This window comes from Glycine soja, chromosome 2, assembly GCF_004193775.1.
Source record: "Glycine soja cultivar W05 chromosome 2, ASM419377v2, whole genome shotgun sequence".
Taxonomy (NCBI): Eukaryota; Viridiplantae; Streptophyta; class Magnoliopsida; order Fabales; family Fabaceae; genus Glycine; species Glycine soja.
Window position 1 is genome coordinate 11,101,999 of NC_041003.1, and position 125,155 is coordinate 11,227,153.

Below are 125,155 nucleotides of genomic sequence, written 5' to 3' on the forward strand. Positions count from 1 at the left end.
CCCTTTCTCCTCATTCCTCTCTCTTGTTTCTCCTCCTTTCTCTCATCTTCTTTGCAAAATCTTAAGGTTAAGAACAAAATCACGACGCTTAATTCAACAACTATAATCTCAATACTACAATCACGACGCTTAATTCAACAACTATAATCTCAATACTACAATTATACAAGGTTTCAACACAGCAAATGCTCATTTCCCATTCTACTGCAATCACCCCCTAAACCCTACAACAGCAACGCAACCACCATCTCCATGAACAACAATAACAAACCCTCCACCACAAACCAAAATAGCAAACCATGCAAACAACAATGTGAACAGAAACATAATCTCATTGGGGACCTGCAACCGTGAGTAGAGTTTGTGTGTGTCGTAACCGAAGGTGACCCATTGCCGTCACACACAACGGCGCCCCTCTTCTAAACATGCATATTCTCATTTTTCTCCTTCTGGTCCGATCTCAGCCCTCACTTGTGCACAAATTTATTTACTCATAGTTGTGTGGCCAAAATAAGAAACTCTTCTTCCTAACGGCGGCAGGCGTCAACCTCCTCAATGAATTGTCATTGCATATTTTTTTTTTGGTGAAGGGGGGGGGGGGGGATGGTGAGAGCAGATGAGATCTGCAGCAATAAGAGACTAAAAAAGAGGGAGAAAATGAAAAGGGTAAATCTGCGGCAAAGTTGAAAGGTGGACAGAGAAGGAGAGGAGAAGAATGGAAGAGAAAGAGAGAAGACAGAAAAGGTAAATTAGGAAAAGTAAGAAAAAAGAAAATAAAGAAAATAAAAAAGAAAGAAAAGTTTGAACCATTGATTTAAAATCAACTAAATCTAACAGTTATGAAATGATCGTGATAACTTTCGCATGATGCAAAAGGAGATTTACTTTCACACCCTAGTATCCACCCGGATACAAATAGTAGTCTCTCTACTTGTCTACCAGATAAAAATCTAATCTAGTCCATGTATGCCCTCATACATGTGATAAAGCTCTATTGTTAAGAATGACAATAGAGTGAGACCAATGTGATTTGTTTGATAAAATTTTATCTTCAGTCCACTTTCATACTTGTGCAAGTATTTTAATGGATATCTATGGATTTTATCATTATCCACGGGTATCCGTGGATATTTATCAATATTTACTAAAAAAATAATTTTAAATAGCTAAAAAAACACTTTAACAAAAATTTTTAAAATTATTTTAACATTTTTTAAGAAATAATTCAAAAGCTAAAATTCAAAAATAGACATGAAAATCTTATGTTAATTATAAGTAAAAGAACTCAACAATAAAAATTTAGGGCAAATTTTAGATAGTTTTATATATTTAAGTATTTAATTATATAATAACAAAAAATAGCAAATACCTACTGCACGAGTATCTTAATACCCACTCCCACTCCATTAATGAATTGATACTGGAAATAAGCCATTTAACTATTATGGATATTATCAGTATTATAGATATTTTAGTCATACTTGTCTATTATGTGTAGTCAATTATGCTACCTTTTTTAGTTCATTATACAAATAGGATCGTATACACGTTGGTGTGATACATCGGGTAATCTCGTGTTGATTAAGGACGATTTGTTGGCTTGATCAAGAATGAAATTGTAAGGTTCTTTACGTACCACAAAAAATGCCATCAATTTTTTTTTTTTGTCTCAATGATCACTTATTTTACACTATAGTTCAAATTTACCAACTCTAGCATCTCATCCATAACTTTCCACTAAGTAATTTTCCCCATCGTTAATCCATTACTTGGTAAAACGTCATCCACTTTAATTTCTTTTAGCGCAAAATGATAGAAGAAAATAAAAGTAAAATGAACCATTTCTTATAAAATCAACTAACGGAGAGTTCTTAAAATCTCTAGAATTAAAATGTTTTGACTTATACAATCTGAATTGCTAATTTAGGGGATTATCAAAACAAAAATTCTAATCTTCCTGATTTAATTTAAAGCTGGCACAAAAATACCCAAAACAAACTGGTTTGACAACTAAGAACATAAGGGTATAGATGAACTTTTTGCCTGAGCAACATAATTTGTCAAGAACGTAACCACCATTATGGCATTGCGAAATAACTACCACAATTCTGCTCTCTTTCGACATTCCTGTCCTGACAATTTTCTCATTTTCTTATAATTGTATGATCACTCAAGCATGGCCTTGGCAGCATCAATTAATATTGGTCTAAACTCATGCGTGGCTCGACCAAGCACCGTGTACCCTTCCTTGTCCTCCACATCCACATCTGCTCCATGTCTTATCAGAAGAAGGGCTACCTGTAAACAGAACACATGAAAGAGATTTATTTATGACCCTGAATTAATTAGTGTAAGATGTTCCGCAATTACAAGACATCAACAACAAAACTATCAAAACATATTCCTCACATTGATACCGCATACTCTACATAGTTGCAAAAACAAATTACTAATGGAGCAACCAACATTTGTTGATCGAAGTGAAAGGGGCTCAGATTCCTTAAACATGTGATCTTGGGTTTAATCCATAGATTTTTATCGTGGAAAAAAAAAAAAAAAACTGCCCCTGCTACAGCATCAGACCATATCTCGGGAAATTAGTTCTGTCATCTATCAAGTGAGACGATACTTAGGGAAGCCAAAAGAAACTAATGAAGCCAACTCCAAATTCAGTGTACTCCTCATCATTGACATCAGTTTATTCTATATAGATACTAAATACAATAACTAATGAAACCAACCCCAAAACATTCATTTGCAGATTCTGCACATGAATTTGCAGTGAGTGTAACCCTCCATGCACCTCGGTGCATCTACAATCAAAAGTTGGAAATGTCATTTAATACTCCCCAGAAAATATAAAATATAAACAATAAAGTAATGAAATTTCCATAATGTTCAAACTTCAAGTTTCCAACAGAACTCCATAAAGTGTATCAAGTTAGTGAAAATACCTAAAGGGAACATAAGATTTCAAAGGGTGAAAAAGAAGTTTGGCATGGCCTGACTTGTACTTGAGTGATATTATGTACCAAAACATAGTTGTTTGCAAAATTTAAGGAAAAAATATTGGGTGCATACCCATGTGTACCCAATAAGTACTATACTGGATACGCAATTGGCAACAATTTAAGGGGACTTGTGCATCATAGATGAATAGTAAATCTAAGCTTTCCCCATGCCTCCATCCAATTTCTCCACCTTATATAACATCTTACAACTACTAGCTAGAAGTTCCTTTTTAAGTACCAAATAATAGTAAGCAGTGTGCTAGAGTCTTGACTAGCAAATATTTGGGTGTCAACCCTCATTCTTTATTGCTCATCTTACATAAAACCTGTAATCCATTTATTAAATGCATATTCTAGAACAATTAGGAACTAGTCAAGTACAATTAGTATTAAACAGCTCAAGCCTGGCATTCAATGCTTCATTTTTGTCAACCAGGCCTTACAAGCAAGGACCAAGCATAATCTTAATTTGAGATGAGTAGGATGAAATATTTGTTAAAAGAAAACCAAGTACAGAAAAATATACTTGCATGATTCAGTTGTAAACAATCAACATAGCAGCCTTCTTGAAAAATTTGCATGTAAAGAAACTAATTAAGCCATTGGATCATAAGAAAACAAACAAATGAATCAAGAAGTCACATTCACTATTTTAATACACAGGTAGATAGGAATTTTGCAAACAAAAACATTGAGTGTGGTGTACTTTTGCTCTTATATAGCTTACATGCATGCGTGTGCAAACATAAAATAAGCATACCTCTTTGTTATAGCAAATCACAGCATTCATTAGAGGAGTTTGACCAGCTCTATCAACAGCATCAACCTCTGCTCCTTCTTCAATCAAAAGTTCACACAGCTCAGATTTCCCAGTGCTAGCTGCCCGATGCAATGGAGTGCAACCAACCTGATCATAGTAAAAGACATACACTAAATTATTATACATATTATCTTCAACAATGTGATCTGAAAAAAAGGGGTACATTGAAACTGCAGTGTTACAAACATATCAAATGTTTCCATGCTACAACCTTATCCTTTATATTAATCTTGGCATCATGGGAGATGAGCATTTCAGCAATCTTCACCCAACCTTTGCTGGCCGCATAGTGTAGAGCAGCACGACCCCCATTATTTTTCAGATTAACATCAGCTCCTACCAAACATGAAGAACAAGAACAGTTTGAGATAATTGATGATGAATCTTTCTACATTGTAAACGAAACATAGTCATGAAAGGTATATGTCATTATTGGAGCTGCATTTCATTACTAGACTTGTGAATCTTCAAGAGCAATTCCACAATATACAAAATACGGACAACACACAATAGCAGCCTACATATTCAATCAACATGTGTATAAAATGAAAATTGATAGAAAACCACAATTGACACTTGAAAGCACTCAACTATCGGTTATCACCTTTTTCAATCACAAGCTACACCAAGTTAAAAGCTTCCCAAAACTAATCCATAATCTGATTGCAGCTAAAAAATGGGAAGATATACCTCAACTCTATTGAAGTTTAATAAGAATTTGAAATCAGGCATCAGCATTACATACTCCATGAAAAAAATTAATATAAATAACTAATTATAATTTATAAACACATAAATAATACAAGTTCCTAAGGTTTTAAATCGTAGTCATGGTCACAGTTACGGTTTTGTTGCAATATCAAGCGGATGACTGCAAACAAATGCAGCTGATGCAGCTGCAATTGCAATCGTGATGTGTTTGCAGAGACCCCGACAACCTTGACATTGTGGTCCCAACAATCGCTGTTGCAGACCGTTTTTCAAAACCATTGTATAACATAATTCTTAATACTAAGTCTTGAAATTAAGTTCAAATCAATCAAACATATCAGTCTCAGGAATCAGACACCAATTACCTATCCACCCAGTTTACACTTCAATCAAATTTGAACGGAAATAAAAAAGAAGATGCTGACTGATATCATAAATAACAATAATAGACAGTAATAAAAAAAAAAGTGCATTGGCCTACCTTTGCTCAATAGAGTCTCCACTATCTCCACACTCCCAATGCTGGCTGCAGAGTGAAGCGGCGCCCACCCTTCCTCATCAGCACAACACCACACCAGCAGATGCATCACAAGACAACACTATCTTCACTACCTAAACACATTCATACCCATCCACAACCATCAAAAACAACAATCCCACTAACCAGAAACCCTAATTTCTAGGTGTAAAAACAAATGTAAAAAGAACGCATTTTTACGACATTTGAAGGAGAAGCAAAGAGACCCTTTTGAGAAGGGACAAAAGGGTACCTGGGAGTGACCGGAAGAAGCTGCGACGTGGAGAAGGGAACGAGCGTCTTCGTTTCTGAGAGAGAGGGCTTTGGAGAGGATTTCAGAAGAGAGTGCTTCGAACGTTGATGCCTCGCCCTCTTCTGCAGCTTTGAACAAGTCTTTCTCTTTCACCACGTCTTGTTGCTTCTTCTCGATGTCTACTTCCATCTCCATCGATTTTTTCTCTCACTCTGATTTTTCTTCCACCCTAAAAATCGAATACCATATGATTGCTCGTTTCTCTTGTTGGAGCCAAACCTTGCCGCAAATACACACCAGACTTCAGAAAATAACGTGGAGATTTTAATGCATTTTAGGATTTTAGTTAGAATAATTGGGGTTTAAGAACAGCAACAATCTCCGGCAAATTTCCCAAAAGGGTTTGTTTTACAAACTATTTCCGTAAATGGGGTTCTTTCTAAACTATTTCCTGTATGGTGTCATTTTTTACGTAAAAGCTATACAAATCGCAGAAAGTATTGACGAGTTCGAGCTGAAGGTACACGTGGCATTGGTCTCGCCAGTACCACCAGCGATTTGAGCTCCATGAGACTCGTCAGTGGGACTGGCGAGTTGAGCAGATTATTGCCAACTCTATTGACGAGTTGTGCTGGCTAAAACCTTTGGATATTTTTTATTAATAATATCCTAATATATGGCGTGTCCTTGCACTACCGTTTTTGTCTCAGGAATCCCTCGTTGGCAGCAGAGATACAATGCGGCGTGGCTCATTATCTTCTCTTTTTTATTGTGAATCTTTTGATCAGAACAAACAAGAAGAACCTGCACCTTTCATATCATTTTGAAATGCAATTTGGTTTTTAATAAATTCCTTTTAAAATAATTATGGAATAATTTAAAGAAATATTTTTTTGTCATTTTTTCCTTTTTGATCATAATTACAATATTAATATTAAAAAAAGTTGGGACGTAAGTGAGAGGTGCCTGCCACTTCACTTCATTTTATTTTTTTTTTACAGTGTTTGGTTGACTCTTGTATACTCATTAATAACCATTATTGTATTTTTTAACTATTTTTCAGAGAATTTAAAAATAATTATTAGCTCTATCCTTATTTATGCTTTGAATTTGATTTAATTATGTTTTTAATTCCTAAAATTTAAAATAATTTTAATTCTTGTAATTTAAAAAAAAAATGTTTTTAGTCCTTAAAAGTAGACATTGTTGGCAGAGATTATTAAAAGGAATGTCATGGCACTGTCAACATATGTTTTTAATATTTTATATATTCAGATTAGTTAGTTAATGATGCTGGATAAATTAATAACAGGTTAAAAACATAATTCATTAAAAAATATTCCGTGTATATATTCCTCAAGCTCCTTAATTAATGGCATTATAAAGCACTCCCAATCTGCTGCACAACTCGCCAGTAGAGTTGGCAATTCCCAGCCTGCTCAACTCGCTAGTCCAACTGGCGAGTCTCATGGAGCTCAAATCGCTTGTGGTACTTGCGTGACCAGTGCCACATGTCACCCCCAGTCCGAACTCGCCAATGCCTTCTGCGATTTGCATGACTTTTACGTAAAAAAATAACACCATACAAGAAATAGTTTGAAAAGAACCCCATTTACGGAAATAATTTGTAAAATAAACCCCTTTTGGGAAATTTGCCACAATCTCCACCGTCCAATTATATCCAAAATGGCCCACGTAAATTAACCTACTCAAATAATTAAAATTCACTGTTACAATAATTGTTACGTTAATTGGATAAAAAAAATTCAAGTATAATTTATCATACTTGTTGATAATTGTTTATATTTATTTTCATATTTAGAATAATCACATTAAGTGAATAATTCAATTTAAATATACAATTAAATTTTATTATGTATGTTTATGTACAAGTTATATAATATACTTGTTTTATTAATTTTATTGTGATTTTTTATATTTTAAATATTTTCTTTCTAAATATTTTTCAATTGTTCAATTACAATAAATAAAAGCCTTGAAAGCATGTTCTCCCTTAATAAACTTACCTGGTTTGGCAACTATCCTAGTAACAGCCTTGAAACCTATGTCATTGCACCTCCACTATCAGTCTATCATAGGACTCTTTGCCTTGTATAGGCTGCCTTATTGCCTTATGTTAGAATTTATTTACTTATTTATTCACCTTCGGGAAAATGATTCACAGAAGGCAAAACATTGCTTAAATTTCATTGGCAAGTTCAAGTAAATAATCTCAAGGCAGCATGACTGAGTTCTCTCATTGGCAAGACCACAACTTTTTGATGCTGAAAAGGACAGAACAAATAGTACAAATTCACGTTTTAATGCGTTGATTAAAAGAATGTAAGGTGTCAAATAAACAATACAATATGTGTTGTGTCGTAAATAGCAGTTTAAAGCTCACTCTACCACATTGCATTGTGTGTTAAAAATTCTATTCGTTATACCATGCATAAAATGATACATCAATAATACTCGTCTTTTAATGCATAGGAACTACATTATAAGCGTTTAGCAGAAGGAAGCCATAGAATGGTGCCCATGAATGGATTGAGTATCAAACCTTGTCACTTTACTGCATATTCCTAGCTCCTATAAGTTGTTAACAAACTTTAATATACAGTTTTAAATTCATTAATTATAAGAAGACACGAAAAATAAAATAAATGAAATAGTGAATTATACAAATTCACTTTTTAATACTTTGATAAAAGACTGTAAGAGGTCAGATAAACAGAGGAGCAATCAATAACATTATACAAGTACATTCTTGTTGACAGAACTTCTTTGTGAAATTAAATGAAAGGAAGAAGCACTGAAATCTTCTAAGATGAGCAGGAATCTTCAGATTTTGAATCTCAAAGTCATAAGAGTTCTGATCGCAAGGAAGAATAATTTTCAGTTTCAGAATGAAAGGCATTTTTTAATAACAAGAAAAGGAAGAAATTCAATTCGAAGAAAAAGTATTTTGAGTTCTTAATGGAAACATATAGGGTGATCATTAGTTTTTGATTACTTGAGCAACTTAAATCCAATTTAGGGAATGAAACAGGATAAATGAAAAATTAAACAAGGAATTGATTAATTGCAATTTGAAAAAAAAAATCAATCTATCTATATGAAGAAATAGGATAAAAAATATACCTACATAACAATCATAATAACTGTTAAGAAATTATATTTTGTAATAATTTAAAATTATCATTAAATAATTTTAAGTTATCAAAAACACATTTTTTAGCATCATCAGTTTAGTTTAAAAAATAAGACCAAACTAAATTAATTTTATAAATTAGATAATCAAATTAAATTTAAATAATAAATTAAAAAGATAAAAAAATTATTTTAATCACAAAAGAATGACGTGATAGATGATATATATATATATATATATATATATATATATATATATATATATATATATATAATTAAAGAATTAAAATATTTTAGTTTTTAAATTAAAATTTCACAAATTTTATCATTTTTTTTTGCATATATTATCATTATACTATTCAATTTTCTCAAATTTTAGCATTTTTTTTCATTTGACATTTTACAAACACTCAAGAAAGTGGCAATATTGAGAAAATTAAATAATACGATACTAAAATTTGCAAATCCAAACTTCAACAATAAAATGATAAAAAAGATTATACATACTTATTTAATCATAATTTATTATGAATTATAAATTTATTGATTTTATGATAATTATTTTAAAATTATATTAATGATAAACTGGAATTGAATGAGAATATAAAAGAATTTTAATAGTAAATGCATAATTATCAAACTTTCAAAATTTATAAATTGACAAAAGTTTGACGATAAAATCTGCAATTAAGTGAATTATAAAAAGATCCTCTGGTATAAATATAAGAATCTAAACTCGACCTAGTGACATTCCCTCGCTTCTGGCTCCCGCTGTTTGCTCTGCTTCACACTACTGTCTCTCATCCACTCCCTATCGCTGCAATTTGTAACTTTTCTAACTGTATTGTAATTTCGTTCTTACCATTCTCGCTAAATGCTATTGTCTCCTATACACTGATAGAATCATTGACCCCATAAAATTAAATTCCTAGGTTCAAAGTTCAAAAAGTTATTTCCTAATGGCATTTTGCATTTTTCGCTTTTGATCCACGGGCTTAAGGTTCCATGACTTTTCTTTCTCATGGGTCTTCTCAAGTTCCTTTTTTTTTTAATTGATTTGTTGCTTAGACTTCTCAATTTGCTTTTGACTTCATGTTCTGTTTTCAATGTGAGTTGAGTTATCTGAGGATGCATGCAAAGAAGTCAATTTAATCCTTTTCACTTTCTCTTTAGGATTCAATCCATGTGCTTAAATATATTTTGATTCTGATTTCTGAATAGATGTTCAGTGTGTGAATGATTTGTTTTCTTGCTTAAATATATTTAAGCACCTGTTGTGTGTGTGTTTAGGATTCAATCCATGTGCTCCTGAATAGATGTTTGGTTATTCATTGCTTGGGTGATTTGTTTCCGTCATATCCATCACTTTTGTCAGGAATCTAAAACTCTGAATTCGTGAGCTGTGTAGGATTCAATTTAGCTGTTATTCTTTCTGTTATTGTGCTGTATATATTTTATTTTTTTATTTCAATGTGATTATCTTGCAAATTTTTTCATGGACCAATAGAATATTGTATGTTTGGTATGTTAAGCTAATAGCAGATTTGGTAGATTTGCTTAAGCTGATATTGTTTAATTTGTTGAGCAGGGGATACCAAAGATACCCGTAGATCATCAGAGAAAAATTCAATTGAAGAAGAGGTTGAAACTTAAACTGCTGAAGCGCAAAGGTAAGTCTATTATGCATATAATTTCAGTACCATTTTTGTTATATGATTTTGGTTCTTGGGGTCAGTACCATTTTTGTTATATGATTTTGGTTCTTGGGTATGGCAGATTTTCTAGCAAAAAATGGGGAAGAAGAGAAAGCACAGTGAGACAACTCATGATGAGGCACAGCCCCAAAAGGAAGATGTCACTCCAGAGAGACCAGCTAGGACCCTTTTGGGGTGGAAGGATAAGAATGAAGTCACTAATGAAGTTGAGGATAATTCACCTATATTTAGGAACAGAGAGAAGGTATTGGTCACTTGCTCTAGGCGCATTAATTACAGGTACAACCAAATACATAACCCATATTTTGTAGTTACAGATTTTGTGTGCTTGTTTGGGGTCTGAATTACTTTATTTTATTTTAGAAATAAAAAAATTATAATGAAAATGCTTTCCTGGTCTACAAAATTTAACAATAGACAAAATCTCTTGTCTTGAGGGTTAGTTTTTGTATGTGGTGTTGATGGGTGAAGTGTTCTTTTCATTAATTTATAGGTACCGACATTTGATGTTGAATGTGGTGTCACTTTTGCCTCATTGCAAGAAGGAAAACAAGGTTGAATCAAAGGAAACTAAAGGCGCCACCCTGAACGAGCTTGTTGAGCTAAAAAATTGTTCCTCTTGTTTATTTTTTGAGGTATTTTTTTCTTCTATATATGACAAGGCTTTTCATTGCCATCTTATGTTAAATGAGGTTTGATGTGTTATGTTTTTGTTCGATAGATTAGCATGCTTATAGTTTAAGGAATTTTTTTAAAGGTCACCAATGTTGTTGATTTTATTTAGATGTCATAAATTATTGTTGGCCCCTTTCTATTTCGAATCGGTATGATCACTTTCTTTTTCTGGTAGGATTAAACATATATTTTATTTTAAATTTTATTTTATGCATTCATGTTTTATCCATTTTAAAGCATAATGCGCCTGTTCTCCCCCCATTACCATTCTGGCTTTTCCATGTATTTACTATTTAAGCAGTTCATTTAATTTGAACTCTGACAATTGGGTAATAGTAATATTTGACACAAATTCTTAGTATTGACTTTAGGTCTGATCAACTTGTTACATTCTGATTATTGTCTTGTCCTCCCCTTTTATATATATGAATTTCAGTGCAGGAAGCAAAAAGATCTTTATCTCTGGATAGCAAAATGCCCCAATGGCCCATCTGTAAAATTTTTAGTTAGTGCTGGTAATATTCTCATCTGATTATTATCATAAGGTCAATACAATACTATTTTGCTTGCTATGATGATGTAGAGTCTTGATCTCTGTATACTACATTCATGATTCTGTCTGCTGAATTATGATTTTTTATGTTTCTCTCTCAACTTTTTTCTGGTATCATTTTGCTGATCTCTGTTTTTCCTCCTCTGCTTTCCAGTGCACACAATGGAGGAATTGAAGCTAACTGGAAATCAACTAAAAGGTTCTCGTCCTATTTTGACATTTTCAGCAAATTTTGAAAAGGATGCACATTGGAAACTGCTAAAGGAGATGTTGTTACAGGTATGTGGTTGGTTTCATTCCTAGTAAGTAGTATTTCTTTATTGTACATCTAGTTTCATCTGAAAGAAAGATTAGGAAATATCTAATCAGCATGTTGATTACTCTTGTATGCCATTTCACATAAAAGAGTAATGTTAGTTGAATAACTTCATCTTAGTTTGTTGCTTCATGCAGTTGTACACTGTGAATTGCTAGTCTAATGAAGAATTTTTTAATGTGCTCTTTCCTAATGTATTTGGGATCTTGCTGTATGTTTGTCATATATCTGCCTAGGGAGTATTTTGTTAATTTTTTAACTTACTGGAGAAAATTTTATCAGTTATGTTCATCCATTGACATAGTTTAAATTGAGTAGAATGTAGAGATCTGTTCCATGCATATATTCCTATCCACAATTTTCTCTATTATGATATGATACTCTTGTCCGAGTACTGTATCTGGGTGATTAAATGGTAAAACTTCACACAATTTTGATTATTGCTAATATACTATTTCTTTCTTTCAGATATTTGAAACACCAAAGGACCTAAGAAGGACTAAGCCATTCCATGATCACGTTTTTGTTTTCTCAATAGTTGATGACCATATATGGTTTCGGAATTACCAGGTTTGTGTTTGTATTTGGCATTTGCACAAGATGTAAAGAATATCCATATGCATCATTTACCTATTGCGTTAATTTAGAGGTTGAAATCCAGAGATTTGTTGTTTTTAGCATCCATTCCACCTACCTTCTAAACAAACAAAAAGTGTGTACATTTTGATTATAGTTTGATTTTTTTTTTTTGTGAGCCATAGCTTAATGACAGAAGTGAAGTTTGAGTCAAAACATTTATACTTTTTCTTTCTTGTGAACAAAACTGAGGAATCAATCGGAGTTTCTATTGGAAGGATTGGCTTTTGGGTTCCTTAACAAATAGACAAAGTATGAAAAAAAAATGCTTAAACATAACTTTGAAGACCATCAATAATGGGCCACTATAAGAGTTTAAATTTGATCTACTACCAATGTAAAACATTTTATTCTATCAATGAATTAAGATGTTCCACTGTGGCATTGATTATTAATATCACAGTGCCTATTTAAAAAAAAAATCAGTGTAAGCTTTCAGCTGATTTTCTGTTTTGAATAAGTGGCTCTATATGGTTCGCTGGTAGTGCTTAACTCCTAGAACTAGCAATAAATCAAAATTGAATCCTTATTGTAATATGTAATGCGTTTTTTGTTTCTTGTCAGTGATCCACTGTAATCGTTTAATTATTATCAGCCTTACCAAATCGATGATGATTGAATCAAGTCTTGATTTTGGTTTTGGTTACTGTGAGAGTCTGGGATGGATGTTCTACTCATATGTAGGACAGCAAATCTTCCAGATTAGTTGCATTAAGATAATCCTCTCTCTTCCCCTTTGTACAGATAACTAAAGTAGGGTTTTTCTCATTGTGAACGTGAGGCATGTTCGAGCCCCATGTGTTCACCATTCCTCTTTTCTTGGGGATTTCCCCTGTGTTCTTTACTCCACTGGTGTTAACCTTCCGTACCAACATTAAACTGAACTTGGCTGGGTTATAGATATGCCCTTATCCAATCCAACCACATTTGGGTTGGGGGGGCAAAGATTAAATAAACCAGTAAACCACCGGATGCTATTATTATGTTCCACATCACCACCACCTGCTAATGTATTATACTATTATTGATGGGTGTAGAGTAGACTGTTGAGGGGTTAATTGCTCATGCATTTGATAACTTGCATATGCTAATGAAATGAATTTAAGTTTAGTTTATTTCATATTGTACTGAGGGTGTCTTAATTAATTGAGATAATGGTGTCATTTTCTGCTAGTACATAAACATTAAACAAGCGGTAACTTGTGAACCTTACTTTGCCATGCCATGGTATTCTCATTTTCTGTTTCTTGTTGCTGATGCCTACTGACTGAGCAAGCTTACATCTTTATTCCCTTGCAGATCTCTGTTCCTCATAATGAGTCAGACAAATTACCTAGAGGAGGCCTTGATAAAATGTCTATGATCGAGGTTTGGAAATTGGTTATTGGCTATTGATTTATATTTTGATATATCAATTGCTAACATTCATTTAACCTGTGTGCAAACTACTTGTTTAGGTTGGTCCGCGATTCTGCTTGAACCCAATTAAAATATTTGGTGGAAGTTTTGGAGGCCCAACTTTATATGAGAATCCATTCTATGTGTCCCCAAATCAGGTAAAGACCAATAAATTTTCCATCTATACTTATAATTTCCCAAGTTTTCTACTGAAAATAACAATATCATCATTGGTTGTTGGTTCTTACAGATTCGAACTTTGGATAAAAGGAAGAAGGCTGGCAAGTTCGCAAAGAAAGTCAAAGCAAAGACAAGGAGGAAAATGCATGAGATGTCTAATCCTCTGGAGCCTGATGAGTTTGCAGATATGTGAAAAGATTGATTCTATATCCAACTGCCCAAGTTCATGTTCACTTCCATCAATCTCAAACAATTGCCTGCATTCATTCTCAAGCTCAATGCTCTCACCCTCAACAAGAAGTAGTTACTCATTGTTTGGAGGACTTTCATCTTTATGGAATTGTTTTTTTTGAATTCAATATAAGATATAAGTATTTTGAGTATGCATTGAAATTGACAACAGATAGAAATACCTTGATTGGTAGCTTGTTATTGCCAAATTGGAATTTTTATATTGCCAACCAATCTGAAGTTTCTTTTATTTGTTCCATACACAATCATAATCCTCTCTATCCACGACCCTCTCACAATATACCGTAATTATATTTGGAGCAATACTCAGCTACTTTTTTCACGCAAGTCGATAGCTCAGAATCCAGATCTTGAGCAACATTCAGAAGTGCGAGGGGTTATCCATCTTAGCTTTAATGATTTATTATAATTCACTGACAAGATAATGAAAATCGATCTATCATTCTCCTTTTTTTTTTATCATTCTCCTTTATTGTAACAAGAAATTATTTTGTTCATAGGTTATACTAACGAGAAATTTTATAAATATACTATGTAACGAGAAATCTAACAATTGATAAACATATTTATTTTTATTTTACACGTAAACTTTGATTGGTTGTATCTAAAAATGAGGTGTTGTGTTTGAATTCAACCAAAAATTTCTGGTAAGCGGGTATAAATTATGGATAGGATAAAAAAACAAAAAAACAGATACTTTAAAACAGATTTAAAACGGAATATCTGGATTAATATATAGATTGGATGTGGTATCTGCTAAGCTAATGAACATAAATTACAGTGGCAGCAGCATAGGAGAAACGAGAAGGCAGAAGATGGTGTTTCTGTTTCTGCCACAGGAAATAATAATCGAAATTCTATTAAGATTGCCAGTGAAGTCTCTTCCAAGTTTCAAATTCGTGTGCAAGTCATGACTTTCTCTCATATCCAATCCACACTTTGCAAAATGGCATTTTGAACGAAATGCCGCACACACAGAGAAACTCTTGTTCCTAAATCCTTCTTGGGTTCCTAAGGTTCAATCCATAGACTTCAATGCACCCCTTCATGACAATTCGGCTTGTGCTGCCCCCACAGATCTTGTTCTCTTTGGATCGGAACTCCCTCTGCCCCTATTTACAAGAATCAATTACCTAATTAATTTAATTGATAACAATAAATTTATCTTAAATTTATAATTTTTTTAAATTATTCTTATCATTAATATTTCCCTTTTTCTTAACTATTTATCAATACATTATCTTTTTTTTTTTAATGAAGCATATTTCTAGTCTAAAAATAATTAATACAAGAAATATTATAGGATGAATCTTATAAAAATGAATAAACATCATGGATTTCATAAATAGGAATGGAGGAAATATGCCGGAACTCTTTGCTTTTTTATTTTTCTTTTTCTCATGGTATGTGCGATCCTATACATATTGAATATTCATCCATACATGTTTTAATTAAACATTGTTGATTAAGAATTCACAATTGATTTTGTCTCGAGGTTTGATCTGTCCCGTATAACCAGGACCTCGCTCTTCTGCTCTCCAATGCAGTATAGAGAAGGCCAAATGAGAATATAATTCCCAAGTAACCCATTTCCATAGAGAAACTGAAATTGGTTTTGATGTTTGGTTGACAAAATGAAGCAAGTGGTTGCGTGTTTTGTGCTGATGTAGTAAACTTTTACTTATTCTATTTGTAATTTTTAATTGGGTCAATTGTGTTGGGAAGTCACTAGCTTGTTGAATGTAGAATATATTCTTAATGTGCAATTGAATAGGTGCGACATAAAATCGATAGTATAGTAAAAAGAATAAGTATTGGTAGATCAGAATTGAAGACAACTATGAAATTTGTATTCCTCATGTTTAATAGGTCATGCATAATGTGAACTACCTAAATTGCAATGCAACATATCCCTGAATCCATAGACTCTAATTGCTAGCTTCCTCAATTTTGCTTTTACAAAGAGCAAAAGGGCAACTTCAAACATGTACTTTGTTGGAAACTCGTAGCTAGTAACTGCATTTTTGCTTTAGCATTCAAGGATCCTTGATTTTCCTGTATAAAAAAAGAAAAAAAGAACTTCCCAAGTTATAGCATAGTTAAACTCTATTATATTGTCATCAACTTAAAAAAAAGTGAGAAAAAGGAAGGCTATGTCTTGTGTCTCGCACTACAGAATCTTCCTCTTTTGTATTCCTAAAACTGATGCTAATAAGTTATAAGCACTAGTGGAGATATAAGATTGGCTCAGTGCTTGGAAAAGGTGAAGGGAGAAGGGAGGGGAGAGAGGTTGTAGGCTCAAGTGACCTTTCTAACAAAAACTAACACACTAACATTTACTGATAAAAAAAAGTTATAAGCACTAGTTGTCATTTTCTCTTCAACTTGAAACTGCAAATTACTGCATCCACTTATATTTACACAATGATGTTATTCTTACACGCCATTTTCTAAACTTTTCCCCTACAACTCCCTTTGATTGAAAAGTAGAGAAATCCACTTTTTTTTTTCTATTCTCTTTTTTCTCCAATAAAAGAGAGGTGTAGAGGAAATTAAAAATATAGAAAATGAAGTGTAAAAATAACAGCATTGATTTCTATACTATCCACAAATCCAGCCTGCAACATTTCCTGAAATCTGAAAACATTATAACAAGATGTGGTGATAAAAAAGATGAGAAGGATATATTCATGTTTTGGTATATGTCAACAGGTTGGCTCAAAGGGGTGACCTGAGAACACAAAGTAAATTCACCTTATACCAATCGATCATAATATAGCAGTGCAAACCAGCCTTGTGTTCTCAGATCCACTCCTCTGAGATAAACCATTTGGACTTGACTAGGAAGAACATTTGAATGAGCAAAACAGCACATTCACTTTCTTGGCTCAGGATATTTCTTTTTATATGAACATGGTTGGGTGAAATGAGACCTCATGTCCTGTCGCGGATTCACTATGTTGCCATTCAGAAAACACCATTTGTTTTTCTAAGTTTATGGGAATTTTTTTGAGTTTAATTTTGATATACGTTTGCATATACTCCCTCCGATCCTATATATTGACCACATTTTAAAAAGAATATTTGGTTCTGTTTATAAGTCACCAATTAATTTATTAATAATGATTTTTTAATTATGTCTTTTATATTATTCTCAACACTTCATTGTTAAGGAAGAAAAATATTAAGATTGAAAGTTGCTATTGATCCATATTCATTGATGATGATACTAGAGTAATGGGCGAATATTGATAATGGCGTGGAAGAGAGAATATAAGATCATAATTTAGACTAAGTATTTAATTAGTTATTAGTGAAATTAGTTGAATGTGTAATTATGTTAGGATATAATTAAAAATTTATTTTATTTTTAGACATATTTAATGAATTAATTTTCCTTTCCTGGTCAAAAATATTTATTCGAAAAATCCATAACTTTTATTTTATATGAATATAGTAATTTATAATTGATTGATGTTGTAAGAAAAACCATTACATCAAGGTATTTGAATTAAGTTCTTATTTTATATGAAAAAATGTTTGAGGAGATTCATAATGGCTTATATCCCCACATGGACTCACTATGTTGTCATTCTATCGACAGCATATAAGAGATGTTCTCATCTTTTCCACATTATTGACATTTGTGATGTAGCTTACCTTAGGAAGCAAACACAAACACCGAAGATGTTGTCATTTTTAGTGGCATCCCGTATTTTCAAAATAAAACCTATCACTGAAAAACCAAATCAAAAGCCCAAAACTTAATCTTAAGCTGACTTGTCCATGTCTAACAAATAGCTGTTGCTTTGTGCACCAGCCATATTGTTTGTGCATCCAACAATAATTAAATATTCCAAAAATACCCCTGTGTGCTCTTCTGCTTCTTCCTTTTAGTTTTTTCTTTCACGTTCTTAACTCATTCATTTTCTTGATTTCGTTGTGTTTTTTCATTTTCATGAGAGAAGAGGTGCATTGTGTTCGCTTTGATTGAGGTGAAAGTATTATGAAGGTACGTCGACAAGTAATGGTTATAGTGGTAGTTGGTGTGGTGGTTAACGATGAAAGTAAGTTGTCATTGATTTTTTTTTTGTTTTCTGTGTATAATACTTACGGATTAAAAATTCGTAAGTTATATTTGACAATCTGTAATTTTTTTTTATAATTTAAAATTAAATGAAATAGTTATTATTTTTAACTTTTTTAATTATAAATATATTAATATATTTCTTATAAAAATTAATTTGCAAAAAAAAATATTTTTACAAATATATTTTAAAAAAATCTACTTGTTTTTTTAAAAAATATATTAAATCACAATAATATATATATATATATATATATATATATATATATATATATATTTATACATTGTTTCTAAAATAAACAAACTACTTAACTTCTTTATTAAAAAACAACTTAAAAAAATTTAAATAAATCAAAAAATTTCTCCAAAATATTTTTTTTACAAATTAATTTTTATAAAAAATATATTAATATTTTTTAATATTGAAAAAATTAAAAATAATAACTATTTATTTTAATTTTAAATTATAAAAAAAGTTACGGATTGGGAAATCCGTATAACTCATACGGGTTGGCAAATCTGTATGAGTTATACGGATTCTCAATCCTTCACGCCAAAACTGAAAGAAGCATAGGGAAGCAAATGAACTTACAACAGCGAAAGACAACGACGACGGGATACGAGATGGTGACACGACATAGATGAAAGCAATGACAGAGGAGGCACCAAAAACCACAGAAATGGCACAATGGAATGGGGAAGATGATGAACAGTGTGTGAGGAAAGAAAGAGAAAGAGGGAATGTTTTTTCAAATTTTAAGTGAAAGATATTTTTGTCATTTTACTTAAAATGTTGAGTGCGCCATCAATTTGTTAGGTGCACAAAGAAAAACACCCCTGACAAAATAGTCTCTAGCCCAACTTCTAAAACCAAATGTCCAAACTCCAAACTGAACTATGTTGCAAGCTAGGCTGTACCACATTAAAATATATTTTTATTCATAAAAATCAAAGTATAAAAGATTTTTAATAATTCATTATTAAATTAACTTAATTAAACTCATTTGGTCGAACGTAAAATGAATAATTGAACACACTCCTCCTCCCAAAAAAGAAAGCTTAAAATGAATAAGACATTTTTGGCTAAAAAAGGGTGATAAAATTTCGTAGAAAGTTGTAACTATTTTTCTTTTAAATTTCTCAAAAAGGAATAATATTTACTAAAAAAAAATTATCTGCCATTACCTTTTGCATCCAAGCCTCACTTCCACTAAAATAAGACAGCGAAGGCGTTCATTTTTCTGAGAGAAAATTTTATGATTATTTCTTTAAAACCAATAAAAAAATCAACTCAAATATATAAAATGAAAACTATTATTTCTGATTAAATTTAAAAAACAGTCAAGTGATTAATATATTAAAAAATTACTTAAATGTACTTTTATTCCTTCAAATTTGGATAATTGTTTTTTCAGTCCTTAACAAAATTATTTTTCTTAGTCTATCAAATTTTCAAAAAGCTAATTTTGGTCCTTCTTTGTTCATTGCATTCATAATTTCATACTTTGTTGTGATTTTTAATCACCAAAATTTAGTTTTTAATTTATTTATGACAATTGTAAACTGCTAACATATTTTACTTGTATGGTTTGGTGATTGTTTTTTTTTACTAATTTTAAAGAAATTAAAATTAGAGTTTCCCAAATAGGGGAAAGTTATTCCTTCCCTCCATCTTCATCCCTCTTTATTTTTTTCTCTTCTCATCAACCCCTTACAATTGTAAAGCCTCTCATGATAATGAGAGGTTAAATCCCTATTGTTGGGAGCCTAGCAACCAAACGTTCAAGATTTAATTTCTTTCCTACTATTTATTTAATGTCATTTTAATTATTATTGTCTCTTTTCTGTGCTTAATCTTATTGATTGTGGCTTAATCACACATTTTCATGGTATATTTTAAGGGTTTAGGCATTGGAAAATGTTATTCTCTTAAGAATTGGGAAAGAGCATCTAAATGATTCATATCTAGGGATAAAATGATGTTGTTTAGCCTAATTTATAGACCTTCTGTTCATAATGCAAGTTAAATAGTTTATTCTCTTAAGGGATTAGGAGACATATTAGGTAGATTAGACTATTTCACTTGAGGGATCATGGTTAAAGTAAATGAGAAGATGTGGGTGATAATTTGAATGATATTAAATAGAGAAAAATAATTAACATTACATCGAAAGTAGTTTTGGTAGGCTAGGCCCCAACATATTCACATTCTGAATCAACCTTCACATCCCTGAAGTGTTTGTTTTTCTTACTTTTGCTTGTTTTAGATAATTAGTTTAATTTTATGTCAATTTAGTTTTAATTTTCCATCTCTCAAATCTTTAATTCAATTTATTAATTGTTTGAAAATTGAGAATACATCAATCTAAGTACAAACAAAGTCTCTGTGGACTCGACATTCAGACTTCCATTTTACTTTACTACTTAAGAAATTTTGGTGTACTTGCCAATGAGTTAACAAGGATGATACTACAACGCCTGAAAAAAAGTTTCCAATGTTTTGGAAATAATCTATGTCCAAGGCTTCCAAGTGAACATTAGGAATAAAGTTCACCTCTTTGCAAGATCTTAAGGAAGGCATGATGGAGTATTTTTGTCTTGAATGGTTATCGAGTCAGTTTCCCCAAAAATGACCATAAAGGGTTAGGGTTGTGTATAAGAAAAAGGAATGTCCACTCAAAGAATATGTATCTAGGGTTGGTGAGACTACTACCTTCCAAATTGAAAACATTGGAATTAACCCATACTTGTGCCATAGTTTTTTACAACAAAAATGCAAATCCAAAGTAGGTTGCAAAGGTGTTGCTTAAAAAACTCAGAACATCTCAGAGGTTCACATTGCCCCAGATTATCCAAGAGATGAAATCCACTTATGTTGTGGGGTTAACAAGATCTTGTGCAATTTCTGCTACGAAACTAGCATTGCATCAAATTGACGGTGATGCACTGAAACAATACACATTGCTAAGGTGTTATAGTAGTAAACTCATATCCAAAAATGCAAACAACACCTTCAAGATTTATGTGAACATACCTGTTCCTACTTTGTCACCACGATTTTGGTCTTTTTATATGTATATGGATGCTTGCAAAAGAGGTTTTGTAGATGGTTGCATACCTTTTATTGGAGTAAATGGTTGTCATCTTAAGACACGGTATAAGGGGAAATGCTTGTAGTTGTGGCCAAAGATGCTAATAACTTGTAGCTGCTTCCAAGTGTGTTGTTTTCATGAATAACTTGTGTGAGTCTTTTAATAGTGTAATTCTGCCTGCAATAGATAAGCCAATAATAGCTATGCTAGATTGAATTAGGACTTATTTGATCACTAGATTTAATGTTACGAGGAAAAAGTTAAGCAAAATTCACAGCAAGATAATTCTAAGACCTATGAAAAGGTTAAACTGAGAGACTAAAAAAGCCAAAAAAAATTGGTCTGCTGAATCTGCTGGAAACATGTTGTATGAGGTCACACACACACACATTTTTTACTGAAAAGTTCATTGATACGTATTAACCTACTGCTAAGGACCAAACATGACCACGTAGGATCGTATATCTTGAATCTAGTTCCGAGCCAAAATATCACACATTTACATTTTGTGAGGACAAAAAATATACTCAAAATTTTGCATGGACGAATTTTGAATATTTCGATATTTATAAGGATAAAAAACATATTTTAGCAAAAAAAAAATACCATTGAAGCTAGAAATTACACTAATGTAGCAAGATACAACACTCTCTTAAGTATTAACACAACAAGGCATCATCTAGGCCCTCCGCCTTGACGTCCATCTTTAGTGCATGATTGGTGCGTTGCAGAGCTTCTTCCACAATTGCGTTCTACCTTGCTAGTGAGGTGTTCCAGATCTTCCCTGCTCGACTGTGAACTAGCGATCCTTGGTGATGACAACATAACCCGAAGCAACCTACCCACCTTTGCCTGTTCTCGCTAAACCCAAACATGATTAAATCCAACAGCTATATGGTTGATTAAACCCACCCACCTTATACCAAACACGACGAACAAGCATAGAGAACAACTATAATGAACGAGCGCAAAGAGTAGCTAGACGACAACACGATGAAGGAGGCACGAGCACAATGATGCTATAAAGGAGGCACGAGCACAAGCAACATTGAACGATGAGGTCTAAAAGTGAAAAAGTAGAGAGCAACAACGTATGGAATTATATATGTATTGGGATTAGGGTTTAGTTATGTAATTTAGTTATATCATTTATTTATGTTATATTAATACTGGGGCGTGTGCAGGCGGGGATCACAATACCCAACCATGCCCTCGCCCTTGACTTTCTCGAGTGAGAAAAACCTGACCATGACCCTAACCCTAATCCCGATCAATTCAATTTTTATCCATCAAACTCAAGTCGAGTGTGGGTCGATCCCTTTAGGGGTGAATTCAATTGTCATGTCTACGTGTGACCTCGTAAAAGAAACACTTATTGAAACCTACTAAACAAAGTATTATAATATATAGACCAACTTCATCTTGATCATCATTAACAACTAATAAGAAATTATCTTACACAAGACTTTTAAATTAATTATTATACAAATTAATAATTTTATTATTAAATGACATTATAAAATCTTTATATTCTCACTACATTCTAGTTCTAATTAAATTCTTTTTTTTATTCTATATTTAATTAAAATACATTAATAGTTTTTTTTATATATTTTTTTGTCCACTTCCATATTATTTATTAGCTATTTAAAAAACTTTACACTCAAAGTACATGAATTTATAATAAAAAGGTTAAACAAAATAATTATAAAATGATTCTCTTCATGCAAAGACCCGCTCTTCATCTGTTTTTTCTATTTAAAATTATAAATTGATAATTATATAGAACACATATAGACTATTAACGTTTATTATCTCAACTTAAATAATCATGTAATTTTTTGATATTAAATCTTAAGTGTTGAATCATAGAATTCAAATTTAATCATCTAAAAAATTGATAAGTATATATAATCCGGTGAAGACGCAGAATTGACCGGCGGGCGGCCTGCAATTCTGTTCCTTGTTCGATTAAGTTATAAAAATCAATAAGGCAACGCCAGCCTCGTTTTCCAACCAAAACTTCCAAAACCCATTCTACGACGTCGTTTTTTTTTCACCTTCCGTTTTTTCCCCTTTGTTTCATGCCATTCGCAACGGTTAAAGAGCGAGAGTGACTGAGAGCGGTCGATCGATCGATCGAGAGAGAGAGAGAGAAAGAGAGAGCCCGATCTTCCTCTATCGATCTCTGCTCTTTCCTCTCCGCTTTCCAGATTCGCCGCATTTTGCAATTCCTAAAGAAATCCAAAATCGAAATCGCGTTCCGTTGGCTCTCGATTCCCACGCTCCACGTTCACGGTGGGGTTTTTATGTTTTTCCTTGCAATTTGTATTTTCCCCTTTTCGACTTTGGTTTCAGTTTTTGATTTTTAATTTGAAAAGTTTCCGTGTTTGTTAGCTTTAAGACGGAGATAGTGTGAGATAGGTTTTGTTAGTTATGATTTCACTTGTTAATCTCGAGATTTTGCTTTTTGTTTTTAATTTTAATAGATCTTTGTGATTGGAATTGAAATTTGTTATGATGCTGTTTTAACAGCTTTATTCATTTAGAACGGGTTAGACTTTGAAATGTGATTGCTCTTTGTTGAGTTGAAAACGGTTGATCAATAGTGGTGATTGTGCTCATTGTGTTCCTTTGAATTGAAAACGGCTCGCAAGCAATGTGAAACGAACACGCAATGTGTTTTTTTTTTCTTTCAGTTTTCGACATTTGCGTCGGTCAGAGTAAGGCTAGGGGTCTTAAATTCTCAGTTTTGTCACGTTTCCTGAAATTGTGGGAAATTGCGCTGTTGATGAAAAACTTCATTCACTATTTAAAGTGTAAACTCTGTTTCTGTGCTGCACATCAAGTAAAAAGTTGTTTTTTCCAACGTAGTTAGTATCCGTTTGTCATAATCTTAGTACTTGTTTTATTCTTAGCCTTTTTAAAGATGTATTGGCGTGGCGCTGTGATATGATAGTCTTTGGTGGCTTAACTTGACAATTTCTAATTAACACTTTGTCTGGGTCAAGGTTTTTAAAAGTTGCAATCCTTAACGTTGCGGGAAGTGGCAGACAAATGTGGCCACAATTGTGGTCACGGAGAGCCCAACAGCCTTGTCGTTATGACAGAAATTGTGATCGGACCGTTTTTTAAAACCTTGGTCTGGGTTGTTAAAATTTTAGAATAAATTTAATCATGTTGTCTTAAAGATTATGCTTCTTATTAATGGGAGAAACAGAGTACAGTATTGCCAACAATTGTGTTCCCATCTCTTTCCTCAAATTTTGTATTTTCTTGCTAATGGATGCCCTTTATAACTTATAAAAATTTCTGGCTTTTCAATTTTGACATAGAGTCTTATCTTATGGTTTTAATGAGTCTATTTGTCTTGGATGTAAGAGAATGCTTGATAAATTAGTTGAGTTAGAAGTGCTGTTAAAAATGTGATATATACCAATGACTGGTAGTACTTGGAAATTGTGTTAGTTTTACTTTCTGCATTTAAATCTTAACTCTTAAATAACATTGATTGTATTTATTTTATGCAGTCATGCAATAATTAATTTATTATTTATTTATTTATTTATTTTTTGTAGATTTTGATTGAGATGAAACTTGAAAGGGCTTGATAGTCAACAAGGGAAGAGAAAATGCTGATGCCCAGGTTCATGGGAAAGTGCTTCTGTTTTGGGCAATGGCTGCAATGATTACTGCCTTTGCATTGTAAATTTGGTCATCTTTCATGATGTGGAGTTTTGCATCAAATGCCCTTACAAGCATTGGATTGAAAAGAGGCTCCAAACAGCCAAGTCAAACTTCTGCTGAATGCTCAGATGATGAGGTCTGCTCTAATGCCAGCAGAGACGAAGGGCTGGAATGCCCAATATGTTGGGAATCTTTCAACATAGTTGAGAATGTGCCCTACGTCTTATGGTGTGGCCACACCCTCTGTAAAAATTGCATCCTAGGACTGCAATGGGCAGTGGTGAAATTTCCTACTCAGCAAATCAAGATTCCATTCTTCATTTCTTGTCCATGGTGCCACCTGTTATCATTCCGGATCATTTACAAGGGGAATCTTAAATATCCTTGCAAGAACTTCTTCCTTCTCTGGATGGTTGAGAGCCTGAATGGTGATAGGCATAAAGTCTTTTCCACTTGCACAGACAACCAACCAATCTGGTCTCCCAAGTGCAACCTTCTGGGAAGCCAAGTTACTAATTGTAACCTAAGAAGGGCCTCAGTAAGTCCTTGTTCTAGATTGTTGGGATCTAACCGCGATGTTCGTGACAATGATGGAGAAACACACCACTTTTCCCTTCATAAATCCCTCGATTTCTTCCTTCACTTTACATCCAAGTTCCCATTGGTTGTCATTTTCCTTCTGATTGCCCTTTTCTTAGTTCCCTGCAGTGCTGTTATTCTAGTCCTATACTTTCTAGTCACTATTGTTTTTGCTATACCATCATTCCTCGTCTTGTACTTTGCATACCCTACGATCCAGAGGCTGGTAAGAGAAATAACATCTTAAGATATATATAGCCTTCAGCAGACTGTTACATCATGTCAATCCGACTTCAGCAAAGAGCAATATATATCTTTGGATTGATTGTTGTACTTTGGTAATTTCTTTCTTTGTTACTTTTAGGTTTTGTATTCTTATGGTTCTATATCTTTTGTAATTTTTGTGCAACTTTCGTATCAACTTTAAGTTGAAAATCTTGAGAGGAACTTTATTTTTTAGCAGTTGTATTTTTATTATTAATTTCCTTTTTTTTTCTTTTTCTTAAGTGTGTAATTATATTTTGTACAGAGAACAAGGTTCACTTGCCGAAAAGTTGATGTATTCGAATGACTATGGCTATGTGATCCTTATAGAAAATGTTTCATGCAATATCTAAGTCCGGGGCTTGATTTGTACCTGAGATTTAAAATGTCGTTTCGGCCTATGCTTTTCCTGTTACCATGGTTTGAATAATCGTCAGATTCTTCATTCTGTCGCATAATGGTCATTGGTCACTGTGTCTATTTTAAAGAAAAAAATGTTTTTCTAATTAAAAGATATATATTAAAAATTATGATTCATAATATGGAAGTTTTTTTTAGAAATGTAAAAACTTAAATGAAACTGTTTTGCTGCATTTCCCAGAAGTAACAAATAGTTGTAGCTTGTATAAGAAAGCATAAAAAGGCTTTATTATCACTTATTAAGCTCTGGATTGTCACTTGTTTATTTTCTGTTGGATTATTTTAGCTCTACTTTTAGTTTTGCATATAAACAGAGTGGATGTAGTAGCAATTTTGGTATCCCATCAATAGTCAGGATTTTCTTAATTTCAAAACCTTTTTAATTTTTCCAACTAACGTTCCAGAAGTTTCCAGTTGGTCCCTCCAATGTTTGTCTTACTCAGAAACATGACTAATTGCTGAAAGTGAAAAACCAAGGGGAAAATAACAGTTTGGGTTAACTTGATTAAACAATTAAACTCTGTAGTTTCATTACATGATAAATCATTTTATTGGTTAATTTGTCATTCCTGAAAATAAAGTTGACACTCAAACTGGTAATGTTTTTTTTTATACCAAAACTAAACTCTAAAGCAAGAAAAAAAGCAACTAATTTACACAAGTAGCTCGTGTATCTGTTCAACTTTTCAGTTTTTCTTTTTCCAATTTTTATAGGAAGATGCCATGCTTTAGTAGGAATGAAGACTAAGAGCTATATATGGATAGAATTATGAAGCATATATTTCTGTTAGTTCCCCAAACCCAGTGATGCTACATAATTGGTGATCTCAGAAGCAGAAGCAGAAGCAAATGCCAGGCATCTCGCCTGTTGTTCGAATTACATTTGCCTTCTCTTTTGTCTTTTGTTCTTCATTCCTCCGGCTTTCTTCCGCCTTGGTTCTCGCTCCATCTGCAATTTGATCTATAGCCGTAATCTTATTCTGAAAATCTTCCAAAGCTTTCATCCTTCTTTGCGCAACTCCTCTCTGCAATTTTAGAAAATCGTGATTAGGTACCACATACTAATTTTATGGCTTAATTTACCAAGTTAGACCAAAGGCTCATCTGACATTGCCTGTGGAAGCATTTAACGGCTTAATTTAGATGAAATTTGATTACAGAAACCCACATGTATGGCCAAGTAGATTGTTTCATTAAAAACAATTTAAATATAAGGCTTAAATGAATGAGTCAAAAGTTTAGGGAATAAATTTTGATGTTCCTATTTTACTTCATATGTTATAAGCTGTTTGATGAATCACATGCTGATATGCTCAATCACAAGAATCACATGTCATGAGTCTAATTTCGGTTAGATATAAAGAAATGCAGAGTGAAACCTCTTCCTTATCCAGCTTGCGTCTAGCTTTCATCTTCTTTTTGTTTTCCCATGAATCTATCACCTCTCTCAACTTGTCGTACCTGACAATTTCTTTTCCATTAGTATAAAGTGCATGTAATAATGCATGAATCAAGCATGGTATCATTTATTGAAATTCTGATTGAGAACTGCTTCTTTGGTAGAAATTCAATGTAATGTAACATCCAAAATCTAAATACCTTTGTCTGATCTCTTGAAACTCGGCTCTCTCCCATTCATCTGCTTTTGTGCGCCTTTCGGTAACAGTTGGTTGTCTTACAGGGGAAGGCTTTGTTGAAGACTCAGGCTTTTCATCAGAGAAAGTTGAACTCTTTCTCATTGATGGTGCAGGGGTAATGGTCTCTTCTGGCTTCTTACCTTGGTCATTCTTAGATCTAAATGAACCTGAACATGATGCACACATAATATTTGAATTCCCCTTCCCCCGAAAGGTTACAACAGCAATTACAAAAATCTTATTCCCCTGGGTGAAATCGACTACATGAATGACTACATGAATCACACAGGTCATTTGATTTTGTTGAAGACTAAATCTTCAAATATATTATTCGACATTAGATCCCTTCTAGAGGATAAATATTATTCCCTCCGTTTCTAATTATAAGACTCTTTCAACTAATTCATCTCTCTTAAGAAAAATTGTTAGTTTAGTTAATCAAATATGTCAATTATTTGTATTATCATTTCAAAATTATCTTTTTTTTATCTCTCTATCGACTTAATTGATTTTTATCAATGTTAGGAGAGAGAACAATTAAATAAGGACATGTAGGAAACAAAATAATTAATTAATGTATCTAGAAATTAGAAAAAAGATTTTACAAGAAGAAATAAACAAATTTCTAAAAATGATTTTATAATAAGGGAGGAGAGAGTATTAATTAGTGGAGTTCTAGGTTCTCTTCCTTACCTGACAATCGCTTGGAAGCACTATTAAGTAGGGGAATTGGAGGTTTTGGGCCATCAACCTTGCTTTTGGTCTTTGTCAATGAGGCCTCTAGGGTCTCACTCTTCTGTTCAGAAACATCTTGCAAGTTGATTGCGAATGCAGCAGCAGCTACCGCAGCAGCGTGGTCCATGTCTCTGGAGTCATGATCACCACTCCTTTTCCTTGAAAACTGTTTCTGGAGCCAATTCTCACCACCCTGTTTCTTCTCTCCTGGAAATGTCACCAGAGTTTCTTAACAAATTGGCTCATTGATTTTAAGACAAAATCTGACAGAAAATCTTCATTCATTCATGTGTTTCAATCTTTGGTTAAATGGAATATACATTATTTTTTTTACCTTTATTCTTTAGTCCCTTGTTTTGGTTACAGGTTTACAGAATATCACAAATTCTCAGCTCCTTGCTTTTTACATCTTCACCATGACACCCTTTCCTAATATGCTAATAGTAACACAGATAATAAAGACCCCAAGGGGAGGGAAAAATATATATACCTTTGAAAGATTGAGTCTTCTGAAATGTTATTTTCGAATCCCTGGTAAGTGTTCATATAAACGGATAGCAATTGTGAGCACCTTAATCGTGGTTTTATAGAATATGTGAAAATATATTAGTTGAACGAGAAACTACTTTATGCAGCTACTATTATGAGCATGCATCCAACTACTAACACAAGAAGAGAGACCGCAGAGAAACGAAATTTTATGTAAAATGATCATGTTGATAAAGGAGAAATTACTATGTGGTTCTGAACCTATACTTTGTTTTTATTGTATTGGCTAATTTTTACATGATATGTCATGTAATTGCCTTTTTTTTTTTTTTGAGTCAAAGACTATGTGTGCCCCCAACCTCCCGAGTCAGAAATTAATTCCACTAGTGGTGTGTGACTGCCACTAATCTAAGGGAATTTTACACAAGAAAAGAACCAAACAATGAACCAAACAATGATTTTCCTGCTAAATGGATTGTCTCCTGTATATGAATATAATAAAACCTTACACCACTGCACCAATGCTATAGGTTCATATAATCGGCTTTCTAAAAAGTCAATAAAATTTTACTGTGCCACATGAAAATTGTCTGGGACTATGACAGTTTCATACCATGCAATAATTTTTGGTTAATTAGATATCTAAATTCAAATACAAATAGTTCATATTGAATATATTGCAAACTGGCCTCGATAACATAGTTGATGCAATCTTTAAATATTTAACCAAAATGTCTCCTTAATTATCAAGAGATCAGTTCGGCCGGATATACGAGTGGCATGAAATAGCAAAACATGTTGGCCCCAATGAAAATTTAGAAGCACTAACCTCATCTGATTCAAAAAATTCTCCATTCTAGTTCAAATTCTGTTCCCAGGCTTCCCTTCTATGTGTCATCCATTGGCCATAGGCAGGTGCTTTTTGAAATATATAGAAGAAACCTTGGAAAGGAAACTTTTTAGGTTTGTCATAAGACTGTTTATTTGGAGGAGGGCAAGCAAGGCCAAAAATACTTTGCATGTGGTAATTGGTTTGGAACTCAAGTGCCTTGTGAGGGAAGACAAGTATTCTTTTGTTCTTTGTAGAATTAGCTGTCAGTATAGGATCTTATTTGACATTCTCCACCACATGCATTTTTCTTTGTTTTTGCTGATGATTTTTGAAGAATCCCTCCCCAGTTGAGTTTTCCAGCAAATTAAAACAATATGAAATATTGCTTTCTATTATGTGTTCAGCATCTAAGAGGATAAAGGACGGCAAATAATAAAAGACACACATGAGAGAGCTTATATTCACAGTGGTCACTTTTTGTGCTACAGAATGTTTAAAAGGTCACATTTTGAGCTTTTCCTGAATTGATCTGCATATAAGATTAAGGTTTTGTGGAATTTCTTTGCAGCTTTTTGAGAAAAATATATAATGACCAAGATTGTGCATGAGATGGACATCCTTTGTAGGAGAAATATTTCATGATCGATCGATAAAAACTGGAAAATATTTTTTGTACATCATATTTTATTTAACACCTAAAAAAAGAGAAAAGTACACATATGATAGGTGATATAATTTTATTAAAAAGAAAATTAAAGAAAAATAAATATTAGCAAAGTGTTTGATATTCCGTACTCCGCACCAACAACATGATAAAAAAAAATGATAATGTGAAAGATTGTCCTGATGAACTAGGATTTGGTGTAACTTCAGTTTAGCATTGAAATTGAAATATCCTAGATGAAATCACGGTGCATCCAATTTTTTTGTTAATAAACTGGAGAAAAAAATAATAATTAAAATAAACCAACAATGTAATTTTTTTAAAAAAAATCTCATCTAATACAAAATCCATCATAAATGTTGAGTTTCATAATAATTTAATTAAAAATTATTCCAATAAATTTTTAATTAGTTAATCATGTAAGTTTTTTTAAACTAGCTGGTAATTAAACTTAAAGAAAAATGAATAAAAAGTGTGAGAAAAAATAAAATAAGAGAGAAAATGGAGAAGGCGGTCTATAACAACTGGTTGAGTTGTAAATTTTTGGTACTATCTTATTCGATTTTCAACTCAGAAAAGAAAAAAATCTTATTCGATTCTTGCTTATAAAGTAAATGAGAGAAAATTTAATACGAGTATTAATTATATGTAAGAAAATTTTTTAATTTGTTGTCTGTTTAAAAGATTGAGTCAGTTAAGAAGGATAGTTAATAGGGCATATCCTGTGCCCAGTATATATATGTGGGAAAAACTGTTAGCCAGCAATTTTTGGCTACAAAGTCTGACATATATGGCATATGTTCGACCAGAAGTTGACTTCTGACAATGAAAATCGTTTCGTCATGCAAGATAAAGCTGAGTTAGGAATATTTTTTGGTACAATTTTGTTAGTTTTTTGGTACAGACCGAGTTAGGAATATGAATATACTATAGATAGATAAAATAAAAGCACAAAGTACAATAAACAGATTGAAATCCTAGAAAACAGATAGATACATGATCCTAATTAGAATTTAAGACAAACAAAAAAAAAAAACAGCTAATAACTTACGAAAAAGTAGTGATTAGGTCGATTAATATTGGCATGTAGTAAGTACTAGTAACGATATAAATACCAAAGACCTTGTGTGGTTCTTTTCCATCGATCAATTTTCAATTTTCACAATGGATTTGAAAGTAACTCTATGTTATGTTGTTCTTTTATTATTATTTTCCCTGTCTTCAGCAGAAGATGTTAAACTCGAAGTGAAAGGGGTGGCAAGCATCGCTAACACAGATGATAATTTTATCTGCGCAACATTGGACTGGTGGCCTGCTAATAAGTGTGACTATGACCAGTGTCCATGGGGACAAGCAGGCATTCTCAATCTGGTATTTAACACTAAGCAATAATGCACCATGCATATTTTCATCTTATTTTTTTTAAAGACTTATATCCTGTTTTCGTTCCTGTATTTTAGCTCTTTTTTTCAACTTTTACAGGACTTGGATAACAAAATTCTAACAAATGCTGTCAAGGGTAAGTTTTCTTTTTCTTAAGTCCAATCATATTGATATTCAATATACCACCGAACGCGTAGATCAATTGTCACGGAGTTGTTCTAACTTAACCAGATGTCTTGAGTTTGAGTCTTGGATATGCAGCTACCTCCTCAGAGGGAGAGTTGCCCATAGTGGTCCCACAAGGCTCGAACAGGATTGCTTCCCGTGGATGATACATGTGATCTATACAAAAAATATTGATATTCAATACAAAATTTTCATGCAGAAAAAATATTATTAGTCCTTCCGGTGATGTTTGTATTTGTATAAGTAGTTTTCATCCTTATTCCTGGAGTTTCTTCATTTCACAATACTTTATATGATATATAGAGAAGAGTGGCTGCATTTCACATTACTTATACATGATTAATCTAAACTTTGACAGCATTTAATCCCCTGAGGATCAGATTAGGTGGCTCACTGGAAGATCAGATTGTTTACCAATTTGGGAAGCAAAAGAAATGCCCACATTTCAAAAAGAAGGCTGATGGTCTTTTTGGTTTCAGCCAAGCCTGCCTTCCCAAAGTGAGATGGGATGAAGTAAATGACTTCTTTAACAAAACTGGGTACCGCAATATTATGCTTTATTTAATTAATTACCATCCTTTTTTCTCAAAATTGTTATGATTGTTACCATAACTGTATTAATTCTCACATGTATTTTTATTTGTTTTGCAGAGTGAAATTAATTTTTGGGTTGAATGCTCTCACTGGGAAGAGAAATTCTGCAGAGGACAAGAAGAACTGGGTTGGAAATTGGAATCCAAAAAATGCAATAAGTCTCATGAAGTACACAATATCAAAAGGATACAAAATAGATTCATATGAATTGGGTAGCTAAAGTCTTTCTTCCTTTAATTGGCATTGAAGTTTTGAAATTTGAATTGCATATCCGTATATGACTTGTGATTTTCAATGTGATTCTTATTAGGAAATGAGCTATGTGCTGAGGGGATATCAGCCAGAGTAGACAGTGTTGAATATGCTAAAGACATCACTAGGCTCAGACATATAGTTAATCTACTGTACCCAATTGCTTCTACAAGGCCTAAAGTGCTAGGACCTGGTGGTTTCTATGGTAAGGAATGGTTTTCTAGCTTCTTAATGAATGTTGGGCCTGGTGTGGTTGATGGAATCACTCACCACATTTACAACCTTGGTGCTGGTATGAGTTGATTCTCTTCTTTGGCCTTGTCCAATAGTAATATATATTCCTTGGTGATTGGTTTCTAATAAAATGAAATTATTCCAAATGAAGGTGTTGACAAGGATCTCATCAATAGGGTTCAAGACCCATATTTATTGAGCCAAGTTGCTGAAACTTACAAAAGTGTAGCTCAAGCAGTCAAGGAATTCACACCATGGGCTGGACCATGGGTTGGGGAATCTGGTGGAGCCTATAACAGTGGTGGCAAAGATGTGTCAAATACTTTTGTTAATGGCTTTTGGTCTGTCTATTAATCTGCCAATAAATTGAGTTTTTTGTTTCCTTTTGTCAATGGTAACATAAATTTAAATTAATATCTAGGTACTTGGATCAGCTGGGCATGACATCAACCTTAAACCACAAGGTTTATTGTAGACAAACTCTAATCGGAGGAAACTATGGTTTGCTAAACACCACAACCTTTATTCCTAACCCGGATTATTATGGGTAAGTGATCATATGTGTGTCTGAGGCATTTGCCACTAATGAATGTCTAATTCATTAAAAAAAAAATTATTGGCAAATGTTAGTTTTTAATGGTTAGTTTTTTTGTTAGCAGTGGAAATCGAACCCTAAACCTTCCCTTCCTTCCTTCTCCTTTTACTACCAAACCAACCTTAAATTTATAACTCCAATTCATTTAAAACTTAGCATGCACAATTAATCATTAGTGTAATCATATGGTTTAACAGTTATATTTGTCAAATTAATAAACATGCCTTCAATTTGATCAGAGCTCTTCTGTGGCATCGACTTATGGGAAGCAAAGTGCTTTCTGTTTCTCACGAAGGATCTCCATTTCTGCGTACATATGCTCATTGTTCAAAGAAAGGGGTAAGCTCATTTATATAATGCTACAGATAAATAATCAACAGAAAACAGTAACAATTGATTGACGATGAAATTGACAATAGCTAATGATACAAATTAATTAAAACCAAGAAGGTTTTATATCAGCTAAGATTCTGAGTCAATGCCATTTATTCTTAATCTTGGTCTTTTAAATTACTTGTCATACCTTCTATTCAGCCTGGTATCACTGTGCTACTCATAAACATGTCCAATTCCACAACTTTCAATGTGTTCCTCATCAATGACATGAATCTGTACCCAGTCCTGAACACAGTACGAAGTGTACCAATGAAGATGAGGGAAGAATACCATTTGACACCAAGAGATGGTAACATTCAAAGTGATGTGGTGATGTTGAATGGAACTCCATTGGTGCTGACCAAGTCACTAGACATTGCAGAAATGAAACCAAAGCTGGTTGATCCATCTTCTTCAATCAAAGCAGGGCCTGATTCCATAGTATTTGTACAAATCAAGAGCTTCAATGCACCAGCATGCGCATAATATAAATCGACAAGAAGACAACAATTTGTACGGTTCTTCAATGCGCCAGAATGGAGTTAGCATGCACATAATATTAATCAACAACTAGATAATAAAAAAATGATTTCTTTGTGTTTTCCTTTCGCAATTGGTTCTTTCTTCTTATTTCAGCTACCATGTCCATACTGTGTATGTCTGTATATGATTTTCCTTTTGGTTATTTCCGTGTCTTTATTAATATCTGATTTATATAAAATTTTATGTGCATGATTGTAGTTAATAACAGAGTATTTAATGCTTAATAGATGCAAGATCATGTACTAGTTCCTTCCATAGACAGAAAATGCAAAACATTGCCTCAATTTCATGTTAGAATTTGTTTACTTATTTTTTTAATCTCTGGAAATTGAAGCAGAGAAGGCAAAAGATTGCCTCAATTTCATTAGCAAGTTTAAGCAACTAATTCCAAGGCAGGCATGACTCTGTTTGCATGTTGTAAGCTTAACGTAGAGCCATTCCTTTACCTCTATTTTCATCAACAAGCACATCAAGCAGTATTAGTGCAGTTGACAGTTTAAATTATGCAAACACAAGAGCTCAACTTTTTTTTTTTTTTTTTTTATCACAAAGAGACAGTGAATAATAGTAGAAATTAACTTTTTAATGCATGTGCAAGAGGTCAAAGGAGCAAACAATACAAAGTTCGTCTTGTTGTAAATAGCAGTTTAAGCTCCACCTTTCCCACATTGTAGGGTGTGTTTAAAATAAGTTCTATTCGTTGCACATTCCATAAAACATGGTATTTTTTTTTTTTTTTGAAGTTAAGATGGTATGATGTTGAATATTAAACCTTGTCACAATACTGCAAGTTTCCAGCTCCACTTTTTAATGGATTGATAAAAGATGGTATGAGAACCAATATAATGGAGCAAACAATACAGATATCTTAACATTGTACAGCTACATGTTTGCCAAAGCTTATACTATAATAAACTACAATCAGAACTTAAATGAAACGAAGAAGAAATAAAATCTTCAAATATGGATGCATAAGTTTGAAAATTTGAATCTCAATTTGGCTAGAGCCTAGAGTTATGCTGACAAGGAAGAATATAATTCTGAGTCTTAAAATAAAGCACACTGTGCAGTACAACTGAATAAGGTGAAAATCTGAAATTCGAATAGAATGAAATACCTCTCTTCTCAATAGCGTCAATTGAAGCGATTATTTTAAAACAAAATATGAAGATATTCAATTAAAGGAAAAAGTGTTTAAAATTCTTAATTCAAACACTACCAAACTAGTGTGAAGTTATTTTGACTTAACCAATAATTTTGAATTCAACTCCTGTACATGTGTGATAAGTACTCAAAGACAAAATAATAATACTTGTAGGTCATACCAAACAAATTCTTAATTCAAACTTCCAAGGTGATATATTAAATTTTAATTACATAAACAATTTACACGAAATAAATAATCAATATTGTCTCTAAAATATTATCATCTCTCTTAAATAGTCCATAAAATAATAAACTATTTAAGTAATTCTCAAAAGTATTAAACCTCCATCACTATCATTTCTAAGTTAATATATTTCAATAAGAACAAAAGTCAAATAAATTTTTATAGTTATTTTTGGTCGTGTTCTCCAATTAGGAATATTAGAGTTAATCTCCATAGTCTATGTTAAACCTTTATTAAGAATATATTATTAAGGAAACACTCTAGTTCATTGGAAAACAGCAAAGTACTCATAATTAAAATTATCTGCATTTAAGTTTGATCTTTTTAAGTAAAATTCAATGAGCAATTTGAATGATTTTTTTTTAAAAAAAAATGTATGATTCATACAAAAATTAAAAACAATTTATACAATCATTTTTCGTCTTTACGTCTCTCCATCATATTTTATAGTTTCCTTTTTTTCTCTTTCTCTTAGTCATATAAAATTTACTATGCAAATAACATTTCTCTTAAGATTTAGAGGACTACTCATAATTTTTCATTTATTATTAGTATCTTTCAAAAGGACAAATAACAAATGAAAAAATTTATTGACAAATAATATTAAATTTATTAGGAACTAAAAAATATCATGGATCATACAAAAATTATTTTATCAAAGAGAAAAAAATTACTAAAAAATAAATATAAAATTTGGACATTTATTAATTAAATATGAAAAACATATTATACTCTTTTCACTTTTAGATAGGTTTATATACTAAATACTATTTACATACTTATGAGAACCCTAACTTTTCTAATATATTTTTCTTCATTAGGATGTTTCTTAATTGCATCTGAAATTTATGCCTGTTCAACGAAAAGAAAAATGCATGTGATCCCTGAATTCTGTACTTATTATTTTTTTTTCTTGAATTCTTTAATCTTGTAATTGGCAAGATCATGTACCAGTTCCTTCAAATTGAGACCCTAAACCTTATAAACACAAAATCCAATCCTAAGAAATAGTGAAGCTTCATAAGGTCTCTTTATTCATGTGCAATTAGTCTGCATTTTCCCTAAAAGTGTGTGTAAGCTCAAAGGAGTTAATTATCTCACTGAAATTTAAGTTATATTATTCTGCCGCATGTGGATCGATCTTGCTAAAGGTGTGACTTCTAGGCTTAACTTCTCGCAGATCTGTTTTGGTATTCATGATATCCTTCCCGTTCATTTTCAAATTTCATCTTCAATTTCAATGTTAAACATTGTTTAATTATTATAATTGATCTCAACTTCAATTGTTATAGTATTTATTATTCTTTCAGTTTTTCTTTTAAAATAATTATTTTTCCCTTAGAAATAGTAATAATTTGACACTCACATTCTCCAACATAACCTCCTCAAAGAACTACACGCTATGACTTATGGTTAATCGTTCCGACCATTTTTTAGTTCTTATAAAGTAAAAAAGTCATTTATTAAAAAAAATCTTATATGCTAACAAAAATATTTAATATTTTTTTTTTCATTTAAAGTAAAATATTTATCTTAAAATTTATATAAGGTCTTAATAAATTTGATAGGAACTAAAAAACATCTAGTCACGAGCCAAACGTGTATTCCAAGAAACAAATGACCTAAAGAAAAACCAAAGAAATTGACTATAACACTAGGAAAAAAGATTCTAAAAAACATTAATGTAAGGGCATGATAACTAACTGTAACTACATGCACGCTGGTGCATTGAAACTCTTGCTATGCACAAATACAATTGAATCATGCTTCACTTTGATGGGAGAAGATGGATCAACCAGCTTTGGGTTCATTTCTGGGATGTGGAGTGACTGGGTCAGCACTAGTGGAGTTCCATTCAACAGCACCACCTTACTTTGAATGTTACCATCTTTGGGTGTCAAATGGTACTCTTCTCTCGGCGTGTTTCTGTTTCTTAATCCTACTTCCGGGTGGTACAGATTCTCATTGAGGAGTGATACTTCGAAAGTGGTAGAGTTGGACATGTTTATGAGTAGCACGGTGATACCAGACTGAAAAGAAATGAACCACAAAAACCAAGATTAGGAACAAATTAATGGCATTGAGTTAGATTGAAAAAAAACTTCTTGATTTTAATTTGTATGATTAGTTATTGTCAATTAATTGTAAGTGTTTTATGATAAAAAAAAAAACATTGCATGCGAGGGTTAAAAAAACGTTAAGTTCTGCTTCCTGATTTGAAGGGCAACATTAATTTTTTTGAACCACAACATTAAATTTTTTTAACCGTTCGCAATAGCAAGACGACCACAATTGGAGTGCATCGAATGCATTTATTCGCGCTCAACAAACATGACAAAACCATATTTAAAACCTTGATAGTATGATATAACCTGTGTATAAATACTTTTTTCCTTCTTTAACAAAGACAATACAAAAAAAAGATTTTGAGATAAAAGAGCTTACCTCTTTCTTTGAGCAATGAACGTATGCACGCAAATATGGCGACCCTTCGTGAGAAACAGAAAGCACTTTGCTTCCCATTAACCGATGCCACAAAAGAGCTCTGATCAAATTAAAGGCATGCCGCTTAGATAGAGATTTAACCATGTGCACACTAACAAGTCTTAATTTGATTGCTTATACTGTTTTATGATATTTTGTAGGATATTAATATGCCAAAATTTTCTGTTAAATGAAACTATATATGATTGTTTCGTAGAATTAAACATTTATCTTTAGCAAATGTCTCTCACACACCCATAGGAACACTTACTTACCCATAATAATCTGGGTTAGGAATGAAGGTTGTGGTGTCTAGCAAACCATAGTTTCCTCCAACTAGTGCTTGTCTACAATAAACTTTGTGGTTGAAGGTTGATGTCATTCCCAGCTGGTCAAGGTACCTATTGTTATTCATTCACATACATTGACATGTCAATGCAGATTTTGTAGAGGAAAGAAGAAAAAAAAGAGACAGAAAAGAACTCAATTGATTTGCAGATTAATAGACAGACCAAAAGCCATTAACAAAAGTATTTGACACATCTTTGCCACCACTGTTATACTAAGTTAGTATATCCTATATAGTTGAAAAAAGTAATTTTTTATTTGTTTAGATTTAAAGGAGAGGAGATCTCGGTGTAACTAACTTATCACTGTATGATTTTAATTTTAAAAAACATCTAACTAGGATCTAGTATAGTGCATATCATGTTAAGGTGCATGGTGTGTGTAACGAGTTAATCTAATATATGAATTTTTTTTTTACTTAAATAGAATTTTTTTAAAGAAGGAAATATATTGAAAATTATTTGGCATTAAATATATTTCATGATTTTAGTATAAATTTAATATAAATAATTCAAATTATGATGTAAAGTTTAACTCCTTTCGAAATGTAGCGAGGTCATCCCTCTAGTCATTTTTTCATCCCAAAATAATTATTGTCCTAGGTTGTTTATACCTATAAAAAAAATAAAATAAAAATGAAGGAGAGTAATAATTAATTTTATAAAATTAACATTATATCATCATTAATTATTTTATAAATATGTTATTTATCACTAATATTATAAAAGATATAAGTGAAAGAAAATAATTAATGTTATATTGAAAAAACTAAAATAATAATTATTTTGGATATTTTTTTTCCAATTACATAATTGTTACACTGGATTGGCACGGGATTGGAGGGAGTATTTTTCTTCCATTTCTAATTTATATTTTTTTAAGAATAATATGATTAAAACAATCATATAAAATCTATGTTTCTTAAGGAAAGTTGTGCTAAAACTTGTTAGTCAAGTTAGCATAGTTGTTAAATATGATTAGAACATGACTCTACATAAATTTTATTTAATATTTTAGTTTGTGCACTATACATGACAAATGACCTAAAGAAAAACTAAAGAAATTGATTATAAAACTAGAAAAAAAAAATTCTAAAACAAAACCTTATAAGGTACCTAAACTAAAAGGGATTAATGACCTAGCTAGAAAAAATATGAAAAGAAAATGATGCGCTGCTTGCTTGCTGACTAATACTAAATGTGCATGACAACCACTAACTACATGCTGGTGCACTCAAACTCTTGTTATGCACAACAAAATTGATTGGAGAAGATGGATCAACCAGCTTTGGGTCCAGTGACCGGTCAGCACGGATGGAGTTCCATTCAACAACAGCGTCTCATCACTCCGAATGCTACCATCCTTGGTACTTGTTCTCTGTGTGTTTTTTATACTACCTAGCAATTTTTTTTCTTTTGGTCTAATGTTTGTAACATATATTCAACCTTTAACAACTTATACAAAATTTTATCCCTTTATACACCATTAGTGGGAAGAAAAAGAAAAAAAAAAGAGATGTTCAGATAAATCAATCACCTGTGCCGGGGTGAACTAATCAAGTCAATATAAGTTTGGATAGAAGAAATTGAGTTTTTAAACACGTTTAAATAAAATATAAGAATGGAACAATGTATATAAATATGATCCACCTAAGAACCCAGAGAAAGATCCAACCATGGAATTGATTTTATTATTATTTTATTATTGAGAAGTGGGGAATGATGCAACAGACTTTTTGTTGTTTTTTTACTTTACCCTATGTATTGTATTTTTGGTACATTTCTGTTGGCGTACCTTTGTTTTAACAAGTTCAATCCTTCTGTTTTTAAATTACACAAACCTAGTCCTTTGAATGAAAAATATAAATTAAATCTCTACCCATGTCACATTTTATATTATGAAAATATATATATATATATATATATATATATATATAAGAAATGTTAACACATCGTAATGGTTAAAAGACTTGATAATCATATTGTATAAAGAATATATTGATATATGAAAAAAATAATTAACACTACTACATTGATGTTTGATTGATAATCAATTGATGCATTAAATATCTTTAATTTCAAAATTTATTATATTTATTTACGGTCAAAATTTATTATCATAAATTACATTAACTATCATTTCAATAATTTAAACTTAATTCAATCAAATATAATTTTTTTTATCATTATGTTTATTCTACATGTGATTTTTCTTTCTCAAAACTTTTAAATAAATCCATGTCTCTAAAATAATTTTACTTAATATTTTAGTTTGTGCACTACACATGAAAAATATTTAATTTTACATAATTAAAATTCACAATAGATAAATTTTTTTGTATATTTAAATTTTATTGTAATTTAAATTTATAATAAATAAATATTCATTAAAGGTCTAATTCATATTAAAATCTTTTTTTATTAACATATTAAAGTTTTTATACAAGTTTAACTTGTTTGATGTCTACATGGGCTGATAAGATCATAAACCATTCCATTGAGACAAACAATTCTATAAAAACAAAAATTATAATCTTAAAAAATGAGAAAGATTGTAACTTGAAAAATGACACAGCTGAAAAGATGAGAGTTTAAGTTTTATAAAATGGAATTTAATGGCTATAAACTAATAATGTAAGATTGTTTTATATCATCATCCAAGTATAAATTATGTTTTAAGTTACTTTGATATAATTATTTTTAAAAATTAACACACTCACCATGATGAGTTATAATTTGATAACCATCTAAAATTTCAGATGATTTTTTTTTAATTACACAAGGTTTGGGGAGTATTTTTCTTCCATTTTTAATTTATATTTTTTTAATTAGCCAATCTAGCTAGCATTGTTGTTGGATATAACTGAACATGTCTCTACAGATAAATTTTATTTAATATTTTAATTTGTAACATATTTCATGTGTTAACAACTTTTACGCATTTTATCATAGTATATACAGATAAATAACAACTTTTTATAACATATTCCATTATCACTGGCAACAACAGCTTTGAGGAGATTAACTGGAAAACACAACTAGTCTTTGGTGGTTTAAATTTGAGACTGAGTGATGTATATAGATAGGATCCGATCAATAACAACCCAACCATTGTTTTTAACTTACTTTGGTATATCTGTTTTTTTTTTTTTTTTAAGTTAACAAACTTATCATAAGTTATGATTGGATAATAATGTAAAAAAATTGAACCCTTTGTTTCTATTATTTGTATTGTAATATATAGAAATAAATCACAAAATTTGCATAAGAACAAGAGGTCAACTAATCAAATTAAACTAAGCTTGACAAGAGAAATTGAGTTCTTGAGAGATGTTTAACTAAAATAAAATATAAAAATCAGGGTGATGTATATAAATAGGGTCCAATTAAAGAGATTATGTTTTTACATAAGTTTGACTTCTTCCATCTCTACATTGGCTGATAAGATCATAAAGTGTTGAGACACAAAAATCTACATAAAACAAATTATAACCATATAAATGAAAGAAATTGTTACTTAAAATATGGCATAAAGATAAAAAAAATGTGAGTTTAAGTTTTATAAAATAGAGTTTAAAATGTAAAACTTGCTTAAACCGTGATTCATTCACAAATTATTGTTTCAAATTATTTTGATATAACTATTTTTACAAGTTAACAAACTTAGCATGATAAATTATGATTGGATAATTATATAAAAAAAATTACATTGTTAAATTTTATCATAATCCTAGCCATAGAATAAACTCATAAAATAATTACTTTTTTGTCAATCTTTTCTGTGTTGAAACAAATAACATAACAATATTTTTTCTTTTAATTTATAGTTTAAATAACATCTTGTGAGATTAAAAATCACCATAAAATATATATGAAATTATCATAGATTTTTTAACCCTCCCCAACAACCAAATTCATAAGGTTCTAAACATTGAGGAACCGGAATTGGAAATGGCGACGAATCCTATTCCAACCTCACAAAATTTAAACTAGCCACCCCAAACCCAAATGAAAACTTCAATGAACCAATGATTGATCCCCAAGCAAGCACCAACCCTGTACCGCAGTGGCGAAATCTCCGCTCCACTTGTGGTGGATTCCGCTACCATGAGTACAATCGCGAAGAACGTTGTGACAACTTTGGTGAACTAGATTTAGGTGAAAGCCTACTAAAAAAAATTAAAAATAAAACAAACATATTTACCAGAATTAAAATGAAAAAAAATATCAAAACAAGAATAAAAAATGTTAAATTATACAAATAAAAAATATATTTAAATCTTAAAATAATTTGATAATCAAATTTAATTAAATCTCTATCTAATTTTAATACTAAAAATGACTCTTTACTCAGAAATCATACAAGTAGACGTGAACATATAATTGCATGCTGACATGACAGCAATTGTTTCAATGTTGAACAAGTGAACTCGGTGATCTGAATGCATTTAGTTTCACCATCCCATGTCAAGTTGCGGCAAGAGATGCCTAGTACTGTTGGAAAAGTGCAAGAACGTGAATCACCTCAAGCAGGCCCATGCCCAAGTATTCACCACTGGCCTTGACACCAACACCTTTGCCCTAAGCAGGCTTTTGGCTTTCTGCTCCCACCCTTATCAGGGAAGCCTCACCTATGCATGCAGAGTCTTTGAACGCATTCACCACCCCACACTTTGCATATGCAACACCATAATCAAAACCTTCCTCCTCAATGGAAACTTCTATGGCACCTTTCACGTCTTCACCAAGATGCTACACAATGGTTTGGGCCCTGACAACTACACCATCCCTTATGTGTTGAAGGCTTGTGCAGCCCTTAGAGATTGTTCTTTGGGGAAAATGGTTCATGGGTACAGTTCAAAATTGGGTCTTGTGTTTGATATCTTTGTGGGCAATAGTTTGATGGCAATGTATTCTGTGTGTGGGGATGTGATTGCTGCAAGGCACGTGTTTGATGAAATGCCTAGGTTGAGTGCAGTGTCTTGGAGTGTGATGATCTCGGGGTATGCCAAAGTGGGTGATGTTGATTCAGCTAGGTTGTTCTTTGATGAAGCACCTGAGAAGGATAGGGGAATTTGGGGTGCCATGATTTCTGGGTATGTACAAAACAGTTGCTTCAAGGAAGGACTCTATTTGTTTCGTTTGTTGCAGTTGACTCATGTGGTTCCTGATGAGTCTATATTTGTGAGCATTCTTTCTGCTTGTGCTCATTTGGGGGCTTTGGATATTGGAATCTGGATACACAGATACTTGAATCGAAAAACGGTGTCGTTGAGCATTCGTTTGAGTACTAGTTTGCTAGACATGTATGCTAAATGTGGGAATTTGGAGTTGGCTAAAAGATTGTTTGACTCGATGCCGGAGAGAGACATCGTGTGTTGGAATGCCATGATTTCTGGTTTGGCTATGCATGGAGATGGAGCAAGTGCACTCAAAATGTTTTCCGAAATGGAAAAGACTGGGATAAAGCCTGATGATATAACATTCATAGCTGTTTTCACTGCTTGTAGTTATTCAGGAATGGCACATGAAGGTTTGCAGTTGCTAGATAAGATGAGTAGTCTGTACGAAATTGAGCCCAAGAGTGAACATTATGGTTGTCTAGTTGACTTGTTAAGCCGAGCCGGGCTTTTCGGAGAAGCAATGGTTATGATAAGAAGGATAACTTCTACCTCATGGAATGGCTCAGAAGAGACATTGGCTTGGAGAGCATTTCTGAGTGCATGCTGCAACCATGGACAAGCTCAACTAGCCGAACGAGCGGCCAAAAGACTCTTGCGGTTGGAGAATCATAGTGGGGTCTATGTTTTGCTTTCAAATTTGTATGCAGCGTCTGGGAAACACAGTGATGCCAGAAGGGTGAGGAATATGATGAGAAACAAAGGGGTGGACAAGGCACCTGGTTGTAGCTCAGTGGAGATTGATGGGGTTGTGAGTGAGTTCATTGCTGGTGAAGAAACGCATCCACAAATGGAGGAAATACACTCAGTTTTGGAGATATTGCATATGCAGTTAGACTAGAATCATTAGATTATTCAGGGTTCAACCAGTTCCTTTTGCTGCTTCACTAATTTGCAACATCAAGTCCAGTCGTTTAACACATTGGACTTGAAATTTGAAAAAGAAATACTCGTTAGACCAAAAAAGAAATGAAGTAATTTGTAAAATTTGTAGATTCATTACCCTTGTGCCGTTTAATTCAGTATAATAACCATCTTTAGTCTTATGTGTTTGACTTTTTTATTTTGAACAGTTTAACATGTAGAAATTTATCAAAACAATTTTTTAATCATAAATCACACTAATATTCCTAAAGTTTAGAAGAACTTCCTGAATTTATCTATTCCTACACTAATTTTTTTTAGTTATTTAAAAATATACATTAACATCTCCTTAGAGAGTGATGAATCTCATTCTTTCACGAGTAAAAACATATTTTATCATAATCATTTTCATTTTATCTTAATTTTCTCATTTTTATTCTCTCGTGAACCAAACAAGATATCAAGGAAAAGAAACATACATTATTAAATATATCTGTTTATTTAGGACATTAAACATATATTCCAAAAAACAAATGACCTAAAAAAAGAAGAAGAAATTGACTATAAAACTAGAAAAAAAGATTCTAAAAAAACATTAATGTAATTAGGCACCTAGACTAAAATGGATTAATGACCTAGCTAGGAAAAACATAAAGAGAAAATGATGCTGACAAATACTATAACCTAACTACATACACGCTGGTGCATTGAAACTCTTGCTATGCACGAACACAATTGAATCATGCTTCACTTTGACTGGAGAAGATGGATCAACCAGCTTTGGTTTCATTTCTGGGATGTGGAGTGACTGGGTCAGCACTAGTGGAGTTCCATTCAACAGCACCACCTTACTTTGAATGTTACCATCTTTGGGTGTCAAATGGTACTCTTCTCTCTGCGTGTTTTTAAAAACTACTTCCGGGTACAGATTCATATCATTGAGTAGTGATACTTCGAAAGTGGTGGAATTGGACATGTTTATGAGTAGCACGGCGATACCAGACTGAAAAGAAATGAACCACAAAAACCAAGATTAGGAACAAATTAATGGCATGAGTTAGATGAAAGAAAACTTGATTTTAATTTGTATGATTAGTTATTGTCAATTGACTGTAAGTGCTTTATGATACAAAAAAAAACATAGCATGCAAGGTTTAAAAAAACGTAAAGTTCTGCTTCCTTTGAAGCGCAACATTAAATTTTTTTAACCGTTCGCAATAGCAAGACGACCACAATTGGAGTGCATCGAATGCATTTATTCGCAATATCAACAAACACGACAAAACCAACCGATATTTAAAACCTTGATAGTATGATATAACCTAACCTGTGTATAAATACTTTTTTCCTCCTTTAACAAAGGCAATACAAAAAAAAAAAAAAAAAAAAAAGATTTTGAGATAAAAGAGCTTACCTCTGTCTTCGAGCAATGAACGTATGCACGCAAATATGGCGATCCTTCATGAGAAACAGAAAGCACTTTGCTTCCCATTAAGCGATGCCACAAAAGAGCTCTGATCAAATTAAAGGCATGCCGCTTAGATAGACATTTAAGCGTGTGCACACAAACAAGTCTTAATTTGATTGCTTACACTGTTTTATGATATTTTGTAGGATATTAATATGCCAAAGTTTTCTGTTAAATGAAACTATATATGATTGTTTCGTAGAATTAAACATTCATCTTTAGCAAATGCCTCTCACACACACATACGAACACTTACTTACCCATAATAATCTGGGTTAGGAATGAAGGTTGTGGTGTCTAGCAAACCATAGTTTCCTCCAACTAGTGCTTGTCTACAATAAACTTTGTGGTTGAAGGTTGATGTCATTCCCAGCTGGTCAAGGTACCTATAGTTATTCATTCAAATACATTGACATGTCAATGCAGATTTTGTAGAGGAAAGAAGAAAAAAAAGAGAGGCAGAAAAGAACTCAATTGATTTGCAGATTAATAGACAGACCAAAAGCCATTAACAAAAGTATTTGACACATCTTTGCCACCACTGTTATAGGCTCCACCAGATTCCCCAACCCATGGTCCTGACGACGGTTCGAATTCTTTCACTGCATCCGAGACATCTTTGAATGTTTGAGCAACTTGACTCAAATAATATGGGTCTTGAATCTTGTTGATAAGATCCTTATCATTACCTTCGTGTAGAATAATTTATATTACAAACCATTCACTAAGGCATATACACAAACAAGGTAGTGTAGTGCATGGTATTAGACAAACCCAAAAGGGAAGAATTTATACATACCAGAACCAAGGTTGTAAATGTGGTGAGTTACTCCATCAACCACACCGTGTCCAACATTCTGTAAGAAGCTATCAAACCATTCCTTACCATAGAAACCAGCAGGGCCTAGTACCTTTGGCCTTGTATTTGCATCTTGGTATAGTAGATTAACTGTTTTTCTGAGCTGAGTGATGTCTTTAGCATATTGAACACTGTCTATTCTGGCACTTACCCCATCAGCGCATAACTCATTTCCTGATAAGTAGTAAGTATATCACATGAAAAAACTTCATAAGTCATAATGCACCAAAGAAAATAAAAATTGTATGGACAAGTAATTCAAAGCTCCAATTTTTCAAAGGTTTTAGCAACCTAATTCATATGAATCTATATTGTATCCTTTCGAAATTGTGTACTCCATGAGATCTATGGCATTTGTTGGATCCCAGTCTCCTTTCCAGTTCTTCTTGTCCTCCTTGGAAGGTTTCTTTCCAGACAGAGCATTTAATCCAAAAGTGAGTTTCACCCTGCAAAAGGGGAAGAAAAAAAAATTATATAGTGACATGCATGGTCACATCAAGAAAAAGTAGGGCCAGCCCAAGGCTACATACATTAACAAAAATGTCCAGCATATAACTCTCTAATTTAAAGCAAAAAAAATTATTTATTTTAGTCTCAAATTTATATAAGTCTCACTCACGGATGAACTGAGAAAAAAGATGTTAAAATAGTACCCAGTTTTGTTGAAAAAGTGATTTATTTCATCCCATTTCTTCTTGGGAAGGCAGCCTTTGCTGAAACCAAAGAGACCATCATTTTTCTTTTGAAAAAGGGGGCATTCCCGTTGTTTCCCAAATTGGTAAACAAGCCAATCTTCGAGTGAACCTCCTAGTCTGATCCTCAAGGGATTAAATGCTGAAAAAAATTTGCCAAAAGAATTAGATCTTTAAGTGATATATAATATGGAAATGGAACATCAATTATTTCCACTTGTTGCTGTAATTTTAATCTACATCATAATATATAAACAAGTCCATGGACAAATCAAACTTCCATTTCTAACCTCTTCAAGGGAGTGAGGATGAGAATTGAAGATAAAAAAATTTAATTTAATACAAAAGCTTTTGAAGATCAAGTATCGTATCTTTCAAGCATCCCTCAAAAGGCTAATAATTAACAAGCTTTCACGGTTGACTAAGACTTAGAATTAAGAAAAAGGAGCATACCCTTGACGGCATTTAAGAAAATATCATTATACAAGTCCTGCAAACATAACATTGGATGATTGGTAAGATGAAAAAATATATGCATAATGTTTGCTTGATGGTAAATGCTAAGTGTCAGATTGAGAAGTCAAACCACCAAAAAAATATATACCAGATTGAGAATGCCTGCATTTCCCCAAGGACAATCGTTGTAGTCACACTTGTTAGGAGGCCACCAATCTAGAGTCGCACAGATAAAGTTTTCATCTGTGGTAGCAATGCTTGTCACCCCTTTCACTCTAAGGTCCACATCTTTAGCTGAAGATGTGGAAAATAATAAAAGGAGAACACAACATATGGTTGTTTTCACATTCATGGTCAATGAATACTTAAGAAATTAAGAGAAGAGGGAAAAAAGCACACAAATTCTCTGCCTCTTGTCTATGCTACTTATAGAGGTATAGAGGTAGGAAATTTTTTTGTTTTGTTTTCTGTTCACCAAGCTGGTAACATATTCCACGATTCTGTATTTAACCGGTAACAACTTTTAGTTAGAGAAATAACTCGATAATATATCCCATGGTGTCTGGTTGCTAACAATTTTTACTATACTGTTATTAGTTTAGATTCAGAACATAGGAGATCTGTAACTAACTTTCCACTGTATAATTCAAATACTAAAAAGATATCTCACTAGAATCTAGATAAGCTCAACTAATCAAGTCAATACAAGTCTTGATGAGAGGACTGAGGTCTTTAAGAGATCTTTATAAAAATATATAACTATATATAAAATAAATTATTTCATTTTTAATATAAAATAATATGCATAATTTACAATGATAAAGAAATTTATATGCATAGACATTCACCAATAAAATTTGTAGTAGATACTGAGTATTTTTTATGTGTACTCTGAATAACAATGAGCAAAGTGGATGTCATGGTACGTGGATGGTGTGTATGTAAGGAGCACTATCTCGTCCACTATAGTGCTGATGATGATGCAAGGTTCAATCCCAACCAGGTTATGTACTCCGTGATGTGACCACCCTAATCTAGTATATGAAATTCTTTTTACTTAAATAGAATTTAGTAAAGAAGGAAATATATTGAAAATTATTTGGCATTAAATATATTTCATGATTTTAATATAAACTTAACATAAATAATTTAAATTATGACTTAAAGTTCAACTACTTTCAAGATGTAACGAGGTTATCACCCTTACTAGTCCATTCCAATGTAATTATCTTTCTGGGTTGTTTACACATACCCATAAAATAATAATAAATAAATGAAAGAAGATACTAATTTTACAAAATTAACTTTATACCATTATTAATTTTTTATAAACATGTTATTTATCACTAATATTATAAAAATATAAGTGAAAGAAAATAATTAACATTAGATTGAAAAATCTAAAAATGATAATTACTTTTGATGATTGATTTTTAATTACACACTCGTTACAATGGGTTGGAGGGAATATTTTTCTTCCATCTATATTTTGTTTAATGATAATATTATTAAAACAATCATATAAAATCTATATTTTTTTAGAAGAGTTGGCCATAACTTTTTAGTCAACCTAGCATTGTTGTTAAATATAATTAGAACATGTCTCTAAGTAAATCTTATTTAATATTTTAGTTTGTGCCCTACACATGACAAATGACCTAGAGAAAAAAAAATAGAGAAATTGACTATAAAACTTTTAAAAAAAATTCTAAAACAAAACATTAACAAGGTACCTAAGTAAAAGGGATTAATGACCTTGCCGAAATGATGTGTTTCCTTGATACTCAAATGTATGGTCCCCCCATATAACATCTTTTAATATTCTAAAGCACATCTCTTATTTTACTCTCAATTATTATAAAATAATTATTTAAAAAGTTAATAAATTTATCATATTGTAATTATATGAGTATATAAATTTTTTTACACGGTTAGCGTATAAGTTTCTTCTCAATAAAATTACTATTCTCCATGATTGATCACCTATGTGTAACAATTTTCTCAATAAATTTTTTTCTCAATATAAATTTAAAAAGTTTGATTTGATTAGTGTATAAAGATATATTAAAAAAACTCTTATAAGTGTTTATAGCTAGGACAAAAAATTGTTTTAAAGAAAAATTATTCCAACTCAGCTACGCTATTACCTTGTATTTATTTATATATATATATATATATATATATATATATATATATATATATATATATATATATATATATATATATAAATCATTTTATAAGAAGAAACTAATAATTATAACCAAATGATGAAATGCATGTTGGGTCATCATCAATCCTTCACCATTCACTGTTCTTTACCTGACGCTTTTTCTAATGCAAATTTTGTGATCTATTTCTATATATAGAATACAAAATAAAAAGTTAAATTCACATACTCTTCACCCTCTTAATTCGGTATAGTTTTTTTTATAGGAAGAAAGGGTCAGATTTTATATTTTAAACTCTATTTTATAAAACTTAAACTCACATTTTTAGCTTTATGTCATCTTTTAAGTAACAATTTTTTTCATTTATAAGATTATAATTTGTTTTATATAGATTTTTTGTTTCAACGGTTTATACTTACTAGCCAATGTAGAGATTGAAGAAGTTAAAATTTTATAAAAAAACATAATCTTTTTAATAAGATCCTATTTGTATATATCATCATCCCATTTTTATATTTTATTTTATTTAAACATCTCATAAGAACACTCAATTTCTCTTATCCAAGCTTAGTTTGATTTGATTAGTGAGCCTCTTGTTCTAATGCAAATTTTGTGATTTATTTCTATATATTAGACTACAAAATAAAAAGTTAAATTTACATTGTCTTCACTCACTTAATTAGGTTTAGTTTGTTTTTAAAACTAGTTATATGAAAGTAATTTAAAACAATTTTTTATATCCTATCACATTTTTATATTTTGAACTTTATTTTATACAACTTAAACTCACAATTTTTTTAGCTTTGGGTCATATGTTCATAACAATTGTTAAATATAATTAGAACATGTCTCTAAATAAATCTTACTGAACATATGACCCAAAGCTAAAAAAAAATTGTGAGTTTAAGTGGTATAAAATAAAGTTCAAAATATAAAAATGTGATAGGATATAAAAAATTGTTTTAAATTACTTTCATATAACTAGTTTTAAAAATAAACTAAACCTAATTAAGTGAGTGAAGACAATGTAAATTTAACTTTTTATTTTGTAGTCTAATATATAGAAATAAATCACAAAATTTGCATTAGAACAAGAGGCTCACTAATCAAATCAAACTAAGCTTGGATAAGAGAAATTGAGTGTTCTTATGAGATGTTTAAATAAAATAAAATATAAAAATGGGATGATGATATATACAAATAGGATCTTATTAAAAAGATTATGTTTTTTTATAAAATTTTAACTTCTTCAATCTCTACATTGGCTAGTAAGTATAAACCGTTGAAACAAAAAATCTATATAAAACAAATTATAATCTTATAAATGAAAAAAATTGTTACTTAAAAGATGACATAAAGCTAAAAATGTGAGTTTAAGTTTTATAAAATAGAGTTTAAAAGATAAAATCTGACCCTTTCTTCCTATAAAAAAAACTATACCGAATTAAGAGGGTGAAGAGTATGTGAATTTAACTTTTTATTTTGTATTCTATATATAGAAATAGATCACAAAATTTGCATTAGAAAAAGCGTCAGGTAAGAACAGTGAATGGTGAAGGATTGATGATGACCCAACATGCATTTCATCATTTGGTTATAATTATTAGTTTCTTCTTATAAAATGATTTATATATATATATATATATATATATATATATATATATATATATATATATATATATATAAATAAATACAAGGTAATAGCGTAGCTGAGTTGGAATAATTTTTCTTTAAAACAATTTTTTGTCCTAGCTATAAACACTTATAAGAGTTTTTTTAATATATCTTTATACACTAATCAAATCAAACTTTTTAAATTTATATTGAGAAAAAAATTTATTGAGAAAATTGTTACACATAGGTGATCAATCATGGAGAATAGTAATTTTATTGAGAAGAAACTTATACGCTAACAGTGTAAAAAAATTTATATACTCATATAATTACAATATGATAAATTTATTAACTTTTTAAATAATTATTTTATAATAATTGAGAGTAAAATAAGAGATGTGCTTTAGAATATTAAAAGATGTTATATGGGGGGACCATACATTTGAGTATCAAGGAAACACATCATTTCGGCAAGGTCATTAATCCCTTTTACTTAGGTACCTTGTTAATGTTTTGTTTTAGAATTTTTTTTAAAAGTTTTATAGTCAATTTCTCTGATTTTTTTTCTCTAGGTCATTTGTCATGTGTAGGGCACAAACTAAAATATTAAATAAGATTTACTTAGAGACATGTTCTAATTATATTTAACAACAATGCTAGGTTGACTAAAAAGTTATGGCCAACTCTTCTAAAAAAATATAGATTTTATATGATTGTTTTAATAATATTATCATTAAACAAAATATAGATGGAAGAAAAATATTCCCTCCAACCCATTGTAACGAGTGTGTAATTAAAAATCAATCATCAAAAGTAATTATCATTTTTAGATTTTTCAATCTAATGTTAATTATTTTCTTTCACTTATATTTTTATAATATTAGTGATAAATAACATGTTTATAAAAAATTAATAATGGTATAAAGTTAATTTTGTAAAATTAGTATCTTCTTTCATTTATTTATTATTATTTTATGGGTATGTGTAAACAACCCAGAAAGATAATTACATTGGAATGGACTAGTAAGGGTGATAACCTCGTTACATCTTGAAAGTAGTTGAACTTTAAGTCATAATTTAAATTATTTATGTTAAGTTTATATTAAAATCATGAAATATATTTAATGCCAAATAATTTTCAATATATTTCCTTCTTTACTAAATTCTATTTAAGTAAAAAGAATTTCATATACTAGATTAGGGTGGTCACATCACGGAGTACATAACCTGGTTGGGATTGAACCTTGCATCATCATCAGCACTATAGTGGACGAGATAGTGCTCCTTACATACACACCATCCACGTACCATGACATCCACTTTGCTCATTGTTATTCAGAGTACACATAAAAAATACTCAGTATCTACTACAAATTTTATTGGTGAATGTCTATGCATATAAATTTCTTTATCATTGTAAATTATGCATATTATTTTATATTAAAAATGAAATAATTTATTTTATATATAGTTATATATTTTTATAAAGATCTCTTAAAGACCTCAGTCCTCTCATCAAGACTTGTATTGACTTGATTAGTTGAGCTTATCTAGATTCTAGTGAGATATCTTTTTAGTATTTGAATTATACAGTGGAAAGTTAGTTACAGATCTCCTATGTTCTGAATCTAAACTAATAACAGTATAGTAAAAATTGTTAGCAACCAGACACCATGGGATATATTATCGAGTTATTTCTCTAACTAAAAGTTGTTACCGGTTAAATACAGAATCGTGGAATATGTTACCAGCTTGGTGAACAGAAAACAAAACAAAAAAATTTCCTACCTCTATACCTCTATAAGTAGCATAGACAAGAGGCAGAGAATTTGTGTGCTTTTTTCCCTCTTCTCTTAATTTCTTAAGTATTCATTGACCATGAATGTGAAAACAACCATATGTTGTGTTCTCCTTTTATTATTTTCCACATCTTCAGCTAAAGATGTGGACCTTAGAGTGAAAGGGGTGACAAGCATTGCTACCACAGATGAAAACTTTATCTGTGCGACTCTAGATTGGTGGCCTCCTAACAAGTGTGACTACAACGATTGTCCTTGGGGAAATGCAGGCATTCTCAATCTGGTATATATTTTTTTGGTGGTTTGACTTCTCAATCTGACACTTAGCATTTACCATCAAGCAAACATTATGCATATATTTTTTCATCTTACCAATCATCCAATGTTATGTTTGCAGGACTTGTATAATGATATTTTCTTAAATGCCGTCAAGGGTATGCTCCTTTTTCTTAATTCTAAGTCTTAGTCAACCGTGAAAGCTTGTTAATTATTAGCCTTTTGAGGGATGCTTGAAAGATACGATACTTGATCTTCAAAAGCTTTTGTATTAAATTAAATTTTTTTATCTTCAATTCTCATCCTCACTCCCTTGAAGAGGTTAGAAATGGAAGTTTGATTTGTCCATGGACTTGTTTATATATTATGATGTAGATTAAAATTACAGCAACAAGTGGAAATAATTGATGTTCCATTTCCATATTATATATCACTTAAAGATCTAATTCTTTTGGCAAATTTTTTTCAGCATTTAATCCCTTGAGGATCAGACTAGGAGGTTCACTCGAAGATTGGCTTGTTTACCAATTTGGGAAACAACGGGAATGCCCCCTTTTTCAAAAGAAAAATGATGGTCTCTTTGGTTTCAGCAAAGGCTGCCTTCCCAAGAAGAAATGGGATGAAATAAATCACTTTTTCAACAAAACTGGGTACTATTTTAACATCTTTTTTCTCAGTTCATCCGTGAGTGAGACTTATATAAATTTGAGACTAAAATAAATAATTTTTTTTGCTTTAAATTAGAGAGTTATATGCTGGACATTTTTGTTAATGTATGTAGCCTTGGGCTGGCCCTACTTTTTCTTGATGTGACCATGCATGTCACTATATAATTTTTTTTTCTTCCCCTTTTGCAGGGTGAAACTCACTTTTGGATTAAATGCTCTGTCTGGAAAGAAACCTTCCAAGGAGGACAAGAAGAACTGGAAAGGAGACTGGGATCCAACAAATGCCATAGATCTCATGGAGTACACAATTTCGAAAGGATACAATATAGATTCATATGAATTAGGTTGCTAAAACCTTTGAAAAATTGGAGCTTTGAATTACTTGTCCATACAATTTTTATTTTCTTTGGTGCATTATGACTTATGAAGTTTTTTCATGTGATATACTTACTACTTATCAGGAAATGAGTTATGCGCTGATGGGGTAAGTGCCAGAATAGACAGTGTTCAATATGCTAAAGACATCACTCAGCTCAGAAAAACAGTTAATCTACTATACCAAGATGCAAATACAAGGCCAAAGGTACTAGGCCCTGCTGGTTTCTATGGTAAGGAATGGTTTGATAGCTTCTTACAGAATGTTGGACACGGTGTGGTTGATGGAGTAACTCACCACATTTACAACCTTGGTTCTGGTATGTATAAATTCTTCCCTTTTGGGTTTGTCTAATACCATGCACTACACTACCTTGTTTGTGTATATGCCTTAGTGAATGGTTTGTAATATAAATTATTCTACACGAAGGTAATGATAAGGATCTTATCAACAAGATTCAAGACCCATATTATTTGAGTCAAGTTGCTCAAACATTCAAAGATGTCTCGGATGCAGTGAAAGAATTCGAACCGTCGTCAGGACCATGGGTTGGGGAATCTGGTGGAGCCTATAACAGTGGTGGCAAAGATGTGTCAAATACTTTTGTTAATGGCTTTTGGTCTGTCTATTAATCTGCAAATCAATTGAGTTCTTTTCTGCCTCTCTTTTTTTTCTTCTTTCCTCTACAAAATCTGCATTGACATGTCAATGTATTTGAATGAATAACTATAGGTACCTTGACCAGCTGGGAATGACATCAACCTTCAACCACAAAGTTTATTGTAGACAAGCACTAGTTGGAGGAAACTATGGTTTGCTAGACACCACAACCTTCATTCCTAACCCAGATTATTATGGGTAAGTAAGTGTTCGTATGTGTGTGTGAGAGGCATTTGCTAAAGATGAATGTTTAATTCTACGAAACAATCATATATAGTTTCATTTAACAGAAAACTTTGGCATATTAATATCCTACAAAATATCATAAAACAGTGTAAGCAATCAAATTAAGACTTGTTTGTGTGCACACGCTTAAATGTCTATCTAAGCGGCATGCCTTTAATTTGATCAGAGCTCTTTTGTGGCATCGCTTAATGGGAAGCAAAGTGCTTTCTGTTTCTCATGAAGGATCGCCATATTTGCGTGCATACGTTCATTGCTCGAAGACAGAGGTAAGCTCTTTTATCTCAAAATCTTTTTTTTTTTTTTTTTTTTTTGTATTGCCTTTGTTAAAGGAGGAAAAAAGTATTTATACACAGGTTAGGTTATATCATACTATCAAGGTTTTAAATATCGGTTGGTTTTGTCGTGTTTGTTGATATTGCGAATAAATGCATTCGATGCACTCCAATTGTGGTCGTCTTGCTATTGCGAACGGTTAAAAAAATTTAATGTTGCGCTTCAAAGGAAGCAGAACTTTACGTTTTTTAAACCTTGCATGCTATGTTTTTTTTTGTATCATAAAGCACTTACAGTCAATTGACAATAACTAATCATACAAATTAAAATCAAGTTTTCTTTCATCTAACTCATGCCATTAATTTGTTCCTAATCTTGGTTTTTGTGGTTCATTTCTTTTCAGTCTGGTATCGCCGTGCTACTCATAAACATGTCCAATTCCACCACTTTCGAAGTATCACTACTCAATGATATGAATCTGTACCCGGAAGTAGTTTTTAAAAACACGCAGAGAGAAGAGTACCATTTGACACCCAAAGATGGTAACATTCAAAGTAAGGTGGTGCTGTTGAATGGAACTCCACTAGTGCTGACCCAGTCACTCCACATCCCAGAAATGAAACCAAAGCTGGTTGATCCATCTTCTCCAGTCAAAGTGAAGCATGATTCAATTGTGTTCGTGCATAGCAAGAGTTTCAATGCACCAGCGTGTATGTAGTTAGGTTATAGTATTTGTCAGCATCATTTTCTCTTTATGTTTTTCCTAGCTAGGTCATTAATCCATTTTAGTCTAGGTGCCTAATTACATTAATGTTTTTTTAGAATCTTTTTTTCTAGTTTTATAGTCAATTTCTTCTTCTTTTTTTAGGTCATTTGTTTTTTGGAATATATGTTTAATGTCCTAAATAAACAGATATATTTAATAATGTATGTTTCTTTTCCTTGATATCTTGTTTGGTTCACGAGAGAATAAAAATGAGAAAATTAAGATAAAATGAAAATGATTATGATAAAATATGTTTTTACTCGTGAAAGAATGAGATTCATCACTCTCTAAGGAGATGTTAATGTATATTTTTAAATAACTAAAAAAAATTAGTGTAGGAATAGATAAATTCAGGAAGTTCTTCTAAACTTTAGGAATATTAGTGTGATTTATGATTAAAAAATTGTTTTGATAAATTTCTACATGTTAAACTGTTCAAAATAAAAAAGTCAAACACATAAGACTAAAGATGGTTATTATACTGAATTAAACGGCACAAGGGTAATGAATCTACAAATTTTACAAATTACTTCATTTCTTTTTTGGTCTAACGAGTATTTCTTTTCAAATTTCAAGTCCAATGTGTTAAACGACTGGACTTGATGTTGCAAATTAGTGAAGCAGCAAAAGGAACTGGTTGAACCCTGAATAATCTAATGATTCTAGTCTAACTGCATATGCAATATCTCCAAAACTGAGTGTATTTCCTCCATTTGTGGATGCGTTTCTTCACCAGCAATGAACTCACTCACAACCCCATCAATCTCCACTGAGCTACAACCAGGTGCCTTGTCCACCCCTTTGTTTCTCATCATATTCCTCACCCTTCTGGCATCACTGTGTTTCCCAGACGCTGCATACAAATTTGAAAGCAAACATAGACCCCACTATGATTCTCCAACCGCAAGAGTCTTTTGGCCGCTCGTTCGGCTAGTTGAGCTTGTCCATGGTTGCAGCATGCACTCAGAAATGCTCTCCAAGCCAATGTCTCTTCTGAGCCATTCCATGAGGTAGAAGTTATCCTTCTTATCATAACCATTGCTTCTCCGAAAAGCCCGGCTCGGCTTAACAAGTCAACTAGACAACCATAATGTTCACTCTTGGGCTCAATTTCGTACAGACTACTCATCTTATCTAGCAACTGCAAACCTTCATGTGCCATTCCTGAATAACTACAAGCAGTGAAAACAGCTATGAATGTTATATCATCAGGCTTTATCCCAGTCTTTTCCATTTCGGAAAACATTTTGAGTGCACTTGCTCCATCTCCATGCATAGCCAAACCAGAAATCATGGCATTCCAACACACGATGTCTCTCTCCGGCATCGAGTCAAACAATCTTTTAGCCAACTCCAAATTCCCACATTTAGCATACATGTCTAGCAAACTAGTACTCAAACGAATGCTCAACGACACCGTTTTTCGATTCAAGTATCTGTGTATCCAGATTCCAATATCCAAAGCCCCCAAATGAGCACAAGCAGAAAGAATGCTCACAAATATAGACTCATCAGGAACCACATGAGTCAACTGCAACAAACGAAACAAATAGAGTCCTTCCTTGAAGCAACTGTTTTGTACATACCCAGAAATCATGGCACCCCAAATTCCCCTATCCTTCTCAGGTGCTTCATCAAAGAACAACCTAGCTGAATCAACATCACCCACTTTGGCATACCCCGAGATCATCACACTCCAAGACACTGCACTCAACCTAGGCATTTCATCAAACACGTGCCTTGCAGCAATCACATCCCCACACACAGAATACATTGCCATCAAACTATTGCCCACAAAGATATCAAACACAAGACCCAATTTTGAACTGTACCCATGAACCATTTTCCCCAAAGAACAATCTCTAAGGGCTGCACAAGCCTTCAACACATAAGGGATGGTGTAGTTGTCAGGGCCCAAACCATTGTGTAGCATCTTGGTGAAGACGTGAAAGGTGCCATAGAAGTTTCCATTGAGGAGGAAGGTTTTGATTATGGTGTTGCATATGCAAAGTGTGGGTGGTGAATGCGTTCAAAGACTCTGCATGCATAGGTGAGGCTTCCCTGATAAGGGTGGGAGCAGAAAGCCAAAAGCCTGCTTAGGGCAAAGGTGTTGGTGTCAAGGCCAGTGGTGAATACTTGGGCATGGGCCTGCTTGAGGTGATTCACGTTCTTGCACTTTTCCAACAGTACTAGGCATCTCTTGCCGCAACTTGACATGGGATGGTGAAACTAAATGCATTCAGATCACCGAGTTCACTTGTTCAACATTGAAACAATTGCTGTCATGTCAGCATGCAATTATATGTTCACGTCTACTTGTATGATTTCTGAGTAAAGAGTCATTTTAGTATTAAAATTAGATAGAGATTTAATTAAATTTGATTATCAAATTATTTTAAGATTTAAATATATTTTTTATTTGTATAATTTAACATTTTTTATTCTTGTTTTGATATTTTTTTTCATTTTAATTCTGGTAAATATGTTTGTTTTATTTTTAATTTTTTTTAGTAGGCTTTCACCTAAATCTAGTTCACCAAAGTTGTCACAACGTTCTTCGCGATTGTACTCATGGTAGCGGAATCCACCACAAGTGGAGCGGAGATTTCGCCACTGCGGTACAGGGTTGGTGCTTGCTTGGGGATCAATCATTGGTTCATTGAAGTTTTCATTTGGGTTTGGGGTGGCTAGTTTAAATTTTGTGAGGTTGGAATAGGATTCGTCGCCATTTCCAATTCCGGTTCCTCAATGTTTAGAACCTTATGAATTTGGTTGTTGGGGAGGGTTAAAAAATCTATGATAATTTCATATATATTTTATGGTGATTTTTAATCTCACAAGATGTTATTTAAACTATAAATTAAAAGAAAAAATATTGTTATGTTATTTGTTTCAACACAGAAAAGATTGACAAAAAAGTAATTATTTTATGAGTTTATTCTATGGCTAGGATTATGATAAAATTTAACAATGTAATTTTTTTTATATAATTATCCAATCATAATTTATCATGCTAAGTTTGTTAACTTGTAAAAATAGTTATATCAAAATAATTTGAAACAATAATTTGTGAATGAATCACGGTTTAAGCAAGTTTTACATTTTAAACTCTATTTTATAAAACTTAAACTCACATTTTTTTTATCTTTATGCCATATTTTAAGTAACAATTTCTTTCATTTATATGGTTATAATTTGTTTTATGTAGATTTTTGTGTCTCAACACTTTATGATCTTATCAGCCAATGTAGAGATGGAAGAAGTCAAACTTATGTAAAAACATAATCTCTTTAATTGGACCCTATTTATATACATCACCCTGATTTTTATATTTTATTTTAGTTAAACATCTCTCAAGAACTCAATTTCTCTTGTCAAGCTTAGTTTAATTTGATTAGTTGACCTCTTGTTCTTATGCAAATTTTGTGATTTATTTCTATATATTACAATACAAATAATAGAAACAAAGGGTTCAATTTTTTTACATTATTATCCAATCATAACTTATGATAAGTTTGTTAACTTAAAAAAAAAAAAAAAACAGATATACCAAAGTAAGTTAAAAACAATGGTTGGGTTGTTATTGATCGGATCCTATCTATATACATCACTCAGTCTCAAATTTAAACCACCAAAGACTAGTTGTGTTTTCCAGTTAATCTCCTCAAAGCTGTTGTTGCCAGTGATAATGGAATATGTTATAAAAAGTTGTTATTTATCTGTATATACTATGATAAAATGCGTAAAAGTTGTTAACACATGAAATATGTTACAAATTAAAATATTAAATAAAATTTATCTGTAGAGACATGTTCAGTTATATCCAACAACAATGCTAGCTAGATTGGCTAATTAAAAAAATATAAATTAAAAATGGAAGAAAAATACTCCCCAAACCTTGTGTAATTAAAAAAAAATCATCTGAAATTTTAGATGGTTATCAAATTATAACTCATCATGGTGAGTGTGTTAATTTTTAAAAATAATTATATCAAAGTAACTTAAAACATAATTTATACTTGGATGATGATATAAAACAATCTTACATTATTAGTTTATAGCCATTAAATTCCATTTTATAAAACTTAAACTCTCATCTTTTCAGCTGTGTCATTTTTCAAGTTACAATCTTTCTCATTTTTTAAGATTATAATTTTTGTTTTTATAGAATTGTTTGTCTCAATGGAATGGTTTATGATCTTATCAGCCCATGTAGACATCAAACAAGTTAAACTTGTATAAAAACTTTAATATGTTAATAAAAAAAGATTTTAATATGAATTAGACCTTTAATGAATATTTATTTATTATAAATTTAAATTACAATAAAATTTAAATATACAAAAAAATTTATCTATTGTGAATTTTAATTATGTAAAATTAAATATTTTTCATGTGTAGTGCACAAACTAAAATATTAAGTAAAATTATTTTAGAGACATGGATTTATTTAAAAGTTTTGAGAAAGAAAAATCACATGTAGAATAAACATAATGATAAAAAAAATTATATTTGATTGAATTAAGTTTAAATTATTGAAATGATAGTTAATGTAATTTATGATAATAAATTTTGACCGTAAATAAATATAATAAATTTTGAAATTAAAGATATTTAATGCATCAATTGATTATCAATCAAACATCAATGTAGTAGTGTTAATTATTTTTTTCATATATCAATATATTCTTTATACAATATGATTATCAAGTCTTTTAACCATTACGATGTGTTAACATTTCTTATATATATATATATATATATATATATATATATATATTTTCATAATATAAAATGTGACATGGGTAGAGATTTAATTTATATTTTTCATTCAAAGGACTAGGTTTGTGTAATTTAAAAACAGAAGGATTGAACTTGTTAAAACAAAGGTACGCCAACAGAAATGTACCAAAAATACAATACATAGGGTAAAGTAAAAAAACAACAAAAAGTCTGTTGCATCATTCCCCACTTGTCAATAATAAAATAATAATAAAATCAATTCCATGGTTGGATCTTTCTCTGGGTTCTTAGGTGGATCATATTTATATACATTGTTCCATTCTTATATTTTATTTAAACGTGTTTAAAAACTCAATTTCTTCTATCCAAACTTATATTGACTTGATTAGTTCACCCCGGCACAGGTGATTGATTTATCTGAACATCTCTTTTTTTTTTCTTTTTCTTCCCACTAATGGTGTATAAAGGGATAAAATTTTGTATAAGTTGTTAAAGGTTGAATATATGTTACAAACATTAGACCAAAAGAAAAAAAATTGCTAGGTAGTATAAAAAACACACAGAGAACAAGTACCAAGGATGGTAGCATTCGGAGTGATGAGACGCTGTTGTTGAATGGAACTCCATCCGTGCTGACCGGTCACTGGACCCAAAGCTGGTTGATCCATCTTCTCCAATCAATTTTGTTGTGCATAACAAGAGTTTGAGTGCACCAGCATGTAGTTAGTGGTTGTCATGCACATTTAGTATTAGTCAGCAAGCAAGCAGCGCATCATTTTCTTTTCATATTTTTTCTAGCTAGGTCATTAATCCCTTTTAGTTTAGGTACCTTATAAGGTTTTGTTTTAGAATTTTTTTTTTCTAGTTTTATAATCAATTTCTTTAGTTTTTCTTTAGGTCATTTGTCATGTATAGTGCACAAACTAAAATATTAAATAAAATTTATGTAGAGTCATGTTCTAATCATATTTAACAACTATGCTAACTTGACTAACAAGTTTTAGCACAACTTTCCTTAAGAAACATAGATTTTATATGATTGTTTTAATCATATTATTCTTAAAAAAATATAAATTAGAAATGGAAGAAAAATACTCCCTCCAATCCCGTGCCAATCCAGTGTAACAATTATGTAATTGGAAAAAAAATATCCAAAATAATTATTATTTTAGTTTTTTCAATATAACATTAATTATTTTCTTTCACTTATATCTTTTATAATATTAGTGATAAATAACATATTTATAAAATAATTAATGATGATATAATGTTAGTTTTATAAAATTAATTATTACTCTCCTTCATTTTTATTTTATTTTTTTTATAGGTATAAACAACCTAGGACAATAATTATTTTGGGATGAAAAAATGACTAGAGGGATGACCTCGCTACATTTCGAAAGGAGTTAAACTTTACATCATAATTTGAATTATTTATATTAAATTTATACTAAAATCATGAAATATATTTAATGCCAAATAATTTTCAATATATTTCCTTCTTTAAAAAAATTCTATTTAAGTAAAAAAAAAATTCATATATTAGATTAACTCGTTACACACACCATGCACCTTAACATGATATGCACTATACTAGATCCTAGTTAGATGTTTTTTAAAATTAAAATCATACAGTGATAAGTTAGTTACACCGAGATCTCCTCTCCTTTAAATCTAAACAAATAAAAAATTACTTTTTTCAACTATATAGGATATACTAACTTAGTATAACAGTGGTGGCAAAGATGTGTCAAATACTTTTGTTAATGGCTTTTGGTCTGTCTATTAATCTGCAAATCAATTGAGTTCTTTTCTGTCTCTTTTTTTTCTTCTTTCCTCTACAAAATCTGCATTGACATGTCAATGTATGTGAATGAATAACAATAGGTACCTTGACCAGCTGGGAATGACATCAACCTTCAACCACAAAGTTTATTGTAGACAAGCACTAGTTGGAGGAAACTATGGTTTGCTAGACACCACAACCTTCATTCCTAACCCAGATTATTATGGGTAAGTAAGTGTTCCTATGGGTGTGTGAGAGACATTTGCTAAAGATAAATGTTTAATTCTACGAAACAATCATATATAGTTTCATTTAACAGAAAATTTTGGCATATTAATATCCTACAAAATATCATAAAACAGTATAAGCAATCAAATTAAGACTTGTTAGTGTGCACATGGTTAAATCTCTATCTAAGCGGCATGCCTTTAATTTGATCAGAGCTCTTTTGTGGCATCGGTTAATGGGAAGCAAAGTGCTTTCTGTTTCTCACGAAGGGTCGCCATATTTGCGTGCATACGTTCATTGCTCAAAGAAAGAGGTAAGCTCTTTTATCTCAAAATCTTTTTTTTGTATTGTCTTTGTTAAAGAAGGAAAAAAGTATTTATACACAGGTTATATCATACTATCAAGGTTTTAAATATGGTTTTGTCATGTTTGTTGAGCGCGAATAAATGCATTCGATGCACTCCAATTGTGGTCGTCTTGCTATTGCGAACGGTTAAAAAAATTTAATGTTGTGGTTCAAAAAAATTAATGTTGCCCTTCAAATCAGGAAGCAGAACTTAACGTTTTTTTAACCCTCGCATGCAATGTTTTTTTTTTTATCATAAAACACTTACAATTAATTGACAATAACTAATCATACAAATTAAAATCAAGAAGTTTTTTTTCAATCTAACTCAATGCCATTAATTTGTTCCTAATCTTGGTTTTTGTGGTTCATTTCTTTTCAGTCTGGTATCACCGTGCTACTCATAAACATGTCCAACTCTACCACTTTCGAAGTATCACTCCTCAATGAGAATCTGTACCACCCGGAAGTAGGATTAAGAAACAGAAACACGCCGAGAGAAGAGTACCATTTGACACCCAAAGATGGTAACATTCAAAGTAAGGTGGTGCTGTTGAATGGAACTCCACTAGTGCTGACCCAGTCACTCCACATCCCAGAAATGAACCCAAAGCTGGTTGATCCATCTTCTCCCATCAAAGTGAAGCATGATTCAATTGTATTTGTGCATAGCAAGAGTTTCAATGCACCAGCGTGCATGTAGTTACAGTTAGTTATCATGCCCTTACATTAATGTTTTTTAGAATCTTTTTTCCTAGTGTTATAGTCAATTTCTTTGGTTTTTCTTTAGGTCATTTGTTTCTTGGAATACACGTTTGGCTCGTGACTAGATGTTTTTTAGTTCCTATCAAATTTATTAAGACCTTATATAAATTTTAAGATAAATATTTTACTTTAAATGAAAAAAAAAATATTAAATATTTTTGTTAGCATATAAGATTTTTTTTAATAAATGACTTTTTTACTTTATAAGAACTAAAAAATGGTCGGAACGATTAACCATAAGTCATAGCGTGTAGTTCTTTGAGGAGGTTATGTTGGAGAATGTGAGTGTCAAATTATTACTATTTCTAAGGGAAAAATAATTATTTTAAAAGAAAAACTGAAAGAATAATAAATACTATAACAATTGAAGTTGAGATCAATTATAATAATTAAACAATGTTTAACATTGAAATTGAAGATGAAATTTGAAAATGAACGGGAAGGATATCATGAATACCAAAACAGATCTGCGAGAAGTTAAGCCTAGAAGTCACACCTTTAGCAAGATCGATGCACATGGGGCAGAATAATATTTTATGAGTTTATTCTATGGCTAGGATTATGATAAAATTCATTTAATTCAGAATTATAATGAATACGTGTCTAAATTAATCTCAATCATAAATTTATATTAAAATGTATATTTGTTATTAGAAAATGCAAAAGAAATAATTTTGGGAATGGAAAAAAATAAGTAGGTTCTAAATTGGTATAATTTAGATATTTTTGTCATTTTATAAAGTTTTTTTTCATCTCTCATAGTTTTCTTGATATTATGAGAATAATTTTCAATAAGTTATACAATATTGTTTTTATTTCTTTTTCATATGTTACACATCGGTGATAACTCATGGAGAATAGTAATTTTATTGAGAAAAAGTTGTATACTAACTGTGTAAAAAATTTATATACTAATAGTGTAAAAAAATTATACTAATAGTATTTTTCATATGGTAAATTTGTTGGCTTTTTAAATAATTATCTTAAAAGTAATTCAAATGATAATTTGCGGTTGAATAAACATTAAATCCAATTTTATTTAACTAGTAAACCTCTAGATTAGTTTTCAAGATGAAAATTAAACTACATTTAATAATAAAATGAAATTATAGAATATAAATTTAAAAAATATAAATAAAAAAGTTTAAAAGTAATAAAAAAAGGAATATACCCATTCAAAATTTAAGAATTATATCTCTACTATAATAAGATATACTTTATGAATAAAATGGACAAATATGATTAACAGAAAGAGTAAAATAAGAGATGTACTTGTTATACTTTATCCTATCTAGGTCTGGAGACAATAAATTCCTATTAAAAAAATTAAAAGGATAAAATAAATTAAATTTTTATATAAACTAAAATGAACTTATGCTAACTTTTAAAGAAAGTATGCTCCATTTAGCATAAGTTGATTTTAAATTGTGAAAAAATCTCAGTACATAATGGAAAAATTTATCCGAACAAAATCTTAATATAAAAAAATCTTTCTCTCTTTTATAAAGATATATTAAAAAAAACTCTTATAAATGCTTATAGATAGGACAAAAAATTGTTTTAAAAAAAATTATTCCAACTCAGAGAAGCTATTATCTTCTATATATATATATATATATATATATATATATATATATATATATATATATATATATATATATATATATATATATATATCATTTTAGAAAAGAAAAAAAACTAATAATTATAACCAAATGATGAAATGCATGTCCGGTCATCATCAATAGTTCACTCTTCTTACCTACCTCTTGTTCTAATGTAAATTTTGTGATTTATTTCTATATATTAGAATACAAAATAAAAAAAGTTAAATTTACATTCTCTTCACTCTCTTAATTAGGTGTAGTTTTTTACATAAAAGAAAAAAAAAATCAGACAATGCAATTTTTTTACATGATTATCCAGTGATAATTCATCATGGTACATCTCTCCAAACTTGAATTTCTCTTGTCAAGAGAAGAGGAAAAAAAAAAGCACACAAGTTGTCTAACTCACTGGTAATACTACTAGCAATTTTTTGTTGTTTTTTGTTTTTTGTCTGTTCAGTTAGTTAAACCTGTAATGGATATTCCATGATTGTATTTAACGTTATCAACCTACCTTTAGTTAGAGAGAAGATTAACAACTTTGACTGTATTCAACCTGTCTTGTTGTTAACAACTCTTACTACACTGTTGAAAAAAAAAAAGATTTTTATTTGTTTAGATTAAGAAAGGGGAGGAGATCTGTAACTAACTTTTCACGGTATAATTTTAATTTAACAAAATATCTAACTAGAATCTAAACAAGGTCAACTAATCAAGTCAACATAAACTTTGATAAGAGAAATTGAGGTCTTAAGAGATAATTATAAATATATATATATATATATATATATATAAAATAAATTGTTTCATTTTTAATTAAAAAAGAAGCTTGTATCCATGGATATTCATCCATGAAAGTTGTAGTAGATATTAGTATTTTTAGTGGGTATACAAGCTTAGTTCCTTGATAGATGTCCAGTGAGTAACTTTATAAATAACAACTACAATATATTCCATGGGTTTCAACTAATAACTCTGAGTAGTAGATTAATTGGAAGGTTGAAGCTTGGAGGAAAAACATTGTTACTTAGAATATGAGACGGAGCATTAGAACAAACAAGAACTGTTCATGTAAATTTAACTTTTTATTTTGTATTCTAATATATAGAAATAAATCATGAAATTTGCATTAGAACAAGAGTGACTTATTGATTGATTACGACCGAATATGCATTTCATCATCTGGTTATAATTATTAGTTTTATTTAAATGATTTCTTTATATATATATATATATATATATATATATATATATATATATATAAATAAAGATAATAGCGTAACTGAGTTGGAATAATTTTTTCTTTAAAACAATTTTTGTCCTAGTGAGCATTTATAAGAGTTTTTTTTATATATCTTTATAAAAGAGAGAAAGATATAATTTATTTTAGGTTATACAAAAATTTAATTTAAAATCAACTTATGCTGAATGGAGCATACTTCTTTATAAGTTTGCATAAGTTCATTTTAGTTTATACAAAAATTTAATTCATTTTATTCTTTTAATTTTTTTAATAGAAATTTATCATCTCCAAACCTAAATAGGATAAAGTATAACATTTGTTAGTATTCTAGAGGACATCTATTATTTTACTCTTTCTGTTAATTATATTTTTCCATTGTACTCCTAAAGTATATCGCTTATTTTAGTATATATATAATTCTTAAATTTTGAAGGTGTATATATTCCTTTTTTATTACTTTTAAATTTTTTATTTATATTTTTGAAATTTATATATTTTTTAATTTTATTTTATTATTAAATATAGTTCAATTTTCATCTTGAGAACTAATCTAAAGGTTTACTCGTTAAATAAAATTGAATTTAATGTTTATTCAATAAAAAATTACCATTTAAATGACTGCAGAACATGATCAAAGGCAAAAATGTTAGGATTACATCTCTGGAACAAGTGCTGAACCAGAAAAACAAGATCGGATGAATATGAAGCATGGTAAGATGAAATTGCCTAGTCTAAGTCTTGCTTATGGACTCCAAGATGAAACTGACTGTTGAGAGGTATAAAGCACTACTTGTGACTAAAGGTTACACTCAGTCTGGGTGTAGAAGTTTGGCACTATGAGAATACTTTTGTCGCTAGCAGCAAATCAAGATTGACCTCTTCTACCATTTGATGTGAAAAATACTTTCCTACATGGAGAAATCTTAAAAGAAATTTATATGGATTCCCTAGCCGGCATGACAGATTCAAATGGAATGAAGGTTTTCAAATTAAAGAAGGCTCCATAAGGATTAAAAAAAATCCTCAAGAGCATGGTTTGAAAGGTTTACCAAGTCTACCAAGCCTTTTTGCTATAGAGCAAGTAACTTTGATCACACCTTGTTTTTGAAGAAAGGAAAAGGAAAAATTACATTTTGATTATATATGTAGACGACATGATTGTTTCAGGAAATGACCAAGGATGTGATTTCTAGTCTACAACAATACCTTGCATCTGAATCTGAGATGAAACAACTTGGAAATCTCAAATATTTTTTGGGTATTGAAGTAGCTAGATCAAAACATGGTATTTTTCTATGTAAAAAAAAATATACTCTTGACTTACTATAGGAAACTGGGCTCCTTGGAGGTAAACCAGTTGATACACCAATTGAACAAAATCATAAACTCCTTTAATGCTCAAAATTCAGCAAGCATAGACAGAGGGGAGATACCAAATGCAGGGGATGTCATTAGTCAATTTATGCATGACCCACGAAAGCTTCACATGGATGTCGTCCAGAGGATTTTTGAGATATTTGAAGTCCACCCCTAGAGAAGGAATTTTGTTTTGAAATCATGAAAACTTAAAGGTAGAAGGGTACACTGATGCAGATTGGGCAGGTACAATTAATAGTCTTGATAGGAGATCTGGATACGATTTAGTCTAGTGCTAATGCAGAATTTAGAGACATGGCACTCAGTGTATGTGAACTTCGGGTTAAAAAATGTACTATCACATTTGGTTTAAACTATGAGTACGAGTTTTATATAATGTGACAATAGGTCGGCTATAGCAATTGCTCACAATCATGTCCAACACGATATAACAAAGCATGTGGAGATTGATAATAATATGTTGAGTTCCAAGATTTGCTGCAAAGTAATTCTAAGAGGAGACATAGATTAACTTGTCTTTTTGTTTGATATGTACACTATAATTATTTTAAAACTCTTTAAATTAATAATTATTAATTTATCGATAAATTAATAACTATCTAAATTAATAAATTTCTCCGGTCCTGACATTATTAATTTATAGAGTTTTAACTGTATGAGAGACGAAAAATAACTTTATAAGATGACAAAAATATTTCAATTATATTGAATTAGAACCTACTTATTTTTTCATTTGAAAAATTATTTCTTTTACATTTTCTAATAACAAATATATATGTCAATATAAATTTATGATTGAGATTAATTTAGACACACGTATTAATTATAATTCTGACTTAAATGAATTTTATAATAATCCTAACCTTAGAATAAACTCATAAAATAATTATTTTTTTTCTATCTTTCTTGTGTTGAAACAAATAACATAACAATATTTTTTCTTTTATTCTTTTTACCCTAAGAAGCTTATATTATTTATAAGTTAATTAAGATTTTAGTCACTCACCATTTGTAAATTCTAACTGCTGCAATTTATCCTCTGTGATTTTCAATGCAAGCTCCATATATATACATTACATTTTAGACAATCTACTGGCGGCTTGGTCCATAAGTGATTTTGAGATTGAGGTTGATCTATGATTTTAAATAGCGTTTTGTAATTGTAATTGTGATCGCAATGTAAGGCAAGTGACTAACCGCAATTGATATTGTGATCGTATCAACAGAATTTTCCACTCCTACCTACAAATAAAGGTTTTCTAACTCATTATAATATAATTACAATCGCGACCCCAATTTAAAATCATTAATCAAAATAATTTGATAATCAAACTTAATTAAATCTCTATCCAACTTTAGTACTAAAAATGAGTCTTTGCTCATAAGTCATACAAGTAGATGTGAACATATAATTGCATGCTGACATGACAGCAATTGAAACTCAATGTTGAACAAGTGAATTCTCGGATATGAAATTTAGAGTGAATTTGAATAGAGAATTTGAATTGAATAAAGTAATTTATCAGAGAATTTAAATTTCTTTAATCTAAAATTCATTGTTTGAATGTTTTTTTAAGAAGAAATTAAATTTTTGGAATTTTAAAATAGAATTCTAAATAATGTGAAATTTTAATTTCCTTCAAAAAGATGAGAAATTAAATTCTCTTATTAATAGAAAAACTTGTGACTTTTCTTTCATGTCGATGATCCTCTTCTTCAAGAAACAACATCGGAGCTCGTGGAGCATCGACTCCTCATGCCACATCAATATCCTTCTCTCTGTAACCACACCAACTATATATTCTCTTCTCTTTGCATTCATTTTCTTTCACCCTCATAATTTTAATTTTATTTTTATCCAAACACAAAATTTTGAAAATAAAAGAATTTTAATTAAAATATTTAAAATTTATCTTGACGATCTTATTTCCATCATCCCATATCAAGTTGCAGCAAGAGACACCTAGTACTGTTGAAAAAGTGCAAGAACGTGAATCACCTCAAGCAGGCCCATGCCCAAGTATTCACCACTGGCCTTGACACTAACACCTTTGCCCTAAGCAGGCTTTCGGCTTTCTACTCCCACCCTCGTCAGGGAAGCCTCACCTATGCATGCAGGGTCTTTGAACACACAACCTCTATCATGCACGGTAAGAACCCACTCTGCCATCATGCACGGTAGAAACCCACTCTTGACACATACACTTTCTCCTCTTCCCTTCCCCTTCCCTCACCCTTCACCTCCACCTTCCCGCAGAGCACTAGCCTCCAGCGTCTCCCCCTGCAGCACGCCACCACACTCCCCTTTGTGGCGCATCACACTCTCCCCTTTGAATTTTTCAGTTCGTTCTCCTCTTCATCTTCATCTTCTTCCCCTCTTCCTTTTTCATTTCTATTGCTTTCCTCCACAATCTGTTAGGAGAGGGACACTAAAAAACTTCCTTTTTTAGAAAGATGAGGATCTTAACCCTCATCTTCCATGCTAGAGACCCCAAGTCTCTCTCTGGTGGAAGACCTCATTTGTAAAATATTTTATAGAAATGTATAAGGGTTTTTTTCTTCTTAAAATGAGTAAATAATTAAAATCTGAAAAATATTAGATTTTAGGTTAGTCTAAAATTACTTTTTCATGCTTAGACAAACGACAATCAATCCAAATTAAAATATTTCGGGTTCTGAATAGAACCTAACTGCAGCAAATCCCCTATCATTAAAAGGGAGAGCCCTCCAGGGATTTATTTTTCATTTCGTGCACAGTAATATTACTTCTTCACTGAAAAAATATGTAATATCATTCCTCAATTTTTGAAGCTGATATCAAGAGTTCAAGACTATCAATAATACAACTGTTTGGAGCGTGGAAAGCTCTTAAAATAGCAAACTTAAAACAACTGTTTACTCTGACAAGATAGATTTAGACAAAATTGAATTACCTATTTAGCTATTTCATTGAGATAATTAGAGGAACGATTGTTTCAATAATTATACAAGTACACTTCCTGAAGAAAAAAATATATATAAATATTTAGAGCCTCATTAAACGAGGAAGTCTCCATCAGAAACTTCAAGCACTTTGTGGAAACCAATGGGGTTGACACCAGGCCGGAATGCATTTCCCTCAATGTACCTGCCAAGAGCATATAATTAATTGCTCAGTTCAAAGAACATTATTGGTGATTTGCACTACTTTGTTGGAAACTCACATTTCTTTCAAAAATGGATGCTTGTAAAAGGGTTCAGGAATTCTCCCTGAAAACTGATTGTGATCCAAGTACCTGAAATATAGATTTAAAAAATAAATTCAAATTTTCAACACTACACAAAGATGAAAATCAAGTTTCTTGCAAGTGTTTGAGAACATATTTGTCAATCTAACTAGCAGATGGAAAGGAAATCATAGCAGAGTTCCAGTCTCCATTTTCCACATAAAATTAGAATTCAGAGCTTGAAACTCATAGTGGCGCATCAAGACCATACTTTGTCAGCGACAATTTGTAAATGAAAGCAAGTAAAACATGTGTTTCTAGTTCTTATATCACATTATGAGAACTCAATGCCTAAAAGTCAGGGTTTGTAAGTCTCAAGACCAAAAAGGGCAGGCATACACTTGCACGAATTTCTTTGACATCTATACATTGTTGTTGCAAACTTGCCCATGCCATTGGATTTTCTAGGATCCATCAATTACAAAGCACTTTTTTGTGGGTTATACAGATCACACAATGCCATTGGATTCTGTTAAAAACTAAATTCTCTGAACCAATAGGACCAACAACTTTACCATTATTCATCTTCTTACAGGTTTCTTTCACTTCTCCAACTCAAAATCCACAATAATAAGTCAAAATTTGTTTGTCCTCTTAGCATTCTAATCCTTCCATCCTACAGGTCAATCCTTACCCATCCTTGAAAAGCTTATAAAAATAGTTCTCATCTTTCTTTGATATCTTGATCCATATAACTAAAACTTTTTCTTCAATAACTCTTGGTACAAATTTCTTGATTTTCTTTCCCTATTTTTGTCAAGCTTATATATCTTTTGTTCTTCATTCTTTGTTCCACAATCTTGCTAAAACTCCTCAAAAGCTTTGAATGGTGTCTCATTCACAGCTTTCCTTGTCTCATTTCTAGCCTTTCATTATCTTGCCCAACTTTCAGCATTATTACACTCGTACAAGTCCTTAACTTAAACACTCCCTTTTATTTCATACCTTGAACACTTACATTCCACCACTTATCTTTGCCCAAAACTTTTGATTCACCCAAGTCTACTTTAACAACTTTTCTAACCTTAGACATCTAATCATCCCAAATGAGGTTAGCATTACCTTATGATTCTCAATTACCTTTCTCCGATAGTTTATTCTTAAAAGTCAATTTTTACCACCATTTAATTCTTTGATTCTTAACTAGTCAGTTTTTCTATTAGTAGCTATCAAAATGAATATCAAGGATCAAGACCCTATTTCGTGTAGCAAGACTTTCTCATAGAATCCCCTTGCATTGCAAACACTTTTATCAAAACTCCTTACCAAAAAAAATCAATTTGCAATCTTGAGATTCCAATCTTATTTGATAAAAGACATGTAAGTTGCAAACAAATACAAAATTGGGGGTTCACAGGGAAAAAAAATCATTGAATCCCTATTTGACGTACAACACTTTTAATGCAGATTCAAATCAACTGCAGAAAGACAAACTTACAAGTATGTCAATTTAGGAATATGAGCAACAGTGGATGGTATAACTCCAGACATTTTGTTGTAGGACAAGTACCTGCTTCCAGCATACAATCAACACGTTATGGAAATTCCAAGGAATAAGAGATAGATCTTGATCTTCAGAACAGAAAAATTATTGTACAGCAAAACTGTCTCCCCCCTCCCACACAAACACAAAGGAAGGAGGGAGAATGATAAGTGGTACACAAGGAAAGAAAAAAAAAGAACACTCACAAGATCTCAAGACTGGTTAGGTTAGCAAGTTGTGCAGGTATTCCTCCAGTAAAATAATTATTGTTTAGATACCTGGTTACAGAACAAAACTCATTAAAATTTAGAGAACAATGCATTTTATTTAAGATCAAATGAAACTATATGGAGGAAAATAATTCACCAGCAATAACTTACAGATTGCGTAGTGCAGGAAAGCAACCTTCAATACGAATGAGTTCCCTTATGGTACCCACTAAATGATTGTTACCAGCATCCCTATAAGCATAACAGTATTATAATTATAATGAGGAACAATTGAGTAAGATAAATAGTGTACTCTGCAATAGGAGATTAACAAAATGATTTGATTAATTACAAGTGCCGAAGATTTTGCAGTGTGCCCAATTCCGGTGGTATTCTTCCAGCTAAACGGTTTTCATGGAGATATAGATAGCGAAGGTCTGGAAGATTTGCTAGCTCCTTGGGAATTTCTCCCTTGAAATTGTTGAAGCTTAGGTACCTACATAAAGATATGACATCTCAATTGTAAATAAAATATGAACATTGGTGAAAAAAAGACAAGTAAGCCCAGAGATATTAAGAAGGTTAAAGTTACTCACAGATGCGTCAAACTTTTAAGCTCACCAATTTCTGGAGGAATTGCATCCTGTAGTTTGTTCCACCTCAAATTTCTGGAAGGAAACAAAGGCCAATAATGAACCATATATTTCAAATCTTAGAACCAAAATTATCAAAAGATCAACAATTGTTTGCATAAAAGCAGGGTTAAAGGCAAAATCTTCATAAATAAACAACAGTTTTTAACATAAAAATCCTGTCTATGTCATTGTACTGCATCATATCAAAATGCAAGTTTCAAAACAAAATGGAAGGAGAAACCAAAATTGAAGAGAAATCAGAAAATTCATACAGTATTTTAAGACGCTTCAACCGTCCAATTTGAGGAGGAATAGGCCCTGTCAACTTGTTATTGTGAAGATCACTGTCATAAGCACACGGTAAATCAATTCATAAGAACTTCAAAGGAAGAACCGAAATGGAAACACTTCAATGCCACACATATTGTAATTTAAAACAAAACCAAATGCAGATAAAACTGCAGGCAAACAATGCATCATCTTATCAAGTGTATCTCAATCTTCCATTCATTATCATAGTTTTGTAACAAGCCAACAAATGCCAATCAATTAATTAAAAAAAGTGCATCTCAATCCTCCCTATTCGGCTTTCACACATTAAACTCCAAGAAAACCATATGCATTAAGCAACAAACATATTTCTCAACCCGTTACAAGGATCAAAATTTAATGAAACATAAATTAATGAAAAAACACACTTACAGCCGTGTAAGATCCAACAAGCTGGTAACAGCAGTGGGAAAAGGTCCAACAATCGACACCGCATACACCTCACTGCAAACAACACAATTTCAATCTTAATTGCACAACAACTTTACTTAAAAATCAAAACCTTTTTTTTATCAATTCAAAAAAAAAACATCTTTTTTTTTTAATTTTCCTAAAGCAAGTAAAGAACTTTGAGATACGATGCTCACAGCTCGGTAACAACACGATAATCACCGACAGTGGAACACGTGACACCAGACCAAGGAGGAAGATCCCCATCTCCACAAGGGTCATCACCGACCCACGCATACACCACTCTCCACCCAAGCGAAGCCTTGATCTCGTTCAAAGCCTTAACTGCAGAAATTCGAGAAACCACATAAACGACTCCGACCCATCACGTGAAAAGGCCCAAAACGACGACCCAATGGACCGAATTGGAGAAAAGGTGAGAGAAAACGACATGGGTAGATGTGGTTGAGTTAAGAAGTTAATGTTACCGTCACGTTTGAGGGTCTTGCAGTGCGAAAGGTGGACGATTGACAGAAGGATAATGAGGACGAAGGGGAAAGAAGTGAAGGGTGCACGCGCCATTTTGAGGGCGCTTCGAGAAATCGATCGTTCTTTCGTTCCTTGTTGTCGCTGTAGAATCGGTTTTTCTTTCCTTTTTCGTTGTTGTGAGAGTGGAAACGTAGATCTGAAGTGTTGATGTTGAGTGAGATGTTTGTTCTGTATTTTTAACTGTCTTTGATTCTGATTTTCCAAAATAGAATTGAGATTTGAAGACAAGAGAGAGAAAGTGAGGGATTTGATTAATTGAAGTTGAGTAGAGTGAGCGAACGCGGTATCAAGTTGGAGAATGAACATCCATCCAACAACACACTCGTCGGCGTCAAAACTGAAATTTTGTGCCATTATTATTTTGATTTAAATAATTTTTTCTCTAATTTAAAGTTTTTTTTTCATTTTTCTCCTTGTCAAAATTATATTTTTTTTAGTTCTTATAAAATATATTTGTTTTATTTTTATTCTAAAAATATATTAAATAACATTTTAAACAGTAAAAAAATTATCTAAAATATTTTTAAAAACAAAAAATAAATAATTATATTTTACAAGGAATAAAAAAAATTATAAGAATCAAAATAAAAAATACTTAATTACATGAATAAAAACATATTTAATTGTATTATTTTTTTCCAACACTTACTTTCTCTTTTTATTTGTTTATTATTTTTATATATATAATTTTTTAAAGATATTGGGTTTTTGCTTGTTCGGTTTGGTTGGAATTGACTATGGTCTTGTATTGGGTTTTGGTCCTTAAAATAGGAAGATATGAGCGCCAATGCTAATTTGTTGATTTTTTTAATACACTAACGATAAAAAAAAATATTTTTAAATATTGACTACGTGAAAGTAGGATACTTTAAATTTGGGAGTTAAAGAGTTTTATAAATCTTTTTTGATGAAAAAAATATGAATGAAAACTTTAGTTGATTGAAATTGGGTCCATAAATATAAGAAATAACGGGAATTTTTTATTTCTGTCAATATCTCTCTCAATTCGAAAATTCAATATTTGAATTGATGTTCTTTCGTCCAATTTTCTTAAAAGTTATCTTCATGGAGTATATATAAATTGAATATTTCTCTCTTAACATGATTTATTTTATTTTATATTCAAATATCAATCAGAATTTGAACTTTTGATCACTTGATTAAGAGATACAAATCATTATCACTCGTGTCAACTGTTAATAAAAAATAAATTATATATTAATAATATAAAATAGTTTTATAATATTATTTAATTATAAAAAAAAATTATGATAAATTTATTAACATTTACAATAATTACATTAAAAATTACACTAATATATGTAATTGATGGAAATATAAAATAACTTTAGGCTATAAAAAGATATAGTAATTAAACTCTTTTTATAATATATCGAATTATATCTTATAATTAAATCTTTAAATTATAAGTGTCGGTTACTTTAATTTTTATACTTTAAAAATAATTTTTTTGAAATACTTTTTTATAGTGTTAGATAATCTTGTATGATTAATTAATTAATTTTATAATAAATATTATAAAAGTCATTTCAATAAAAATTATGATTAATTTATAATATAAAATTATTTTATACATGCAATGTATGACAATAAACTATTATAAAAATATATATTTAGTTTATGAAGTTTAACAATTATTAATGAATTACTGGAAAGACAGTTTGCCCATTTATTTATTTTTAACTTTGGTTAAATTTAGTTACGTATGTAACATGTTAGTGTAACATTGATGTTTTATTGGTCAAAGAAAATGGGATGTATGGCATTGCTGCTTTTATCCTGGTATCATGGCATTCTTTTTTTCCTCTCATTGTGGTTGAAGTCATAGCCTTGATTCACTACTAAAAAAATTATATTCTACAATGGCAAAACCACAATGGTTCCTAAAGATCGTCTTAAATCGTCTTTGCGATGACAATTTTGTAATATGGAGGACCTCAACGATGACGGTTTTACAAAATCCTTCTTAGAAAGCTACAGTCAATGAAGGTTAGTTATATAATTGTCGTGGAACGCAATATTGCATGACCCTTATGCCCTTACTCAGGTCGTGCCCTCCTTACTTCACTCGGGTCGTGCACTCCCTCCCTCACTTAGGTCGTGCCCTCACTCCGTCCTTCACTCACCGATTGACAAAGTGTCTCCTATGTGTCACGTCCTCGTCGTGTGCCACCATCATCAAAGAGGTAAGAACCCTACTGTATTTTGTTACTGTTAGTTTCAACATCAGGAGTCTTCTATTTCAGCAGTCCAAAGCCAGGGTCAATAATCCAAAAACGCTTCTTCTTCGGAGTTATTAATTTGTTGTTGTTGTTGTTTCTTGTTTATGAGTAGTAGTAGTTGAAATTGGATGTATTGAGAGGGCTCAATGGTACAAAGGGATCGAGCTGCCAATAGGGTGCACTACAACTACCTGTGGCATGTGATTAAGTGGTCATTGATGAGGCTAGATGCTTGCATGCACTACTAAAAATTGAGCCTTTTACGTCGCTGATTCTAAGACGGTTGTAAAGGACTGTCTTAGAAAGTGCAACAGTGGCGTTTTCATAATTAACTCGAATGCAACGACGATATTTTCGCAAACCCGTCGTTGATGAGACATTCGATGGAAAACTTGTAAATTTCTTATTTTGATACAAAGATTGTCTTGTCCTGACCACCGTCTTTGTATGGTTGGTGCTGGCTTTAAACCTCGCTCTCACTCGCATCCCTCCTTATTAGCTTTAATTTAAACCTCTCGTGCGGTGTTGTCGTCTCGCGTCCCCAAATCTCTCCTCATCTCGTTCCTCATTCTACTTCTCTCATCGTTCCACCCACATTCCTCTCTCCTCCAGAGGAATCACAAAAAACCCTAACCCCCAAAAAACCCAAACCCCCCACCGCCTAGGCTTCTTTGTGGTCGCCATTGACGTCGACGTCGGGGATTTGGACGTGGTCATGGATTTGGACGAGGTGGGGGACGTGGATTTGGACGTGGTTGTGGGTTTAGTCGCGACTCTTCCAATGACGAGAACTCATTCCCTACCAGCGGAGATCCTTATAATCAGGTTTCTTTTAAGGGAGATGCTGGGAAGTCTTCTGAAAGGCGTGGTTATGGTGGACTACGAGGTCCTTACCGTGGTGGTGGTGGTCATCGTGGAGGTTTCAGCAATGGTGAAATTGGTGAAGCTGAAGAAGGACAACCTCAGAGAGCATTTGATCGTTGTAATGGGATTGGACGTGGGTGATGTTATCTTTGATGAACAATTTCTTTATTGAATTTGTATTTATCAATATTGATGTTCCTTGGTCTATTTGCAGAAATGAATTCAAACGTGAAGGTTCAGGACGTGGTAATTGGGGAACCCAAACTGATGAACTTGCTTAGTAAGAATTCTTCTCAAAATCTAGTATTCTATTATTTTAATAGTTATAAACATTTGCATTGTTTCAATGGAAATTCTATTTTTTAATTATTTTTATTGTTTATATTTTCTCTCTTGGATTATATTAGGGTAACTGATAAGGTTGCAAATGAAACTGAAAAGAATTTGGGTGATGAGAAGCCTACAATCGAAGAAGATATAGTTGATGGTAACATCACTAATTTATATTAATGTTTTGTTGTATGCTCTATTTTTTGTGTTTTGACAATTAAAGTACCAATGGAAGATGATGTTCCATCTTGGATTACCTGCTCATTGCATTTCTCCAAATTGATTGAACTATTTTTTTTCATGATTTTTTATAATTACTAGTCTTGTGCTCATTCACTTTTAAGATACTTTGTCTTTCCTTGATCATGATTTTTTTTCTTCCCAATATTGCTTAGCCTTTTGTAATTTGTAAGTGTTTGAATGTTCTCATGTGTAATTTTTATAAATTAATTAACAAGTACAGAGCATGGCTCTGACATTCCTTGTTTTAATTCAAAATTGTCTAATTACAGTTAAATGTGGAAGGAGAGAAATGACACAAGTGTGTTAATGCAATGGAAAAAGATGAAAATGACATCTTGTGGGTCTTTGGAGAGAACATGTCATGTGCCTTGTCCTAAGGTGTTGTTGTTCCCTTTTTTCTCATCTCTTTCTTTTTCTCGTGCTTGTATTTTCACTTTTTACTTATATATTTAAACTAACTATAATATATACATTATTATTATTGTTTTTATTTGGAATGCTAGGAAGAGTTCAAAGCTTAGTGACCAGAGCTCTTATTGTGTTACTTTGATAAGAAATTGATAAGTTCTTATAGTTCTGTGCAATCACTACTCATAATTTTAATTAAATGTAGTCTTGTAGCAGCTATACTTTTGCTAGACTTATTAATAGCCTATTTTGCTTATTCCTTCAATAATAGTGTGCTTTCATTGAGATTAGTGCTTGCATTTAACTGTCAGGCTCACTCTTTTTAGGTTGGAGATGTAGTGCTTTTTGGTATAGATCTTCTACTGTTTTCCAAAACTTTACCTTCTGATTCATGTTGCTTTCTACCTATGTCTCCAAATTCTTAGTGATTTCAAATTTGTTTTCTCTAAGATTTTAGAAGCAGGAAAAACCATACTTTGTCAGCAATGTTGCTGAAATTTTCTGACTATTCTCAGTTGTAATGTTTCATTACTGATGCAGGAGGGACAAATTTTGTGAGTGCTATGTCTGCAATATTCTCCTTGTTTTTAATTATATCTACTACCTTATAATTAACTATCAGGTCTGTTCATTTTGTTTTTATGTCCTTTTCAATTTTAGGGATTCTTTTCATCTCTTTCCTTTGAAATATGGATGGTACTGTGAACTTTATTTAGGTGCGAACACTGGATCCCAAAGCTGTCAATGATGAAAATTGCACTGGAAATACTAGTGATGGTGGCAACAACACATGGTATATCCTCCTTGCAACCACAACTTTTTGTTTCTGATTTCAATCTCTCTCTCTGCATGCTCGTAAATATTTAATTTAGATACCCAAGAAGATATTCCTTAGGTTTTTGCGAAGAATCTGAAGGTCTCTCTACAATATATGGAAGTGACTGCTTCTTTTTTCTTTCTGAACTTGCTTTTGTACTCCAAGTAATTCTCCGTCACTTTCTCTCTCTTGGGGTATAAGGAGGTGCAAGAACTTGGTACTCAAAAGTCTTGATACTCATTGATACTCGAATCCACTAGTCCATCACAGACTTCACATATTCTTCAAATAGATCATCACCTTTTCTTCTCTCTTTTTTACCCCTCATATTTACTTTATTATTAACTTTGTAGATTAATGTTAATTAATCTTGCTTTAAAGTAATTAAGAAAAACATGTTTAATTGAGAAGACATATAGAGTGTGTTTGTATAGACGTTGTCAAATCCACGTTGAATGGAAAAATTAAACTTTCAAAAGCAAAAAACCAAAGCAACTATGTTATAGCTTTGTCCTGAATGTTTGTTTCGTGTTGGATTCAAGTGTTTTTCAAGTACACTTAGTTGGTGATCGAGTTATATGAAAAAACTAAAATTATGATACAGTGTATATATGATGGTAGGTGAAGTGCAGGCTCGGAGAAGAACAAGATGAAAGTGAGGAGGAAGCTAAGAGAGCCACGGTTTTGTTTCCAAACAAGAAATGATGTAGATGTGCTTGATGATTGTTACAAATGTAAGAAGTATGGTTAGAAAGTTGTGAAGAATAGCCTTCACCCAAGGTAATATATATAATCCTTGAATTAACCCCTTGCTTTCTTGATTTATATATAGTTTTGCAAGTTCTTTGAATAAATTTGAAGATCATAAATCTTAGAGGATGCAAGTTCCTTATGGATGCAATTTCGTTGTTAGAAAAATTGAGGTGTGATCTATATATATTATATTCTTGAATAAAAATCGATGGTTGCTTATATAAATAATAATAATAATAATGATTCTTAACAATTCTTAAGAATTACAAGACAATTGTAAAAACTTATTTTGAGTTTTTAATAAGAATTGCAATATTGGAGAAAATACTTGTTAAACTTTAAATTTCATGTGGCATTTAGGACATTAATTGCAAAAGTGAGTTAAGAACTTCACTAGCTAATTAATATGTTCTAAGTAAATTATATATATGATTATAACATCTATTAAAATATATTTATTCATATAATTAAGCATTTTCTTCCTGTTTTTCCTTTAAAAATATCTTTGTCAAAATTCATATATGAAATCTATGATTGAGTGCACTGGCAAATGTGAAAGAAAATTATATACTTCTCTTTTCTCTTTTGCAACAAATGTGCCCTCTTATCATTTTATAATCGTTTCTTTCACAGTATTTTCCCTTTTTTGCCTTAATTATCATATTACAATTTACCATCATATTTGATTAATTTATAAACTCATAATCACCCTACATACTAGTGTATTTCATTTTATTAATCACGTAATATTATATATCATTATTGTTTAATTAGGATGTAATTAGCAAAACCAGATATTAAGGTACCAGCCCAGTTAGCCTAAACTTTTAAAAAAAGAACTAACTTTTTAAGACGGTTCTATAGATAATCGCCTTAGAAAGTATTATATATTCTAAGACGGTCATAGCACAACCGTCTTAGAATGCAGTTCATTCTAAGTCGGTCTCGTGCTATGACCGTCTTAGAATGTAGTACATTCTAAGTCGGTCTTCGAGTCTAGATCGTCTAAGAATATATAGTACATAAATTCTTCAAATTTGTTGGGAACATGCATGGGAGAAGAATGTAAGCGATCAAATTGTTGATGAAGATCAGTTGCTGGGAACACAGAATAGATTAGCTTTCTAGCTTATATATTTTGCTGATTTGGTAAGATTCTTCTCATATATCTAATTTATGTTCTATTATCAATTGTTTAGCAAAATGAAAAGAAAGATGACTCCAATGAAGTGCCAAGTAGCAATTATACAGGGATTGAGACAGAAAAGGATTTTTAGGTTGACACAATAAGCCTTAGTGAGGACTCATCTATACAATAATGTATACTAGTGGAACTACTGGTGAAATGACATTATTCAACTTTGGTTATTCATAGTAAGTGTTGTTTTTGTAAATAGTTTCTTTAGTAAAGGTTAAATGATGACATACTTGCAATGAACTATCATGGATCCTTTGTAAGATATTAGGAAACTAAGTTTGTTCCCATATGAATTTGACCACTTACAAATTCATATAAAATTAATATTATTTTATATTCGTTAATTGTATATTGTGTGATGATATTTGGAGAACATGAAGATGGTGTCAACCAATTTATCCGTGTGAAAGTGACCAATAATACAAAATTGTAATGTCTTAAGAAGGATTAACTGTAAAATAAAATAAACATTAAAAATAAAAAATAAACAACATCATTTCTAGAAAATCGTCTTAGACTAAAAAAATATTCTCTAAATCCGAACTATTTTTAACATTATTTAAACAAAAAGTCAAAGATTTTAAGACAGTTTCTACAAAATCGACGTAAAAAATAAGATTTTAAGACGATTTAAAAATCATCATAAAAAGTGTTGACTTCCACGACGATAAATTCAAAGATGGTTGAAAACCATTATGAAAAGTGTCAAATAATCATTTTTGAAAGTCTTTTTTGTAATAGTGATTTGTGTTGTTATCGTCTTTTTTGTATTAGTGATTTGTGTTGTTATCATCGACACAAAGTATGAACATGCAAAATATTATTTTTGAGTTAGATTGCAAGATGATAGTTGATAGATTGCTTTCAACTAGGTATGTGAATACCGAGTTAGATGTCATTCTTTTCTTTTGAAGTATAAGGAGAAGTTCCCCGGTATTCAAAAATCATTTGTTATACTCAATAAATTCCCATAATTTTAAGGGTTTTTAGAGTTTATGTAAGTTGAAATTTTATCTTATTTCAACACATATTTAGTCTTTATTTTAAATGAAATAGGTTTAATTATACATTTTGTTCCTTAACTTTAAATTTTTAATAAATTTTATCTTCAACTTTTAAAAAATTTATAAATTTTAGATTCCTTTAATTTACCCCAAATTACTTCTAAAAAAAATTTAGCCACCCACGGCTAAGAAAAACTTTTCTTTCTTTTATCAAATTTATTTGTGGGAACACGGTGAGTTTGGCTTTCAGACTACCTATTTATCTAAAAAAAATACTCATATGGTTGGTAGCAATATTTTTCTAAGATCACCCAAAGAAAATCAAAACCCCAAATCCTGACGGAAATGCACCTTTTAATTATTATTTTCCTAATTGAAAAAATAATAATTTTTTTATTTGTAGGAAATATATGTGGTATGCAGATATTCTTCGATAACAATATTTTTTTAAATGCGTAAAGGGTATTAACATATTTTTTTAACCAATAAGGAGGTGTAGTGGGTAAGCTAGTAGCTTCTACCTATGCCCAACCCACCCCATTTTTATTCCTATTCAGAATACAATTAATTTGGTCTCTAACAATATAAAATCGGTCAATTAATTCTATCAAAAACTTGGGCTTTTAATTTAATAACTTTCAATCAATTTGGTTTTTGACAATAAGGACAAAATTAATTGATACATAACAAACTCACTAAATTAATTGGTATTACAACAATTATAACTACCATAATTAACAATGGCTAAAGTCATAGATTAAATTAACATGTCCTTAACATTAATGACTAAAATGAATGATAGCTTATTAATTTTATGGGCTCAAATTTATTTTTTAATTTTAAAATTAAAATAACTAATAATTATAATTTCAAAAAGTAATAAGTGATTAGTTTGAGTAAAATTGTATTCGATTCTCTTAAGTAAGAAGTCGATTTAAGTGTTGTGAATGAAAAAAATTTAGTTGAGAGGAGAAATCTCACTCAAAGTGACTGGTCAAATTTTTTGTCCAATATTAGTCATCAATTAGGTAATAGATATTCTATACGAATAAAATGATTATAAAAGAAGTCTAATTTGATGATTTTTTTTCCACTTGATGATTAATAAGGTGTTTAAATCCAAATCGATCCAAAATAAAAATAAAAAGAAAATCAAAAACAGAACCAAACTAATTTTTTATTATTTGTTTGAATGTTTTTTTCTCTCAAACCAATTGGTTTGGTTCAGTTGCGGTTTGTGTTTTTGAAGCTGAACCAAACCACAACACTTATATTACTTTAGTGTTATATATTTTATGTTTGTATTATTTGAGTTTCACAATGTTTCATAGTATTATGTATGCGAAACTTATACAATGCATATTATTTTTTTAGACGATTTTTTAAGATATGTTTGATTTAAAATATATGAAATTTTGCAAATTTTTAATGTAGAAGATTTAGCATATTAAAAAGTTTTGTAAATTATTGTCAATCATTTTTTTAATGTAATTTTATTTAAAATATAAAATGAAAGTATATAAATTTTAATAAAATAATATTTTAACAAAAATCGAACCGACTAAACTGTAAAATATTGGTTTAGTTTGATTTGAATTTTACTTTAAATGAAAATCTGAACCAAACTAAACCATATATGTTTTTAAGTTTGATTAAGTTTTAATGAAAAATCAAACCAACGGAACGGTGAACTCCCCTAATACTTAATGAACTTATCTCTAATAAGGTACATGAGTCGAAGTTCTTTTAATTTAGTTAGTAGAATTCAATTCGAATTTGAATTCTTGAGAAAAATAAAATATTTTGAATTAAAAAAATATAAATGGGCTAAATTTTATTTTAAAAAAAAGGAGTGTTTTTTCCCCTTTAATAATATTATCCAACTTGAGTTCGAATAGGATGAGTTAACCAAACCGTCATAAGTGATCACTTTCTTATCAAACCAAAAACAAAATAACTTTATATAAATGTAATTTAATTATTTAATAAATGTTAGTTTAGTTTGTATAACTTTTTTTCTTAAAATGTTATAAATATGTTTTTTATAAAAAAAAATAGGAGTTACCTTTTATTTCTTTTTAGAAGAAGACATTGTGTTTTTTTTTAGAATTTTTCAAAATCATATAACTATGAAATAAAATGTTAAACATATTTTCAATAAGAAAATGTGAATATTAAAAAATTCATGGGTATCCATAGACACAACATGAATATTTATTAGGCCAAACGGGTAGAAGGAAATTACTATCCATACGCATCTGATCTCATTGACATCTTTAATTATATTGAGCTTTCGGTATCTAATACTATATATGTTTGGTTTCCGGTTGTAAAATTATATTTTAAAAAAAAGTTATGTTACCAACAAATTATGATCTTTATTTTTGCATTCATTTTATTTTATCTATTAAATTTGTATTGAAACGTGCATTCTACAATGGCAAGCACCTAGAGTTGATTAATTAATATGACTTATCCTATAGATCGATAATTATCAGATGAAAGAAGACTTAATCCATTCATTTTTGTTTTCAACAGATTCGGTATTGGTGACATTACTACAATAATTAAGCAAAATTTCATGTAATGCACCAAGTAATTTGTGATCGATTACAATATCTCTAGTACTAGTGTTGCCCAATCACTTCGAACTCTATGTTTTTCTTTGTCTCTTGGCAACTTAGGCATTCTACTTCCACAGAGTCACAATGTTCCTTCATGCTAGGGCATTGGCCATTAAATGCCAAAGTGCTACATGCTTATGTATAAGCCTGGAGGTCCTTTTTGCCCACATATATATATTGTCATGCTTTTGTTTGACTTTCTTGACTCCTTCTTCTTTGGCCACACATCTCATCAACAATTCTTCATTGCTTTTCCTGTACAACGCTCCTTCAAAGCCAATAAGATCCTTAGGATCTAACGGATATAAGTCAAAAGTATTTTTTAGAGTTTCTCTACTAAAAATATAAAGTTTTTTTAGTAATATTATCACTACTTTCTCCCTTTAAGGCTCTTGCAATGGGTGTTCTCCACTCCTATAGCTTCCAGTCTTCACTTTTCTCTTATATTTCAGTTGCTATATAGCATATTTGGTAAAAGCTTTGCGTTGTAAAAAAATCAATCTAATTATCACGGTGACTGTTAAGCAACCAAGTACCGTTTCGACATTTTGACATAAATATTCATAGTGAAAACAATGTGCTCTAGCTTCACTTGTTTAAAGGATTATAATATTCTTCATATGTGATCCATGTATAAAGCCAAAGCGGGATTCTTTACCCTAGCTATAATCCCCTTTTAGTTGAGATGACTAGTTTATAATAATATATCTTATATACATTTGCACAACTAATATTTTGTACACCATCACTTGGATTGCTTTCACTTTTTCCTCGTTAGTGAAAACACCATCCTTGTGTCCTCTATCGATTAAAACCTTATATTTTGTTATTAGTAAACTAATCTTTTATTCTTTTATACTTTGTACGTGTTTTATATTGAAGTCAGCTGTATATTCAACAACAAAAAATTGCAGTCTGTGAAATATTTTTTTATTTATATTTCATTTAAAATTTAAACATAAACATTTATAATACACGAAATACTTATAATTACTGAGAAAAATAAAACATAAAGATTTTCTTGATATGAATCAATTTCAAATCATGGATAAGGCTGAAAGTTAATTAATTACGTGGGTCAGTCTACGCATAACTTGATCCATTAACAACTCAACGAATTAAACAATAAGCAAATCATTAATTTTTTGTGTTTAACTAATTAGCTTGTAAGAATGTACAAATATATATAAACATTTTTTAATAGTAATAATAATTAAACATATTTGTGTTCAATTTTAACTAGTTTTAGTTTTACTAATTATTTAACTGAATATAGGTATAAAAAAAGTTTCATTACGTTACAAATTCTAGTATAATTCATTGGAACTCAAAATGTCCAATTAATATAAGACTCAACCGCGACTCATTAGACATTAGACTTGAGTAACTTAGTTTAAGATGAGCTTAACTATTGCCCATATATAATATTTTGATTGTTTATTGAATTGAACTTGAATAAGACTATAAACTTAATTAATATTTTGATCTTAATTATAAATTTATACATTCGGAAGAGATTTAATCTTGGTCAACACAAAAGTAGATTTGAAGATACTATGACTAAAACAATATATTAAAAAATTATTTGCAACAAATGAAAAAAAAATTATATCATTTATGTTAACATTTGCCAAAAAAATGTTAATAAAAAACTAAATTGTTATTAGAAGTTATTAATAAATAAAAAACTAAATTATACCAGTTTAGACATATTCTATATATCTATCATTCAAGACAAGAAGAAGAAAATTGGTAAAAAAAAATATTCTCATAAAAAAGTTAAGACAAGTTCCTAAATTCATTGAACACTTAATACAACCCTGATACAAATAACCCAAACCTAGCAACATTAGATACCTCAAATCGAACTCAAGTTCATGGTCAAGTGAATGAACTCTTCGATCATAAAGTAGATCAGAAATGCTAGTGCATCCTATATGTTACTTATGCTTTGGAAACTTTGCTTCTTTTTTTTTTTATATTTTTTATATAGATACATATTATTTGTCACTTGCATGCACAAACCATTCTTGTCACTTGTCAAGTAACCTTGCTTTGCAAAACTTATTAATCTTTTCACTTTCTAAGTATGATGATTCTTTTAATTATGACCACGCACATACTGCATGTCATCATGCATATATAAGCATTGTAATTTCTCCGGAGCAATTCTAGGGAAAATACTATTCATACAAGTAGTGAAGTAGGTGATTATCACATTTAGAATATTTTCTATGCAATGTTAATTAATTTCATCTTGCAAGAAAAATTAAGCAGAACAAATTTAGAATTTTTCTATAAAATCTAAGGGTACCCTTAATTAGATTGATTTTCCTTTCTTGTTTGTCCATATTCACTCAACCAGCCAAGTAGGCCTACCCCTGAAATCCATATCCACATATCCTAGTGCACACAGGTTCCACCTGTTTCTATATATGACCTAGTTGATCAGAATTTTGCGACCCACGTTTTACACCGAAAATGCATCCAATTAAGCAAGCAACACCCATCTGCATTTGTTGGGAAGATATTGCATAAATTTTAATAATGATAGATGTACCTTTTCAATCATCGCGGACAGAAATTATACACACCCAACTGTATCAAATAAATAGAGAAATATGACTTGTCAAAATAAATAAATAAAATATGATAACACATAAGCATAATAGTAATAAAAAAAATACGAAGTCATATCCATTAAATCAAATATCAACTATAAATGAATATTTAGAAAGAAAAAAAAATGTTGCTGACCGACATGGAGCCAAGAATGAGCCCAATTTGACCTCAGAAACAGACCAAAACCCATAAATAGATATGTCCTTGTCCTTTGGTGGCTCCATATTAATGAAACTCATGGGGTCCTCATGACCTACACCTCCAACCATATTCTCTTCAAAGCTGCCCCATAGGACCATTTCCATGCTTGTTTTCAGATTCAGCCCTTCTTTTCTACAACATTCTCTACCCTCTCTCAAACTCTAGTCCTTAATTACAAGATCAGAAAACCAAAAACAAGCATGGAAATAGCCAAATGGGAATTGCCCAATACTAAAGAAAAAATGGATTTTTTTTTAAAAAGCTAATTACAATATACAATTTTTGTCACACGAAATTACAAAGGTAGCTAGTAGAAGTAGAACCTACAACAAAGTAACACATGAATCTTGGTTTATGAAGATTGAGCAGGCATCCCTTTCAAACAAGGTTTCAACTAACCCACCGTATTTTGGCTGCAACATCAAGGCTTTTGGAGTGTCAACGACCCTAATATGACTGCAATTGTGATCACATCGGCCGCAATTTCCCGCAATATCAGAGAACATATGTACACGACGAAACTGTGACCGCGACTACAATTTAAAACATTGCCTCTAAAGATTGTCTCTTTCTGCATGCCATAGTAGCTCTCTAGCCACTGATAAATAAATATTCAATCTTCTTGCGTTGTGGGAGTCCAAGAACTTGATGAAGATTAAACTTGTGTATAAAGCCATAAAGGTTACCAAGAAAGGTGAAAGTTATGAACAGTGAAGAAAGAAGCAAAACGGTTTTGACTTAATTCACAAAAGGGTGTGATGAAAGAAATTGATTTATTGAAGTTGCTCGTGCCAGTTCTAGAATAAAGATAAATAGATATACCAAAGGGTGTTAATGGTGGTGAAACCAGTATAATCAGTTGTGAAGTGGGTTTGGTCCAGAGGGAACTAGTCTCTTCTCTGCACCAAATCTTGGGTCAATTCCATTCTCTTGGGAGGGTGGAATTGCTTCAATTAATCTTTGATGGATACTTTGGAGTTCAGTGCACAAGGAACGTGGGTTTCTCTTGGTAAAAGATTCACAATAACGAAGGAAATGATGATGATGATGGTGATGGTGATCATGGTTAAGGGTATTACCTGAGGAAGTTGAAGATGGTGGAACTTTGCAATTGGCTGAAGAGAAGAAAAGGAGAAAAAGGAGGAAAAAGAGGGACATGAACCTTTCACATGAGGTTGAAGACAGAGAACTCTTCATTTCTGAAACAGAGGAAAACAGGGGAGGGAGAAAAAAGTGATGCTTGTTGTGAAGGGTTATGGGAAAAAGATAGTGATGAGGTGAGGTGACTTTATGGAAATGAAGATTGAAGAGAATAAGTATTATTAATGCAAAGCAAGAGACACATGAGGGTGTGTAATGACCGAGAAAACGGAGGGGGCCTCACTCAATTAATTCTTGGGGTTTTGATTTTTGTGTATTTAGTCACCAATCACATCTCATCATCAAAGGAGTCATGAAGTTTATATGTGTAGTAGGAGTTGTGATGGGGCTTGTGTGGATGATGAATGGATTTTGCTGGCTGCATTAACGTGGAATATGGAATTCAAAGGGTTTGTGACTTACCCGGGTTAGCCACACACAACACACAAGGAAAGTTGCAAGAAATAGAGAGAGAGAGAGAGAGAGAGAGAGAGAGAGAGAGAGAGAAATGGTATTTTAGGTTTCATGCTTTTAATGAATTATGTGTGGATGATTGTGTTTGACTAGTTGGTGTTCATACCGTAAACATAAAATAATTTCTCACTATTAATTCCTTTTGTTTGATTTACAAAACAAAAAAAAAAAAAAAACATTGTTCTACTAGAAAGTCTAGAATAAAAAGGTGACTCTATTTCCATACACATTATTATCAAGATTTTGGCACAAAGTCTTACAAAATATGCAGATTTTAGTAATTTTAAAAGAAAGGAAAGATTGTATTTTATTATGAGTACGACGAGGAAGGCAGAAGTGAAACTCCCATAGGAAGTTATTTGAGAATCAAGCTAAGAAAAGAATGAGAAGAGTTAAAATCATATGCTATTCTGAAAACAAGGAGTAGTTTGAAGTCTTAATGAATGTTAAACACTTAAACTAGGTGCGGTATGGCATATATCTGATCATAGATTGGGTGAAAGTTGCGAGTCGTAGGTACTAGGTAGGGAGCAAATTGCATGGGCTCCGAGTTGGAATGCGTGTGGAGGCATGCACATTGTAGAGTAAAGACCCCTTTTTAAAACATTTATTAGATTTAATTTTAAAGGAGATACAATAAGAGAGATATGGATAAGGTAATTATAGATTTAATTTTAAACGAGTTAGTGTGTGGATAAATGTTGATAAAATTGTTTTTTAAGTGATATGATTTATATTTTAATGTTTTTGTTAAAAAGCAAGCTAATAAGTCTTAGCAAAAAAATTTTTATCTAACACAAAAGTTACTTTAATATAGAATCAATTATAGATTCAAGTTTTTTTTATTCAACACGTCGATAGTCTGAATATGATTAAACTTAGATTCTTTAAATAAAGTTTTTCATTTAAGCCTTATGAATGAAAAAGATCCGGTTGAAAAAAAATATATAATTAAAGATGCTTTAATAAAAATTAATCATCAACTTTATCAATGAATATTGTGCATCAATAACACCAACAAAAAACTTTTGGATTCAAACTTAATTCTCCTATATAAAATTAAACATCTAAAAATTTATTCAAAATCAAATTAACTAACCATTTTGCGTGATTTTTGGTTTTTAATTTTGAAAATTTTTAAAGGCAAAACCAATTTTAGTTTTGAGTTTTTAATTTCACGTTTTTTGTTTTTAGTTTTTAAAAAGTTGTTGTAAATTAAAAATGAATAAAATGATCAACCATTCTATCTTATCTTATCTTGTTCCACTAAAAATAGTGTAATATAAAAAAACATTGGCACATAAAAATAATTAAAATTGCTATAAAAAATAGTAAAAAGTATTTGAAAAATATAAGTTTATACAACAAAAATAAATATTACTTAAAAAGTAAAATTTACAATAACAATAATAAAAACATGTAACATTAATAGTGGTGACAATGATATCAGTGCGATATTGACAAAAAATGGTGATGTTGATAGTGATGAAAATAGTGAAAATAATGATAAGATAATATAATGACAATGAAAGTGAGATTTTTAAAATTGAAAATCAAATTCAAAAAATCTTTTTTTTATTTTAAAAATAAATACAAAATTAAATTAAAATTTATATTTAAAAATTAAAAACCAAAAACTTACCATCAGAGGGACCTAATAGTTCAATGTGATTCCAAAAAAATCCTAACACGAAACTAAACAAGCATAATTTTGATTAGTCTCTTTTACCAGTATTTCAGTGACACTAAGTTCCTTTTCTTTTTAGTTAGTGCTGCTGGACAATTTGTCATTGTGTGCTATTGGATCACTACCAACATTATACATATACACTATTTAACAATAGCAACTTTTCCTAACATCTATTTTCAGTTGAACCACCAATAATTCACCGAAACTAGATTATATTATATTTTTCTAAACTACGCCAACTTTTTTTTTGCTGCTGTTCAAAAGAACATTACAAGAACAATTTCAAATAGGAACAATATCTCCATCATTTGCCAAATGCTTTCAGTAACACAGTGATGTGGAAAATCTTAAAACATACAAATGAATCACAAACAATAAATGAAAAAAATTCAACTGAGCAACAATGTAAGTCTATCATCTGTCACTCACTTCACCCTACTAATTTGCGTGCACGCTGGTTGGCACCTTTGACTCGAGAATTCAACTCATCCACATCGTCACCAAGATGATCAAGAGCTTTGTTTTGCCTGCAGTTATCATAGTACATTGAACCTTAGTGAACCAAATAGCTCTCTCACATAACACACAACTATAGAAAAAAGATGTTTATAAATCCATATCTTTCATGATAATGACTGCTTCAGCATTTAAAATATTTGGATTCGGATAGTCTGAAGTCAAATTTTCACGCATTTAGCAATTCTAAACCGTCTGATGAAGATTAGACCATTCATATTTTAAAATCTCAACCTTTGATCTTCATCTTACGGTTATAAATCTAGTGACCACGTGAATGAATGGAAATTTGACTACGTTGAATCCAGTCCCCATATTATTTTCTTCATTTATTTCTTCGTTGTTAAGATATCAATTGCTCCCTCAATAAGCAAAACATGGTAACTCCAACAAATAAACCGTGTAACACAAATCCATAATAGTAAGAATATTTATTGAATTATAACAATTAACAAACAACTTACTTGTCAAGTTCAGATCCCATGCCAATTGCCATACCCTTCAAATCACCTAAGATGCCACTTAGATCTTCGAGTGCATCGTCTTGTTTAGCTTTCTCATGCTGTTTTAGTAACACCAATGAAACAATACAATGAAAATGTTGCTTGAGAAAACAATACTTAATGATAGGCATAACAAAAAAAAAAAAAAAAACACTCACTTCAACTTTCTGATAGGCATTGGATGATTCATTTGGAGGTGTGGTAGGGGCTGAGCGTCCCTTAGGCAAAGGAGCTAAGCCCAACTTCTCTCTGTCTTCCTTATTATGTACATTCTTTTTGGATGGCTTATCTGTTCACGCACCAGATACAATTATAGTATTGTTTGTTGCTTGGTCTATGAAAGAAAATGACCAAAATGTTGAGTTATAAAGATGAAGGGTGAGAAGAAAACCTGGTGTAATTATAGGTCCTTGGATTTCTCTGGTTTTCTTTGGCTTCCAGGGTTTGGAGAACATGCCACCAAGATTGTTTAGGAGTTTTTCACCCTGTTGATCAGAATGTAAATTTTTGGAATTATAAATATCGTTGGAAAGAAACACAAATGAAATCATAGCATTATTCATTCTCATCTACATTTCATTTTTAGTTTTTTTTTTTCTAGTCTTGTTCCTTCTTGAAGGGGGTCTCAATTCATTCAGATAGCTCAGTATAGCATGAATCTCAATTCGCAACCATGATAGATTGTAATCACAAACTGTATTGGTCCATATCAAAACAACAACTGTAACCATAATACAAAACCTTGGTGGCATCATAGGTGTATACTATTATCAAGCAAAGTAACCTATGCTCTACCTGGGAAGCCAATATCTATTTAAGATGTTCATCGTTATTAGCAAAAGTATATTCAAAATACCACAGAAGGGACACAAGGCTGCATAGTTTTAATACATAGTATAAATAAATAAAAAGGACAAAGTTAGATGCAGTTTTTTTTAGGTGTTTTTGGTGTTATACTCCAATCATAATTGGTGTTTTACCTTAGTAATGCATGTAATAAAAAGTTTGTATATTATAATTAGTATTGGCTATTCGAGGTGAAACTTCAATTTTGATTATCTGCCTTTTTTTCTGGTAAATATTAATTATTAATTATTAGTTTTTTTAGCAAGAAAATCAAACCCACAACCTTTTTTTCTCACCCTTCTTCTTTTACCACCCAACCAACCTTACAATAACCTAAACTTTGAACAAAAAAAGTTGAACATACAAATGAGACCGGATTCTCATACCCGGCTCAAATCCTTCTCGGTATCAACAACCATATTGTGAGTTCTGGTTATCTGCTCACCCTGCTGATGCAACATGTCAAGTGTCCTTGTGGCATCCCCTCTGATGTCCTCAGCAATCCTTAAACAATTGTTGACACTGTTTGTTGTCTCCTCAGACTTGTACACTGCATAGTTTTCCAACTCCTGAACACTTTGGTTCTCTAGCCCCCCAGAGTTGCTGAAACCATTCTTGTACCTGTCTTTGTCCTTTGATGCTGTGGAGGAGGAAGGCTTCCTCCCCCAGTCGTCGTCGTCATCGTCGAAATAGTTTCCTTTAGATTTTGCAACTGGCAGGACAGGTTCTGAAGTAGTTCTTTTTTCTGCAGTAAGGGTTGTCTTCTTATCTGATTCAGTTGGTGCTGGTGCTTTTCTAAACCCAAACATTTTCACCTTCTAGTACAAATCCAACAGCTTATAAAAAAAGGAATTTAAGAAATTAACATACAGTTTAATTTTGATACACAAGTCCAAAAGATTTCTAGTAGTCAATTAATTAAAAATCATCTCATATATATCCACTAATAAATGAGGGTGCAAACTTTTTTTTTACTTCAAAGATCAAGATTGTCTTTCAATCTATTGGGTCAAAAATTAATCTCACTACAAAGACTAAGGAAATTTTGCATACAATACAAATCAAACATGATTTTTCCATTAAAGAGATCGTTCTCATTCATTTCATATGAATGTAACATGATCGACCTTACATTCCTACACCAACCTTTGGGTTTTTTTTTTTTTTTTTACTTTATTCTAATTAAACTAATTAGCATGTGACATTACATTACACTATTACATGAAAGACACTTACCAAATCAGAAAGATTGGTTTACTGAATCTGAAGGATTTAGGAAATATGAACCACAAACGGACTCATGCTAAAGATAAAAATAAATAAAACCTATCTTAGTCTAAATACATGAGCCAATTTTCTCAATAATGGTTACTTTGAAGGAAAACATTAAGAGCCAAAAATGGAAAGTAATAAATGGCCAACATTCAAATTCAGAGAGAAAAAAAAATGAACCAAGATATTTTGGTGCATACCCAGAGGCCGGAGGAGCACCCACGATAACAATGGATAGTAAAATTTAAAAATCAAAACATCGACAACGAAATGCATCTAAATTTCTAAAACCACTCGTTTACTTGCAGAATAAGGTAGCAATAAATGAGGTCACACTATGATAAAATTTCGTGCTTACATGAACAAAAATGCTTATGCGTTTTAAAAGTAAGACAAATGCAACCAAAGAAATTCAAAATCATGGCAGAGAACAAGAAGAGTCAAATCCAAGGTGTTGAAAAAGGGTCTACGATTTCGGCCACAAGGTAAAAAATTTTAGAGTATCTAAAACCACAATGCAACCACAACTGTAGCCGCGACTTCAATATCACTTAATATAAAAAAATGCAGCGAAACCGAGGCTTCCACATCACAATTTAAAAAGCATTGATTGAAACCATCAAGGAGAATGCAAACAACCTTGTGCAAAACACCAAGTTGTATTTGAAAATGATTCAACCAAGTAAGACAATGCAATCAAAAATTCAAAACCATGAAGAATGGAAGTGAAAAATGAAAAAAATAAAATGTGAGATGAGCACCTGAAATGTGAGGACAAGAAGGTTATGCTATGGTACGTGGTGATGGATTTGCGTACAAGAGAGGAACAAGCAACAGAAAAGGAACAGGGGATGGTCGAAACAGAACATACGAGACTGAGAATTCTGTAGGGTTCGTTGAAAAATAAGAAACAGACGAAAGGTACCGCGAAAAAACAGAGAGACCTATGTGTCGTTTCAACCATAAACCACCCTTTGACAATTCTATATCGTTGCCTTGGGAAACTAACTACTAGTCTTTTAATTCTTTTTTTTTTCTTTTCATCCTAAAAAAATTGATTAATTGTTGTATACTTTTTTTTATGCTAGAAGGGTCGACTTTTTTATTTTGAGTAATAGTTTCTTAATTGTTAGAGTTTAATATGCTACAAGATAATCTAAAATCTTAAAAACTTTTATAACTTTTATTTAAAATAACTATTATAAAAATTAATAAATTTATCATGTATAATAATTTGTTATTTTTTAGCAAAAATGTATATTAATATTTTATTAGATAATAATGTAAAATTGATATAAGTTATCAACACATAACATATTTTCTCTCATTATTATACTTCTTACATAATTTCATTCAACTATCTAATGTTATGCATGATAATATTTTTTTTATAATAATCATTATTTAAAGGTTTTTAAAATTATTTTAAATTTTTTTGCCATATAAAAATCTTTACACTTGAGAATCTATTGCAATTAAACCCCACATTCATTTATAGGTTGGATGAAGTCATTTGCATTATTAAAAAAAATATAAATACATTATATTACGTTTTAACAATTAGAACAATAATATGCAAAAAAATAAAGAATATATATATATATATATATATATATATATATATATATATATATATATATATGTACGATGAAAATATATTCAAGATTGATGGATAAAATTATTTTCAATAGTTAAATATGGGTATCAAAATAAAATATAGTTCATTATAAAGTTTAGGGGATAAATAAACTAAAAATAAAAGAAATGAATGACTTCAATAGCTTTGTGTGTGTATTTTATATAATGGAAAAACCCCAAGCTTATAAATGTTTGAATATGTCTATGAGCAAGATTAGTCTTTAAGACAGTAAAAAGAGAGGCATCTATAGCCTCTTGATTAACGACAAAAAAATATTCATTGACTTTGTTGATAATTATTTTTTGCTAGAAAATTTAACTAGTCACTTTTGATGTTATTTTCATTTCTAATCACATTTTTTTTTATCTATTTGAAACCTTAGTTAAGAAAACTTAGTCAACTCACACCAACAACTTGTCGGTCAACCCAAAGAAATTAAATTTTGCTCCCATAACCCTATTATTGAAAATGAAATGAAAGGTTGAAAAAGTATCTATTTAAAAGAGAATATTTCAAATCTTTTAAAATAATCTAAAATTGTATAATAAAAATATTTATTTGAATTTTCTCATACTCCCATATAAGAAAAATAGCTATAAAAATACTATTATTTGTGTAGATTCAATATATTAAACTTATTTTATATTTTTCTCATAAAATTCAACAGATTTTTTCTTTAAATAAAATAGTCAAATTCTTTTATATGTAGTATCTATAATGTCACATTTTTATTCAAGGTCTAACCTAAATGATTATCGGCCTAATATAAATGGGCTTCACTCAAGCTTTCAAGTGGCTGCTTATCATACTTGGATATTTACACCTCCAATTTACTAAGTACACTCTTTACCGTAGAATCTTTGAATCATTTAAAAATTGAGGAGACAAATTAACTAAGCAAATTACACTCACTCCTCCTCCATTTAGCACTTATTACACGTGGATCCCCTACTTAAAAATGTATTTCTTTTGACTCCCCTAACCCAAAACCATTAGTGATAGTATTAGTTTTTTTTTCTAAAATATCAAAATAACCCTTACTAGTTTAGCCACATACAGTGAGAGATTCAAAATCCCCAAATCCTCTCTGCTAGGATTTGCGAAAATCAGAATCATTAGTGAGCTTGGTGTGCATCGTTTTGATACGTGAAGGGAGATCCAGAAGAGGCAACCTCCAAAAGTGAGTAGTAAGCGTGATCGTTGTTGATGGTGGTGGTGGATGTCGCCATTGAAAATTCACGTGGTGGTTGTCGATGTTGTTGGTTGTCATCCAGAAGTGGGTTGTGTGTGATCTATGGTGGTCGTCGGTGTTGGTGATGGTTGTCCTCCTTGTCCAAGGTGTTGGTGGTGGTTATCGTCTAAACACTGGCTACACAAAAGTTCATTCAAACACTGACAACACTTTTAAATCGTAAAATTTTCAATTTTTTTAACATACAAATTTCAATTTTTTAATTAGGTTTTTCGATTTTAATATTGTGAAGATGATTTTAGTTGGAGATAATTTTTGTTGTGGGAATCATTGTGTGGTGTCAACACCACTATTTGTTTTGGGACCACTCCATGTGTGGGAACCATTTGTCTTTGTAGTAGTGTTTTATGGAAAAAAATTATTATTTGATTTGTTTGTTGTCGGTATGTAGGAAACATTATGGATGAGTTAGGTATTTACTTTGGTCATGTACTTGTGAATGAACAATTAAATGAGGTTGTGAATGACACTATGATTGAGGATTTTCCTATAGTTGAGGATGATACAATTGTCGATGTAAATGGCATTGTGGAGGTTGATGAAGATGTGACTTACTAGCAATTAAGTGAAGATTCTTCATCTAATAGTGAATATAATCCTATTGGTGAGGATACAAATTTGAGTGATGTGGATGACATAAATGACTTTGATGAAGCAATGAATGTTATTGGAGTTGTGCATTCAGATTCAGGCATAGATGAAATTTATAAAGAAAAGGGATTGAATGGAAGAAAACAATTTGAGTTTGATAATGATGGAAAAATCTGTTTGTGTTTTTATTTAAAGTCAATTCTAAAATATTATATTGTGTCTAAATTATAGGATTCACAAACACATTCCCAAGTGATAGGACAATCATCCAACCCAGACACCAACAATAACCCAAATGAAGTTGCAAAAAAGAAAAGACTAAAAACTAGAGCCAAGAGGAACATTAGAAATTAGGAAGTAGTTTAATATCATTGTAATGGCTGGAAACTTTTTTTTTTTAAAAAAAAACTCATTTGTTGGATTAGGCCTGTGTTTTGGAAAACAGCTTCTTAAGATTGACTGGTGCAGGGGGTTGTTTTTTTTGGGGGGGTATAATTTGTTTTGAGAATGCAAATGATTGAGACAATATTATGCATGGATGAAATCTATTTAATTATGATATGAAAGCGACTATTTATGCCAGCAAAAGTAACTCTTTTTGAATTGCAAAAGAGGACTTTATAAATTCCATGGGGAACATATAAATGCTCAAAATAACTACATGTATAGGATATTATAAAATGCACGTGGACATTTACACACATAGTTCTATACACTTACAAATTATTGATACAAAATAATGAAAGTTAACAATAACATCATGATCCACTTACAAATTAACATCAACAATTACAATTATAATTAACATTGTGAAAGTTACAATATTTTGTCTCAGACATTCACAATTCCCTTCTAAAACTAACAACTATGTGTACATTCTTGCAAATTTCCGCTTCATGTCTTATGTTTCCATTTTCATGTTTTTCATTTCCATGCTAAACTTATCAAACTCATCTTCCATGCCTTGCAATTAACTCATCTTCTGTATAAAATAAGCAATCTGGATTCGCATTGGTTCCACTACATTTAATTCTCATTGTATATCCACACTAACAATATTTTTTTTTTGTGTTTGACCCTAGTTGCACTTCAACTAATACTGTCAAAAGATTCAACCCTTAATTGAGACATTTTGTCAAACACCTTTAAACAAGAAAATAACTAAAAATCTCTTCACAAAAAAATAATAAGCTTCTTCAATTGGAAAAGATAACACAACATCACAACCCAACAATGCCTAACAACACCTAACAATGCGCCCAGTGAAAAATATTACACAGTGAAGAAATAATAAACACACAATATAAAAAAATTAAACTTATATGAAGAAAAATTAAACGTACATGAAGAAAAAATTAGCACACATGGAGATATTTATCCATGACGGAGATGCTTACACACAAGCTTCAACCCGAAATGCTTCAACATGAGCTTCTAACTTCAGCATCTTTAACTTTTGCATTTTCAGAAATGAGAATAGTCTTGGCTTTTAAGAAATTATGTGAGGAAGAAAAAGATAAAATTATTCTTAAATTACATTAAAGCAGTATGTGCGCTACAAATTTTCGTTTACAAAAATCAAACTGTGACGAAAAAGAAGATGTTATTATAATGGAGTTGCAAAAGTTACAAGATTTACTTTAATAATAATTTAGTGAGGATCTCTGTATAATAATTACTAAATGAAGAAAAGGTGAGTGTAATTTGCTCACTAATTTATACCGGAGATAATGTTTTCGATGAAATGATAAAGCTATCATTTTCTCATTACTATTTACTACTGGATTTAGAATCTTTGAATTTAGGATTAAAGAATTAACATCAACTGCTTTTGCAGCTGACTATAGTAGCACGTAATCATTTAACGTATGATTCTCCCTTCTTCACTTGTTGGGCTTGAAAATGGAAAATATATGGATTTGTTAAAATTTAAAAATGGAAAAAGAGCGGAAAATTAGACTAGGGTCACATAGATGCTTAATTAGAAAAATTAACAAGAATGAGTATTTTAACATGTGCATTTCAAAAATATTGATTTTATACAACTAAAATTTATAATTTATAATAAATAAATGTTTTTAATATAAATTACATGATAATTATAATATAAAATAAATAAATAATTTTAACTTATAAACTATATTTTATATTCATGATAAATAATTTATGTATTGTTATTTTGAATTATTGATAATGTTTTTTCTAAAATATTCAAATTTAAGTTAGAACTAAAAATATTGAAATAATAATTTTTAACATTTTTTAAAATGCTATTTGAAGTAAGATTTTTTAAAATGTTAATTTCTAGTTTTGTATTTTATTATTAAATTATCTTATTACCTTTGTAAATCTCAAGGGCTAAAAAGATAAATTTTTAATTGAGGGACCAAAATAAAAAATGCCTTAAATTTGAGGGACTAAAAATATATATAAATCTATAATATATGATACCTTGCATCTCATATAATATTTTAGGAATTAAAAGGGTCTAGTTTATTTGGTTGAGTAGGATATGTGAGTATTATAAATTTTTTTCAATTCCTATGAATAATATATATATAATATCTTAGGTGTATTTTCTATTAATTACATCTTAATGATTTGCTTTCAAAATTGTTTTTCTTTTTCCCCCAAAATTTGGGCTGTATTTCATTGTAACTCATAGAAAACAAAGATAGCATATGATTATTTCAACTTAATAAAAAAATTTAAGTGCTTTAAGTATGTAACTATTTTTATCATCTTGTCCTCGTTTTAAAGCACACATTTTGCTTACTTTTCCTTCCAGATCTTCGGGAGATGATTTTTGGTGTATCATGTTTTGTTTTGTACATTTTAACCAAAATTCTCTATTAAAGATAAGGTTGTTTGAATCGCTTATGATGATAGGATGATTATGATGAATGATAAAACTTTTATTTCTTTACCTTATTGCTAGAGACACCCTATAACTCTATGAGAATGACATTGTCTCACAAGCTGATCAGTGATCACTGCACCAGAGAAGGATGAGACAAGTTCTCCCCGCAAAATCTTTCAAAATTTTCTTGATCAGTTTCACCATCGCATCTATTCTTTTCATCTACGTACATTTAATCATTTATTTTTTTATTCACAAATGTAGTTAATATTATTAGTTTTTCTTAATGAAAAGATTTAAACTCACAATTGTTTTCTTTATTTCTTCTTTCATTACTAGACCAATCACATATTTCCTTTAAATTTTAATTTTAGTTTGGTTACTAGACACAAGCGGAATAATTAGAGATATAACATAAAATTATTAATGCATTTTCACTTAATAACTCAACTTTTCAAACGGTTTGTCAAAGGTTTATTTTTAAGAAGTGAAAGGTTTCTTTTTTTTTATTATTAGAATTTTTTATTTTGTTGAACTCAACAGCCCCAAGTTCGTGACTGATTTCTCACAAAATATATATATATATATATATATATATATATATATATATATATATATATATATATATATATATATATATATATATATATATATATATAATATGATCGAATTTCAATAACATATTATCCGTTAATCATATCACACATTAATTAAAAAAAGAAGGATATCGATGCCCATGGCTTGGCTCATTTCCGATTTGTAAGTATATGGTTTTCAAGATGTTGCAAGCTTTACAATTTTTACCGGGATAGGTTTTAATTTTGTTCAATTTTTTTAGGTTAAATTATAATTTTAAATTTATAATCTTAATTTACCCATTTCTATATCAAAATATTTAGTTGTTCAAAGTCAACTGTCAATGTTGATATAATATATTATTGCTAACGCTTAAGTATGTAGTTGAGACGATGCTTATGTGACATATTGTTTTGTTTAATTAACTATATGAATATGATTTTCTGTATTATTAGTCAAGAGTTATTATTTTAAAAAAAAAATATCAAAATTTATAAATTAAAAAATATTAAGATATAAATCTTTTTAATTTTACGGAAATAATTAGAGTAAAAATAATTTGTATATTAAAATTAATTTACATATTAATTTATAAAATTTAATTATAAATTAATAAAATAAAAATATGTAAATGGTTCAAAATAAAATATATAAATAATAAAATTAAAAAGATTTATATAATAAATATTTATTAATTTATAAATTTTAATAATTTTTAAAAAATTAATAACTCTAATAACTCTATACTAATAATACATAAAAGTTAATGGTAATATAAGGAGGATGAGAAGAAAAAACATACATACCCACCGAGAACAGGAATGATTTTGGGGAAGCAAATAATCACAGATCCGTCCCACCCCGTTACCATCTCCTTGCTCGGGTCAGATTTGGGTAATGATAATGTCCTCAAAGCAATTAATTCCAAAGTACATCACTTCCTTGGTTTAGCTCTTAGATTTTCCAATAGCCAGCGATCTATTGTTAACACACACCTTCACGTTGAGATGCTATTGGTAATTAATTTGTTGGTTTCTTGTCATACAATATGATGAAAGCTGTGGCCCAATTCGTTGTGGGGGTCGAGACTCGACCATCAGTGCCATGATTTCAACCGTAAGTAGGCATATTGCATAAAGTGGTCATTAATGCTTGTATAGGCATATAGCATGCTTGACTTCATTATTGACTACCTAACCTAATACACATGCTTTAAAATTCATAAAATATCTGTATCATACTCAAAACTTGTATATGTATATGCATGACATACATTGAATAATTTGTCTCCTAAGCATCCATATTCATCTACCTTTAATTTAGAAAAAAAAAATACAAGTTAAATGTAATTCTTTAACTATAATTGAAGTTTCATTAATTCACATAAGAAACGTTTGTATTCAAAATCTAACATGAGTTATTGAAATAAAACTTTAATTTCAATAGAAAAATAGTACTACAACATTTTAAGAACTTCATTTAAATTTTGCTTCAAAAGAAAATTTGACCTAGGTGTAGGCTATAGGCAACTTTATACCTAAACCATCATTATCTTGGAGGTTCTGAAGATTCTCTAGCTGTGATTGTGAAGTTTATTTTTTGGCTTACGTGAATGGCTCTCTCACTATCCATAGCGGGACCTCCCCACTTGAAACAGTGATCATACTATTGAGTGTTTACGTTCGTGACAACGAAGCCAAGCTATCCAGCTATGCTTGTCAACTCCTCAAACTTCATATTTTAATTCACTCTGCTCGTGAAGTCCTCCATCTCCCTTCTGTACCCCACCCCACTTTCAATCAATCCCATTCAATTAGTTGGTTACAAATCACTCATTCTTTTAACAACATTATGATAGTCCAATTGAAATCAACGCGAATCTCTTAAAGATTTTGGGTTCGAGCCTAAAATGTGATTAAAATGAAAGATTTTAGTAAAAGAAATAAATCAAGTTCTTCTGTATGTAAATATTTTGTTATTGGCAAAATCTATAACATCGTAAAAAAAATAGTAATTAAGTTCAACAAAACCTATATTCAAAGGCAATTCACGTTTGCTCATAATTTACTCTTAAATGGTAAATCAATCAAGCATGCATTTATTGAAGAAATTTGATCTTAATATCTTTGAGCTTTATAACCTTTATTATTTAGTTGTCATCCGATATCTAGCTACAATTATGTGTGTTTGTTTTAAACAAATCTTGCGTTTCAAAACATGTTCAACCTAACTTTAGAGAAACAAAGCTTTGGGTTGAACGTGATTTAACAAACACAGCCTATAATACATGTATGTAACTTGCTTATTATAACGCTGAACTGTGCTCACGAATCCCAGGACTAATATGGTGTTGGATATTCTTTTTGCCTACCATTTCTTAGAAAAGATAGTATAAAAGAGAGATTATTGCTTTGGAACACCATCCCTCTTTTCAAAAAGTTGTTTTCTAATGTCGCTTTATTATCCATCACAAAATGTAATTTTGAGATATATATCTCACCTATCGCCTAGCTGGAGTACTCAACATAGATACTTCACTTTCCATGCAGAAAAGTATATATTAGATTATGTAGTTGATCATTTTATTGGCATATTTTTCTGGCATCTAGATCATATGCTTGCAAAATGGTGGAATTGTGTTCCTTTGTCTCTTTATAGATCTTCAGCTTCTGGTTGCTTAATTTGGTCTATTTAAACTACAACAGCCACTAGTCAATATCCAAAAGAAAATGAAACTGAAAAGAATGGCAGTGATATAGTGATACCAAGGCTGATATTAGACCTATAAAGCCATGTCATAATCATTGTCTGTATGGTGCTGAAGAAACTAATGCAAAATATGTCTATGATCATCCATCCAGACCAAAGGTGCCAATCAAAACTTTTTCTTTATGAAAAAAATTAGAATACAAACTTCACAAGAAACTACATATTGCAGGTTTGTTGCTTGGATGTAGTTTATGCTTCTTTTTTTGTCAATTATTTCGAACAGTGTAAGACTATAATAACATTACAAAAAGCCTTAATTATATTTATCCCACTATTTGACGTCGACTACGTGTATGATCACACAACACCATTAATAACTGTTGAAAATTAACCAAAACTTTAGGAATGTGTGAGACTCCAGAGCATAAATATAACATTGATGGTAAGAAATTGTCAAATTAATTAAACTCGTTTATTCTGCATGCATCCGATAAGTTATAAGTTCAAACTTTTACTGGTGTATTTGAGGTAGGATACATTCTTTACTTTTTCAGCTTAGCTTGGTCTAGGGCATCATTCTCTCCTCATAAATTTTATTTTTTGTCAAAAAAAAGAAAATAGAAATTAGCCACATTAAATTAATAAGCTATATATACTTTTCTTTTTTATAAACAAAAAAGTTCATTAAAAATAAAGAGTACCAGAAGTACTAAAAAATACAATGTCTTGTGTACTAATTACACCAATTAGTTTGATAAAATTAAAGAAACATAAAGATCTATCCACACACATCACACGGATAAATCTACTGTAGTCCATATCTAATGAAAACAGCAAATAAAAATAACAACAGCTAAAGACATCCTTGGCTGCGTGAAACAAACAACAAATGTGACACACCATGACACCACACTTCAAAAACAATCAACCCTGTACAGATATCGATATTGGAGATTCCAAGCTTCCTTTCAATTTCAAAGGAGTGACATGATCTGCCATCAATCATACTCATCACCAGTACACATACAGCATAACCAAGAAAACTAATAGAATACTCATTCAATAACATTCCATCAAGAAAATCCTGATACCCTGCAGAATTTGTTCCATTCAGCGCCCTTTATTTTTCATGCACAAAGCCACAAACCATCATCTCCATTTACTAAATCAACAATTTCTGTAACATTCACTTGCTGAGTCTTGATGAGTAATTTATTTCTAGCTGTACAAATTAAATTGACCATATTATTAACAATTTCAAAACATTAACAATATTGTTTCAAATAATAATTAATATAGAGAGGATGAATCAAGTTAGACTAAGAGTAACTCTAAGCAAGATACTTTTCATTCTTAACATTTATTTTCTTGAAATTTAGTGGTTAAGATTAGTCACTCATTATCATCATTAGATTTAAAAAAATAAATTATAAGAATAAAAAATAACTTTCTTAGAATTACTCATAGTGTAAGTTACAAAGTTGATAAAATTAACAATAATAACAATGTAAGTATGAGAAATGGTTAAAAACTTAGTACATGATTAAGTAAAGATATTAATTCATTAGTTTAATTCTATCTGATTGAGTCATGGTCTATTTTTTTTTAATATTATATAGTATGTTATGTAATAAATTAACAAAAAAATAGGGAATTAGTTAGATATTTAAACAGGCAGAATAAGACCATATAAAATATCTTATGAAATTAAAAATCAATAGTAAAAGATTAATCATAATAATACATATGTTGACTTTTATACTTATCATTTTTTAATAAATAGAAAATAGAAAAATAAAAATAATTTAAAAGACCAAGTTAAACCATTTTATTAAATTTTCTCATAATTTTCCACACAAAAAATCAATCGATAATTTCACACGGAATATTCTGTTAGTAATTTTCTGCTGAATAAAATTACATTATCGACAAATTTTTGTAGCTACCTATGGATTTCAGTCATCGATAATAACACAATTTCTTGTAGTCCGAACCGATTCATTAATTTTCCAGTACTTGAACCTATATGGTCCATTCAGATTTAAATTTATGAATAGGTGTTAACTTCAATCTTTTATATCTATATACAGAGAGTTTTCAACTAAGAAGCACACATATATATACCCCGTATAAGGAATACATTTTTTTTTTTAAGAAAATGGAATACAAATATGAGACAATACTGACATGGGAATACACAGTAAAATTTAAGACACATGACACAACTACATATAAAACATAAAATTAATTTGAAGTTAACATAAATCAAAAGGGATAATTTATGTTTTAAAAATGTGCTTAAGTCATTATAAATATAAAATGTAAAAAAAAAATTAACTAACTATTGTAGTATTTTTAGTCAATATTAGAAAAAAGTTAAAAAAAATTATAAAAATGTGAATAAAAAGTATTTGAAGTACCATATATAATAACCGACATGAATACTATCTTATTGGACAGTTACAAGCATGACATACTACTATTTCGAAGTCTCCGTGCATCTTAATTAGTCTCAGTGGCAACTTCCTTTGCAACGAAAAGCCTAACAACTTTTGAGATGCGTGGGTTGTTTTGATAAACAAATTCACTAAACAATATCTTTTTCACTAGTCAGTGGTTGCTATATTGTCATTTCATATAGGCCTTCTCAAAGGGAACACAACATGGTTGTTCAAGACTATATTTTACCAATAAGGTAAAGTAAAGATTATAATTATATGATGATTTCAAAAGCTTCAATTTTACCAATGATACTTGTCAATACGAGAGTCGTTTCTTGTTCAATTTTAATAATTAGGCTACCATTTGATATGTCTAATCAAATATTCACTCCGTTTGGTTCCATAATATAACATTTTTTGAGAAAAAAAGTTATTTGAAAATAAATGTCATTCTACTGAACCAGTGTTATATTTTATATATATATATATATATATATATATATATATATATATATATATATATATATATATATATATATATATATATATATATTAAGAATAAATGAGTAATTAATTAGAAAGATAAAAAATATATTAAAAAATTATCTAATATTTCCTATAAAATTCAACAAATTAATTATATTTTTTAATACTTCTGTCAAAATCTTAAATGTCATAGAAATAAAAAGAGTAAAAATTTCACTTACTAGATTATCTATTGAATATAACTCCTTTGTCGCATTTGTTATATATGTTTGATTTAAAGCTCTTTAATATGGATAAAATTGAATCAACTTTGAAATTCTTTAACCTTTCTTATTAATATGCCAACATTCTTGATTTTGGGAACTTGCTTTATGAGCAATTAATTCAACTTTCTAATCACTTATAAACATTCAAAGCATCAACTTTAGTCTTGATCATTTCTGATTGTAACTTTCTTGTATAGAGATATTTGATCCTTGGTCACTCACAAGAAATTTGTTCTTATCACAATCTGAAAAAAAAAATCATTGATAACACTCATTTAGGATTTGGTTCAAAAGGTTTTCTAAAATTAAAACTATAGGGTTCTGAAGCTAATAGAAATTTCCAATTAAATCGTCTCTTTAATAGATAGAGAGCTACTTAAATATTATAGAGTTTTTGTAAATTATTATACCTATTGCATTGGTCACCACAAAGAAGGAACTCTTATTCATGAGATATGCTATATTGAACAACTTTATATCGAAAAGGGTTTAGTAAACTAATACTTTTAGGGCATGCATGCAAGTAAAGTTTTGGAAGGAAAAATAAGTGGTGCAATTTTTATTTCTAACAAATATTTTCTAATTTAATATTTTTCTTAAAAAAATAAACAAAAATTTATATATATATAAATTACATAAATGTCTCAATTTAAAAATACAAAAAAGAAAGTATGACTCCCTTTTTTTTCTTCTGCTCTCTTGCAAATTAGGCATCTTAAAGTACTTATAGCTGCCGAAAAGTTTCGTTAAGAACAAGTTATTTTGCTTTTTTGGTTGAAGGCTATGAGTGATACTGTGCATGATAGATGGAACCCACACCATTACCAATCAATAGACAATACAAAACCCAGTCTACCCCTTAAGGCTTTTGTAGGTTGCTCGTGACGTTCCTTTCACAGATTATATCCACTATATATAATTATGATTACGACAAGGTTTGGGTTTAAATTGATATACATTTATGAGAGTAAGATATCAAATTAGTCTCTCATTTTTGGAGATGTTGTTAATTTGGTACCTGAGATTTAAAAAATGTCAAAATGATCATCGACTTTATATTTCGTTTGCCACATTAATCCATGTCATTAATAGTCTCTTAATACCGTTAGTATATGTGTCATATGACACGTTAAGTACCACCTGAACGCACACATGGAATTTCCACATCAATTTCTTCTACTTGCCATGTAAGGAGAGACTAAATTGACATTAAAGAAACTAAAATGACATAATATAGGTGATCATCTTTTTCCCCAAAATGTTTAAACCCTAACGGTTACTTTAACATTCATACTTTCATTCTATTTTTCCTCTTACTCATACTTTCATCCAATTCTTATTCTTCTCCTATTCATCTTTCTCCATCTTTGTAGTTCTTCTTCTATTATTTTGTGGTCTACCATGTCTGTTAATTCAAGCATAAGGGAGAATGTCACGTCAAACCGTCTTTGTTATTATCGTAGAAGAGTTACCATTCGAACAACAAGGACGACAAGGAATAATGAGAGATTGTTTTATGTTTGTCCATTACCACAAGTAATGTTAATGGTGTTTTTTGTATTCCAATTTTTGTGCAAGATTGAACATGGGTATTTTGTGTTGTGCAGCAACATGCAGATCGATGTAATTTCTTTTCGTGGGTTGATGAAGACATTGATGTTGGTGCAACTAAAATAGGTAGAATAGAACCAATACCAAACTTTGGTTTAAGATTGAGACTGGAGATTCTGCAAAGAGAAGTTAGGATTTTAACATTTAGGAAAAAAAGATGATCATCTAAATTATGTTATTTTAATTCCTTTAATGTCAATTTAATCTCTTCTTACGTGACAAATAGAAGAAACTGATGTGGAAGTTCCAAGTATGCGTCCAGGTGACACTTAATGTGCCACATCACACATTTACTAACGGTGTTAAAAGACTACTAACGGTACAGACTAACATGGCAAACAGAACGTAAAGTCAAAAATCATTTTGACATTTTTTAAATCTCAGCAACCAAATTGACAGTGCCTCCAAAAGTGAGGGACTAATTTAGTACTTTAATAACATTTATTATAAATAAATATCCACACACTATAAAACTATTTAATATAATTTAATTTAACTAATCAAGGACAAATAATAGAGGGAAAGACGTGAAATGGGCTCCACAGTGTATGTTGTGAATGAAACAAGATTCATCAACCCCAGCCCTCATTCGATTTGAAGAAGGTTATACGACTGCATTCTCAAAAAAATAAAGTTACAATTACATCATTCAATGTTTATATCTATTAGCATTATGATATGAGCCCTATTTTTCTTTTAAATGTCCATTAAGAGCAAGTGGGAATTGAGATCCAACTTAATTTTGGAACGGAAGAATATATTTAGTAGTTAGATTTGGGATAAAAAAAGAAACAAAAGATTTTTTTTTTATTTTTAGTTTGATAATTTTTTAAAATAAAAGAAATACAATAGCTTACTTATATATACAAATTTAATATCTTATTTATTTAAGATTTAATAACACTATGCCCCTAAATTATTTGAGATTTTTTATTAGGTCTTTAAACTAAAAAGATTTGTAATTGGATCTTTATCTTTTACAAATTTTGCAACTGAGTCTCTAGCTAGACTCTAGATTAGTAAAACCATTACATTTCTTTTTAGTTTAGAGAGTTAATTAAAATATTTTGAAAAGTTTGAAGACCTACTGATGTATTACACCTTTATTTAAATATTATATAACTTTTTGCTTTAAAAATAAAAATATATCCTCTTTTCCTTCTTTTTTTTTTTAATTTCAAAACCATACTCTTAAACCTTAAAAGAGAAAAATATAAATGCATAACTAGACTTTATAGAGAAAACAAATTAAAACTTGTAAATTTGTTTGGGTAAACCACCAACAAATATCACTTTAGTCAATAATTAAAGATTAAAGATAAACTTTAATGAAAATTAAAGATTAACTTTTCAAGATGAAAGAATTCAGTCATGTGAATTTTATCTCTCTTAACAATTTTTCTGTCAAAAAAAAAGTCTCTCTTAACAATTTCTTTTGTATTCACACAATCATGAATTGAATCCATGTTTAAGGGATTCAACTATGTGATATAACAATGTGAAGTTTTTGTTGGTAAATTTATTCGTATAAGTTGATTCAACTAATAAGATCTAACTTAATAATAACTGTGCAGTAAAAAAAAAACGTAATCAAAATTGTTGAAAACATTCTTACTCATATTATTACTTAATTATTATATATATGTCCGAACTTAGAATGGGAAACCTAGACCTGCATTTCCTTTCACTTTAAACAGAGAAAAGCGACATTTTAATGGGTTTTGGATATTGTAATTAGCCAACTAACAATTGAGTCCCAAAAAAATTGTGCATTTAGAATTATGTATAACTGACAACCTTTCCAATGAAATAAACTTTCAAGAACTATTTTATCTCCAAAAAAAATTCTGGAACAAAATTATGCGCACTTCTATTTTTAGGAACCAAATAAAGTAGAGGTTTACTCCCACCTAATTAGATTGTTGAAATCCAAAAAATCTAGTAACACGTTGCAGTGGGGCCTCTCCAATGAGACGACACGTGCGGTTTGTGTGGTTGAAAAGAAAATGTGTGTGTGCACCGCGACGTGGGAGATTGTGTTCTTCTATTATTAAAAGTTTTGAAGTATAATAATGCTTATTAGTGTTTGAAAACGACGTGGTTTAATATATAACAAATTTTCATCTTTTGCTAAGATGAAAATGACGCGGTTGCTTAAGAATCAAGTTAGCTAATTCACACCAGAGAATGGAATCACACCACGCGCACGTCACTATATAACTTCTTCCATTAGTTGCCGACTACTTCACAACATTCTCCAGGTCTTCATTGTTTTATTCGTGAAAGAAAATTGACAACTATAAGTATTGATATAATTTTTAGAAAAAAAAATATACACTGATACAATATTTTTTTATATAATTATCTAATCGCAATTTATTATATATAATAAATTTATTAATTTTTAAAATAATTATATTAAAGCAATTTAAATTATAATATAATTAAAAAATATTGTAAAATTATTTTACATTATCAATGTATTTTTCTTTTCTTCTTCATAATTTTGGATTAAATTAAATGACTGCTCTGTATTAATCGTGAACCAAGTTTTCAGCTTGTATGATCCTCTAATGATAACAAGGAATAATAATAATAATAAAATTATTTTTTTCTGTGATACACATGGGGGCTTAGATGATGATGATAAAAATGATGATAATAATTATGATGATATTGTTAATAATAATCATGATAATAATGATAAAAGTAATTTTCATGGGACGATGATAATCATGACAAGTGGAGAAATCAATAATGATTATAATAATGATAATAAATTAATAAGTGATATAATAATTAATATATTTTAAAATGTTTTTTTAATTGCGATCTTTTAAATATTTAATTTTTGTGAGGTGAATCTTTAAATGATTTCTTTTTTCAAAAAATTTGCAATATTTAAGAGATATTTATGGAAAAAAAAAACACAATTTGTAGAGAATTAGAATAATTTTTTAATAATTAATAGTTTTTAATTAATTTATAATTAACTTAATAATTTTATTAATCAAAATTATTTGTTAATAATCTATCAGGTACTAAAATCGTTAGTTTATAAAATTGAGGAACCAAATATTTCAATTAAAAATCAAAAAGACTAAAATCATAGATTTAAAAATTAGGGACAAAATTATAATTTAACTTTGTTTTTTTTCTTCTTTGGCCTTAATGTACATTTAATAAATTATGTAGGTAGTTAAGTGCATTAATGTGCATTTAAGATCTAAGCGAGCTACATATTTAAAAAAAAAGTTTAATGTTTATGTATAATTATTTTAAAAATTATTTGAGATAACTATTTTAAAAATTAACAAATTTGTATAATTATTTTCTTATTAAGAAAAACACTCCGGCAAAGAACAAAGAAATTATGTAGGTAGTAAAATTTCAGAAAACAGTTGTTAAAAAAATTCTTAAAGTCATAATTATGTTTTTGTATGAAGACAAATTTTGATATTCCTGTAACTACTTTTATAATCAGAGGATAATATAAAGATATAAAGACAAGAGAGCTAATCTGAGATAAATAAGAGAAAGATATAAAGGAAAGTGAAATAAATGTGTTAAGATAAAATAAATGATGTAATGGGAATACATCCTTTACACAAACTTTATCGTCGAGATCCAAATCTTCCAATAACTTTTATTATAAAAGAGTAATATAACTCTATTTTATAACTATTGTATAAATACTACGGTCAAAGACGAAAATCTATATTTATAAACCAATTGTATTAGTTTAATATCTAACTTCCCTTTTTAACTTACTCGCGCTTTATATTTTGGTAATCGTAGGTTATTATACTTTTTTTTCCTGGGGCTTACACTGTGATTTCTTTACCTTTTTTTATACTGCAAATTTTTTAACTTATATGCGCAAACCGTGAACTTCTGATTTCAGATCAATTAGGGATTTTTTTATTATTTTGTTTTTAGCCTTTGGTTTGTTTTCTATTTGATTAATTGATTTGGATGCACCATACGTAAAATTATGGACTGCTTTTTTGTCTCGCCAAAGTTGTGGAAAGTTCCTTTCACAGGCAAACCCTAGGCTACACTTGCTAGGATAATTCAGCTTACAAAGTAGAGGTAGAAGCACCCATTCACCATAAAATTTAATTAATAAATGGACGTAACGATAAAGTCACTGAGGTATGGCCAAATTACATTTCCTTCACGTATCTTTAAGAGGATGAATTTCATGCGAACAGCTAAACCAGAAACTTTTTTTCTCGTCGATATTTTCTCCCCGTTAAATCAGAAACTTATATGATAGATTGTGACATTTTGCTGCTTATCTCTTGTCTTTATCATAAGAAATCAAATTACATGAAAGCCCTCTGTCCTCACATTTTTATCTATTTCGAATTTAATTTACTTCAATTTTTATTTTATATTAGTTTAAGTGGTTACGATTAATATATTAACAATTGGTTTTGATATGATTTGTTTATTTAGATTTTACTTTCGGTAGTTTTTACTCAAGATATTTATCCTTATGCTATACTAAAGAAAGTGTCTATATTAGTTTTATTTATTAATTAAAGTATTATTAATTTTAATTTAAATAATAGAGAATATAGTGACAATGCCGAAAAAAAATATATGGGCAAAAGTATAATTTATAAAAGTAAAGTCAAACATCCTTCAACCTTCAGCAATAAAATGTTAACTATTTAATTATGGCAATTAACTTTTCTATTTTTTTCTTCAAAAAAAACTTTTTGTATTTTAATTGGAGTTTACTTTTTTATGTATTATTGATAAAAAAATAATTTTAAAATTTTAATATCATCTCATAATGAAAAATAATTAATGAACCCCACAAGTTATAAAGTTATAAGTGATTCATGTATCATTATTCTCTTCGTGGATCATTTAATGAATTTAAGTACTACATTAAAGGATTAAAGGATGTATAGGATAGTAAATTCATTAAATGGTATCATATATAGCATTGTTAGATGCAAGTCAGTGCAATTTGTTTTGTAAAAATAGTGCTTCAGTGTAAAAATTCTTTATGAATATTTTTAATATGAAAATTATGTTATAATAAAATTTGAATTTTTTAAAACATAAAATATATTTTTAATATATTATAAATATTTTATATTATAATAAAATATTATTTTTTATTATTGCCAAATTCTTTTGCAATTCATTAACACTTTTTTATGTTGATTAATATTTACTGAATAAGTTCCTCGTGATGATTTTGTCTTCCAAACCCATCTTGGAATTAGTTGTGTTTACCAAATTTTGTAGATCATTCAACATATTTTTCTCTAATTGAAATAATTAGGATATGTTTGGATATGCGTTTGGGTATCTCAAGCATACTGTTGGAGCTTCAAACTGATTGTATGATATTTGAGTTCTTCGAAAATTATTTCTGTTATTAATTCTTGACAACCATTTACTTTATAATTCAAAATTAAAATCTCTAAGATTCTTAATTGATCCCTAACATTTCATTATAATAATCTTTTGTCTCAAATAATTAAGCGAATGTCATCTAAATAAGATATTGTTGAAATTTTATAAATTGTCATTGTTTAATTATTTGATTGAATTTTACATTTTTAGTATCAATTATGAAAATAAAATTTATGGTATTTAAATTAATGAATATTAATTGTTTTGGCTTATGATGTGAGCACGTCTATGAATTGATGGATTAGACCATCACTTGGTTCCTAAACGAATTATCTCTTATCTAATTTAGTGGTTGTAAAATTATCGTCTCATTAATCATTTTTGTGTGGTGCAATCTAATGCAAGAAACTCTAACCATCGAACAGAGAGGTTATTAGCATCTTTGTTTCCCATTTATACAAAATTGGTTCATGCCAATCAAAAGCTAATACTCATAACTTCAGTGTATTTCAAACATAGACACGAAAGTAACATGTATAGATTTAATCTTCTCTTCAAGTACATGTCTTTTACCTCTTTATAATTATTATTAAATATTATTATTAGCATGTTGTGAGTTTGATGTTTTTCTTTTTCTGATGATGATGGTTGTGTATATAGCTTTTATCCTTAAATTTCCTTAATCTCAAAGCGGACAAATAAACTAACATTAGTAAAGTCATGTCGATGAATATAAATATTCAACAAGAAAAAAAAAATGTTACGGTTATGTTAGGCAAAGTTAATCGAAGCTGAAAAGTATGAAATAATAAAATTAGAATTTATTTTTAAAAAAATAATAAATAAATAAATATATTAAAGATAAAAGTGGAAAAAATATAAAATATTAAAAATTAATATTTTATAAAATATTATTTCAAGTAGTTTAAAAAAATATTAAAATTTATTAAGAAATAACTAAAAAAAACTTACCAAATGGTTAAATACATTTTTCAGTTAGATAAAAAAATTAAAAATATAATTAACTAAAATATCTTATTGAACATAAATTATTTGTATATATTTAAATCAATCGAATTTGGAACTTATTTTAAATTACCATCAACAATATAATTTGGAACTTATTTTAAATTACCATCAACAATATAAGACTTCATATTTATTAAATTATATTAAACAACTTATTATTGATATGATTTGTGAAAATAACATATCCCGTGGAGATAGGGATTGTATACATTGTATTTCATTCCCGGGTAGGCTTTTCCCTCTCGCCCAAGTCCTGCTAACATCTTACTGGCTATACTTAGTAGGTATATACCCTTTTCAAACCCAAAAACGTGCTTTTTTATTTTTGTGGTGGGTATGTGTGTATACAATCTGAAGAGATACACAACACACAAACTCATTCAATAGTTGACTGTGGCATGAGCTAATCGAAAGATTCTATACACTACAAATTAAAGGAAAACCTTACTTCATTATTTTTTTTATTGAGAAATATTTTGTATACAATTTTTTATAGTATATACTTTGTTTATGGATTAAATATTACTAATTTCTTGAGCATGGACATTATAAGCGTCAAATTTATTTAAAAGGAAAAAAGTCTTAAATAAAGTAAACATGTTTGCTAAAAAAAAGTAAACATGGTATATTATTCCTACTAAGTTTTTATAGAGACTATTATATGTTTTTTCATTTGAAGGCAACACTACTTAAATCAGGTAGGGTTATTATTGGTGATCAAATTCTTTTTTATTTAATATGTTTGTATACTTAAAATTCAAATTCAAAATCACTTTGTTAAACTGGAATATTCTCATGCTAGTTAATCTATGCACTTTGACATGATCGATCATTCCTACTAATATATTAAACTATATATAGCTAACAATCAAGTAAAATCAAAATGATATAGACTAAAAGATAAAAAGAAACTGTAAATATCATGATTTCTTGCTAGCCTAAAATTTTGCTGTTTTAGCAAAGGCACCTTGCTTGATCATAAACAAGAAGTGAAAGGAATAATATAACCCTTTATAGACCTACTTAAAAAAATAAGTAAGTGGTTGGAATAATGCATGCTTTGTTTGAGTTAATATCCATAACATCATTTGATGAGTGGAACTTTTCAACAACAAAATTGATTTTCAGTGTTTGGCCCACCATATATTACAGCTACTAGTTTTGATACCGCAAACAGTGTTTTGTATTTGGCTATTTGAACACTCGAAAATTCACAAGTACATCGAAATAGGTTTCTGGTGCAATGCACCAATATAATTGCTTTAATGCAATGTCGTTGGGTGGATAGACAAGACTTTAATCCTAAAGCATTGCTTAAATAATCACTAGTATATGTATATCAACTGGTACTGCACTTTGCATTTTTTTTTTCTTGCTGAATTCACTTTTTGCATGTTAATTCGTACATTATTGTTTTTCAACCCTTTTATTTTATTTATTTTGAAAATTCATATACAAAATAAAAATATAATTAATAGTACGTATTTTTTTAACATTGAAAGTTTTACTTTTTAAGCATAATATACTTAATTACTTTCTTTCATTTATGAAAAATATATTAAGAAATTTATTAATGTACACATACTTATTGTTTAGAAGAAATATATTAACAAGTTATAACTACAATTATTTCCTCCTTAAAAAAATATGATTATTTATTTTTTAAAATATGCATAAGATATAACTTGTTAACTCATATATTTTTCTTAAAAAACAAGTGAATTTATATATGTAAGCACTTATGGAGCTTGCAAAGGTATATACTCACTTCTTTTTTAGAATAAGTATGTTAGCATATGTAACTATAATTTTCTCAAAATAAACTCAAAGTGTAGCTTGTACGTTATTATACTCTTTCTAAAAAAAGATATTGTAGGTTAGCAAATTTCATATATAAAATATTAAAGAATTAAATCTAGATAAATATATAATTAAATTAAAGGATAAAAATTAATATTATTTTAAATTCTATATTAAAATATTTTTTTAAAAAAATAAAATTAAATTAAGAATAAATAATATATTATTTCATTTCCTAATTGTTTTAGATAATTCTGTCAACTTTTTTTTATATTAATATAAACAAGCAGGAGAGCTGGCTAGTTTAAATTGAGGGGGCCGATCATGACCCCCAATTTATTTTAAGTATTCTTTATTTTATATGTAATTTCTTTTTAAGAAAAGAAATTTAATATTCTAATTTAATTATTTTTCGGATTTTTTGAGTTTTTCTGTTGGACAACCCTGCGTCAAATCAATCTGATGCTACCACTGTATATAATTAATAAGCGAGACATGAGGTGATAATTAAATTTAAATATATCATTTTATGAAATTCATTTTAATAATTAGATTTTAATGTATAACTTATTTTTTATTTAAATGTTATATTTGTTGATTTGATAAATATAAATATATTTAATATTCCTAATAATATAATATCATATTATATTTTATTTAATCCATATTCATTCCTTTTTTAAAAAAACAATATTTTTAGTCTCCGGTATAAAGTTAACAAACTTTAGTTGATCTATATAAGAATTAAAGGATAAATACATTCTAAAAAAATATTAAAAATACTACATATTTATATGATCATACTATATAATTATTCATCGGTAATTATTCATCCGTACTTGTTTGTCACAAACATTAAATGTAGGATCTTGATGTCTCTTTCCACACGAAGGGTTTTTACCAGGATTGTGACAATTGGTCTATTGCAGTTTAGTTTTTTATTTTTTGGTGAAACCTCATGTATTTTCACAATTTTTGAGGCTTTGAACCAATTATGTTATTTTGATTTTTAATTGTAATATTTGGTTTGTTTAGTTTTATAAATTAATGATTTTAATTTTTTTATAGATTATTAACAAATAATTTTAATTAAGAAAATTATTAAATTAATTATAAAATAATTCAAATCTATTGATTATTAAAAAATTATCAACTCTAATTATTTGCAACATGGTGGTCCTCTTCTCCGTAAATGTACATTTCTAGTAGAAATAACTCTGAAAGAATAAAAAAAGAGCAACTGCCTTAAGAAAGCTGGAGATTGCTCATAGGTCACCATGTCATATATCCTCCATGCTACAAGCTGAATTCGCAAGGGCATCGGCACACCTATTAGCTTCCTGATAAATGCTGATGAGATTGACCTTCCAGGGCCCAGTCAAGATCTTTCTAATAGCAGCTATTAATCTTCTTTTTTTTTGAAACAGCAGCAGCTAATCTTAATCCTTCAACATATCCTTGTTTTCCTCCATTAATGGTTTCCACCACAGCTTTAGCTAGCATCCACTTGAACCTCCACATGTCTACAATGAGAAGTTAACCTTTTCACCACCACAAAGACATGCACGATAAGAAACTTGAAAGAAGTCATTAGTATTTTGAAACTTCGAAACCAAAATAAATTACTTTAAATATTTTACTTTTGCTAAGCAAATGTTTAAACAGAAAATTAAAGAGTCTATAAATTTCAAAAACAGTGACACACGTTTAACATAGATTATGGAAGAAAAATGATAAATGGAATACTAACATGATAGTTTGGTTACTATATATATATAGAGGATTAAATCTGAATTGTATAATTAAACATGGATGGTTAAGATTTAATGTCATGAAATTATTTAAAAAGTCATATCATATGAGAGATGATTAAATCTGGACCGTATAATCAAACATGGATGGTTAAGATTTAATGTCATGAAATCACTTAAAAAATCATATTAATTGAGAGAAAGTTATCTTATATATAAGAGTGAGAGAATTAAATTTAAACCATATAATCAAACATGGGCTGTTAAGATTTTTTCTCAAGTTACTCCTGTGTGTGTGTTAAGATAAATGTTAAGATGTAACAATAAATGTTAATGATAAAGCATTTGTGATGTTAAGATGTTAACAACTTAATATATAATGACCCCTTAGACAAAACTTATATATGGTATAATAGGTGTTTTATAATCAAAATTTGAGTTTTACCTCAATAAACTATGTTAGATATTAATACATGAACCTAGAGGGATAGGTCACCTTTTGACTATGTTGAAAGTCAGAAATCATGGGCATGACAAAGCAGCCTCCACGGTCACAACCAAACACCTCTTTATCAAAGCTATTACCTTATTACCATGATTGAATGTCCCATAAACCAATGTTGGATATCCCTTAACATATTTGAACACATTGAAGCATAGTTGATATTCTCAAGACAAGCCAAACACGCTTTGGACATGGCCGAATACCCCGTCGACTATGGCTAAATATCCTTGTTTTTAATATGCACCCTTCAACTACAATCGAACACCCTCTTATCCTAGTTAAACATCCCTAATCATGGCAACATATATGCATGTCGATCATGGCCAAACAATGACTCTACTCCATGGAGATTCAACATAATATGAGTGGTCTCCCATGTGCATCATCCTTTAACATAGTCCCACAAACAAACCATTTAAGGAATTTCTTGGGCTGATTCTACGGAGGAAGTGTGATTTTATCGAATATAAACAAGTGTGGGTATTGACTTACCTCTGTAAGTTTACAAGGTCATACATCTAATAGGATTCGCCTACTTGTCTATTCTATAGGCCTATTCCTGTTAGCCACCATGAAAATTCCTACTCATATGTATGTGCACCAACTGTGCATACAATATATACCAACAACAATAACAACAACAAACCCTTCATTCAAGATCATGTTCACATCGTCGTCTTGACCAAAAAATCATCATGCATCAATCATACAATTATAATGACTTTCTGCCTCATATTTATGGTTCTAATAACATCTCTTAAGTTTTTGGGTTATTATCTCCTTCATTTCCTACTATGTGTTTATGACCTATAAACATTATAATTAAAGCTATACTAACTCAATTAAGTTGATTCTTGTCTCATTTGAAATCTAAAAATATTATCTCCAACTTTTATGTTTACCCAACACCTAGTTTGGAATTATACTTTGCCTAAAATTATAATCTATATGAAACTTTTACTTATTACCGACAACTTGAACTTTGGTCACAAATTTGACCATTTATAGAGGTATACACAATATTTTTAAGTGACACTAAAGCCATTAGTTAAATAAAATCTAGGGTTAAAATTTTTATGCAGATCACTTTTCCAAATTCGGTCATCTAGATCACCTACATGGTCACACAACTCGCCCAATGAGTAAAGCTATTTGTAATTCACATTGAGCTTGTCTTGCCCAACGAGCCTGTAAACTCCACAACTCAAGATTTCAATGTTCTTGCAAACCCAAACACATCTTTGTCACTCCCAACCTCTCCAAACACTCACAAATGATTCAAAACTCATCCCAATACTCAATACAAGTCTAGAACAACATAAATCAACAACTAATTAAGCATATGCAAGATTCAATCGAGAATTTCCAAATCAAAAGCATAAAAGGGGCAAGGACTCTAAAGGTAATCCAACACCAAATTCCATCAACCTAAAAAAATCAAACATTCTTTGGAGCATAAACAATCCTTCCAATCAGATTAAACAATAGAACATAAGGTAGAGCTTCCCTTACTTATTGTCTCCAAGCTTAGGTTTTGAAAAAGAAAAGAGAATGAGAAAAAGCTTTGAGTTTTTAACAAAAAGGGTTTCCTTCATCAACAACACCATCCAACAATGGGGTTACCAACACAAAGGAAAGGAGGAGAGCATCTTGCCTTGAAGAAAACCAAGCCTAAACAATGATGTAGGTTTTGATCTCTCACTCACAACAACAAGAGACATAGAGGAAGAAGGAAAAATGAAAGAAATGGAAAATAGAGGGAGGCTCTTGCACAATTAAACCCTCCCCTATTTAATTACTTTTGTTTTTTGCACCCAAGTTCCTCTAAGCTTACCCCCTTCTATATCTAAAGCTCACTAATAAGGTCTAACACTCTCACAACCTACATTGTAAGCCCTACAACTTTATGAAAACTGTCAATAATACTGTGACACATAACACAACAATATATATATATATATATATATATATATATATATATATATATATATATATTAAATTTGGTTATAGATATCATGAATAGAAATTTAATTACCTCTTGTAGCATCTATCATGCACTTAACATACATTATGAAAATCATAGTTAGAGTGACCTTCAAGTAAGTTTTCTGAAAAGTGTGTGAATGATAACAAAGCACACTAAAAAATATCATGTTGGTTTGTGGGAACAATTATTAATTCTGAAAGCAACTAAAATAGATTGTTGAGGTCTCGAAAATGACTGTACGAAGGGTTCTAAGTGGTGGAGGATTCTAACTAACAAGAAAGTTGAGTGAAGTATTGTAGAATGTGAGTCATTAAGACGTCAATAACTAAATGCATTACAACTAGTCTAGTTGTGGCTAGGTGTGAAGTCCAATGGGGTTGCCAATAGGTTTTGAAATCCAATGGTTTGTTGGTCCAATAGTGGTTGGTTGTCTTAGTGAAATCTTATATTGAAGGGTGAGGATTGAGCGTAGCCCAAGGCTAGAGTGAACCAATATAAAAACTAATGTGCATCTTCTTTTTGCTTTCTTTCTCTACACTAATTGTGTTTTTTGATCTCTTTACTGGTTTTTGATAATCTAAAGGCATAAAAACATTTTTTATGAACACACTTAAAGCTGAACATTTTCATCAAAGCTTTTCAACCAACATCTTTTTGAAACAGAGCTTTGAACTGGGAAAACTTCTTTTCCAAAACTTCTTGCATTTTCATTCAGAGTTTAAAATAGTTCTTCATTTTGAATTGTCTCTTTTTGAATTGATATCAGGAGTTTGTTTATTTTCAAAAAAGAATTAAAATTTATGAAAACACAATTCAACCTCATTTGTGTTATATTTTTGTCACTTCACATAGGTCCATGAATATTTGTATATAAATGATGAGATTCTCAAGATAATATTATTTATTCTCATTTATTATTCTTATTTATTATATTTAGAGATATTTTTTACTTGAGCGGCATAATATCTTTATAAGTATCTAGTCATGTCACATAAAAAAGGAACTCAACACAAATGGACGAAAAGTATGCAACATCTGACAAAGGGAAAAATTACATTGATACCTCTATCCTTATGCAATACAAATCTTTATTGCGTATATTATTAACCAAAAACTCAAATTTTCATTATAGAACAAAAGCAAAAAATATGAATGTATGAATACATGATTTTGATGATGCCAAAGAATAATCAAACAAGGTTGCTTTCAAGATTACTTCAACAAACATTCAAAGATTAAGCATTGCTTCAAGAATAATACAAGGTTGCTTCAACAAACAAGCATTGCTTCAAGATTAATTCAAGATCAAGCTTTTGCCTCAAAACAAAGTGTTTCCAAGAGATCAAGGCTCTAGTAATTGATTACCAGGCAGTGTAATCGATTACCGAAAGACAATTTTGAAAAATCAACTTTTAGAAGGGTTTTGAAATTTTAATTTAAAAGTTGTAATCGATTACCATTGATGTGTAATCGATTACCAGCAACAGAACTCTTTGAAATTCAATTTGAAAAGTCATGATCCTTCAAAATATAACTGTGTAATCGATTACCAGAAACCTGTAATCGATTACCATTGAAGAATTTCAGAATTTTTTTTTATAAAAAAAAACACATCTCTTCAAACCATTTTGAAAAGGCACGAATAGCCTATATATATGTGTGTCTGACTTCGAAAAGCAAGAGAGAAATATTCTAAGAGAACTTCATAGCCAAATACTCTCTCAACAACTCTTGGACAAACACTTGCAAATCTATTAAGAGTTCATCAAGGAATTTTAAATTGTATTATCATCTCTAAGAGAAAGAAATTCCTCTAGAAACTTCAATTTGTATTATTCACTCTAAATGAGAGAAATTTTTCTGTTCATCTTAGAGAGTCAGTTGTAATCAAGAGACTAGTTGTCTCTTGAATTGTGAGTTTTCTGAACACAAGGGGAAAGAGATCCCTCGGGTGTTCAGAAGTTGTAAAAAAGATTTTTAGAAAGTTAGTGAAAATCTCAAGTGGGTTGCTTGAGGATTGAACTCGGGAAGTGACTAAATCAAGTTTGCATTTCTCTCTTCTCTTATCTCATTTATGTTATTGGAATCAATTTTGTCTTGCATACTTAAAGAACATTGTTAAATTGATTGTTGTTTCTTCTTCT

General features: G+C 30.4%; 9 protein-coding genes, 4 long non-coding RNA genes and 2 pseudogenes across 15 annotated transcripts; 7 read left to right on the forward strand and 8 right to left on the reverse strand.

Moving 5' to 3' along the window:
* Positions 1 to 1,817: 1,817 nt before the first annotated feature.
* On the reverse strand, positions 1,818 to 5,939 carry LOC114387097 (annotated as a pseudogene).
* A 3,245-nt stretch (positions 5,940 to 9,184) lies between these two features.
* On the forward strand, positions 9,185 to 14,428 carry LOC114387103 (ribosome biogenesis protein BRX1 homolog 1-like). Its single transcript, XM_028347238.1, has 10 exons — positions 9,185 to 9,291; positions 10,054 to 10,135; positions 10,242 to 10,459; positions 10,674 to 10,815; positions 11,292 to 11,370; positions 11,563 to 11,687; positions 12,193 to 12,294; positions 13,660 to 13,728; positions 13,818 to 13,916; positions 14,009 to 14,428. The coding sequence occupies exons 3-10, from the start codon at positions 10,257 to 10,259 to the stop codon at positions 14,129 to 14,131; spliced, it is 942 nt and encodes a 313-aa protein (XP_028203039.1). The 5' UTR covers positions 9,185 to 9,291; positions 10,054 to 10,135; positions 10,242 to 10,256; the 3' UTR covers positions 14,132 to 14,428.
* A 439-nt stretch (positions 14,429 to 14,867) lies between these two features.
* On the reverse strand, positions 14,868 to 17,197 carry LOC114387113. The gene is made up of 2 exons (XR_003661233.1): positions 16,081 to 17,197; positions 14,868 to 15,302 (listed from the first exon to the last, which is right to left on the reverse strand). It is a non-coding gene; the product is annotated as an uncharacterized LOC114387113 (long non-coding RNA).
* Positions 17,198 to 23,286: 6,089 nt separating this feature from the next.
* On the forward strand, positions 23,287 to 26,288 carry LOC114387120. The gene is made up of 2 exons (XM_028347255.1): positions 23,287 to 23,667; positions 24,948 to 26,288. Exon 2 carries the CDS (start codon positions 25,094 to 25,096, stop codon positions 25,880 to 25,882), a length of 789 nt encoding a protein of 262 aa, XP_028203056.1. The 5' UTR covers positions 23,287 to 23,667; positions 24,948 to 25,093; the 3' UTR covers positions 25,883 to 26,288.
* Positions 26,289 to 26,800: 512 nt separating this feature from the next.
* On the reverse strand, positions 26,801 to 30,121 carry LOC114387130 (remorin 1.4-like). The gene is made up of 6 exons (XM_028347267.1): positions 30,010 to 30,121; positions 29,182 to 29,222; positions 28,650 to 28,898; positions 27,919 to 28,123; positions 27,699 to 27,780; positions 26,801 to 27,344 (listed from the first exon to the last, which is right to left on the reverse strand). Exons 1-6 carry the CDS (start codon positions 30,033 to 30,035, stop codon positions 27,147 to 27,149), a joined length of 801 nt encoding a protein of 266 aa, XP_028203068.1. The 5' UTR covers positions 30,036 to 30,121; the 3' UTR covers positions 26,801 to 27,146.
* Positions 30,122 to 31,840: 1,719 nt separating this feature from the next.
* On the forward strand, positions 31,841 to 35,065 carry LOC114370927 (heparanase-like protein 2). Its single transcript, XM_028328334.1, has 9 exons — positions 31,841 to 32,047; positions 32,159 to 32,195; positions 32,604 to 32,784; positions 32,897 to 33,051; positions 33,150 to 33,383; positions 33,477 to 33,666; positions 33,747 to 33,872; positions 34,160 to 34,259; positions 34,455 to 35,065. Exons 1-9 carry the CDS (start codon positions 31,841 to 31,843, stop codon positions 34,779 to 34,781), a joined length of 1,557 nt encoding a protein of 518 aa, XP_028184135.1. The 3' UTR covers positions 34,782 to 35,065.
* A 3,690-nt stretch (positions 35,066 to 38,755) lies between these two features.
* Positions 38,756 to 39,273, reverse strand: LOC114387159. Its single transcript, XR_003661250.1, has 3 exons — positions 39,225 to 39,273; positions 38,988 to 39,113; positions 38,756 to 38,773 (listed from the first exon to the last, which is right to left on the reverse strand). It is a non-coding gene; the product is annotated as an uncharacterized LOC114387159 (long non-coding RNA).
* Positions 39,274 to 43,440: 4,167 nt separating this feature from the next.
* Positions 43,441 to 45,285, forward strand: LOC114387137 (pentatricopeptide repeat-containing protein At2g20540-like). The gene has a single exon (XM_028347274.1). It carries the CDS (start codon positions 43,524 to 43,526, stop codon positions 45,078 to 45,080), a length of 1,557 nt encoding a protein of 518 aa, XP_028203075.1. The 5' UTR covers positions 43,441 to 43,523; the 3' UTR covers positions 45,081 to 45,285.
* Positions 45,286 to 45,563: 278 nt separating this feature from the next.
* LOC114387148 (heparanase-like protein 2) lies at positions 45,564 to 49,110 on the reverse strand. Its single transcript, XM_028347282.1, has 9 exons — positions 48,727 to 49,110; positions 48,576 to 48,612; positions 48,084 to 48,264; positions 47,722 to 47,876; positions 47,371 to 47,604; positions 47,071 to 47,260; positions 46,832 to 46,957; positions 46,518 to 46,617; positions 45,564 to 46,106 (listed from the first exon to the last, which is right to left on the reverse strand). Exons 1-9 carry the CDS (start codon positions 48,928 to 48,930, stop codon positions 45,792 to 45,794), a joined length of 1,542 nt encoding a protein of 513 aa, XP_028203083.1. The 5' UTR covers positions 48,931 to 49,110; the 3' UTR covers positions 45,564 to 45,791.
* Positions 49,111 to 54,058: 4,948 nt separating this feature from the next.
* On the forward strand, positions 54,059 to 57,604 carry LOC114387173 (heparanase-like protein 2). The gene is made up of 9 exons (XM_028347311.1): positions 54,059 to 54,442; positions 54,557 to 54,593; positions 54,905 to 55,085; positions 55,293 to 55,447; positions 55,565 to 55,798; positions 55,909 to 56,098; positions 56,212 to 56,337; positions 56,552 to 56,651; positions 57,062 to 57,604. The coding sequence occupies exons 1-9, from the start codon at positions 54,239 to 54,241 to the stop codon at positions 57,374 to 57,376; spliced, it is 1,542 nt and encodes a 513-aa protein (XP_028203112.1). The 5' UTR covers positions 54,059 to 54,238; the 3' UTR covers positions 57,377 to 57,604.
* A 278-nt stretch (positions 57,605 to 57,882) lies between these two features.
* On the reverse strand, positions 57,883 to 59,716 carry LOC114387164 (annotated as a pseudogene).
* A 4,178-nt stretch (positions 59,717 to 63,894) lies between these two features.
* Positions 63,895 to 64,412, forward strand: LOC114387179. The gene is made up of 3 exons (XR_003661255.1): positions 63,895 to 63,943; positions 64,055 to 64,180; positions 64,395 to 64,412. It is a non-coding gene; the product is annotated as an uncharacterized LOC114387179 (long non-coding RNA).
* A 7,869-nt stretch (positions 64,413 to 72,281) lies between these two features.
* LOC114387182 (probable leucine-rich repeat receptor-like protein kinase At1g35710) lies at positions 72,282 to 76,715 on the reverse strand. The gene is made up of 11 exons (XM_028347329.1): positions 76,321 to 76,715; positions 76,030 to 76,177; positions 75,815 to 75,886; positions 75,385 to 75,456; positions 75,074 to 75,145; positions 74,830 to 74,973; positions 74,649 to 74,729; positions 74,475 to 74,546; positions 74,224 to 74,295; positions 72,723 to 72,794; positions 72,282 to 72,646 (listed from the first exon to the last, which is right to left on the reverse strand). Exons 1-11 carry the CDS (start codon positions 76,685 to 76,687, stop codon positions 72,556 to 72,558), a joined length of 1,263 nt encoding a protein of 420 aa, XP_028203130.1. The 5' UTR covers positions 76,688 to 76,715; the 3' UTR covers positions 72,282 to 72,555.
* A 2,286-nt stretch (positions 76,716 to 79,001) lies between these two features.
* Positions 79,002 to 83,581, forward strand: LOC114387192. 3 transcript variants are annotated; one of them, XR_003661268.1, is made up of 8 exons: positions 79,007 to 79,621; positions 79,703 to 79,768; positions 79,896 to 79,975; positions 80,331 to 80,439; positions 81,010 to 81,091; positions 81,186 to 81,262; positions 81,908 to 82,066; positions 83,239 to 83,581. It is a non-coding gene; the product is annotated as an uncharacterized LOC114387192 (long non-coding RNA). The 3 variants fall into 3 exon arrangements; XR_003661266.1 differs by having other exon boundaries at positions 79,002 to 79,621; positions 80,331 to 81,091; positions 81,891 to 82,066; XR_003661264.1 differs by having other exon boundaries at positions 79,003 to 79,621; positions 80,331 to 81,091.
* A 9,645-nt stretch (positions 83,582 to 93,226) lies between these two features.
* Positions 93,227 to 97,068, reverse strand: LOC114370935 (putative SNAP25 homologous protein SNAP30). The gene is made up of 6 exons (XM_028328343.1): positions 96,891 to 97,068; positions 95,244 to 95,693; positions 94,403 to 94,496; positions 94,170 to 94,300; positions 93,973 to 94,070; positions 93,227 to 93,519 (listed from the first exon to the last, which is right to left on the reverse strand). Exons 2-6 carry the CDS (start codon positions 95,664 to 95,666, stop codon positions 93,423 to 93,425), a joined length of 843 nt encoding a protein of 280 aa, XP_028184144.1. The 5' UTR covers positions 95,667 to 95,693; positions 96,891 to 97,068; the 3' UTR covers positions 93,227 to 93,422.
* Between the last annotated feature and the right edge of the window lie 28,087 nt (positions 97,069 to 125,155).

Coding starts and splice junctions, on each gene's coding strand:
- LOC114387103 (XM_028347238.1), top strand. CDS start 10,257: ATGGGGAAGAAGAGAAAGCACAGTGAGACAACTCATGATGAGGCACAG. Junction 11,371..11,562: donor AAAATTTTTAGTTAGTGCTG/GTAATATTCTCA, acceptor TCTGCTTTCCAG/TGCACACAATGGAGGAATTG. Junction 13,917..14,008: donor TCTATGTGTCCCCAAATCAG/GTAAAGACCAAT, acceptor TGGTTCTTACAG/ATTCGAACTTTGGATAAAAG.
- LOC114387120 (XM_028347255.1), top strand. CDS start 25,094: ATGATGTGGAGTTTTGCATCAAATGCCCTTACAAGCATTGGATTGAAA.
- LOC114387130 (XM_028347267.1), bottom strand. CDS start 30,035: ATGGAGAATTTTTTGAATCAGATGAG. Junction 29,223..30,009: donor AATTTTTTGAATCAGATGAG/GTTAGTGCTTCT, acceptor AACACTTACCAG/GGATTCGAAAATAACATTTC. Junction 28,124..28,649: donor TGCTTCCAAGCGATTGTCAG/GTAAGGAAGAGA, acceptor CATCATGTTCAG/GTTCATTTAGATCTAAGAAT.
- LOC114370927 (XM_028328334.1), top strand. CDS start 31,841: ATGGATTTGAAAGTAACTCTATGTTATGTTGTTCTTTTATTATTATTT. Junction 32,196..32,603: donor TCTAACAAATGCTGTCAAGG/GTAAGTTTTCTT, acceptor AAACTTTGACAG/CATTTAATCCCCTGAGGATC. Junction 33,667..33,746: donor ACTTTTGTTAATGGCTTTTG/GTCTGTCTATTA, acceptor ATTAATATCTAG/GTACTTGGATCAGCTGGGCA.
- LOC114387137 (XM_028347274.1), top strand. CDS start 43,524: ATGTCAAGTTGCGGCAAGAGATGCCTAGTACTGTTGGAAAAGTGCAAG.
- LOC114387148 (XM_028347282.1), bottom strand. CDS start 48,930: ATGAATGTGAAAACAACCATATGTTGTGTTCTCCTTTTATTATTTTCC. Junction 48,613..48,726: donor ATGCAGGCATTCTCAATCTG/GTATATATTTTT, acceptor TTATGTTTGCAG/GACTTGTATAATGATATTTT. Junction 46,107..46,517: donor TTCATTGCTCGAAGACAGAG/GTAAGCTCTTTT, acceptor ATTTCTTTTCAG/TCTGGTATCGCCGTGCTACT.
- LOC114387173 (XM_028347311.1), top strand. CDS start 54,239: ATGAATGTGAAAACAACCATATGTTGTGTTCTCCTTTTATTATTTTCC. Junction 54,594..54,904: donor TTTCTTAAATGCCGTCAAGG/GTATGCTCCTTT, acceptor AATTTTTTTCAG/CATTTAATCCCTTGAGGATC. Junction 56,338..56,551: donor CCTAACCCAGATTATTATGG/GTAAGTAAGTGT, acceptor TAATTTGATCAG/AGCTCTTTTGTGGCATCGCT.
- LOC114387182 (XM_028347329.1), bottom strand. CDS start 76,687: ATGTTCATTCTCCAACTTGATACCGCGTTCGCTCACTCTACTCAACTT. Junction 75,457..75,814: donor TTGTTGGATCTTACACGGCT/GTAAGTGTGTTT, acceptor TGCTTATGACAG/TGATCTTCACAATAACAAGT. Junction 74,730..74,829: donor CTGCAAAATCTTCGGCACTT/GTAATTAATCAA, acceptor TTATGCTTATAG/GGATGCTGGTAACAATCATT.
- LOC114370935 (XM_028328343.1), bottom strand. CDS start 95,666: ATGTTTGGGTTTAGAAAAGCACCAGCACCAACTGAATCAGATAAGAAG. Junction 94,497..95,243: donor CCGAGAAGGATTTGAGCCGG/GTATGAGAATCC, acceptor TCTGATCAACAG/GGTGAAAAACTCCTAAACAA. Junction 94,071..94,169: donor ATGCCTATCAGAAAGTTGAA/GTGAGTGTTTTT, acceptor TTACTAAAACAG/CATGAGAAAGCTAAACAAGA.